The sequence below is a fragment of the Aquarana catesbeiana genome, linkage group LG08 (genome assembly GCF_042186555.1).
Source record: "Aquarana catesbeiana isolate 2022-GZ linkage group LG08, ASM4218655v1, whole genome shotgun sequence".
NCBI lineage: Eukaryota > Metazoa > Chordata > Amphibia > Anura > Ranidae > Aquarana > Aquarana catesbeiana.
The window spans coordinates 255,209,347-255,326,110 of record NC_133331.1 but is presented as its reverse complement, the minus strand read 5'-3'; the positions used below and the strand labels follow the sequence as shown (position 1 = coordinate 255,326,110).

Sequence of the window (116,764 nt, the reverse complement as noted above, 5' to 3'; positions counted from 1 at the left end):
CCATTTACAGAACTCTGTGAATGAATGATGTGGCTGGCCCTGCTTGCTGCCACTACAGGCAGCGGCTGCAGGAATGGGAACATGTTACATTATTGGTTCGACTAGATGGACATGTGTCTTTTTTCAACCAGACTAACTATAACTATGTTACACCCTAAACACTGGTGTAACATGTTCTCAAAAGGTGAATTTATCATTTAAGTACATCCTTTTTGAGGACTGAAGACCAGAGCTGGACAGTGTACTCAAGAAGTGCTGAACCAGAATTTTATATAGTAGTAGAATTATAGTTTTATCTCTTGAGTAAATATCTTTTAAAGGTTGGTTGACACTAGATGCAGTCCAGTGCATTTTTAATCTGCAACAAAAAAACGCATGCAAAGTGCATCAAAAATGCACCAGAATTCACCAAAAGGCATCAAAAAAGCTCTGGAACACACGTGCTGAATTTAGATGAAGAAGAAAAAAAAAATGGAAAAAAATGCACCGGAAAGCATCTTAAAAACCATGCATGCAGAAACACATCCGGAGCACAGAAATTGTGGTGTAAACTGGCCCTAATGGCCCTACTATTCTGCTAGCCTTGCTTGCTGCAGTTTTGCACTGCCTGGGTGTAATCCCTTACTTTCCCACATTTGCAAATGCTACTAAAATAGATCAGATTATAGCTCAATGCATCATGTTTTACACAATGGCAGTAATATGGCAGTAATAAACAGTTGTATAAATCCCAGGATCTAAAGACAACACAATTATCATAAACATTGCAGGAAGGAAACTATATGGCAAAAAATATAAGAGGTTGATACCAAGTGAAACTCAGCTAGTTGCATTTTAAAATAATTCATCATTGCCTTAGTTGGTATATTTTTGTACCTTCCTGTAGTTTGGCTTTAGTTAGACTGGCATTCATAGAGATGCAATGATTAACCATAAACCAGTAACAGAATGTGTATACTGTAAATATTATATAAAAATATAATGAAATAAATTTTGCAGCTACTGTGAGAAAACTCAATAGTAATATGTATAATTCTTCAACTAAAAAAAATAAAAATAGTAGAAAAAAAAAAATCTACCAAGCAGCGCAAAATAAATTGTGAATAGATAGCATATAGTTGTACACTTATGCCGCGTACACACGGGCAGACTCTTCGACCGGACTGGTCTGTCGGACTTTCGACGGACTTTTGAACGAACGGACTTGCCTACACACGATCACACCAAAGTACGACGGATTCGTAAGCGATGACGTACGACCGGACTAAAATAAGGAAGTTGATAGCCGGTAGCCAATAGCTGCCCTATCGTGGGTTTTCGTCCGTCGGACTAGCATACAGACGAGCGGATTTTTCGACCGGACTCGAGTCCGTCGGACAAATTAGAAACATATTTCAAATCTAAAGTCCGTCAGATTTTTGACCGAAAAAGTCCGCTGCAGGTCCGATGGAGCTCACACACGGTCGGATTGTCCTCTGGATTCGGTCTGTCGGACCAGTCCGGTCGAAAAGTCCACCCATGTGTACACGGCATAACAATTGATAAATTGCTTAACCAATATTATACATTTGCATAATTTTAATAAGGGTTAATCAATTTATCAATTGTTCATGAATAGAAAGCATGTTGTTGTACTCTATTTTTTTGGGCTGCCTGGTAAAATAGTTTTTTTGCTATTTTAAACATAAACTGAAGCAGCAGATTAGAAGACCATGGACAAAGAATATCCATTCTCCATCCTTCACTGTAACCATCTATGGGCAATCAGTTAGAGTCACCAAAAGACATATGTCTGGAAAAAGTATTCATACCCCTTGAAATTTTCCACATTTTATCAGGTTACAACCAAAAATGTATATGTATATTTTATTGGGATTTTATAAGATAGACCAACACAAAGTGGAACATGATTACAAAGTAGAAGAAAAATAATACATTTATTTTTTATTTCTTTTTTACAAATAATTGAAAAGTGTGGCATGCATTTGTATTTAGCCCCCCTGAGTTAATACTTTGTAGAACCACCTTTTGCTGCAATTACAGTTGCAAGTCGTTTTAGGTATGTCTCTACCAGCTTTGTGTTGGAAAGAACAACAGCATGGTTGCTAATAAACTGACAATACTGTATGCATTATACTTATCTATGCAGCAGGTGGTACTGTAGTATTATAGTGTTATAATGTGTAGTCTATGATATGATAGGATGTAATGTCTATCCAAGTTCAGTGTACTTGTTTGTGGTTAGTTCCTGTTTCATGTTTCTCATGATAAAGACATGCATGTCAATCCTCCATAAACGTAAAGCCGCTTGCTGTATCCAAAAAGCTTCCAGTGCATGATTTCAATACTCAAATAACAGGTTACAGACCCAGAGCAACCAGCTTCCCAGCAGGCACCCAGGCATCCAGGAACTGGAGAGGATATTGCAAGTCAGTGAGTACTGTATACAAACTAATGAAAGATGGTAAGTGGTTCTGATGTGAAGTTTGAAATTTCAAAGCTGAACAATGCCAATTACCAGCTGTGGAAGTTTAAACTAGAAATGCTTCTGAATAAGGATGACTTGTGGCAAGTGCTGATTACAGACAGAACCACAAACAGAGAGACAGAGGAATGGGACACTAATAAGCTTATAAAAGCGACTATAAGCTTATTAGTGGAAGATGACCAGCTTATCCACATAAGAACAGAGAAAAACAGCCAAAGGTATGTGGACTTTATTACAAAAACTGCATGAGCATTGAAGTCAAATGTGTGACCACGTGTAATCTATGCTAGAGATCATAGAGCAGCTATGCGCCATTGGAGAGGACATCAAACATAATCATATTGTTGCCCTGCTCCTCTGCAGCCTTCCAGAGACATATACTGCTCTTATTAAGGCTTTAGAAATCAGACCCGAGCAGGAGCTGACACTAGAATATGTCAAAGGCAAAATAATTGATAAATATGACAGAAGCAAAGAAAATAGACACCATGATGACAAAGTTCTTAAGATGTACAAAGGCACAAAGTACAACAAAGATAGCAGAGCCTGTTTTCACTGTAAAAGAACTGGTCACTTAAAAAAGCACTGTTCTATCTGGAAAGCCGAGCAGCGAAAGCTAGAGCTATTCACAAAAGAGTCAAAGCAATCACAAAAGGAGACTGAAGACACATCAGTCACCTAAACTAACACAGAGAAGAAAGCCACGCGGCTGGTGCATAGACTCAGGTGCAACAAGCCACATGACTAGTGATGAGACCTTCTTCACAAACATTAATTATAGTGCAAAAGACAAAGTTTTCCTAGCAAACGGGAAAAGCATCACTGCAGAAGGAAAAGGCCAGGGCTTCCTGAACTGGATTACACCACAAGGCGAGCAGAGTATCCTTGTAAAGAAAGTGCTGTATGTTCCAAAACTAAAAGACAGCCTTCTATCAGTTAAATGTCTTGCAAACAACAGTCTCACAGTTAAGTTCCAGGGTGATGAATGCACAATTTACAATAATAAGCAATGCCTTGCAAAAGGAAAACTGGATGATCACCTATACAGGCTCATCACCACAGACCAGCAAGCCAATATTGTTTTCTAATGACCTACACTGAAAACGTATTCACTTATGGCCTAGGTGGCTGGGGCACAGAAGTCCAGAAGCTATACAGGACATTGTAAAGAGAGGTATCAGAAGTTTTGACAATAATGCCTTGCAAAGTGCTCATGAAATGCAAATTCCGTATTGAAGCAAAAGCCACATATGCTCCCCTTCCACAGGCTTCTCTAAGAAAAACCACCCACCCCCTGCAGCTCATACACAGTGACCTATGCAGTCCAATGAAAACTCCCACATCAGGTGGGAACAGATATCTACTGACTTTCATTGATGATTATTCCAGGTACACCACTGATGAAACACAAGAATGAAACATCAGAAAATCTTCAAGAGCTTGCTGCCATGGCCAGTAACAAATTCCAACAGAAACCAGGAATAATACGCACCTACAATGGGGGAGAATACATAAGCAAATAAGTAGCCTCATACCTGAAGAGAAAAGGAATAGTACACCAGACAACCACACCATGCACTCCTGAACAAAATGGCGTAGCAGAAAGGAAAAAAAAATAATCACACTTTTATAGAAATGGCCAGGTGCATGTTGTCGGATGCCAACCTACCTCACAAGTACTGGGGAGAAGCAGTCATGACTGCAACCTACCTACAGAACAGACTACCCCCAAGAGCCATTAAAAGAACTCTATTCGAAACGTGGCATGGATCAAAGCCAGCATAGGGCACATCAGAGTGTTTGGATGTAAAGCATATGCCTATATTCCAAGTGAAAAGCGATCCAAGCTGGAGAACAGAGCCATAGAGGGCATTCAAGTAGGCTACAGTGAGCAAACTAAGGGTTACAGAATCCTACACCCAAAGACTGACAAAGTGACATTAAGCCGTAGCGTTTATTTTGCTGAGAGCCCATCATCAGAAACACTGATCCCTGAAAGCTGTGAAGTGAATACACCAAGCAAACCAGAAGAAAAGGTCGATCAAAGCGAACCTGTGCAGGAGTCAGAATAAGAGGTGGAACTCACAATGCCTATATCAAGTTCCCCACCAGATTCTGCTGAACTGCCTGAAGTCAGAAGATCCACTCGGACTACAAAGGGGATACCACCCCGCAAGCTGTCATACACTGTCAAAAACACACAGCATACTTGAACCAACATCCTGGGAAGACATAGAAAAAATGCCAAATCATGAAGCCAATAAATGGAGAAAGGCAGCAGAAGAAGAAATAAAGTCACTTCAAGAAAATAAAACCTGGACACTCACAGAGCTCCCTCCTAACCACAAAACTATAGGAAGTAAGTGAACTTTCAAAGTAAAGTCAGACGCAGAAGGGAATATCCACAAATACAAAGCCAGACTAGTTGCCAAGGGTTACTCCCAGAAGTTTGGTGAAGATTACGATGAAACATTCGCTCCTTTCGTAAAACAATCCACCATCAGAGCGCTACTTAGCTATGCAGCCGGGAAGAGCATGCAAGTGAAACACCTAGACGTTAAAACTGCTTTCCTATATGAAGACATTAAGGAAGACCTCTACATGGAGCAACCACCAGGGTTTGAGCAAGGAGACAACCTCGTGTGTAAACTTCAGAAGAGCATCTATGCTCTTAAGCAATCTGCAAGGATGTGGAATGAGAAAGTGAATGAAGTGCTTACCAGAGAGGGATTCTGAAGAAGTAAAGGAGATCCCTAAATTCGCCCCCACCAATCTCACAGCTAATCTACATACACATCCCATAATATCCAAGGCAGACAGACACAATAGAACATTGGAATACAGCCACATCCCAAACGACCCAGCAAGGAGTACAAAATGAGACAATATATAAATTATATATATATATATAAATATATATATATATATATATATATATATATATACATACACAGTGGGTACGGAAAGTATTCAGACCGCCTTAAATTTTTCACTCTTTGTTATATTGCAGCCATTTGCTAAAATCATTTTAGTTCATTTTTTTCCTCATTAATGTACACACAGCACCCCATATTGACAGAAAAACACAGAATTGTTGACATTTAGATGCAGATTTGTTAAAAAAGAAAAACTGAAATATCACATGGTCCTAAGTATTCAGACCCTTTGCTCTGTATTTAGTATCTAGTATTTAGAAGCACCCTTTTGATCTAATACAGCCATGAGTCTTTTTGGGAGAGATGCAACAAGTTTTTCACAACTGGATTTGGGGATCCTCTGCCATTCCTCCTTGCAGATCCTCTCCAGTTCTGTCAGGTTGGATGGTAAACGTTGGTGGACAGCCATTTTTAGGTCTCTCCAGAGATGCTCAATTGGGTTTAAGTCAGGGCTCTGGCTGGGCCATTCAAAAACAGTCATGGAGTTGTTGTGAATCCACTCCTTCTTTATTTTAGCTGTGTGCTTAGGGTCATTGTCTTGTTGGAAGGTAAACCTTCGGCCCAGTCTGAGGTCCTGAGCACTCTGGAGGTTTTCGTCCAGGATATCCCTGTACTTGGCCGCATTCATCTTTCCCTCAATTGCAACCAGTCGTCCTGTCCCTGCAGCTGAAAAACACCCCCACAGCATGATGCTGCCACCACCATGCTTCACTGTTGGAACTGTATTGGACAGGTGATGAGCAGTGCCTGGTTTTCTCCACACATACCGCTTAGAATTAAGGCCAAAAAGTTCTATCTTGGTCTCATCAGACCAGAGAATCTTATTTCTCACCATCTTGGAGTCCTTCAGGTGTTTTTTAGCAAACTCCATGCGGGCTTTCATGTGTCTTGCACTGAGGAGAGGCTTCCGTCGGGCCACTCTGCCATAAAGCCCCGACTGGTGGAGGGCTGCAGTGATTGTTGACTTTCTGCAACTTTCTCCCATCTCCCGACTACATCTCTGGATTTCAGCCACAGTGATCTTTGGGTTCTTCTTTACCTCTCTCACCAAGGCTCTTCTCCCCCGATAGCTCAGTTTGGCCAGACGGCCATCTCTAGGAAGGGTTCTAGTCATCCCAAACGTCTTCCATTTAAGGATTATGGAGGCCACTGTGCTCTTAAGAACTTTAAGTGCAGCAGAAATTTTTTTTGTAACCTTGGCCAGATCTGTGCCTTGCCACAATTCTGTCCTCATGATTCTCATTTGCTCTGACATGCACTGTGAGCTGTAAGGTCTTATATAGACAGGTGTGTGGCTTTCCTAATCAAGTCCAATCAGTATAATCAAACACAGCTGGACTCAAATGAAGGTGTAGAACCATCTCAAGGATGATCAGAAGAAATGGACAGCACCTGAGTTAAATATATGAGTGTCACAGCAAAGGGTCTGAATACTTAGGACCATGTGATATTTCAGGTTTTCCTTTTTTTATAAATCTGCAAAAATGTCAACAATTCTGTGTTTTTCTGTCAATATGGGGTGCTGTGTGTACATTGATGAGGAAAAAAAATGAACATAAATGATTTTAACAAATGGCTGCAATATAACAAAGAGTGAAAAATTTAAGGGGGTCTGAATACTTTCCATCCCCACTGTATATATATATATATATATATATATACACACACACACACACACACACATATACACACACACAACATTCCAGTGTGGCTGTACAGTCCAATTAGTACAGATCAGCCTGGATTTCTCGGTCACCCTGTGCCCCTATTAGAGACACAGGGACTTAAACATATAAGGTGCATGGGGAGCTGAAACGAGGTTTTCCCAACCACCCCAAGGGATTCTGGGTTCCACAGGCACCCCCCCCCCCCCACTCACAGTGATTCCGTCACAAACTTGTTTTGAACAAGAAGGGGATTACAATCAGTTAGTTCACAAGCTGAAAGAAAATGTTGAAATCAAAGAGCTAGGGAACATTAGCTACTATTTGGGAATCCAAATAGAGAGAGAAGAAGATGGAAGTTATCTTCTCAACCAACCTCAGAAAATATTGGAACAATTCCAAATGCAAGATGCAAAGGAAATGAAAACTCCTATAGAACTATGGAAAAGCAATAAAGCAGAAAACTTGCTACCCAACAATGACATGTATCACAAAGCAATCGGGTAAGCTGCTATATGTTGCCACTGAGACAAGACCAGACATAGCTGCAGCAGTTGGCATACTATGCAGGAGAGTCTCAGCTCCCTGTCAGCATGACTGGAACACAGTAAAAAGAGTGATGCAGTACCTCAAATGAACAATTCAGATGAAGTTATGGTTATTAGCATCATCAAATCCAAAACTGGTCAGATATGTGGATGCTGATTGGGCCGGGGACTGCACAGACCGCAAATCCACAAGTGGATTCATCTTGCAGTATGTGGATGGAACCATAAGTTGGTCTAGTCGAAAGCAAGCAACTGTCGCTCTATCTTCAACTGAAGCAGAGTAGCATTGCAGCAGCACACGCATGTCAAGAACCGATATGGATTTGTCAACTTTTTGTGGACATTGGGGTAGACATGTCAAAACCAATTCCCATCTTTGAAGACAACCAGGGATGTATAAAGCTTACGCAATCAGAAAGGGTCAATCCCAGGACCAAACACATAGATGTCAAGTATCACCTACTGAGGGACAATCAAGAGTAAGGTGTTATTGTCATTCAATACTGCCTGTCAGAAGAGATGACTGCCAATGCACTCACCAAGCCTTTGTTGAACATCATAGTTATATCCAGAAGAAGCTGAATATAATTTGACAAAGCACATGCTGTTGAGAAGGGGTGTTGGAAAGAACAGCATGGTTGCTACTAAACTGACAATACTGTATGCTTTATACTTATCTATGCAGCAGGTGGTGCTGTAGTATTAGTGTTATAATGTGTATTCTATGATATGACAGTATGTACCGTCTATCTAAGTTCAGTGCACTTTGTGGTTAGCTCCTGTTTCATGTTTCTCATGGTAAAGACATGCATTGCAATCCTCCATAAAAGTAAAGCTGTTTGCTGTATCCACAAAGCTTCCAGCGCATGATTTTAATACTCAGCTAACACTTAGCACAGCTAGAGAGTGAAATTTTTGCCCATTCTTCTTTGCAAAATAGCACAAGCTCTGTCAGATTGCATGGAGAGTGCCTGGGAACAGCAATTTTCAAGTCTTGTCACAGATTCTCAATTGGATTTAAGTCTGGACTTTGACTGGGCAATTCTAATGTCGCGTACACACGGTCGGACTTTTTGGCTACAAAAGTCCAACGGACGCCGACGGACCAAGTCCGGCGGACAATCCGATCGTGTGTGGGCTTCCCCGGACTTTCAGCTGACTTTTCCAGCCACAAATCTAATGGACTTTAGATTTGGAACATGCTTCAGATCTTTACGTCACAACTCCGCCGGAACCAGAAATCCGCTCGTCTGTATGCTAGTCCAACGGACAAAAACCGACGCTAGGGCAGCTATTGGCTACTGGCTATCAACTTCCTTATTTTAGTCCGGTGTGCGTTATCACGTACAAATCCGTCGGACTTTTGTGTGATCGTGTGTAGGCAAGTCCGGTCATTAGAAAGTCTGTTGAAAGTCCGCCAAAAGTCCGTCGAACGTCTGTCGAAAGTCTGTTGGACTTTTGTAGCTGAAAAGTCCGACCGTGTGTACGCGGCATAACACATGAATATGCTTTGATCTAAACCATTCCATTGTAGCTATGGCTGTATGTTTAGGGTCGTTGTCCTGCTGGAAGGTGAACCTTCGTCCCACTCCCAAGTCTTTTGCAAACAGGTTTTCTTCCAAAATTGCCCTGTATTTGGCTCCATCCATCTTTCCATCAACTCTGACCTGTCCCTGCTGAAGAAAAGCATTCCCACAACATGATGCTGCCACCACCATGTTTCCCGGTGGGGATGGTGTGTTCAGGGTGATGTGCAGTGTTACTTTTCTGCCACACATAGCGTTTTTCTTTTAGATCAAAAAGTTCAATTTTGGTCTTATCTGAGGAGAGCAACTTCTTCCATATGTTTGCTGTGTCCCCCACATGACTTCTTGCAAACTGCAAACGAGACTTCTTATGGCTTTCTTTCAACAATGGCTTTCTTCTTGCCAATCTTCCAAAAAGATCAGATTTGTGGAGTGCACGACTAATAGTTGTCCCATGGACAGATTTTCCCACCTGAGCTTTGGATCTCTGCAGCTCCTCCAGAGTTATCATGGGCCTCTTGGCTGCTTCTCTGATTAATGCTGTCCTTGCCCGGCCTGTCAGTGTAGGTGGACGGCCATGTCTTGGTAGGTTTGCAGTTGTGCCATACTCTTCATTTTAGGATGATGGATTGAACAGTGCTCCATGAGATGTTAATAGCTTGGGATATTTTTTATAAGACTTAATCCTTCTTTAAACTTCTCCACAACTTTATCCCTGACCTGTCTGGTGTATTCCTTGGCCTTTATGATGCTGTTTGTTCACTAAGGCTCTCTTCACAGAATGGCTGTATTTATACTGAGATTAAATTACACACAGGTGGACTCTATTTAATTTACTAATTAGGTGACTTCTGAAGGCAATTGGCAAGGGGGCTAAATACAAATGCACACCACACTTTTTGTAAAAAAAAAAATGTAAACCATTTATTATTTTCCTTCCACTTCACAATTATGTGCCACTTTGTGTTGGTCTATCACATAAAATCCCAATAAAAAACATTTACGTTTTTGGTTGTAACATGACAAAATGTGGAAAATTTAAACACACTGTATGAACACCTATATGTCACCCCATAACAGTTGAGCAGAAGGAAATAAACAACAAAAATATGACTTCATTGAATTTGATTCAGCAACTTTATTATCTATACACAAGCAATACAGAAACAAGGTTCAACAGATAATAATAAACAATAAAAACATGACAAGAAAAGCTTATGATAAAAGATAAATCAATGAAAGAGAAGATAAAGTGTATACAACAACCTTATTATTTATATAAATGCAATACAAAGGCAAGGTTTCCGATAAAATCAATGACGAATATGAGCTGGTCTGGTTATGTACTGTGCATATGATACTCCAACATTGAGGCCTCCATGCAATAATTCCTGACTTGTTCCTGTGACAAGACCAGACATAGCTGCAGCAGTTGGCATACTATGCAGGAAAGTCTCAGCTCCCTGTCAGCATGACTGGAACACGGTAAAAAGAGTGATGCAGTACCTCAAATGAACAATTCAGATGAAGTTATGGTTATTAGCAACATCAAATCCAAAACTGGTCAGATATGTGGATGCTGATTGGGCCGGAGACTGCACAGACCGCAAATCCACAAGTGGATTCATCTTGCAGTATGTGGATGGAACCATAAGTTGGTCTAGTCTAAAGCAAGCAACTGTCGCTCTATCTTCAACTGAAGCAGAGTAGCATTGCAGCAGCACACGCATGTCAAGAAGCGATATGGATTTGTCAACTTTTTGTGGACATTGGGGTAGACATGTCAAAACCAATTCCCATCTTTGAAGACAACCAGGGATGTATAAATAAAGCTTACGCAATCAGAAAGGGTCAATCCTAGGACCAAACACATAGATGTCAAGTATCACCTAGTGAGGGACAATCAAGAGTAAGGTGTTATTGTCATTCAATACTGCCTGCAGAAGAGATGACTGCCAATGCACTCACCAAGCCTTTGTTGAACATCATAGTTATATCCAGAAGAAGCTGAATATAATTTGACAAAGCACATGCTGTTGAGAAGGGGTGTTGGAAAGAACAGCATGGTTGCTACTAAACTGACAATACTGTATGCATTATACTTATCTATGCAGCAGGTGGTGCTGTAGTATTACAGTGTTATAATGTGTATTCTATGATATGACAGGATGTACCGTCTATCTAAGTTCAGTGCACTTTGTGGTTAGTTTCTGTTTCATGCTTCTCATGATAAAGACATGCATTGCAATCCTCCATAAAAGTAAAGCTGATTGCTGTATCCACAAAGCTTCCAGCGCATGATTTCAATACTCAGCTAACACTTAGCACAGCTAGAGAGTGAAATTTTTGCCCATTCTTCTTTGCAAAATAGCTCAAGCTCTGTCAGATTGCATGGAGAGCGCCTGTGAACAGAAATTTTCAAGTCTTGTCACAGATTCTCAATTGGATTTAAGTCTGGACTTTGACTGGGCAGTTCTAACACATGAATATGCTTTGATCTAAACCATTCCATTGTAGCTATGGCTGTATGTTTAGGGTCGTTGTCCTGCTGGAAGGTGAACCTTCGCCCCACTCCCAAGTCTTTTGCAAACAGGTTTTCTTCCAAAATTGCCCTGTATTTGGCTCCATCCATCTTTCCATCAACTCTGACCTGTCCCTGCTGAAAAAAAGCATTCCCACAACATGATGCTGCCACCACCATGTTTCCCGGTGGGGATGGTGTGTTCAGGGTGATGCGCAGTGTTACTTTTCTGCCACACATAGCGTTTTTCTTTTAGATCAAAAAGTTTAATTTTGGTCTTATCTGAGGAGAGCAACTTCTTCCATATGTTTGCTGTGTCCCCCACATGACTTCTTGCAAACTGCAAACGAGACTTCTTATGGCTTTCTTTCAACAATGGCTTTCTTCTTGCCAATCTTCCAAAAAGACCAGATTTGTGGAGTGCACGAATAATAGTTGTCCTGTGGACAGATTTTCCCACCTGAGCTTTGGATCTCTGCAGCTCCTCCAGAGTTATCATGGGCCTCTTGGCTGCTTCTCTGATGAATGCTCTCCTTGCCCGGCCTGTCAGTGTAGGTGGACGGCCATGTCTTGGTAGGTTTGCAGTTGTGCCATACTCTTCATTTTAGGATGATGGATTGAACAGTGCTCCGTGAGATGTTAATAACTTGGGATATTTTTTATAAAACTTAATCCTTCTTTAAACTTCTCCACAACTTTATCCCTGACCTGTCTGGTGTATTCCTTGGCCTTCATGATGCTGTTTGTTCACTAAGGCTCTCTTCACAGAATGGCTGTATTTATACTGAGATTAAATTACACACAGGTGGACTCTATTTACTAATTAGGTGACTTCTGAAGGCAATTGGCAAGGGGGCTAAATACAAATGCGCACCACACTTTTTGTAAAAAAAAATGTAAACCATTTATTATTTTCCTTCCACTTCACAATTATGTGCCACTTTGTGTTGGTCTATCACATAAAATCCGAATAAAAAACATTTACGTTTTTGGTTTTAACATGACAAAATGTGGAAAATTTAAACGCACTGTATGAACACCTATATGCCACCCCATAACAGTTGAGCAGAAGGAAATAAACAACAAAAATATGACTTCGTTGAATTTGATTCAGCAACTTTATTATCTATACAAAAGCAATACAGAAACAAGGTTCAACAGATAATAATAAACAATAAAAACATGACAAGAAAAGCTTATGATAAAAGATAAATCAATGAAAGAGAAGATAAAGTGTATACAACAACCTTAATATTTATATAAATGCAATGCAAAGGCAAGGTTTCCGATAGCAAAATCAATGACGAATATGAGCTGGTCTGGTTATGTACTGTGCATATGATACTCCAACATTGAGGCCTCCATGCAATAATTCCTGACTCTTGTTCCTGCACACCTGGACCTTTTGGGATTCTTCCCTCACATTTGTCTGCCTCAACTCCTATTATTACATTCTCCATAATATACAAATAAAAATCCAGTAGGGAGAAACTACCAGGTTGTTTAGCTCTCCAGCATCTACTAAACAATGAAATATCAATTTGGGATGGACCGACAAAATATCTTAGCTTACATCTCTCTATATCCTTCTCTGAAGTTTAAAAATGATACATTTTCTACTCTAGACGATTTTATTTGTTTTTTTTAATCTATAAGGAATAGAACCAGGGGTGTTTTATGAAATCATTTACCAGGGGTGTAACTAGGATCGTAAAAGACCTGGGGCACCTTTGGGCATCCCAAGGAAAGCAGTAACGTGGCATGTACAGTGCGGCCAAACTGTGTGAACAGTGGGAGGAGCTTAAAGGGGCATAGTTAAATAAAAGTAAAGCCTTCTTGTACCCATAAAATAGTGATTGCTTAGTTTGCAATATCACAAGAGTCTTACAGATATGTTCAAACCTCAGCACGATCATTTAAAAAAATTAAACTCTTCCATTACATACAATTTGTGTACACTAATGCCCCGTACACACGGTCGGATTTTCCGACGGAAAATGTGTGATAGGACCTTGTTGTCGGAAATTCCGACCGTGTGTAGGCTCCATCACACATTTTCCATCGGATTTTCCGACACACAAAGTTTGAGAGCAGGATATAAAATTTTCCGACAACAAAATCCGTTGTCGGAATTTCCGATCGTGTGTACACAAATCCGACGCACAAAGTGCCGAGCATGCTCAGAATAAATAAAGAGATGAAAGCTATTGGCTACTGCCCCGTTTATAGTCCCGACGTACGTGTTTTACGTCACCGCGTTCAGAATGATCGGATTTTCCGACAACTTTGTGTGACCGTGTGTATGCAAGACAAGTTTGAGCCAACATCCGTCGGAAAAAATCCTAGGATTTTGTTGTCGGAATGTCCGATCAATGTCCGACCGTGTGTACGGGGCATTAGAATAAAAGGAGAGCGAACATGTTGAACTTACCTAAAGAAGAACTTTATTACAATAGTTAGGAGTGGCTGAGCAACCAGCAACTGTTGAGACAATGAACACTTTGATTAGACGTACTGTATATAATGTGCAATATAGTGTATATATTGCGGGAGTATGTAATTTACAATATAGTGTATATATTTTATGTAGGTTCTTCAGGGAACAGCGCAATGTTTGGAGTGCACAAAGTACAATATACTATATATAGTGCAAGAAGCACTCCATTAAGCTGTCCATAAAAGATTTGTTTTTTCTTGTCCAGCCAGCGGGCTGAACGAAAAAACACAAATTAGGTGATTGAAGAAATCCCTGCTATGGAGACATTGGGGTTTATTTACTAAACTGGAGAGTTCAAAATCTGGTGCAGCTGTGCATGGTAGGCAATCAGTTTATAACTTCAGCTTGTTCAATTAAAGTTGTTATGAACCCGTACATATACCTGGTGAAATGACTGGCCTCAGGTGATACACCGAGATTAAATAAATCCTCCTACATTAGCTGTACCTGTTTATCTGAGGTCTTCTCTTCTCTACATCCATTCAAGGTCCAGAATTTATAAAGCTTGTCTGAGCTGTCAGAAAAAAAGGGGGCGGAGAGCTGAAGTTACACTCTGCAAAGTTCAGTGAGGAGAGCTCTGACAGCTGATTGGAGGGAAGGGACATACTCCTTCACACAGGTGCAGAGGTTAGGCTGCCAATCAGCTGGATCAGTCTTGAAAACTTGTCAGAAGTGATTCAAACTAATAGCAAAGGAATGGGGCAGGTGACAGAAATTACACTTAGTCCTCTTAATTGAGACAAGTACACACTATAGAAGGATATGCTTTGTTCATATTTTATGTCTGAGGTTTACAACCACTTTAAGGCTTTGAAACCTGCAAGATAATTGGTTTCTATGCGGAGCTGTACCAGATTTTGCACGCTCCAGTTTTAGTAAATCAACCCCATTGTCTGTTCCCCAGTACAATCCCCCTGGTCAGTCTTTCCCCAGTACAATTTCCCCCAGGTTAGACTTTCCCCAGTACAATCTCCACCATGTCAGTCTGTCCCCAGTACAATCCCTTTCAGGTCAGTCTCTCAGTCCCCTCCCAGTAAGTACAACCCTCTAGGTCAGTCTGTCCTGAGTACAATCCCACAAGGTCGGTCTGTCCCCAATACAATCAAGCCCCAGGTCAGTTTGTCTCCAGTACAACCCAACCCCCCTCAGATCAGTCTGTCCCCAGTACAGGTCAGGCTGTCCCCAATACAATCCTGGCTAGAACAGTCTATCCCCAGTACAATACCCCCCAGGTTAATCTCCCCCCCTACAATCCCCCCACATAAGATGTTAGGTCTCCATGATTGAAACAACTGAATTCAATGAAAGAAAGGGGCAGGCAAGGGACAGTCAGGCTAGGGAGGAATGGACTAGAATAATACTGGATTCTTCAGCCAGGAAATGTGTCAGGCTCCATCTGACTCGCTGCAGGCTCTAATGCAAACTCTGAGAGCCTTAGCCCCGGTTCACACAGGGGCGGCACGACTTGCAGGTCGCCTCAGCGAGGCGATCTGCAAACTACTTCCGAGGCGACTTGCAAAACGACTTCTGCATAGAAGTCTATGCAAGTCGCCCCCAAAGTAGTACAGGAACCTTTTTCTAAGTCGGAGCGACTTGCGTCGCTCCTATTAGAATGGTTCCGTAGCACAGAACGGGAGGCGACTTGTCAGGCGACTAGGTCGCCTGACAAGTCGCCCCTGTGTGAACCGGCACTTACAGTGTGCAGTGCAGAGTAAACAATTTCAGTACAAGAGAAAAGTCCATACAACTGTGCAATAATGAAGGTAAAGCTGAAGTTCATCTTTAAGAATTGGAGATGTTTTTGTAGAGCATAGCCAATAAAATGACAAAACTTGTATTGAGTTAATATGTGCACTTGGTTAAGTGCAATTAAAGTGGAGTTCCACCCAAAAATGGAACTTCCACTTTTTGGATTCCTCCCCCCCTCCGGTGTCACATTTGGCACCTTTCAGGGGGGAGGAGGGAGCAGATATCTATCTAATACAGGTATTTGCTCCCACTTCCTGGCATAGCTCATAGCGGCGCTTGCGGTGACCTATGCCACTTCCGGCGCCTACCCCGTCCTCCCCCGCTGTATTCTGTGAGACACAGAACACAGCAGGAACCTGAGAGGACGCGCAGCGCGACTCGTGCATGCGCAGTAGGGAACCAGGAAGTGAAGCCGCATGGCTTCACTTCCTTATTCCCTTACCGAAGATGGTGGCGGCAGCAGCCAAGAGCCGAAGGACGGATCAGCTTCGGCTGCCGACATTGCGGGCTCCCTGGACAGGTAAGTGTCCATATATTAAAAGTCAGCAGCTGCAGTATTTGTAGCTGCTGGCTTTTAATATTTTTTTTCAGCGGACCTCCACTTTAGGATGAACTTATATATATATTAACGGTTAACCGTTATTTTCACTGTTCTATAGTCTAGTTTTAAAAGACACTTGAAGGCTAAGGGACCAGCCACATTTCAATCCATGTAGGGGTTAGCTGGTTGTACACAAGATCATCTATCCTCTGTAAAACTAGCCAGCGTTTTTTTCTTGAACAATCAGTCCCGCCCGCTATAGCCGGCAACACAGATCATTGTATTCTGCTGGTGGGGAAGGTTTTTCCATTCAACCCACTACTCGCAAAAAAAGAAAAGAAAAAAAGAAGAATCATGTATGGTTGGTCTCCCTTGGTCTGCCTTACTTACTGCTCTGATGAGGAGCTGTCTTGGCTCAGTGCCTCTGATATTTGGGTCAGAAACTAGAGACTTGGGTATGTGTCTTCCATGTACACAGCGATTAAGGTCCCTCTCACACTGGCGGAGTCTGCCAGCAGATCTGCCACTCAGCAGGGGATCACTCCACTGATCCCCATTGAGCATGCGGATGACAGGTCCGTGTCCACTCTCATCCATTCCAATCTGCCGGAACGGATGAGGGATAGATCCCCATCCCTCTGTTTTTAGCAGACCGAATTGGTCTGTAGGCATACACCGCTCATTGGTCCGATCGGGTCCGCCTGAAAAACTGACAGGTGGACCTGATCAGTCCATCAGTGTGAAAGGGGCCTAACAAGCAGCACAGTGATTTTTTGTCTATGGGAGTGGGAAGCATGGCCACATTTTACCCATATCTATATGTCATCATGCCCACCTAACTCCCTGAAAATAAAATTTCCAGGACGGCATCTGGGAGCTTTCAAGTTCAGCAAACAACAATGCGCAATACAGATAAACCTGAATGTCATAAACACAAAGTCCATCAACAGTAAAGAGAAAAATGAAAATTGTACTTCCTTGTAGCGTGGACATTATAAATTACTTTATTATATGGTAGGAGATTGTCATTAAGGCTGGCTTCACACTGAGGCGGTTTTCAGGCATTTTAGCACTAGAAATAGCCTCTAAATAATGCCCATTCATTTCAGTGTGACTTTTCTGGACAATCTGAAAAGACCTGCAAGCAGCATCTTTGGGGCGGTTTGGGAACGTGCTCCCAAAACGTCCTGCCCATTGAAAAGCGCTTCAGAAGCGCCACAATCACAGGTGCTTTCAACCCCTTCTTCAGTAGATAGAGGGTTAAAAGCGCCCTGCTAGTGGCCGAAAAGCGTCACTAAAGCGCTTCTAAAATGAGCGGAGTTTTGGCGCTGACGTTCGGCGGCCCCAATGTGAAAGTAGCCTTCGAGTTCTTTCAAACATAACCTTTTTTGTTTGCAGCAGAAATCATCTCAGATTTCTATCTATTGATGACAAAGTGTGCTCCTTTCTGTTTCTGATCTTTGTGGCTTTTTTTCCTTATCCACCTCAATACTGGGCACTTTCAATTTTCAGCTTTCAGTGCTGTCACGCTTTGAATGATAATTACTAATTCATGCAACACGTGCCCATATTAAATTATCATTTTGTAAGACAAATAGAGCTTTTTATGGTATTTAATCACCACTGGGCTTTTATTTTCTTGCAATATAAATGAAAAAAGACCAAAACATTTTTTTTTAAAAAGTATGTTTTTCTTTGTTTGGCCCGCTAGCGGCCAAAAAAGGGTTAAAACGGCGCTTTGCGGGCGGGTTTGCAGTGCTGCCCCATTGTTTTCAGTGGAAAGGGGCGCTTTAGAAGCGGTAAATACACCGCTCCTACAGCGCTCCAAAGATGCGGCTTGCAGGACTTTTTAGACCGCCCTGCAAGTGCACCACTCCAGTGTGAAAGCAATGGGGCTTTCACATTGGAGTGCATTGAGCATCTCTTTTAGGGGCGCTTTGCAGGTGCTATTTTTAGCACTTTAGCGCCTGCAAAGCGCCTCAGTGTGAAAGGAGCCTTAATTAAAAATAAAAAAATCACATGTACATAAGTATTCACAGCCTTTGTCATGACCCTCAAAATTGAGCTCAGCTGCATCCCGTTTCCACTGATCATCCTTGAGATGTTTCTACAACTTGCTTGGAGTCCACCTGTGGTAAATTCAGTTGATTGGACATAATTTGGAAAGGCACACACCTGTCTATATAAGGTCCCACAGGTAACAGTGTATGTCAAAGCACAAACCAAGCCATGAAGTCCAAGGAATTCTCTGTAGACCTCTGGGACAGGATTGGATCAAGGCACAGATCTGGGGAAGGGTACAGAAAAATTTCTGCAGTGAGCTCAGTGGGCTCCATCATCCGTAAATGGAAGAAGTTTGGAACGGGCCGCTCAGCCAAACTGAGCGATTGGGGGAGAAGGGCCTTAGTCAGGGAGGTGACCAAGAACACGATGGTCACTCTGACAGAGCTCCAGCGTTTCTCTGTGGAGAGAGGAGAAACTTCCAGAACAACCATCTCTGCAGCACTCCACCAATCAGGCCTGTATGGTAGAGTCTCCAGGCGGACGCCACTCCTCAGTAAAAGGCACATGACATGTGGAGTCTGCCAAAAAGGTACCTAAAGGACTATCAGACCATGAGAAACAAAATTCTCTGGTCTGATTAACCACTTCAACCCCGGCCCATTTAGCTAGCAAAAGACCAGAGCACTTTTTGCGATTCGACACTGCGTCACTTTAACTGACAATTGCACGGTCGTGTGACGTGGCTCCCAAACAAAATTGATGTCCTTTTTTTCCTACAAATAGAGCTTTCTTTTGGTGGTATTTGATCACCTCTGCGGTTTATATTTTTTGCGCTGTAAACAAAAAAATAGAAACAATTTTGAAAAAAAAAAAAAACGCATTATTTTTTACTTTTTGCTATAATAAATATCCCCAAAAAAATCTAAAATTTTTTTTTACCTCAGTTTAGGCCGATACGTATTCTTCTACATATTTTTGATAAAAAAAATCACAATAAGCGTTTATTGATTGGTTTGTGCAAAAGTTATAGCGTCTACAAAATAGGGGAAAGTTTTATGGCATTTTTATTAATATTTTTTTTTTTTTACTAGTAATGGCGGCGATCGGCGATTTTTATTGTCACTGCGACATTATGGCAGACAGATCGGACACTTTTGGCGCTATTTTGGGACCATTCACATTTATACAGCGATCAGCGATAAAAATGCATTGATTACTGTGTAAATTGTAACTGTGTAAATGGCGCTATTTTGGGACCATTCACATTTTATACAGCGATCAGCGATAAAAATGCATTGATTACTGTGTAAATGTGACTGGCAGTGAAGGGCTTAACCACTAGGGGTGGCTGTATAGGTTAAGTGTGTCCTAGGGAGTGATTCTAACTGTGGGGGGGAGGCTCCAATTACAGGGAGCGGTGATCAGTGTTAGTGTCACTAGGCACAACGGGGAAATGCTTGTTTACATCAGCATTTCCCCGTTCTTCTTGTCCGCGAGACGATCACGGGTATCCCTGCGGACATAGAGTCCGCAGGATCAGCGATCGGACTCACGGAGCTCGCGGCGGCCTGTGCGTGCCGCAAGACTCTTCTTAAAGGGCAACGTACAGGTACGTTAATATGCCTTGCGCGCCCTTCTGCCGACGTATAACAGCGTGAGCCGGTCGGCAAGCGGTTAAACAAAGACTGAACTCTTTAGCCCGAATGGCAGGCATCATGCTTAAAAAGACTTACATAGTTACATAGTAGGTGGGGTTGAAAAAAGACACAAGTCCATCAAGTCCAACCTATGTGTGTGATTATATGTCAGTATTACCTTGTATATCCCTGTATGTTGTGGTCGTTCAGGTGCTTATCTAATAGTTTCTTGAAACTACCGATGCGCTGAGACCACCGCCTGTGGAAGGGAATTCCACATCCTTGCCGCTCTTACAGTAAAGAACTCTCTACGTAGTTTAAGGTTAAACCTCTTTTCTTCTAATTTTAAAGAGTGGCCATGAGTCTTGTTAAACTCCCTTCCGCAAAAAAGTTTTATCCCTATTGTGGGGTGACCAGTACGGTATTTGTAAATTGAAATCATATCCCCTCTCAAGCGTCTCTTCTCCAGAAAGAATAAGTTCAGTGCTCGCAACCTTTCCTCATAACTAATATCCTCCAGACCCTTTATTAGCTTTGTTGCCCTTCTTTGTACTCGCTCCATTTCCAGTACATCCTTCCTGAGGACTGGTACCCAGAACTGGATAGCATACTCTAGGTGCAGCCGGACCAGAGTCTTCTAGAGAGAGAGAATTATCATTTTATCTCTGAAATTAATCCCATTTTTAATGCATGCCAATATTCTGTTTGCTTTGTTAGCAGCAGCTTGGCATTGCATGCCCTTGCTGAGCCTATCATCTACTAGAACCCCCAGGTCCTTTTCCATCCTAGATTCCCCCAGAGGTTCTCCCCCCAGTGTAAAGATTGCATTCATATTTTTGCCACCCAAATGCATTATTTTACATTTTTCTACATTGAACCTCATTTGCCATGTAGTTGCCCACCCCATTAATTTGTTCAGATCTTTTTGCAAGGTTTCCACATCCTGCAGAGAAGTTATTGCCCTGCTTAGCTTAGTATCGGCTGCAAATACAGAGATTGAACCATTTACCCCATCCTCCAGGTCATTTATGAACAAATTAAACAGGATTGGTTCCAGCACAGAACCCTGGGGAACCCCACTACCCACCCCTGACCATTCCGAGTACTTCCCATTTATCACCACCCTTTGAAGTCGCCCTTGAAGCCAGTTTTCAATCCATGTACTTACCCTATGGTCCATGCCAACGGACCTTATTTTGTACAGTAAACATTTATGGGGGACTGTGTCAAATGCTTTTGCAAAATCCAGATACACCACGTCTACGGGACTTCCTTTATCTAGATGGCAACTCACCTGCTCATAGAAGGTTAATAGATTGGTTTGGCAAGAGCGATTCTTCATGAACCAATGCTGATTACGGCTAATGATACCGTTCTCATTAATAAAATCTTATATATATCTTGTATATAGTCCCTTATCATCCCCTCCAAGAGTTTACATACTATTGAAGGGGAGGCTAACTGGTCTGTAATTCCAAGGGTTGTATTTTGGGCCCTTTTTAAATTTTGGTGCTACATTGGCTTTTCTCCAATCAGCTGGTACTATTCCAGCCAGTAGACTGTCAGTAAAAATTAGGAACAATGGTCTGGCAATTACTGGACTGAGTTCCCTAAGTACCCTTGGGTGCAAGTAAGAAGTAAATGAAAATTTACTGTTGCCTTTAAGCAGCAAACACATACCGTTAAAATAAAAACACTTAATTTTAAGAGAGCAAATTTTCCAAGGATGAGGGCTGCTCTCCAGGAGTTAGACTGGGAGGGAATATTGGCATCAATGGACATAGAACAGAAATGGAAATTCTTCAAAGTGACTGTATGTAAACTCACTGTAAAGTATTTTTTAATGGGCAGTAAGTTTAAAATTCTAAAAATAAAACCTATGAGGCTCACAGCCAAATTTAAAATGGCTATAAATAATAAAAAAAGAGCTTTTAAAAAAATATAAAAATGAAGAAACACTAAAGAACACTATCATTGTTTAAATGTTACAAAGAATATAACAGAATATGAAAAAAGGAAATCAAGGACGCAAAAATTCTAAACGAATGACAGATTGTAAAAGATAGGACAAACCCCCAAAAATTCTTCAAATATATTAATAGTAAAAAGGTCAGGTCTGAGCATGTAGGCCCTTGGGTGACTGGGGACAAAGAGAAGGCAAATTTCTTAAATACTTTCTTCAGCTCTGTGTATGCAAAGGAGCATGGGGGTCCATAATGGGGGTGGTAATGACACAGCCCCAAATGATCGACAATGGCTCAAAAGTTATATGGTCCAGAAATATTTAGGCAAAATAAAGGTGGATAAAGCACCTGGACCAGATGACATCCACCCACGGTTCCTAAAAGAATTTAGCTCTGTCGTTTCAAAGCCATTGTTTCTAATATTTAGGGACTCGTTAATGACTGGAATGGTACCACTGGATTGGAGCAGGGCCAATGTGGTGCCCATATTTAAAAAGGGATCAAAGTCTTTACCAAGTAACTATAGACCTGTTAGTTTAACTTCTATATTAAGGAAGATACTGAAGAGTTTAACTGGTTCCCGCTCACGTACATTTACTGCTGCAAAATCCCATACAGGTACGGCTTTGCCCAGGAGAGCCGCCAGATGGCACCACAGGGGACCCGATGTGTGCACTTGAGCCAGCACGGTGATTTGTGTGTGTAAACAGGGGAGAGGAGACAGACCATGTGTTCCTACTAAGTGGGAACAATGATATGTCTCCTCCCCTAGTCAGTCCTATCCCCATACAGTTAGAACACGCTAAGGGAACACACATTTAACCCCTTGATCGCCCTCTAGTGTTAACCCCTTCCCTGCCAGTGACATTTACACAGTAATCGGTGCATATTTATAGCACTGATCGCTGTATAAAATGTCAATGGTCCCAAAAATGTGTCAAAAGTGTCTATCGCAATGTTCAATACCGCTAAAAATCTCAGATCACCGCCATTACTAGTAAAAAAAAAAATAATAAAAATGCCATAAATCTTTCCCATAGTTTGTAGATGCTATAACTTTTGAGCAAATCAATCAATATACGCTTATTGTGTTTTTTTTTTTTTTACCAAAAATATGTAGAAGAATACATATTGGCCTAAACTGATGAAGAAATTATTTTTTTAAAAACATTTCTGGGGATATTTATTATAGCAAAAAGTAAAATATATTGTTTTTTCAAAATTGACGCTCTTTTTTTTGTTTTTAGCGCAAACAATAAAAACCACCGAGGTGATCAAATATCACCAAAAAAAAGCTCTATTTGTGGGGAAAAAAAGCGATGCAGTGCCAAGTTGTAAAAAGTGCTCTGGTTAGGAAGGGGGTAAAATCTTCCGGGGCTGAAGCATTTAATGAAAGACCACATAGATGAGTTCTTGCTGGAAAAAATATTTTAAGCAACAGACACCATGGTTTCATCAAAGACAGAAGTTGTCAGACAAACCTGATTTCTTTTCATGAGGAGACAAACCTGATTTCTTTTTATGAGGAAGCAAGTAAAAACTTGGATAGAGGGGTGGCTGTGGACGTGATATACCTGGATTTTGCAAAAGTGTTTGACACAGTTCCCCACACACGGCTCATTTGTAAGGTAAAGTCTACAGGCTTGGAAATATCAATTTGTAAATGGTTAGAAAACTGGCTAAAAGACCGAATTCAGAGAGTAGTGGTTAATGATTCTTACTCTGAATGGTCTAAAGTTATCAGTGGTGTACCCCAAGGTTCAGTGCTGGGACCCTTTATAAATTATATATGGTCTGGGATTAAAAGTAACATTTCTGTCTTTGCAAATGACACTAAGCTATGCAGTGGAAAAACGCCCTTACAGGATGTCTCCAATTTACAAGCCAACCTCAATGCACTGTCTAAGTGTCAAATTTGGTTTTTTCTTGTTAAAAAAAAAAAAAAAGTGGCAAATGAAGTTTAATGTTGATAACTGCAAAGTTATGCACTTGGGGGCCAAGGATATGCATGCATCATACATACTAGGGGGAGTACAACTGGGGGAATCAATGGTGGAGAAGGATCTAGGGGTTTTGGTAGATCAGAAGCTTAATAATAGCATGCAATTCCAAGCTGCATTTTCCAAAGCGAGCAAAGTCCTTTCTTGTATTAAGAGAGGTATGGACGAATATGCAGTTCAGTTTTGGGCACCAGTTCTCAAGAAGAATATCGGGGAACTGGAGCAAGTGCAGAGAAGAGCAACCAAGCTGATGAGGCATGGAGGAGCTCAGCTATGAGGAAAGATCAGAGGAACTGAATCTATTCCCTCTTGAGAAGAGGAGATTAAGCGGAGATATGATCAACATGTAAAAATACATAAGTGGTCCATATAGTGAACTTGGTGTTGAGTTATTCACTTTAAGGTCATCACAGAGGACAAGGGGGCACTCTTTACGTCTAGAGGAAAAAAGATTTCATCTCCAAATACGGAAAGGTTTCTTCACAGTAAGATCTGTGAAAATGTGGAATAGGCTCCCTCCAGAGGTGGTTCTGGCAAGCTCAGTAGATTGCTTTAAAAAAGGCTTAGATTCTTTCCTAAATGTACATAATATAAGTAGGTACTAACATTTTTGCTGTAGCAAATTGGAGCATGATTTGCTGGAGTTTTTCGCCTTCCTCTGGATCAACTGTGGGTGAAGGATTGTGTATGTGGGATTGTATATATATAGATATATAGATATATATCTATATATATATAGATATATATCTATATGTTTTTTTTTTTTGGTTGAACTGGATGAACTTGTGTCTTTTTTCAACCTGGCTAACTATGTAACTATTGAGAAAAAGGCTGTGAATACTTATGCACATGTGATTTTTTTCATTTTTTATTTTTTATAAATTTGCAAAGATTTCAAACAAACTTCTTTCATGTTGTCATTATAGGGTATTGTTTGTAGAGTTTTGGGGAAAATAATCAATTTGATAAATTTTGGAGAAAGGCTGTAACATAACAAAATGTGGAAAAAGTGAAGCACTTTGAATACTGATGCACTGTAGTCTGTGTGAAAGTTTTATGCCCCGTACACACGGTCGGACATTGATCGGACATTCCGACAACAAAATCCTAGGATTTTTTTCGACGAATGTTGGTTAAAACTTGTCTTGCATACACACGGTCACACAAAGTTGTCGGAAAATCCGATCGTTCTCAACGCGGTGACGTAAAACAGGTATGTTGGGACTATAAACGGGGCAGTAGCCAATATCTTTCATCTCTTTATTTATTCTGAGCATGCGTGGCACTTTGTGCGTCGGATTTGTGTACACACGATCGGAAATTCCGACAACGGATTTTGTTGTCGGAAAATTTTATAGCCTGCTCTCAAACTTTGTGTGTCGGAAAATCCGATGGAAAATGTGTGATGGAGCCTACACACGGTCGGAATTTCCGACAACAAGGTCCTATCACACATTTTCCATCGGAAAATCCGACCGTGTGTACAGGGCAATAGAGTCTACAAACAAGGTGCCAATCACTGAAAATTCATTGTGACGGAACCGTCCCACACTCCGCTTGAGTGCTTCCGTCAGTATACCGCTTCCTCCAGTCTGAGCATAGATGTCAGATATAGCATCCAAGAACATATGTCAGATACAATTGCATCCAAGAACTAGGCAGGACTAGTTTAGCTGCAAAACTGGAACTCTTTATTAAACAAGAATACAGGTTTTTATACACTACACACTCAGGTGAGGCTAATCACATTATCATATGCAAACGCAACTGTATACAGAAATATAATTAACACTATAAACCTTGAGTTAAACAATTAGCCATCTGGGACACTCAGAGGTCTCATTCCATGTCAGACTTGCCAGCATCGAGCTCACAAATTACAATACACATTATTACAAGTATAAACACATCCCCATAGGAGTTTGCTAGCAGACAATAGGTGTGTTAATTATCACAATTAACAATACAAACAGTGATCCCCCCCTCAGACTAGTAGACAACCCAGGGCTTTCCAGATCTCATTAACCAGTATCTTTTCACATATATCTGTCCACTGAGTCCCAAGCTGGCATAGACCATCATGGCCTCCTTAATAATGTCCTTTTGCGTTACAATCCAAGACATCTTCCGAAATGCGTGTAGCTCCCTCAAATGCCAGGGCCCATAGTCCATAGGCAAAAGGCTAGCATTCAGTCTCATCCAAAAGCCTCTGTCCTTAGTGAGTCTGTCACAATTTTCCCCTTTCAGCAGGACACTAACACAGAAGGAGACCCTCGACGAGTGGACTTCGACTCTGTAGTTCCAGTCCCCCAATGCCCGTACCCACACGGTACCCCAAACAAATTGTCTCGAACAGAGCATTACTTACCCAGCCAACCTCTGCCTCTTTCATAGAACATACTCGCCGCTGGGGAGAAGTGCAGACTGGCCCTTCTCCCTGGAGTCCTTTCAGCTGCTGAAGAGAAGATAGGGTGGCTGGGCTCATTCTGTCATGCTGTTGGGGATCTGGGCTAACTGCCCAGCATCCCTGGGGTATACAGGTGGAGACCGTAGTCCCATCCACTACCACAGGAAATCCATATTTTTTTAGTTGAGGGCAGAGTGAACTCACATCGTCGGTCAACCTGATTTCTATTCTTGGCCGCAGGAAATGGTTGTCATCAGTAGGTGTGGGGCAGAGGCCGTTGACTCTCTGTCCAGCTGCCAGCACTTCAGCTGAATGGTCTTTACCATTCCATGGCTCGGTCCATTGCTGGGCAGAGGGGCCAACTGCCCCAGTTCCCTGAAGCCATGGAGACACTGTAAGTGCTAGGCAGAGGCCAGCGGCGCTCTGTCCTGTTGCCAGCGATTCAGTAGAAGCTTCACTACATCAGCTTGTTGCTGGGGAGGGGGGCGACTGCCCCAGCTCCCTGGAACTCTGCAGTTGTTGCTGGGCAGAGGTTGTTCACACTCTGCCCTCTTGCCAACCCTTCTGCTGGAGACCCCACATAATCCGCTCTGGCTAACTGTTGGGGAGGGAAGACAGTTTCCTCCACTTTGGCTGACTGTTGGGGACAGAGAACAACAACCTCCTCTCCCTTCTCCCCCATTATCCTGATCTTCTGCTGGGGAGTGACTGCCACCTCCTCACCCTGGGCCTCCAGAACTGCTACGGGTGTGGGGCAGAGGTCTTGGACCCTCTGTCTAATTGTCAGCGTTTCATCTGGAGGAGAAGTTTCTTGTAGCTCCACAGATGCTGCTGCCAGGAAATCCCATATCCCTGTCAGTGTTGTGGGAGAAAGGCCGGCTGCTTCTTCTCTCATGACGGCTGAAGCTGCTGTTGGTGCTGGGCAGTGCTCATTGATGTTCTGCCCTGATGCCAGCTGTTCCGCTGAGAAGTAAACTGAAAAGTCAGTGGCCTTGCACAAATCCTCCAGGGTCACCGATTGTTGCAGGCAGGGGTCAGCAGTGCTATGCCTGGATGCACGCTCTTCTGCTGTAGGCTCACTGGGTTGTTCCTCCTCAGCAGGAAAGTCTATTAAATCCCCTGTCTCTGGAACTGGTGTCCGGAGATAGAGGTTCACAACCTCCTGTCTCTGAAACCCAGAAGATGTTACCGGTGCTGGGCAGAGGCTAGCAGAGCTCTGCCCTGTTGTCAGCACTTTAGTTGAAAATTCAGTAAATGTTACATCCTCCGATTAAAAATCAATTAACTGCATGCTTTCTCTGATTTGTGGCTGGAGCAGACTGCTCCATCTCCCGTACCCTCATCCAGCTGCTGGACAGATGCATTCCTCCATCCAAGATCGTCCCGTGCAGAAACAGGATCGTCAAGGTGAATCAGCACTTGCTGCATCTGCTATAAGATCTCCGCTTACATAGCTGCCGGTGCAGGTGAGCAAAGCACACTGCCACATTGCTGACTCTTCAGCCAGGATTTCAGAGCTGTCAGCTGGTATTTCCTGATAGTCCCAGGCAAAAGGAGCCCAGACCTTCCCTTAACTGAAATAAGAGACCCAGAGGGCCGTTACTTGCTTCTTGTTGGTTTGTTACAGGATGTTACAACGACTTTTGTTTCCTATTATGCCCCTAATTCAAACCCAAACCCCTTTTTTTCACATTTATTACAGGTTGTGAAAACCCACTGTAAGGGAACTTTGTTTCTGTGTGGCGATTCCAACTCTGTACTACAACCACACACGGATAAATCTCCCTATGCCCCCGAACATCACACCCCCTCTATTCAATTCCGTAAACAAATACTTAAGGCCTCTCTCTTAGACACCTGGAGAGAATCCAACCCCACTAAGAGAAATTTTACATTTTATTCACACCCCCATAAATCTTTCTCTAGAATCAACCACATTTTTATTTCTATAGCATCCGCCCCACTCCTCCTCCATTCACATATTCACCCAATCACATGGACAGACCATTGTGCTGTTATCACCACAGTATCTTCCTTAATACCACAGGCTACTCACAGGTCGTGGTCCATGAATGATTCTCTCCTAACCAACCAATCACATTGTCTAGATATCCAGATAGCCTTTAAAGATTACCTAACACATAATTCCACTCCCGATATATCCCCTATACTGCTCTGGGAAGCTCATAAGCCCGTTATATGAGGCACATGCATTTCAGTTGCGTCACATCTCAATAGAGACAAAATTCTCCGATTACACCAACTTGAATCAGAATATCACAATCACTTCCTACAATTCCAAACTAGCCCAACTGAAGCTCATAAAATAACGCTAGAAAAGACTAAACTTGAACTAGACCTACTCCTGCCTGAAGCGGCTGTTAAGACTACCCGCAGATCTAATCATACGATTTATACTAAAGCAAACAAACCAGACACATTCCTAGCCTTACGCCTTCGTAGACCAGACCGTGTCCGTGTGCCTATCAGACTCAGACTGACTAAAGATAACGTAACTAGTAATCCGGTTAAAATTCTCTCCGAATTTCGTAAACAATTAGCAAATTTGTACGAGCCCAAATCAGCATTTTCGCTGAATCAGGCGGAAAAACTCTTCTGTAATCTTCCGATTCCTACGTTATCCAATGCTAGTCGTGAACTAATGGAGAGCACGATCACTACGGAGGAAGTCTTGTCAGCCATCAAGTCGCTCAAACCTCATAAACGCCCAGGACCGGACGGCCTCCCGAGCCTTTATTATAAAAAATGTGCAACTGAATTAGCCCCCCTTCTTACCAACTCCTTTAACGCTATACTTAAACAGCACTCCTTCGGCAGAGACACATTGACAGCACTTATATCGATGATCCCGAAACCAAACACGGACGCCACCTTATGGTCCAACTATATGCCAATTTCACTTTTAAATGTGGACATCAAGATCCTAGCCAAAATTTTAGCCCTACGCCTTAATCCCATTATAGGGGGACTGATCCATAAAGACCAAGTAGGTTTCATACCTAAACGGCAAGCTAGTGATAACATTCGCCGAGTAATCCTCCTACAACACTTAGCCCGCTCCCGCAAAATCCCGATGCACCTCCTTTCCCTAGATATTCGGAAAGCTTTTGACACAGTCTCTTGGCCCTACTTATTTTATATTCTTCAACGTTGGGGCTTCGGCCCACACTTTCTGGGGTGGATCAACGCACTATACAATCAACCACAGGCGTACGTACATTATTCAGAATTCCGTTCAGATCCCTTTCCAATTCTGCGAGGAACCAGGCAGGGCTGTCATTTATCCCCCATATTGTTTGCGCTCGCAATCGAACCCTTAGCTGCCCTGATAAGGAATAACTCTGATATCCGAGGCTTGGAGATTGCTTCAACCTCGCACAAACTGTGTCTCTTTGCTGACGATGCTCTCATGTTCATCACATCTCCCCATACTACCCTTCCAATTCTACTGCACACCCTGGATAGGTTTGCTCGGGTCTCGGGACTAGAAATCAACCAAACCAAATCGAGGGCTCTCAATGTGTCTTTGCCGCAAGCTGATTTAGACATGCTACACCAACATTTTCCTTTTCACTGGTCCACCACATCTATTCCCTATTTAGGGATTAAACTGACGAGCGATCCATCCCACTTGTTCCAAAACAATTATCTCCCAATGCTAACCCAATTAACTTCACTTCTTAATCTTTGGGTACCCCTATATGTCTCCTGGCTCGGACGCATTGCAGCTGTTAAAATGTCTTTACTACCGAAACTTTTATATTTATATAGAGTACTCCCAGTCACGGTCCCTCCTTATTATCATAGGATCATACAAAATAAAGTCTTTAAATACATCTGGGGCCCCACAAGACCCAGAGTGGCTAGATCCGTTCTTCTCCGCAACAAGCTCAATGGAGGCCTTGGTATTCCAAATTTTTTACATTATTATCATGCTGCAAGGCTGGCTCAGACTACTCTCATCACTCGAAACACGAAATACCACTCTGGGTCAGCCTTGAAGCTATTGACTCATTTCCGATTACTATAACAAATTTGCTATGGCTTTCCCCAGCATCACGAGGCCCCATAACCAACCCACTCACACAACACACACTCAAACTCTGGGAAAAATTGAAGATACCCTTTAAACTGATCTCCCAGCACCCCCCCCTCTTGTCTTTCCTAGGTCACCCTCAATTCTATCCAGCCTACACTGAACCAACATCATTTCAGTCCTGGGTGCAGGCAGGCCTGACTCGCATATGTGATCTAGTTAACAGTGATACCATTAAATCATTTGCCAGTATCCAAGCACAAACGCAGCTCCCCAGTAGAGAATGTTTCCGTTATCTCCAAATTGCTCACTTTGCCCAAACAACAACAAAATCTCTCTCTGGGCTGGATACTTTGACAGAGTATGAAGCCATGTGCGACTCGGACCCGCATGCCCCAGGAATTATCTCCCGACTCTACGCCCATCTCACTACACCACCCTCGAGCCCCCCCACTTACGCGCAACGATGGTTAAAAGACTTAGACATTAATATTGATGCGGAGGACTGGGTGACTATCTGGACCAACACAAAAAACTCATCCCAAAACGTTATTGCCTCAGAGGCAAACTACAAAGTGTCGATGCGGTGGTATCTAGTCCCGGCCAGAATTGCTAAATTCTTACCTGAATCTTCCCCAAACTGTTTTAGGGGATGCGGTGACAGAGGTACACACTTGCACATCTGGTGGACATGCCCACTGGTGCAGCGCTTTTGGGAAACTATATTCCAAATGGCATCTACCCTCCACCAAGTCACCCTAAAACCCAACCCAGCGATAGCTCTGCTCAATCTCATTCCACAAGATTACACAAGAGCACAGCTTCGCCTCCTTCTTCAGCTTTTCACTGCAGCTAAGCAAATGATTGCTAAGGCATGGAAAACACCCACGCTCAGTATAGCTGAAATGAAAAATAGGATCACCCAAGCAATGGTGCATAGCAAGATTGAAGCGAAAATTCTAGATAAAGTCCCTCAGCACGCCAAAATCTGGCAACCATGGATTGAGCACTTCCTGCCAGCTGGTGTTGACGAACACCTATTGGGATTCTGAATCTGTTCCTACTTAAATCTAGGACCTCAACACCACACCTCTGCCCATGCGGCTTGGCCGACCCACGTCCCCTCTTGCTCCTCTTCTTCCAATCTGGTCTTACCCCCCCTCCCCCTCTTTCTTCTTTCTCTCTCCTTTCTTCTTTTATTAATACCTATTGGTAGTGTACTCTGTCTTATATAATGGTCCTGGCGGCTCTCATGTTTGTCTTCTGGGGAGATGGCCGGTACCTTCGCATGCTTATTTAAGGGATCCTGCTCCCTCTTGCTTTTTGCAATCTTACCTAAATCGTTCCCACCTGTTATCTGACTGAGTATTCATTTGTTTGTATAAGTCCCTATTATACATTATGTTAATGATATATTGTATGATTGTGTTAAGCACTGTCTTATGCTAACTTGCTACCTTCACTGTAATGTATGGAACAGTTGCTTGTTAATTACCAATAAAATATTTGAAAAGAAAGGAGCCCAGTCCTGCTGCTGAGCAGAATCTAGCAGCCATCTGCAGGCGATCTCCAGCTCCCATTCCTAATTGGCTAGAACCTCAAAATCTTCCAGTGCCCAGAGAACTTCCGTCAGGAAAGGAATATTCGCGCAGCAGGAATTGCACAACATAGACGCATGCTTGCCCGCTCGTGCGCACATGTCATTAACGCTGGCGCCAAAGGGGCTATTTAAACTGAGTGCACCAAGGGCTCTTGCCGTTTGGTCTGCAGCTTCTGTGTGTTCTGACCTGTTACCTGTGCTAACCTCTGATCTTGATCCGGCTTGTTCCCACTAATGCTGTTTGCTTGATACCCTGAACCCAGCTTGTTTTGGACTTCTCTTCTACCTGCTGCTCTGCTTATCTGCTCGAACATTACTGACCCGGCTTGCCTGACCCTGCACCTGCTCATCCAGCCTGCCACAGCTCTGCAAATTGCATCCTGTTTCTGCTTCAGCTGCGATCCTAGCCTGCCACGGCTCTGGTTTGCCTAACCAGGACCAGCCTGCCTGCTGCACATGCATCCACGGACAACCAGCCACTCCTACAACACCATGCTTCTGTGGCTCCTTTCTCACCTTCAGTGACCCACAAGCCGGTGTGGTATGATACACTCTTCTCTACACGTCAGGCTCACGAACCAGGTACGTGACAACTTCCGAGATGTTCTGCATCTGTTCTCTGTATTCCAAGATTTCCTCCAAACTCTACTCCAAACCGCTCCCAAAGTCAGGGTCCTCGGACAGCCTCTCCAACAACAGCCCCAGGCCACCTTAGCCAAAGCCTTCTGTTGGGCTGTCGTCCGCTGTCCATGGGCACACTTGGGCTACATACCAGCGGAGGGCTCTGTAGCTCTCAGTCAACTTCATCTTTGCCATGACCAGCCTTCTTAACTCAGCTTTCCATTCCTTTTGTGGTTGTTTCCCCAAAAACAGCATTCTCACTTTGTACTGAAACCAGTACCTTTCCTGGATGGAAGGGAGAATATTTCCCTAGAGTTGCTGCTCATGGGCTATCGCTTTCTTCCAGAGTTCCTAGTGGATTACACCATCCCAGCGGGAGCTGCTCTGGCACTGGTTCCCTGTGCTGTATCCGCATCTCTAGCAACCTCTTTCCGAATTCTTCTTCCATGGCGGCTGGTATCTGTAGCTCTCCTGCTACCTGGACATTGGATCCCGGTGGAGGTTTGGATGTCCCAGACTGCAGGAAGCATCCCATCACTGCCACCAATGTGATGGTCTCCGGAAACCCTGACTGGGTATCTCCACCAAGAAGCTGCTTCCCAAGCTCTGGAACACGAGACCAGTGAATCTGACTATAGTTACCCCAAGAACTAGGCAATACCAGTTTTGGAGCAAACCAGAATAAGAACTGTTTTTTGAACTAAAAGGCTTTTTATACACAGTACCAGGGATGTGCAATTAGTGGGCCTCCAGCTGTTGCAGAACTACAGGTCCCATGAGGTATAGCAAGACTCTGACAGCCACAAGCATGACACCCAGAGGCAGAGGCACGATGGGACTTGTAGTTTTGCAACAGCTGGAGGTCTGTTAATTGCATATCCCTGCACTACACACTCAGATGAGGCTGATCACATTATCATATACAAACGCAACTGTATGCAGAAATATAATTAGCACTATAAACCTTAAGTTAATTAAACCATTAGCCACCTGGACACTCAGAGGTCTCGTTCAAGGTCAGACTTGCTGGCATCGAGCTCACAAAGTACAATACACATTATTATAAGTATAAACACATCCCCACAGTAGTTTGCTAGTAGACAATAGGTGTGTTAATAAACAAAATTAACAATGTCATTTTTTTACATTACATAACAGGAAATCTTCCTAAATGCTTGTAGCTCCCTCAAATGCCAGGGCCCATAGTCGGTAGGCAAAAGGCTAGCATTCAGTCCCCTCCAAAAGCCTCTGTCCCAGGTGAGTCTGTCACATTCATCACACCTTGGGTACTGACGGCCTATCTCATTTCTTGAGACCTTAACATGCCAAGACAGTACAAATATCCCCTGAATGACTCCTTTTTGGAAAGTAGACTGTCCAAGGTATTTAGTAAGAGGCATAGTGAGTTATTTGAAGTTGTAATTTTTTTCCCCACAATTCTTTGGAAAATGAAGAAATTACATATTTTTTTTTCACAAAAATTTAATATCAAGTTATTTCTCACACACGACATAGGCATACTTGCAACTACACCCCAAAACACATTTTGCTCCTGAGTATGGCGATATCACATCCGTGAGACTTTTTCACAGCCCAGTCACATAGAGAGGCACAACATCCAAGGAGTACCTTCAGCCATTATCTATTTTAAATAGGGCTGTTACTGATTAAAATTTTCGTGTTCCATTAATTGATTTTTTTTTTTATCGATTAATCAAATAATTTTGATTAATTATAACGCACATACAGATCCAACTACTTTTAGCTTATCTCCTTGCATTGCATTAGTCAGTGGTAAATGTGTTATACACTATATACAATCACCCGACACTAGTTAGTTTCCACAATCCATGACTTAACTTCACAGATCACACAAATATGTTTTAAATTCAAACAGTAGCACTGACGTAAGTCATTTTTTTTTCCACAGTAGCGTGACAATCCCTCCACCTCCAGTCTAACTAATCACTCTCACCTTAAGGCATGGACCCCTGTGCAAACAGGGGTCATGCAAGCGAGTATCAAAAGGGTTAACACGGACCATAAATTTCTCTCACGTCTCCTTAGATCTCAGCAAGGACGCCAAGTCATGGGTAGAAAGAAAAGATCTAAGTGCTCACCGCTTAAGTATAAGATTTAATTTTTGTGTTCAAACACAAACTACTCACATAAAGATGATAAAAACACAGCACAACATGTAAAGCCGACAATTGTGTTAGTTCGGTAGGGCAGCAGCGGGTGACGTCATGTGTAGCTCCTCCCCATACGCGTTACGTTCAATCAGAATTTCAATGTCACCGGACTCCTCCCCCCTTCCCTTCATTAGCACTTGGGGAAGGGGGGAAGAGTCCGGTGACATTGATGTCCGTGACATCACCGGATCTCCGCCAGAACTCCCTGAAGACCCGGAAGCCGGTGGAGAGGTACCGATCAAATGAATTTTGATCAATCAAAAAATTAATCAATTAATCAAGGAATTAATCTTTAATTTCCTTAGCCCTAATTTTAAAGTGATATTAAAGTCTTGTTTTTTTTCATAAAAAAAATAACAAACATGTTATACTTACCTGCTCTGTGCAGTGGTTTTGCACAGAGCAGCCCTAATCCTCCTCTTCTCTGGTCCCTCCCATCTACTAAGTTCCCCCAGAGCAAACAGCTTGCTCTGGGGACACCCTAGCAGGCATGCTCCCAAGCCGCAGGTTTGTGTGTCCATTCACATAGAGTTACGCTTGGCCCTACCTCTTCCCTCTCCTGATTGGCCCACTGGCTGTAACTGACAGCAGCGGGAGCCAATGAGCCAAAAGACAATCAGGAGTGGGAGGCCCCTAAGATCCAAGGCTCTTGTGGAAATCGCTGGATCGAGAGGGGGCCCAGGTAAATATTGGGGGGCTAGGGAGGATGCTGCACACAGGTGGTTTTTTACTGTCATGCACAGAATGCATTAAGCATTAAAAGTAAAAATCTGTTTTTGCTAGAAAATGAGTTAGAACCACAAACATTATATATTTTTGTAGTAGAGGCCCTAGAGAATAAAATGGTGGTTTTTGCAAATTTTGATGTCACACAGCATTTGTGCAGTGGTTTTTCAAATGCAATTTTACACACTAACACATAAATATACATTAATGAATTTAAATGTACAAAAAGACAATATAATACCCAATTTTTTTGTTAAAATTTAAATTATGGTGTTGTGCCGAGTAAATAGATACCAAACATGTCATGCTTTAAAATTGTGCATGCTAGTGAAATTGAACCAAACTTCGGTATTTAAAAATCTCCATAGCTGATGCTTGATAAGCCTTTATTGGCTACCAGTTTAGAGTTACAGAGCAGGTCTCATGCTAGAATTATTGCTCTTACTCTGACGTTTGCGGCGATACCTCACAAGTGTGATGCGATCGCCGTTTACGCATGTGTATGGGACCATTTGCACGTGAGCATGGGGGGAGGAGGTCTCTTTAAATGTTTTAATTTATTGGTGGGACACTGGTACACTGACAGATGTTTTTGTGCACTTGTACACTGACCGATGCTGATCGTCCACCGGCGGACACTGACAGATGTTGATGTTGCAATGGAACGCTATTGCAGATGTTTGTGTGTACTGGTACAGATGTTGATTGGACACTGGTACAGATGTTGATGGGACACTTGGAGATGAACAGTGGTGCTTGGTGTACTGTGTGGGGATGGCTGCAGTCTGTGTGATTTCTGTGCAACTTCTGTGCAGCATCCCCACCCCTTCACTGAGCTCTCACTGAGCTCAGCAGGGAGAGCCGACACAGAGACACATGTCTTTGTTTACACTGTTTGATCACTGCGATTGGGCACAGCCATCAAATGATCTGGAGGGCTAATCACAGCACCCATGTCCTGATCTGTGTCTGAAGGAAACACAGACATCACAGGAGCACGCCGCTGTGCTGCCCATGTTCTAACAGGACGTACAGGTACGTCCAGTCAGATTGAGGAAGCTCCCATCCGACTGTTTATGTGCAGTGGCCAGGTGGGAAGCGGTTAATTTGCTTTACTCCATAACTAAAAATTGGTGTACTTAGTATAGTTGACACCAAAAGTTGCTTGAACATGGAGGAGGAGGATGGAGGGAGGAAGGAGGGCGTGTTATTTACCACTGTGTATAGTCTATAGTCATGTGAGCTGCACAAATAGAAAAAAGGGAGGAAATGAAAAACTTAGAGGGGAACTGAAACTGGAGCATGCCCAGCAGATAACAGCTGGCTCTACACAATCTCAGGTTGCAGTGGGGATAGCAGAAGATGGGCAGGACAGTTGCAAGCAGGATCAAGCAGGTATATTTCACTCCACACAAAACAAATGCTTTTGTGGCTTTGGGAGTATGCACACTTTGTATAACATGTAATGAGAGTTTATAGTCTGGGCTTAATGACACTATAATGCTGAGAATACATTTTTGGTGGAAAAAGAATTGATTACTATTCCCATAACTTATTTTACTATCAAATTCCCCTTTGTAAGGGCCCTTTGAAACAAGCTTTCTAATTAGGTCTGCCTGTCAGTTTTTTTTGGTGGACCTGATTTATGGGTAGGCAGATGTAAACAGATGGGTGTCTTACCTCTAATTCCATCCAGGTTCTGGAAAAATGAAAAATGACTAATGCCGCGTACACACGAGCGGACTATTCGACCGGACTGGTCCGACGGACCGAGTCCGGCCGACAATTCGACCATGTGTGGGCTTCATCGGACCTGCAGCGGACTTTTTCGGTCAAAAATCTGACGGACTTTAGATTTGGAACATGTTTCAAATCTTTACGTCGGAACTCCGCCGGACCCAGTTCCTATCGAAAAGTCCACTCGTCTGTATGCTAGTCCGATGGACAAAAAAACGACGCTAGGGCAGCTATTGGCTACTGGCTATCAACTTCCTTATTTCAGTCTGGACGAACGTCATCACGTACGAATCCGTCGGACTTTGGTGTGATTGTGTGTAGGCAAGTCCGTTCATTCGGAAAGTCACTCACCTGTCACACGGTCCAGCGATGCGGGCATATGAAGCCCCGCTCCTCTCCCCCTCCCCTCCATGGAATTGGCATTCTAATTGTGGGCGCCCAGCTGTGCGTTCACAGGCAGGCATGTACTGCGCATGCGCGAGCCGCGCTGTGAATGGCCCGGCAATCTTTTGGGACCTGTGACGTGTCCCAGAAGATTGCAGGGAGGAATGGAGGGGGGGGGAGGTGAACTTCCTTCTGGCGCCGCAGAGCCAGAGGAGGAAGTGGGAGCTGGGTGCTCGTAAAAACTGGGTACCCGCTCCTCCACCAAAAAAATGACATGCCAAATGTGGCATGTCATTGGGTCACCATTACTTAAGGCAGAAGTTACATTTTTGGGTGGAACTCCGCTTTAAGATAAAAAAAAAATTTTAATAGCAGCTCCCCCCAGCCCCCCTTAAAACGTGCCTGAGCCTGATCTCGATCCAGTGCTGTGCCCATCAGCAGCACCTCTTCTCCTCTCTCATCTCATAGAAGACTCGGTGGCAGCAGGAGCCATTGCCTCACGCTGCTGTCAATCAGGAGGATTGGGAGGGAGCAGAGGGTCAAGCCATTCTCTGTATCTATGGATGCACACAGCCCAGCTCAAGATCAAGCCTGCATGAGTGCCTCCATAGGAAGTGGCTGGAGGAGCTAGGATCGACTCCTGAAAAGGAGGTTCATTGTTGCTCTGTGCAAAACCACTGCACAGAGAAGGTAGGTATGACATGTTTTTCTTTAAATGTAAGCTTTACAATATCTTTAACCACCACCAGCCCAAGGACGTCATTGACTTTGAGTGGGGAAATCTGAATGATGCCTGATATCATCTAAAAGATATCATCTTTTACAGCTGGCGATTCTGTGCACCGTAAAAACAATTATAGCAACAATGTAGCCACTTGATTGTTCTTACAGGTGGCGGGAGGGGACACCCCCCCTCCCGCCGCCCTCCGGTGCTTCTCTGGGCGAACAGGAGAAAGAACCTGCCGCTGCCACATGTTGAACATAGAGATTTCCAGGGACCAGATGGTCCCCAGTCATCTCTATGACCTTCGGAGGCCCAGGCACGACGTTATGACGTCATGTTCGGCTGGAGGAAGTAAACAAAGCCGAGATCTCGGCTGGAAATAAAGAGATTGTTCTTTTTTTTATCTCAACCTTTCCAGCCTGGAGGAAATGTGGGGTCTCTCCATAAAGAGGACCTGTCATGTACCATTCCTATTACAAGTAATTTACATTCCTTGTAATAGGAATAAAAGCGATCAAAAATTAATGTAAAGAGAAAGTGTAAAAAAAAAAAAAAAAAGGAATGTAAAATGAGCAATAAAAAAAAGTAACCCACATGTATGTCGCGCTCGCATATGTAAATGACGTTCAAATCACACATGTGAGGTATAACCGCATGCATTGGAGCGAGAGCAACAATTTTAGCCCAAGACCTCCTCTGTAACTCCAAACTGGTAACCTGTAAGAAAAAAATTAAAGCGTCGCCTTTGGAGATTTTTAAGTACCAAAGTTTGGGGCCATTCCACAAGTGTGCGCAATTTTAAAGTTAATATTATAGAAAAAAATTTGGCTAATTTTACTGTTTTGCTAATTCATGAAATGGTTTTTGTTCCCAAAAAACATGTTTGAAAAATTGTTGCACAAATACTGTGTGACATAAAAAGTTGCAACGAAGGCCATTTTATTCCCTAGGGTCTCTGCTAAAAAAATATAATGTTTGGGGGTTCTGGGTAATTTTCTAGCAAAAAAATTATGCTTTTTACATGTAGGAGAGGAGTGCCAGAATGGGCCCGGTATGGAAGTGGTTAAGGGAAAATAGATTTTTAACATCTAAATTACCATCTAAACCAAAGTTTATCTATAAAAAGTGGAAAATGTAGGGTTTGATATTGCCCCTACTGTGAAGAACAGAATGGTTTTTAACCACTTTAAGTCTGGACACTTTCACCCCCTTCCTGCCCAGGCCATTTGGTGGTCACACTTTAAATGACAATTAGTCATGCAACATTGTTTCCAACTTTTTACATTTTCATAATTTTTGCAGACAGATTTGGTGGTATTTAATCACCACTGGGTTTTTTGTTTTTAAGGACTGAACATTTTGAAAAAAAAATTTAAAAAATAAATAAAATAAATAAAACTTAGAAAATGTTTTAGTTTCCAATATAAATCTTTGAAAAAATAAATAAGTGTATAATAATTTAGTCTGTGCAAAAGTTTGAAAATTGATCAATCCTGATGTACTGACTGCATCTCTCATTTCTTGAGGCCCTAAAATGCCAGGACACTACAAATACACTCCAAATTACCCCTTTTTTGGAAAGTAGATAGTTCAAGGTATTTAGCAAGAGTCAGAATGATTTTTTTTTTTTTGAAAATGTAATTTTCATTTTTTTCTTCAAGTTTTTGGAAAATGTGGAAAGAAAATGAAAATGTATTTTTTTTTTCAATTAGAGTTGTCAGTTAAAACACATTTCTAATACACAGCATAGGAATACTTAGAATTACTACTCTACCCAAGTATGGCGATACTGCATGTGTGAGACTTTATCACAGTATAGCCACATGGAGAGGTCCAAAACCCAAGGAGCACTTTCAGGTATTGCATAGTTATTCAGGTTAAAGAAAGACACTAGTTCAACCAAAAAAAAAAACACACACACACACACACAATCCTATACCCACAGTGGATCCAGAGGAAGGCAAAAAAAGAAGCATGATCCAATTTGTTCCAGTGGGGGGGGGGGGGGGGGGGGGCACAAATTCTTCCTGATCCCCCAAGAGGCAACCAACTACAGTTGCAATAAAAAGTATGTGAACCCTTTCTTTTGGAATGATATGGATTTCTGCACAAATTAGTCATAAAATGTGATCTGATCTTCATCTAAGTCACAACAATAGACAATCACAGTCTGCTTAAACTAATAACACACAAAGAATTAAATGTTACCATGTTTTTATTGAACACACCATGTAAATGTAGGGCACTACCCCTGTAGGAGCTGCTGGGTAGTTCATTCCTTTTCGCTAGTGTGGTTTCGTTACCCCCTTCCCTCCACAAATTGACACAGCATACAGTCCAAAATGATTAAACATTGAACTTTGTTCTTCTCTGGCACTTATTGCAGTTCTGAAATACAGAGTCACTCTGAATAACTCTTACAGATTCAACATTAAGTGAAGTGTGTCCTGAGAATACATAGTCCAGATCATATAGAGCCACTCTGAATAACTCTTAACCTGCACTTGCTTCCAGTTACACTTCGCAGCTTTCCTTCTTCCTGTTTGTTACTACTTCCCGACCGTACAGCACTTCCAAGTATACCCAAAGAACGATACTCTGAATAAAGTTCTCTGGGCCGACTGATTAGATTCCTTCAGGGTATTAAGGTCGGTCCAACTCCCTTCTGTATTGACACATGCTCTTTGCGAGGTATTGATTCTTTAAGGCCGAAGATCTGTACTTTCTCCTCCAAGACCCACACTTTAACCCCTTTAAGTCTCTTGAAAGCACTGTTTCCACTCACTTGTACTCCTGATCAATCGTCCATGCTTGCCATAGAGGATCGATCACCCAGTCTTTCTCCTGTTGGTAATACCAACTTCCTCCTGATGTCTCCTCCATCTCTCCTCCTCGCATGGCACTTTCCCCTCCCCAGAGGGGAGAGCGCTTGAGCTCCTTGAGCCTCTACATGCTGTCTTCTTCTCTTACAATTCCCATCCTCCCCTGAGCATGTGACCCACAGTTTATATAGGACTGAAAGCCCCTGCCCATTCAAATTAATGATTGGTTCAGGGTGACCTACACAAACTAGCTGCAACCTGTGTGCAAACACCTTCCCTCCAGCACCTCTCACTGGAAGAACAGGACATCAATCAGATAGAATACAGGTGGTCACACCCTCCTGCTATTCTGTAATTTCTCCCAACCAATTTAACCCAACCAGGCTTAAACCAACATGGTAAAACACTGGCAACTTTGCCTAACACTAATCCTATCTGCCTATTCTAGCACACACCTAAGTAGGTGGGTGCTACATAAACATTCACAGTGCAGTTGGAAAAAGTATGTGAACCCACTAATGAGATCTCCGAGAGCTAATTGGAGTGAGGTGTCAGCCAACTGGAGTCCAATCAATGAGATGAGATTGGAGGTGTTGGTTACAGCTGCCCTGCCCTATAAAAAACACACACCAGTTCTGGGTTTGCTTTTCACAAGAAGCATTGCCTGATGTGAATGATGCCTCGCACAAAAGAGCTCTCAGAAGACCTAAGGTTAAGCTTAAGAATTGTTGACTTGCATAAAGCTGGAAAGGGTTATAAAAGTATCTCCAAAAGCCTTGCTGTTCATCAGTCCACGGTAAGACAAATTGTCTATAAATGGAGAAAGTTCAGCACTGCTGCTACTCTCCCTAGGAGTGGGCGTCCTGTAAAGATGACTGCAAGAGCACAGTGCAGACTGCTCAGTGAGGCGAAGAAGAATCCTAGAGTGTCAGCTAAAGACTTACAAAAGTCTCTGGCATATGCTAACATCCCTGTTAGGAAATCTACGATACGTAAAACACTAAATAAGAAAGAATTTCATGGGAGGATACCACAGAGGAAGCCACTGCTGTCCAAAAAAAAATTGCTGCACATTTACAGTTTGCACAAGAGCACCTGGATGTTCCACAGCAGTACTGGCAAAATATTCCATGAAGAGATGAAACCAAAGTTGAGTTGTTTGGAAGAAACACACAACACTATGTGTGGAGAAAAAGAGGCACAGCACACCAACATCAAAACCTCATCCCAACTGTGAAGTATGGTGGTGGGGGCATCTTGGTTTGGGGCTGCTTTGCTACGTCAGAGCCTGGACGGATTGCTACCATCAAAAGAATAATGAATTCCCAAGTTTATCAAGACATTTTGCAGCAGAACTTAAGGCCATTTGTCCACCAGCTGAAGCTCAACAGAAGATGGGTGTTGCAACAGGACAACGAAACAAAGCATAGAAGTAAATCAACAACAGAATGGCTTAAACAGAAGAAAATACGCCTTCTGGAGTGGCCCAGTCAAAGTCCTGTCCTCAACCCGATTGAGATGCTGTGGCATGACCTCAAGAAATCGATTCACACCAGACATCCCAAGAATATTGCTGAACTGAAACAGTTCTGTAAAGAGGAATGGTCAAGAATTACTCCTGACCGTTGTGCATGTCTGATCTGTAACTACAGGAAACGTTTGGTTGAAGTTATTGCTGCCAAAGGAGGTTCAACCAGTTATTAAATCTAATGCCGCGTACACACGGTCGGACTTTCTGGCATACTTGGTCCGGCACACTTTCTGACGGACTTTGTCCGCCAGGTGCGCCGGACTTTCTAACGGACGGACTTGCCCACACACGACCGGACTTTCCGGCGGGCTAAGTCCGCCCGTCTTTCCGACGGACTTTCGCCAGAGTTACGGCGGACTTTCAGAATGAACGGACTTACCCACACACGGACAAGTCCGTTCATTTTGAACGTGACTCAGGTGCGACGGGACTAGAAAAGGAAGTCAATCTTGCCGCTTTTATCGGCGAGATTGACACCTTGCGAGCCCCGTCGCGGGGCATACCAGGCCCTTAGGTCTGGTATGGCGTCCGGTTGGTTCTTCTCCGCTCTCTCCGGTTCCTCTTCTCCCGGTGTTCCAGTTCTTCGGCCGGCCCCTCCGCTGTCTTCAGGTAGCTCTCTTGCCAGCAGAGGTCCGGACTTCTGGGCTTCTTGTCTTCTCTTCTCTTCTCCAGATGTTGACATGACGCTCTCTCTGGCTGGACTGCTCCCTGCGGGCTCCGTTGTGACTTATATAGGCGGAGACCCCACCCCCATATGATGTCACAGTCCCTGGGCATGCTGGGACTGTGACGTTTTAGGGGGCGTGGTCACTGGGTGATGTTGACCACACCCCCTAAAACGTAGAGAGAACCGGAGAGACCGGAGAAGAACCAACTGGACGCCGGGAGAAGAGGAACCGGAGGGACCCCCAAAGTTGGAAGAAGACCCCCGAAGTCGGAGGAAGATCCCCCGAGCTGTTTAATAAATTATTTTAAAAACCTGTGTAGTGTGTTTTATTATTGACACTTTTTCCCTAGGTGAATGGGTAGGGGTACCATGTACCCCATACTCATTCACATAGGGTGGGGGGGCCGGGATCTGGGGGCCCCCTTATTAAAGGGGGCTCCCGGATTCCGATAAGCCCCCCACCTGCAGACCCCGACAACCAACGGCCAGGGTTGTCGGGAAGAGGCCCTTGTCCTCATCAACATGGGGACAAGGTGCTTTGGGGTGGGGGGGGCGCAGGGCGCCCCCCTCCCCCAAAGCACCGACACCCCATGTTGAGGGCATGCGGCCTGGTACGGTTCAGGAGGGGGGGGCGCTCACTCGTCCCCACCCCCTTTCCTGACCGGCCAGGCTGCGTGCTCGGATCGGAGTCTGGTATGGATTTTAGGGGGGACCCCACGCCGGTTTTTCGGCGTAGGGGCTTCCCTTTATAATCCATACCAGACCTAAGGGCCTGGTATGCCCCGCGCTCTCCGTGATAGGAACATTTTTTTTTCCTATTGCAGCGAGCGCGAGATGCAATACCCTGCCCTCGCGTCGTATCTTGTCCGTTGGACCAGCATACACACGAGCAAGCTTTCCGTCGGACCAGCACACAGACGAGCGGACTTTCCGCCCGAAACTGAGTCCGACGGAAAGATTTAAAACATGTTTCAAATCTAGGTCCAGCGGGCTTTTGGGAAAAAGTCCGCCGGAAAAGTCCGCCGGAGCCTACACACGGGCGGATTGTCCGGCACACTCTGGTCCGCCGGACCAAGTATGCCAGAAAGTCCGACCGTGTGTACGCGGCATAAGGATTCACATACTTTTTCCACCTACACTGTGAATGTTTACACAGCGTGTTCAATAAAAACATAGTAACATTTAATTCTTTGTGTGTTATTAGTTTAAGCAGACTGTGATTGTCTATTGTTGTGACTTAGATGAAGATCAGATCACATTTTACGACCAATTTATGCAGAAATCCATTTCATTCCAAAAGGGTTCACATACTTTTTATTGCAACTGTATCCCTGATGTTATGACCTCTAAATATTAATATCCATTTATATTTTGTGCATGAACTGGCTAGAACCAGCTCTTGAAGGAGTCTTTCACATTTTCACAGCTATTACTGTGAAGAAGCCTCTTTTTCTCCTGACGTAAAGAGTGCCCCCTTGTCCTCTGTAATGTCTGCAAAGTGAATACCTCAACCCCAAGTTCACTATATGGGCCACTTATCTATTTATACATGTTGATCATATCCCACCTTAATCTCTTCTTCTCAAGAGAGAATAAATTAATTTCTTCTAATCATTCCCCATAGCTGAGCTCCTCCAGGCCTCTTATCAGTTTGGTTGCCCTTCTCTGCACTGTATCCAGTTCTCTGATATCTTTTTTGTGAACTGGTGCCCAAAACTGAACTGCATATACCAGATGAGGTCTTACTAATGATTTGTACAGGGGCAAAATGATGTCGCTCTCTCTTTTGGAGTCTATACCTCTTAATGTAAGAAAGGAGTTTGCTAGCTTTAGAAATTGCAGCTTGGCATTGCAGCTATTATTAAAGTATAACTAAAGGCAAAACTGTTTTTTTTTTTTTTTTTTTTTGGAGTGGAGAGGGATTAGAACCCGTCAGTTTTTATTCCTGTCCTGTCTGTGCCCCCATTGAGGAGATTCACACTCTCTATTTGTCCTGTTTACCTGTATCACTGAAAGTGAAATTTAACAAAATCCCAATTATTTTGGGGACACTAGTTCTGGTGCCCTGGGCATCCCCAAGAAATTCCCCTAATTTGCAGGGATTTCCTCTCACTTCTTGTTTGGCTATGGCACAGGAAGTGAAGGGAAATGTCAGCAACGGGACACAGATGGTGAAAAAAAAAATCTGACAGCCCTCCCTTGATCAATGCAAAATGAAAAAAAAAAAGTTTTGCCCATAGTTCTACTTAAAGTCTATTATCTACCAGAATACCTATCATTGTTATTTAAAATATGTAATGAGACCTATTTGGTATTAAAAACAGGAAGACATAACAGTAATCTGTCCAGTACATAATATAACAATGATTTTTGCTTCTGACAGGAACAGTCAAGGATGAATCGATGGGGCAACGAAGGCCGAGGAGGGGGTTCCTCACAGCAACCATGGAATCCTTACCCTGCAGGTGACTTATTTGATATCACATGAAGCCTCACTGTCAAAGAAACATCTGTGTTACCCATAGCAACTAGCTAGATTCTTTCAATCAAATTCCATCTGTCAGAAGAATTTGTCACTATGGGCAAGGCAGAGATGGGTTCCCTTTTAAAGCTTGATTGATGCAAATGATAACTACGCAAATGTGTTTTATTTAATGTACTGTCTTGTTCCATATTGATCAGGCCCTCCTGCAAACAACCTATATAATTCACAACAAAATGCCCCACCATCAACCCAGCCAGCCGAAGAAGTAGACATGTCCGAGTTCCGCAAAGTGCTGCTTAAAGGAGAACCAAAAGTTTTAGGAGTAAGTATATGAACACATTAGAAATATTTAAATGGTTAGTCCACCAAAACTGATATTTCTGTTTCAGACATGGGCATGCTGATTTACGTACCAGCTCTCTAAATCCTCCCTTGGGTTTCTAGGTCCATCAATCTACAACCATTAAAAATGGGTACCAAATGAACCTTAACATTCTCCATAAGTTTGACTTTTGGACCATTCTGTGCTTTCAAAACAACTTCACTTCAGTGTGTCATAGATTCCTCAAGATGCTGACATATTACAAATGTAAGAGATAGCGATGAGCGGTATTATATAAAGGAAGGAGGGAAGGAGAGAGGCTTTGCTTTGATGGTGTATCCAAAACAAAACAGTGTTTTGGATGGACCTGCTGTACAGAGACAAAACGTTTGTCATTGAACATTAAAGTATAACTAAAGACAAAACTTTTCTTTTTAGTTTTGGATGGAGTAGAGAGAGATTAGAACCCCTGTCAGTGTTTATTTCTGCCTGTGCCCCCATTAAAGAGATTCACGCTCTCTATTTCTCCCATTTACCACTATCATTGAAAGTGAAAGTAAAAAAACGCAAATTATGGGTTGTGCCTGTGACGAGAGTCACTTTGGGCGGGGGGCTTGTGGAACCCAGCGTACCTTGGAGAGCGCTGGAAGCTCCTTGTCCAGCTTCCCCGACCCCTTCTATGTGTAAGTCACCCTGTGTCTATTAGGGGCACAGGGTGACCGAGAACTCCAGTTGGGTCTGCTTAATCCACCTCACCATACAACTACACCAGACTCAGCATTTCCTTTTGACACGGCTGTCCTGGATTCTGTGTGTGGTTTGTGCTAAAGAAGTGAAGGGGCTCTTTTTACTTGGGACATTAATATTTGTGAGCAATATCCTTCACCTTTAAGACTGCTAGCACTTGTAAGAGTATTTTACAGACCATTGCTAGATAGTTTGAGGTGGGGGTTGGTATGTGTTTATTAACCACTTCAGCCCCGGAAGAATTTACCCCCTTCCTTACCAGTGCGTTTTTTGCGATTCGGCACTGCGTCGCTTTAACTGACAATTGCACGGTCGTGCGATGTAGCTCCTAAACAAAATTGATGTCTTTTTTTCCCACAAATAGAGCTTTCTTTTGGTGGTATTTGATCACCTCTGCGGTTTTTATTTTTTGCGCTATAAAAAAATAGCGACAATTTTGAAAAAAATGCATTTTTTACTTTTTGCTAAAATAAGTATCCCCCAAAAAAATTTTAAAAAAACGTTTTTTTCCCTCAGTTTAGGCTGATACGTATTCTTCTACATATTTTTGGTAAAAAAAAAAAAATCGCAATAAACGTTTATTGATTGGTTTGCGCAAAAGTTATAGTGTTTACACAATAGGGGATAGTTTTATGGCATTTTTATTATTTTTTTTTTACTAGTAATGGCTGTGATCAGCAATTTTTATTGTGACTGCGACATTATGGCGGACACATCGGACATTTTTGACACATTTTTGGGACCATTGTCATTTATACAGCAATCAGTGCTATAAAAATGCACTGATTCCTGTGTAAATGACACTGGCAATGAAGGGGTTAACCACTAGGGGGCAGGGAGGAGTTAAGTCAGTACTAGGGAGTGATTCTAACTGTAGGGGGGGTGGGCTAGCTGTGACACATCACTGATCTCTGCTCCCGATGACAGGGAGCAGAGATCAGTGACACTGTCACTAGGCAGAATGGGGAGATGCTGTTTACATCAGCATCTCCCCGTTCGTCCTCTCCGTGAGGCGATCGCGGGTATCCCCGCAGCGATGGAGTCCACGGGACCCGCGACCCGACTCACGGAGCTCCCGGCTGGTGCGCGCCGCCGCCGGCGCGCACGCAATGGCACGGCGGCAAATACAAAGGGACGTACGGGTACGCCCATTTGCCCAGCCGTGCCATTCTGCCGACGTACATCGGCGTGCGCCGGTCGGGAACCGGTTAAGTGCCTGTATCCCATTGATCTATTGTTTGTGTCTGCCTTAGGAGCAACCTATTATGGGATGTATGTCTATGTGGATTAGCTATGGGGGGGAGGATTTCTCCAGCAGCCCCTCCCAAAGACAGTCTACTGATGAGAAGTTTAAATCCACCTGTGTCATGCTACTGGTGGAGAGGGAAGGGGGGAAATCCTCCAACAGCCTTCCTGCTGTTGTCACCAATTGTGATGGATCTCCGTACTCAAGATGAGTTTGTCCGCCATAAATGCTTCCTTCGTCCGGTACCAGCACGATCCAAGATTCCCCAGAGCACCCAGTCATTAGCCGTAACTCAATGTAGGGTGAAAACAAACAGACTGTTTATTCAAACACATGTAACAACAGAAAAACGTAAAATGATACTGCGCTACGGAATCCACAAACAAAAAGATTGGCAGATGAATGCCCTGGTGTTCAAAAGAGAAATTTGCTGCCTCTACAAATTACTACCACCTGGGTAGAGTACAAAATGGATTAAGGGGGTGTAGACGTGGCGCTATTTCCCTTTAAATGTGTATAAAAATAAAAATGTTAGGGATAGTTGGCTGGGTCCTAATGTAGAGACCCTCCCATAAATGGTATAGTCAAAAGCAGAAAAGGGTGGGTGTACTACACCCTCTGTCTCTATCAATCTATAGAGACATAGAGACGGAGGGGAATATATAAAACTGCGAAGTGGAAGGTGGTGTGAAATGGGAGGGTCTCTCCATTAGGACCCTACAGGGCGCGCGTGTAGCACGCTGTGATCACCGAGTCGCTGAGACTCGGGTGATCACCGATCTGAGTAATGGGCCGGTCCCGACCCCTTACCATGTGATCAGCTGTCAGCCAATGACATGATCAAAACAAAAACTCTGTGATCGTTTTTTTTTTTTTCTCCTCGCGCGAGGAGACAGCGCGAGGAGAAAAAAAAGCCGATCACCGGCTCATCAGCAAGGGACATCGGTCCCGAGGAGGAAGAGGCAATAATGCCTCATATGTGCCACCAGTACCCTCTGCCAGTGCCACCTGAGAGTGCCCACAGTGCCCACCAGTGCCACCTATCAATGCCCATGAGTGCCACCTATCAATGCCTACAAGTGCCACCTATCAATGCCCACAAGTGCCACCTATCAATGCCCACCAGTGGTGCCAATCAGTGTAACAGATCAGTGCCCAATATTGACACCCATCAGTGCCCAATATTGCCACCCATCAGTGCCCATCACTGCCACCCATCAGTGCCCATCACTGCCACCTATCGGTGCCCATTAGTGCCGCCTCATCAGCGTACATCAATGAAGGAGAAAAATTACCTTTTTTATGTAGCAATAACTCACGGTGGAGCTGCTGGTTTATTATCGGGCCTGTCCTCTATTCTCTTCACCCCTCTTAAGTTGTTCAATCCCCTTGACACAGCTGTAGTGCAGTGTTGTAATGATATTAGTACCAACTTTAACCCACAATATACACTTATATTTATATTTACCTCTACCTGGGTGCTTGTAGCTCCACCTGCAGGAGAAATAACAACACTGCACACAAACTTCTGTAATAACCAAAATAACTTCTTTCTTTGGGTAAATGATATATTTATATAAAGAGTTATTACAGTGACTACACTATCACACCAACGTAGTGCAACAGTATAGTAAACAATTATGACAGTCTTGGTAACATACACAAATATACCTAAATATATATTTATACCAGGGAGCTCCCCCTGCTCTAAACCCGTAAAGTCACTACCCTTTGTAACTAGATGCAGGGCCCTGCAATAAAAGAGATAGTCTTGACTTCAATCTTCGCTAGCTATGAAATGGTAATTGTAATCCACAGAGAGTTCCTCTGAGGTGTTGCGCAGTGTAAGGTAATACACAAAGGCAATTATAATCCAGCAAACTGATTAAGTGTTCTTATACGAAGAAGACAGTCATCTAGTGTCAGCTCTTGAATACTGTAGTCTATGCAAATGTAATATTCTCCAACTCAACTTGTTCCGTGGGACTATCTGTCCCAGCAACAATCTGTAAAGGTTCTAAGTGTGTGTAGTATTAAACAAATGGTGTTAACCCTCTCACCACACGGGATCCGGGCAGATGGATGTCTCCGTTTCAGCAGTTCTCAGTCCGTACTTCACAAGGTAGGCCGCAACCCTGTGGGACACACACACCCACAGAGTTCTGCTGGCAGGCCACGCGTCCCAGGAACAAGAGACTTAAGATGGTCGCTCCCAAACCTTTTATATCCTCCCACAATGCAGTTCAGTTTTTCTCTTGCCCAGGAGCATTGTGGGTAGGTCATAGCTAATGTTCAGAAGTAAACAATCAATCACTTCCATGTCACTTTTCTTAATCATGAAACATAAAAGTGTTGTACCTTTTCAATTGTCCACTAGATGGCACTAGATCAACTTATACCTTTATAACACACATATAACTAAAAACAAAAGTTGTCAGCGCTACATTTAAAATTTTATAACAAAATATAAAAAAAAAAAATGTTTTTTTTTTTTTTTTTAAATTCGGTCTTTTTAAATTTTTTTTAACAAAAGATAAAAACCGCAAAGGTGATCAAATACCACCAAAAGAAAGCTCTATTTGTGGGAAAAAAATAATAAAAATTTAATTTGGGTACAGTGTTGTATGATCGCACAATTGTCATTCAAAGTGCGTCAGCGCTGAAAGCTGCAAATTGGATCTGGATAGGAGGGGGGTTTAAATGCCCAGTAAGCAAGTGGTTAATAAACACAAACCAACCCCCACCCCACCTCAAACTATCTAAAAATGGTCTGTGAAATACTCTTACAAGAGTCTAGCAGTCTTAAAGTTGAAGGATATTGCTCACAATTTCACAAACATTAATGTCCCAAGTGAAAAGGGCCTTTCACTTCTTCAGCACAAACCACACACACAGAATCCAGGATAACAGTGCCAAAAGGAAATGCTGAGTCCGGTGTGATTGTACAGTGAGTTGGGTTAGGCAGACCCAACTGGAGTTCTCGGTCCCTAATAGACACAGGGTAATTTACACATAGGAGGGGCCAGGGAAGCTGGACAAGGAGCTTTCAGTGCACTCCAAGGTACGCTGGGTTCCACAAGCCCCCCTGCCCAAAGTGACTCCCGTCACAGTCCCAAAAAAAGTAATAGAGGGGAAATCTTCCAATGGGAATACTAGTTCTGCCGACCTTGGGGTACCCAAGGAATTTCCTTATTTTGCAGGGTTTTACTCTCTCACTTCCTGTTTGGCTATGAGACAGGAAGTGCAGGGAAATCTCTGCAGTGGGACACAGATGGCAACAAAAAAAAAATTGACAGAAGTTATAACCCTCCCTGGTTCTAAAATGAAAAACAAAAAAAAGTTTTGGCTGTAGTTCTACTTTAACCACTTCAATACAAGGCACTTTTACCCCCTTTCTGCCCAGACCAATTTTCAGCTTTCAGTGCTCTCACATTTTGAATGACAATTACCCAGTCATGCAACGCTGTACTCAAACAACATTTTTATTATTTTTTCACACAAATAGAGCTTTCTTTTGGTGGTATTTAATCACCACTGGGTTTTTTATTTTTTGCGATATAAGTGAAAAAAGAGCAACATTTTTTTAAAAAAAGGGTTTTTTGTTTTTATTATAAAATTTTGCAAATAAATAATTTTTCTTCATAAATGTGGGCCAAAATTTATACTGCTACATATCTTTAGTAAAAATAACCCAAATTAGTGTATATTATGAAATGTCAGGACAGTACAAATACTCCCCAAAAGACCACTTTTTGGAAAGTAGACAATCCAAGAAATTTAGTAAGAAGCATGGTGAGTTTTTTAAAGTTGTAATTTTTCCCACAAAGTCTTGCTGGTAAGTTAATTGGCTTCTGTCCAAAATTGGCCCTAGTATATGAATGTGAGTTGGGGACCTTGGATTGTGGGCTCCATGAGGGTATGAACCAATGTGAGTGTGCGATGTATGTGTGGAGAGTTGCGTAAATTGACGGCACTATATGAAATAATAAAGTAATATTTTAAAAATAATATATAATAGAGGAGCATCTTAATGAGACACAATGTACAGGGATAGGGACAATTGTAGACAGGCACCCACACTCACTCAGGTTGAACTGGATGGTCTGATGTCTTTACTCGACCTTACTAACTTTGTAAGAAATATATATTTTTTTTATATGTTATTTCTCACACACAGCATGGGCATACTTGCAATTACACCCCAAAACACATTTTGCTACCCGTCCTGAGTATGCCTCACAGACTGGCCATGTACATACATAAGTTTTTGGAAAATGTGGAAAGAAAATGAAAACGCATTTTTTTTTACACAAATTTGTAAATTTATATCATATTTCTAATACATAGCATGTACATAGCAAAAATTACACCCCAAAATACATTCTTCTACTCGTCCTAAGTATGGAAATACCACATGTGTGGGACTTTTACACAGCCTGTCCACATACAGAGGCCCAACATCCTAGTAGCACCTTCAGGCGTTTTAGGAGCATAAATTTCACATATAATTTCCTGACTACCTATCGCTTTTAAAGGCTCTGGAGCATCAGGACAATGGAAACGCCCATAAAATTACCCCATTTTGGAAAGCAAACACCCCAACGTATATACTATGAGGCATGAGTCTTTTGAACATGTTGTTTTATTCCACAAGTTTTTGAAAAATGTAGAAGGAAAATTTAAATATGAGACTTTTACACAGCCTGGCCACATACAGGGGCCCAACATCCAAGGAGCATCATCAGGTGTTCTAGGGACATAAATTACACATCTAATTTCCTGACAACCTATCAAATTTGTGAAGGCCCTTCATATTTTTAACACACAGCAAGTACATACCAATTACACCCCAAAATACATTCTGCTGAGCAAAGGGTAAAAAAAAGTACCTGTGGTTTTAGTAGTGCAGTGGTCCACAGAGAAGAGCATCAGTCCAGGCAGCAGGCAGGGAGGTGGTCAGGAATCAACCAGGTAGGAACACTGTCCATAGTCAATACAGGCAGCAGGCAGAGATACTATCAGCACAGCCAAACCATTGGTCCAAGTAGCAGGTAGGGACGTGGTCAGCAGCAGCAAAAGGAATCATCCAGGCAGTAGGTAGGAGTACTGTCCATAGCCAGTGCAGCAGGCAGAGATATGCAGGGCTGGCCCAAGACATTGTGCTGCCTGGGATAAAATGAAGCACCCTCCCCCCAATAAATTTTTTAAAAAATCACGCCGATCCAGCAAAGAGACAATTCCATAAAGCAAAAACACATTTTCATAAAGCAAAGAGACATCCCCAAATAGTAAAGAGACAGCTCAATCCAGCAGACACATCCCCATATATATTCAGCAAGAGACATCCCCTTAAGGCCCGTACACACAATACAAAAATCGGAAGTAAAAATTCTTCCACCAAATGATCTGCCATGTTTTGGATCGTTAGTATGGTGCTTTCGACAGCCGATTCCAGTTTTTCGTACAACAAAAGCTGGATGTGCAGACTATTATATTTTTGGCGTACGTGAACTCAATGTCCGATTTTCGTTTAAGACTACGCATGCTCAGAAACAAAAGAATACATACAAAACTATTCAACACATCACTTCTGAAGTTGTATTCTGTCATACAAAAATTTTCTTATGGCGAGTAACCTTTTCACTTTCAACATGAGACTTTTCACTTTCAACATTGTGACATGCCCACTTGGTGGGCATGTCACAAATCAGATGGTTAACGGGCAGGTTGAGTTCCAACTGAATTTCAGCGAACCGAATACTGGCTGTGTATGACCGCCTGAAATGGCTACAGACTCTTTTAGCCTGCTTTGGAAGATCTTGCAACCCTGGGTACCTGTTTAAGAAATGCTGCACCACCAAATTGAGGACATCTGCCAGGCATGGCACATGTGTCAACTTGCCCTGTCGAAGGAGGTTTGTGCCATTATCGCACAACACAATTCCTGGTTCAAGCTGGAGTGGCGTGAACCACCTGCAGAGCTGAAAGAATCTCTTCTGTGTGCGGCTCCTGTCCTCTAGACCAGCTGAAGCACTGCATGGCATCTTTTAGCCTGACTCATTGAATAGCCCCTTAAATGCTTAGGGGATACTGATGGTTTATAGGACAATTCAGCAGAGGAGGACATGGAAGAGGAGAAGGAGGAGGGGGTAGAGCTGACAAATCTTGCATAATCACCACCAGCTGTATGGAGACATGGCGTCAAAACAAGCTCCAGCACTGAGACCTGACCTACAACCTTCCTAGTTGCAGGAAGAGTTACCCAGTGTGCTGTGAATGAAATATAGCGTTCCTGACCATGCTTGCTGGACCATGTGTCAGCAGTAATGTGGACCTTGCTACTGACTGCCTTGCCCAACGATGCCACAACATTGCCTTCCACATGATGGTACAAAGCTGGAATGGCCTTACACGCAAAGAAATAGTGACTGTGAATCTGCCATTGTGGTACAGCACATTCTGCAAAATCACGGAAGGGGGCAGAATCCCCCAGATAGAAAGATAGGAGTAGGGATGGGTGAATGGTTCAGCCCAAGCATGATTTCAGGCCAAACATTTGCCTGTTTGACCATTCGCCGAACTCCCGAATTTGCAGGGTGTTCGCCCAGACGAACACCCTGCAATGCACTGAGCTTTGCACAACCGAGCGTCGCTCTCCCCCCCATTTCCTGACCTGTCAGGCTGCATGCCCGGAAAAGGGTTTGGTATGGATCTTGGGGGGGACCCCACGCCGTTTTCTTCTTTATTTTTTCAATAGCCGGGTGCCAGTAATTGTAACAGCGGGCCATTTTAAATGGGATTTGACTTTTTTTTTTCTTTAGAAATTTCATTTTTATTGTAGCATGTTTTATGCATGCTACAGATGCGCCACTTTACAGGCACATTAAGGGGACCCCCAGGCACTATGTTTAAAGGAATTTCTCATTGTTTTCATTTTTATTGTTGCACTTTAATAATAATTATTAATGTCACTGCTCCTGAAAAAAAAATTATCATAATTTTTTTTTAATTGACACATATCCCCCAGGGCAGTACCCAGACCCCCATACCCCTTTTATGGCCAATTACTAGCATATAAGCCATCAAAATGGGCACTTTTGATTTTTCCTGTTCAGTTCCCATAGACAGCAATGGGGTTTGCTGTTGAGGTTAGAACATTTCCTGTTTGGGATTTCTGCTGTGAAACGAACAGGGGGGTGTTTGGCCCATCCCTAGACAGGAGTTGTAAAGCCAGCAATTTGGATAAGCTGGAATTTAGATGCTTGGCATGTGGGTGGCAGGGACTGTATTTTATTTTTTTTTTTCGCTGCAGCAGCTGGGGCAGAGGAATTTGCCTGCTATACTCTACAGCTGGTGGTGTGCTGCTGACAGACATGCTGCAAAGACCTGTGACACCCTTCGCTTTACCATTATCCCTGTCAGTGGAGGCTGCTGAGAGGTCATGAGATATACTGGAGGTAGACCTGAAACGTCACTAAAGAGAGAAGATGGTGCCCTGCCTGTGGGTTGACATGTCCACCTTTGCCTGTGGACACATACTGCTGGCCCCCTCACAGTGGCATAGGAACGTCTGCCTCTCCTTTTTGGCCTCCCAGACATGATTGGGGGGGGGGGGCTTATTACTGAAATGTAATAGAGATGGGGAAATGTGTAATTGGATGCACTTTAATCAATGGAAAGTGGTGTTTGGTGCACTTTAACTTGAGGAATGCCGGTATCAATTGCACTTGGGGGCCAAGAATATGCATGCATCATAAATACTAGGAGAACAGCTGGGGGAATACATAGTGGAGAACAATCTGTTTTTTTTTTTATAGATCAGAAGCTTAATAATAGCATGCAATGCCAAGCTGCGGTTTCCAAAGGGAGCAAAGTCATTTCTTGTAATAAGAGAGGTATGGACTATGGACTCCAGAGAGAAAGATATCATTTTGCCCCTGTACAAATCATTAGTAAGACCTCATCTGGAATATGCAGTTCAGTTTTGGGCAGTGCAGAGAAGGGTAACCAAACTGATAAGAGGCATGGAATAGATTCCCTCCAGAGGGAGTTCTCGCCAGCTCAGTAGATTGCTTTAAAAAATACCTGGATTCTTTCCTTCCTGTACATAATATAACTGGGTACTAACATTTAAGCTAAAGTTGATCCAGGGAATATCAGATTGCCTCTCGGGGCAAATTGGATCATGCTTTGCTTTTGCCTTCCTCTGGATCAACTGTGGGTATAGGATTGTGTATATGGGATTGTATGATTTTTTTTGTTGGTTGAACTAGATGGACTTTTTTCAACCTGACTATGCAACTATGACAGAAATGTCAAAAGTTTGAAAAAAATTAAAAAGGGGAGACAACTGCGCCTCAGTCAGAAAAAGTGCGGCTCGCAATTAAAACTGCGCTGACGCACTACAATATACTGAAGTAAAACTGCGCTGACACTCTTCAATATACTGCAGTAAAAGTCCACTGACGCACTTCAATATACTACTGTAAAACTGCGCTGACGCACTACAATATAATGCAGTAAAACTGCACTGACACACTACAATATACTGAAGTAAATATGCACTGATGCACTTTATTATACTGCAGTAAAACTGCCCTGACAAACTACAGTGACACACTTCAATATACTGCAGTAAAACTGCACTGATGCTCTTCAATATACTGCAGTAAAATTGCACTGACACACTACACTGACACTACAGTAAAACTGCACGGAAGCACTACACTGACGTTGCACTATCACTATATTCACACTGCACTCTCTAGTAGCAATGAACAGAGCCCTGTTCTATCTCCAATCCAACATCACACTGCAAATGGCTCCACTGGGAAGGAACCTTTTATAGTGTGGGGTGGGTCTATGGGCAATGAGCCATGATTGGGCATCATCATTACTTTTTCCAATCATGGCTCTGACAGTGCTCTGTGCCCCAATTGGGCAAAGCCTTCATTGCCTCAGCCAATCAGGGCATAGATTGCCCTGTGCAGCGCGCAATGCATTGTGGGGCATTCGGCGGGCCAAACAAACAGTTGAACGCCCTGCCAATTTGGGTGTTCGCTGAAGAGGTGAACAGTCAATGTATGGGCCGAACTTTTGCTCGGCTCTAACTGTTCGCCCAACACTACTAATGGGCTCTATCACAGATCCACAAATGTGTCTGTCCCCCCCCCCCTCCCCCCAACAAAAAAAAAAATAATGTGCCAAAAATGTTGGGCAGGGAGGAGGACATAAGACAAAGTTCCACTTTAATGAGTAATTCCCACTGACAATTGAAAGCAATCAGTGAGCTATTTAGACCATCGAGAAGACAATGCAGCCTTACCAAATCAGAAATCTCTCTAAGGCTGGGTTCACATTATCTTCACATTCGTCTCACAGCAGGGGTCCAGTGCACCCTCGTTCCCTGTTTCAGGCCCGATTTCAGCCCAAATTTTTGGCTGAATTCGGACCTGACGATACCAATTAAATAAAAATATTAATAATTATAAAGATAAAAATTCCATTTAATTATAAATATTAAGGAAAATTAAAGTAAAAAAAAATCTTAAAATAGACAAAGATACACTAATAATTCATCATAAGGGATATCTCTAAAAATATGATAAAGGTCATAAGACAATATAAATATTCATCTATCACTTATAAGGCAGTTGAGATCGAATTCAATGTTGAGGCCTCGGGAGTGGAGGACCTTGGCCTAAAAAATCCAACTTGATTCCCTTCTACTCAACTGTCTTATAAAATTGCCCCCCCCCCCCCCCCCTCCAATGCCTTAAATCCCTTTCCGAGTAAGGATTTTTATCATGTACTAGTTTAAAATGCTTGGACACATTATGGGTGACCACTCCCTTTAATGTTCCTGACATGTTCTTCTACCCGAACATGCAGGGCCCTGCAGGTGCGTCCTATATTTTGTAACCCTCATCCACATTCAAGCATGTATATGACACCAGTATTGGAACAAGTAATTAAATAACTTCCTCCAGTGCTGGTGGTAATAAATTATTTTTTCTTAGTATTAGTCCTAGCAATACAACAAGCTTGACATCTCCCACATGCATGAAACTCTGTTAAAAAAACAAACAAGGTACTCTTCCTATGTAAGGTGAGGTCTATCACCCCTGGGGCGACCTTGTGTTTCAACTCGGGTGCTTTCTTATATATAAACCCAGGATTTTAAGGCAAGACGGGGCCAAATACTTTATGCAGATACCCTCACATGGGAATAGACCCTCGAGAGACAATCCCCCAACATCACCTGCCCCCACTCCCCAGCCTAATAGAGGAGGACCCAATCAGAAAGGTGGGTCAATTGAGCCACCATCTAATTCGGGTTACTCCCACTCAGGACCACCACCCTTTAGGGGTAGAGGAAGGGGGAGGAGACCCTATGAAGGGGGTCCCTATAGAGGGAAGGAGAGGGACAACTGGGGATACCAACAGGACCTGCACTTCCAAAGCCACTCTCCTTGGGAATTTAGAGGACCTGGACAGAGAGGTTGGGGTCAGAGGGGGGAACAGTACCCTCGTCATGATTTTGGTGATTTCCAGAACCCGAGGAATGCTTCTCTGATGGTAATTGGTTCTCTTCTCTTTATAATCTGCCAAAAAACTGTCCCCCTAGTGTTTTTTTTTAGGGAAACCACAGATCCCACAGAACACTCAGGGGCCAACTGGAAACACATCTGGGGGCAAAAGAAGAGAAAGAGAGGGAGGAGAGCAAGAAGAAGGGAGCAAAAAAAAAGAAAGCACCAATAGTTAGAGGGATTTTTAATATAGATTAACTTAAACTATTAGATAAGGGTTTAAAATTTGCCCCAGTTAAAAAATTGAATACATTTTCTACTTATGTACACAAACAGAAATTTGTACGTACCTTGAATCAGAAAAAATATTTTCTATCTTAACCAGACTCCAGACCCCCTCAGAGAGAGATAAGTTGTCATTCATACTTAAAAAATAAATCGGCTTTTAACCCTCTGAATGCGGATAATACATTTATCGATGTATTTAAGAATTTGGTAGTAGAAGACTTGGAACATTTAAATATTAAAACTATTAAACCCCCTCAGTGTTTGAGACAGGGGATAAATAGTATTGAACAAAAGAAAGTTGTGGTGATTCTCCCTGCGGACAGGAGGGGGGGTGGTAGCAATTATGAGTAAGCAGTATTACCAAGAGGAGATGGAGAGACAGTTGGAATCATACTCTCTGCTTAATAAGAACCCCATGTTTGAGTTCAAAAAGAAATTGGAAGTATTGGTGGAGAAAAGGGAAAGGAAAGGTATACTTATCAAGAGATAGAGGTGCATTATATGTTAACCCATTGGCCTGTAGAACGCCTATTATCTATTTTCTTCCTAAGATACATAAACCCCCAGGCAGACCAATTATCAATGGTATTGAGTCGATCTCCTAGAGGTTGGATCAGTATATAGATTATTTTTTGCAGCCTTTAGTGGCAAAGATGGAAGCTTATACAAGGGAAACTAAATATGTTATTCAATTTTTGAAATCTTTAGGAGATATAGGACCCTGCATCCTTGCCAAGGCCAGTGTAGGTTCGCTATGCACTATCATTGGTCATAATGAAATGAGTCAGCCATCAAAAGTTTATCCTCAAATGTCTTAAGTTTTGTTTGAAACATAATTATTTTTGGTATAGGGATAATTACTATTTATAGACTAAGAGGGTAGCTATTGGGGTTAGGTTTGCCCCTAGTGTGGCAAACCTTTTTATGGCGTGTTGGGAAGCGGGTGATGTACTATGAGAGCGGCCTGGTGCGTTGGTAGTTTACAAGAGTTACATTGACGACCTTTTGATTGTATGGAAAGGGGAAAGGGGACAGAGAATCCTTTGATGGGTTCATGTGTAATATGAACAATAATTCCAAAGATATTGTATTATCCTGGACTGTAAGTGAAGATAAAGTAACATTCCTGGATTTGGAAATGTTTAAGGATAAAGGTTTCATATGGACTATGAATTACTGCAAGCCTACAGACATAAATTCATATCTCCCAATAGACAGTTGTCACCTTAATATTTGGCTGAATAATATCCCCAATGGCAAGTTCATCAGAGTAAGAAGTAACTGCTCTGATGAATTGGACGATCTTCACCAATCAGAGGTTCTGGCTAATCGGTTCATTGAAAAGGGTTATGAACACTCTTCTATTCAGAATGACCATTTTACTAGTAATGGTGGCGATCCGTGATTTTTATCGGGACTGTGACATTGCGGCAGACAGATCGGACACTTGACACATTTTTGGGACCATTGACATTTATACAGTGATCAGTGATATAAAAATACACTGATTACTGTATAAATGTCACTGGCACAGAAGGAGTTAACACTAGGGGGCGATCAAGGGGTTAAATGTGTTCCCTCAGTGTGTTTTAACTGTGGGGGGATGGGACTGACTGGGGGGGAGACCGATCGTTGTTCCTATATACTAGGAACAACAGATCAGTCTCCTCACCCCTGACAGAATGTGGATTTTTTGAATTTTTTTTTTTTTACATAGTTACATAGTAGGTGAGGTTCAAAAAAGACACAAGCCCATCAAGTCCAACCTATGTGTGTGATTATATGTCAGTATTACATTGTATATCCCTGTATGTTGTGGTCATTCAGGTGCTTATCTAATAGTTTTTGAAACTATAGATGCTCGTGGCCACGTGTCTTGTTAAACTCCCTTCCACGAAAACGTTTTACCCCTATTGTTCCAGGCAGTGTGAGACCAGGGGACGTCAAAGAAAACAGGCCCAAATTTTTGCCAGAGCATTAAAATAATGCGCTGGAAGCTTCTTTTATACAGCAAATGGCTTTACTTATGGAGGAATATCAGAACATGTTTTACAGCAAGTCTTTATCATGGAACAGGAACAAGAAGCATACAAGTACATATAACACAATAAGGACGGTACTTCCTCTGATTACCTTACCATAGAGATACACACTACAGTGCCACCTGCTGAATAGATAGGTATAATGCATACATTATTGTTCACATTATAAAGCAACTTTACATTACTTGCTGTTCTTTCAACACCTCTTCTCAACAGCATGTGCTTTGTCAAATTAAATTTAGCTTTTTCTGTATATAACTATGACGTTCCTTGAACAAAGGCTTGGCGAGTGCATCAGCAGTCATCTCCTCTAACAGGCAGTATTGAATGTCAATAACTCCTTGCTCTTGATTGTCCCTCAGTAGGTGATACTGTGTGTTTGGTCCTAGAATTGACCCTTTCTGATTGTGTAAGCTTTATACAGTATCTCACAAAAGTGAGTACACCCCTCACATTTTTTCTAAATATTTTATTATATATTTTCATGTGACAACACTGAAGAAATGACATTTTGCTACAATGTAAAGTAGTGAGTGTACAGCTTGTATAACAGTGTAAATTTGCTGTCCCCTCAAAATAACTCAACAGACAGCCATTAATGTCTAAACTGCTGGCAACAAAAGTGAGTACAGCCCTAAGTGAAAATGTCCAAATTGGGCCCAATTAGTCATTTTCCCTTCCCAGTGTCACGTGACCCATTAGTGTTACAAGGTCTCAGGTGTGAATGGGGAGCAGGTGTGTTAAATTTGGGGTTATTGCTCTCACTCTCTCATACTGATCACTGAAAGTTCAACATGGCACCTCATGGCAAAGAACTCTGAGGATCCGAAAAAAAAATGTTGCTCTACATAATGATGGCCTAAGCTATAAGAAGATTGCCAAGACCCTGAAACTGAGCTGCAGCATGGTGGCCAAGATCATACAGCGGTTTAACAGGACAGGTTCCACTCAGAACAGACCTCACCATGGTTGATCAAAGAAGTTGAGTGCATGTGCTCAGCATCATATCCAGAGGTTGTCTTTAGGAAATAGACATATGAGTGCTGCCACCATTGCTGCAGAGGTTGAAGGGGTGGGGGGTCAGCCTGTCAGTGCTCAGACCATACGCCGCACACTGCATTAAATTGGTCTGCATGGCTGTCGTCCCAAAAGATTGCCTCTTCTAAAGATGATGCACAAGAAAGCCCCGAAACAGTTTGTTGAAGGCAAGCAGACTAAGGACATGGATTACTGGTCTCATGAGACCAAGATAAACTTATTTGGTTCAGATGGTGTCAAGCGTGTGTGGTGGCAACCAGGTGAGGAGTACAAAGACAAGTGTGTCTTGCCTACAGTCAAGCATGGTGGTGGGAGTGTCATGGTCTGGGGCTGCATGAATGCTGCCAGCACTGGGGAGCTACAGTTCATTGAGTGAACCATGAATGCCAAAATATACTGTGCCATGCTGAAGCAGAGCATGATCCCCTCCCTTCGGAGACTGGGCCACAGGGCAGTATTCCAACATGATAATGACCTCAAACACACCTCCAAGATGACCAAGAGGGTTAAGGTGGTGCTGGAAAATAATGGTGGCCACACAAAATATTGACACTTTGGGCCCAATTTGGACATTTTCACTTAGGGGTGTACTCACTTTTATTGCCAGCGGTTTAGACATTAATGGCTGTGTGTTGAGTTATTTTGAGGGGACAGCAAATTTACACTGTTATACAAGCTGTACACTCACTACTTTACATTGTAGCAAAATGTCATTTCTTCAGTGTTGTCACATGAAAATATATAATAAAATATTTACAAAAATGTGTACTCCTTTTTGTGAGATAGTGTACATCCCTGGTTATCTTCAAAAATGGGAATTGGGTTTTGACATGTCTATCCCAATGTCCACAAAAAGTTGACAAATCCATATCGCTTCTTGACATGTGTGTGCTGCTGCAATGTACTCTGCTTCAGTTGAAGATAGAGCGACAGTTACTTGCTTTCGACTAGACCAACTTATGGTTCCTTCCCCATACTGGAAGATATATCCACTTGTGGATTTGCGGTCTGTGCAGTCCCTGGCCCAATCAGCATCCACTTATCCGACCAGTTTTGGATTTGAGGTTGCTGATAACCGTAACTTCATCTGAATTGTTCCTTTAAGGTACTGTATCACTCTCTTTATTGAGTTCCAGTCATGCTGACAGGGAGCTGAGACTTTCCTGCATAGTATGCCCACTGCTGCGGCTATGTCTGGTCTTGTCACAGTGGCAACATAGCAGCTTACCGATTGCTCTGCGATATGTTGGGTAGCAAGTTTTCTGCTTCATTGCTCTTTTGACAGCCTAGTTCCATAAGAGTTTTCATTTCCTTTGCATCTTGCATATGAAATTGTTCCAAGATTTCAGAGATTTTCTGAGGTTGGTTAACCACTTCAGCCCCGGAAGATTTTACCCCCTTCCTGACCAGTGCACTTTTTGCGATTTGGCACTGCGTCGCTTTAAATGACAATTGCGTGGTCGTGCGACGTTGTACCCAAACAAAAATTGAGGTTCTTTTTTTCCCATAAATTGAGCTTTCTTTTGGTGGTATTTGATCATCTCTGCAATTTTTATTTTTTGCGCTATAAACAAAAAAAAGAGCGACAATTTAAAAAAAAAAAAAAAAAAAACACAATTTTTTTTTGCTATAATAAATATCCCCATTTAAAAAAAAAAAAAAAAAAAAAAACAATTTTTTTCTCAGTTTAGGCCGATATGTATTCTTTTACATATTTTTGGTAAAAAAAAAAAAATCACAATTAGCGTATTGATTGGTTTGCGCAAAAGTTATAGCGTCTACAAAATAGGGGATAGATTTATGGCATTTTTATTATTATTATTTTTTTTACTAGTAATAGCGATGATCTGCGATTTTTATCGTGACTGCGACATTATGGCGGACACATTTGACACATTTTTCGGACCATTGGCATTAATACAGCGATTAGTGCAATAAAAATGCATTGATTACTGTAAAAATGTCACTGGCAGTAAATGGGTTAACACTAGGGGGTGATCAAGGGTTAACTGTGTTCCCTAATGTGTGTTCTAACTGAAGGGGGGGAAGGGACTGACTAGGGGAAATGACAGATCGCTGTTCATATTTTGTATGAACAGACGATGTGTCACTTCTCCCCTCAGAGAACCGGGAGCTCCATGTTTACACATAAAGCTCCCGGTTCTCACCATGTTACGAGCGATCGCGGGAGCCTGGCGGTCATCGAGACCGCTGGGCACTCACATCGGCTCCGGGGGCGAGCAGCGGGCGCCTTTGGAGCCGATGTAACATGACAACGATTCGCCTGCCCGTACCATTCTGCCGCAGTATAACTGTGGCGGCTGGTCGGCAAGCAGTTAAGAAGATAACTTCCATCTTCTTCTCTCTATTTGGATTCCCAGATAGTAGCTAATGTCCCCTACCTCTTTCATTTCAATTTTTTCTTTAGCTTGTGAACTATCTGATTGTAATCCCCTTCTTGTTCAAAACAAGTTATAATGTCATCAACATAGATGAGGATGTATATTCATCTGTCTTCTTGATTCCTGGAGTAGAGACAGGGGTCTGCTTTACTTCTTGAGAATCCCTCTCTGGTAAGTACTTTGTTCACTTTCTCATTCCACATCCTTGCAGATTGCTTAAGGGAGTAGATGCTTTCTGAAGTTTACACACAAGGTTGTCCCCTTGCTTAAATCCTAGTGGTTGCTCCATGTAGAGATCTTCCTTAATGTCTCCATATAGAAAAGCAGTTTAAACTTCTAGGTGTTTCACTTGCTTGCTCTTCCTGGCTGCAATGCTAAGAAGCGCTCTGATGGTGGAGTGTTTTACGACAGGAGCAAATGTTTCATCGTAATCATCACCGAATTTCTGGGAGTAACCCTTGGCAACTAGTCTGGCTTTGTATTTGTGGATATTCCCTTCTGCGTCTGACTTTACTTTGAAAGTCCACTTACTTCCTATAGTTTTGCAATTAGGAGGGAGCTCTGTGAGTGTCCAGGTTTTATTTTCTTGAAGGGATTTTAATTCTTCTTCTGCTGCCTTCTCTCTCGGCTTCACATTTTGGCAGTTTTTCTATGTCTTCCCAGGATGTTGGTTTAAGTATGCTGTGTGTTTTGACAGTGTATGTCCGCTTACGGGGTGGTATCCCCTTTGTAGTCCGAGTGGATCTTCTGATTTCAGGGAGGTCAGCAGGATCTGGTGGGGAACTTGATTTAGGCATTGTGAGTTCCACCTCTTGTTCTGACTCCTGCACAGGTTCGCTTTGGTCGACCTTTTCTTCTGGTTTGCTTGGCATATTCACTTCATAGCTTTCAGGGATCTGTGTTTCTGGTGATGGGCTTTCATCAAAATAAACACTATGGCTTATTGTCACTTTGTCAGTCTTTGGGATTCTGTAACCCTTAGTTTTCTTGCTGTAGCCTACTAGAATGCCCTCTATGGCTCTGTTCTCCAGCTTGGATCGCTTTTCACTTGGAATATAGGCATATGCTTTACATCCAAACACTCTGATGTGCCCTATGCTAGGCTTTGATTCATGCCACATTTTGAATGGAGTACTTTTAATAGCTTTTGAGGGTAGTCTGTTCTGTAGGTAGGTTGCATGACTACTTCTCCCCAGTACTTGTGAGGTAGGTTGGCATCTCACAACATGCATCTGGCCATTTCTATAAGAGTGCGATTTTTCCTTTCTGCTACACCGTTTTGTTCAGAAGTATATTTTGTGGTTGTCTGGTGTACTATTCCTTGTCTCTTCAGGTATGAGGCCACTTCTTTGCATATGTATTCTCCCCCATTGTTGGTGTGTATTATTCCTGATTTGAGTTGGATTTTCTTGCTAGAAATGGCAACAAACTCTTGAAGTTTCTCTAATGTTTCATTTTTGTGTTTCATCAGATAAGTAGTATACTTGGAATAATCATCAATGAAAGTCAGTAGATAACTGTTCCCGCCTGACGTGGGAATTTTCATTGGACCGCACTGTGTATGAGCTGCAGGGGGTGGGTAGGTGTGGCTTTTGCTTCAATACAGCATTTGCATTTCATGAGCACTTTGCAGGGCGCTATTATTAAATCTTCTGATAGGTCTCTCTTTATAATGTCCTGTATAGATTCTGGACTTCTGTGCCCCAGATGCCTGTGCCATAAGTGAATACATTTGCTGTGTATGTCATTAGAGACTATATTGGCTTGTTGGTCTATGGTAATGAGCCTGTATAGGTGATCATCTAGTTCTCTTTTTGCGAGGAATCGCTTATTATTGTGAGTTGTGCCCTCATCACCCTGGAACTTAACTGTGTGACCGATGTTTGCAAGACTTTTCACTGATAGAAGGCTGCCTTCTAGTTCTGGAACATACAGTATTTTCTTTACAAGGATACTGTGCTCACCTTGTGGTGTAATGCAGTTCAGTGAGCCCTGGCCTTTGCTTTCGGCAGTGATGCTTCTCCAGTTTGCTAGGAAAACGTTGTCTTTTGCACTGTAATCATTGCTTGTGAAGAAGGTCTCATCGCTATTCATGTGGCTTGTCGCACCTGAGTCTATGCACCAGCCGCGTGGCTTGCCACTCTGTGTTACTTTAAAGGTGCCACTCCACGATGTGTCTTCAGTTTCCTTTGTGATTGCTTTGACTCTTTTTTGAAAAGCTCTAGCTTTCGCTGCTCGGCTTTCCAGATAGAACAGTCCTTTTTTAAGTGGTCCTTTTACAGCAAAAACAGGCTCTGCTTTCTTTTGTTGTGCTTTGTGTACATTTTAAGAGCTTTATCATCATGGTGCGTATTTTCTTTCCTTCTGTCATATTCATCAACTAATTTCCCTTTGACATAATCTAGCGTCAGTTCCTGCTCAAGACTGGTTTCTAAAGCATTCATAAGAGCAGTATATGTCTCTGGAAGGCTGCAGAGGAGCAGGGCAACAGTATGGTTATCTTTGATGTCCTTTCCGATGGCACGCAGCTGCACTATGATCTTAAGGATAGCTTTCACGCGGCCACACATATGCTGGCCTTCTTCTAGTCGCATTTTAAACAGCTTTCTTAGTAGAAAGGGCTTACTGTTTAAACTTGAACACTCATGCAGTTTTTGTAGTGAAGTCCACATACCTTTGGCCGTTTTCTCTGTTCTTATGTGGATAAGCTGGTCATCTTTCACTAGTAAGCTTAAAGATGCTTTTGCCTGCCTATCCTTCCTGTCCCATTCCTCTATCTCTCCATTTGTTGGTCTGTCTGTATTTAGCACTTGCCACTAGGGATGAGCCAAACACCCCCTGGTTTGGTTCGCAGCAGAACATGTGAACAGGCAAACAATTTGTGCGAACACGCGAACACCGTTAAAGTCTATGGGACACAAATGTGAAAAATCTAATTTTAAAGGCTTATATGCAAGTTATTGTCATAAAAGGTGTATGGAGACCTGGGTCCTGCCCCAGGAGACATGTATCAATGCAAAAAAAGCTTTAAAAATGTCTGTTTTTTTAGGAGCAGTGATTTTAATAATGCTTGTGATTGAACATGGATTTACATCACGGGACACTTTATTTATTTTTTAATAAAGAAATTGTCCAAAACTGTCTCCTGTCATTTTTACTTTTTTGACATTTTTTGGGGTGAATGAGTAGGGGTACAATGTACCTGATACCCATTCACATGGGGGGGCGGGATCTGGGGCCCCCCTCATTAAAAGGGGCTTCCAGATTCCGATAACCCCTCCCGCCCGCAGACCCCCACAACCACCAGGCAAGGGTTGTGGGGAAGAGGCCCTTGTCCTTGGACCCCAAAGCACCCTCCCCATATTGAGGGCATGTGGCCTGGTACGGTTCAGAAGGAGGACGGGGTGCTCTCTCGTGCCCCCCTTTCCTGCGGCTTACCAGGATGTGTGTTCGGATAAGGGTCTGTATGAATTTTTGACTCGAACATCTGGCTCATCCCTACTTGCCACAAGTCATCCTTGCTAAGAAGCATTTGTAGTTTAAACTTCCACAGCTGGTAATTGGCATTGTTCAGCTTGCAATTGCAAACTTCACATCTGAACCGCTTGCCATCTTTAAGCAGCTTGTATACAGTACTCACTGATTCACTGTAGAATGCTTTTCTGTGCCTGGGCTTGTGGTATCCTCCCCAATGCCTTCGGGTGCCTGGGTGCCCTGGGACCCATAACCTGTTGTCAGAGTATTGAAATTATGTGCTGGAAGCTTCTTGGATACAGCAAACGGCTTTACTTTTATGGAGGAATATCAGAACATATCTTACAGCATGTCTTTATCATGGAACAGGAACAAGGAGCATAAAAGTACATACAGTATCTCACAAAAGTGAGTACACCCCTCACATTTTTGTAAATATGTTATTATATCTTTTAATGTGACAACACTGAAGAAATTACACTTTGCTACAATGTAAAGTAGTGAGGGTACAGCTTGTATAACAGTGTAAATTTCCTGTCCCCTCAAAATAACTCAACACACAGCCATTAAAGTGGTTGTAAACCCATTACAACCACTTTAACCTACAGGTAAGCCTAGATTAAGGCTTACCTGTAGGTGCAAGAAATATCTCCCAAACCTAAAAGGTTTAGGAGATATTTGCAGGAATAGGGGCACCGATGTCTACGGCGCATGCACGTAGACATTGGGCGCAGGCGCACTGAGCGTGCCGTTTCTAACGGCTAGCATGCCGTTAGTGGCGGCACCAGCACGCATGCGCGGGAGTGACGTCATTGCGGCTCAAGCCAGTCACAGCGCTGGAGCCGCGATACCCAGAAGTCACTCCGGGATAGATGGCGGCGTCGGAGGTGGCGAACAAGGGTAAATGCCGGGACTTCGATCTCAGGTAAGTAATTCATAATGAGCTAGTATGCATAGCATACTAGCTCATTATGCCTTTGCCTTGCAGGGTGTATTTTTTTTTTAAGAGGCTTTACTTAATCTTTATTGTCTAAACCGTTGGCAACAAAAGTAAGTCCACCCCTAAGTGAATATGTCCAAATTGGGCCCAAAGTGTCAATATTTTGTGTGGCCACCATTATTTTCCTGCACTGCCTTAACCCTCTTGGGTATGGAGTTCACCAGAGTTTCATAGGTTGCCACTGGAGTCCTCTTCCACTCCTCCATGATGACATCACGGAGCTGGTGGATGTTAGAGACCTTGCGCTCCTCCACCTTCCGTTTGAGGATGCCTCACAGATGCTTAATATTGTTTAGGTCTGGAGACATGCTTGAGCAGTCCATCACCTTTACCCTCAGCTTGTTTAGCAAGGCAGTGGTCGTCTTGGAGGAGTGTTTGGGGTCGTTATCATGTTGGAATATTGCCCTGAGGCCCAGTCTCCAAAGGGAGGGGATTATGCTCTGCTTCAGTATGTCACAGTATATGTTGACATTCATGGTTCCCTCAATGAACTGTAGCTCCCCAGTGTCGGCAGCACTCATGCAGCCCCAGACCATGACATTCCCACCACCATGCTTGACTGTAGGCAAGACACACTTGTCTTTGTACTCTTCACCTGGTTGCCGCCACACACGCTTGACACCATCCGAACCAAATAAGTTTATCTTGATCTCATCAGACCACAAGGCATGTTTTCAGTAATCCATGTTCTTAGTTTGCTTTTGTTCAGCTGACTGTTTGTGGGCTATCTTGTGCATCATCTTTATTAGAAGAGGCTTTCTTCTGGGATGACAGCCATGCAGACCAATTTGATGCAGTGTGTGGCATATGGTCTGAGCACTGACATGCTGACCCCCCACCCTTCAAACTCTGCAGCAATGCTGGCAGCAGTCATACATCTATTTCCCAAAGAGAACCTCTGGATATGATGCTAAGCCCATGCACTCAACTTCTTTGATCGACCATGGCGAGGCCTGTTCTAACTGGAACCTGTCCTTTTAAACCACTGTATGGTCTTGGCCATAGTGCTGCAGCTCAGTTTCATCTATATGTAGATCAACAATTTTTTTTTTCAGATCCTCAGAGTTCTTTGCCATGAGGTGCCATGTTGAACTTCCAGTGACTAGTAGGAGAGAGTCAGAGCGATAACACCAAATTTAACACACCTGATCCCCATTCACAACCAAGACCTTGTAACAGTAACACGTCACCTGACACCGGGGAGGGAAAATGGCTAATTGGGCCCAATTTGGACATTGTCACTAAGGGGTGTACTCACTTTTGTTGCCAGTGGTTTAGACATTAATGGCTGTGTGTTGAGTTATTTTAAGGGGACAGCAAATTTACACTGCTATGCAAGCTGTACACTCACTACTTTACATTGTAGCAAAGTGCAAGTTCTTCAGTGTTGACACATGAAAAGATATAATAAATATTTATAAAAACGTGAGGGGTGTACTCACTTTTGTGAGATACTGTACCCTACCATAGATACACACTACAGTGCCACCTGTTGAATAGATAGGTATAATGGATACAGTATTGTTCACAGTATAAAGCAACTTTTACTTGCTGTTGTTCTTTCAACATTTGTAAGTGTATAATTTTTACAACCCATCCACCCCATGTGAATTAATACTACAGGTTTATAATTTGTCAAATTTCATTTTATAGATGCCCTGTCCATAGAATCCACTGTCAATGAAGTGAATTAAGAGTCACGAAACGCGTTGGGATTTGTGATGTTTTTCATTCATCCATTTATTTTATTATTGAATTTTTGAGAATGTATAACAATATATAAAATTTCAATATTTAACTGGCTTTGTCAAACAGACCAACAATAGCAAACTAGTCTTCTTCATAATTTTAACATTACATGTAAGTTTGTGCATAAAAGTACTAGTTTTTATACAGTGTGGATATTTAAAATAAAACATTTTTATACAGTTTATTGTGTTCAGAAGAGCCTCAATAAAGTCCCATGGGCATTTAACTTGCTTTCCCTGTAATATAAGGGATAGAGGCACACATGTATCAGACCAAAATCAAGATGGTGTTCCCAGTACTACATGTACTACAGTACATGTACACTACTACACTCAGTGTAGACAGGGCTGCTGTTAATAATCATGGGGCCAAGTACAGCCTACCTGACAGGGCACCCTCCCAGAGAATATAAAAATTATATTTTTGGTAAAAATTAACTAAGATCATTAACAACAAGCACAAACACCACATAACTTACAAAATTCCAATTGAATCTAAAATATAAAAATGTATGAAGTTAGTAAATGTGTGTGAAGGAAGTATTGGGGTTCATTCATATGAGCACTGTGGCCTTTACAGTGTAAATCAGCAGTTTATTTATATAGTTCCAGCAGTCTGGAGCTGTGTGCAGGCATCCTATGGGGACCCAGCAGCAGTACAAACACAGCCGCAAGTCCTAATTTGACAGGTGACTGGGTGCAGGAGTATGGCCCTGAACACAAACAGTGTGCATTTGGAGCCACTCACCCACACCTGTCAAATTAGGACCTGAGTTCATACCAGGCGGCTCCAGCCGCAGAAACAAGCCACTCATTCACTAGGGATGGGTGAACGGTTCGGCCCGAGCATAAGTTGGGGTTGAACTTTTGTTGTTCGGATGTTTGGCGAACAGCCGAACAAACGGGTCGCTCGACCGTTGGTTCGCCCCCCCGAACCAACCACAATGCATTGCGGCGCTGAACAGTGCATTGCAAGCCCTGATTGACTGAAGCAGTGAAAGCTTCAGCCTATCAGGGCACAGAGAACTGTCAAAGTCATGATTGGACACTGTAATCATGACTTTATCCAATCATGGCTCATTCCCACCCCACAGTATAAAAGTATTCTTTCAATGCCAGGCATTTTTAGTGTGATTTCAGTGTGGAGAGAGATGGAACAGGGCTCTTTTCAGTGCTATTAGTGAGTTAGTGTGCTATACTGTGCTATTTTGCTTCAATTGTCAGTGTCAAATATTACTTTAATGTCAGTCTAGGGATAGAGTGTGAGTGTAGTGAGGAGGACTATCATTCAGCTTTACATAGTGTGCAGATAGAGTAGGGACAGCTCAGATAGTTTCACTGTAGTGTAATGAGACCGTGTCATTCATACATTAGTGTAGCGTAGGGACAGCTCAAATAGTTTCAGTTTAGTGTAGTGAGACCGTGTCAGTAATCTTGACATTAGTGTATAGCTAGAGTAGGGACAGTTCAGATACCGTCAGTGTAGTGACGGTTGAACACCATCTATTTGATTGCGTTACTGCCAGTTTAATGCCATATAGTTCTGTGTGCGTTACTGCCAGTTTAACGACATATAGTTCTGTGTGCATTACTGTCAGTTTAACGCCATGTAGTTTTGTGCGTTACTGCAAGTTTAACGCCATTTACTTCTGTGTGCGTTACTGCAAGTTTAACGCCATTTACTTCTGTGTGCGTTACTGCAAGTTTAACGCCATTTACTTCTGTGTGCACTACTGCAAGTTTAACGCTATTTACTTTTGTGTGCGTTACTGCAAGTTTAATGCCATATAGTTCTGTGCGTCACTGAACGTTTGGCGCATTATATTGCAGTACATTATACTGTATCCGTTGAGTGTGTCTGTGTAGTGTGAGTACTCAAATTAAAGTGCACCAAACACCACTTTACATTGATTAACGTGCATCTACGCACAGATTTCCACTTCTTCTTTACATTTTCTTATAAGCACCGCCCCCTCCCAATAATGTCTGGTAGACTTGTGCACAAAGGGAAATTTAGTTTAGTTTCAGTTGGTTGTCATTCATAAAATACATAATTTAATTCTGTTATAACTGTTATGTTACGTTAATTAATTTTCGGATAATTCGTTATTATTCGTAGAGTGTCGATATTCGTTATACTGAATCTCGAATCATGTCGAATTCATTCGTTATACCTGCAATAGTTTCTTTGGTATTAGTTAAAATTTATGTATGTATATACAGTATATTCGTGATAATGATTCGTAGTTTGGAAAGTCGTTTGTTTATTGAATGTATTAATACTTTGCCAGTAATCCAACCTCCAGCACAAAATTAATCAGCTGATTGGACTGTAAGATTTACTTTGAGTTGACCTTTTGTTTCATTAGATCTTTAACGAATTACCGAATCATGTCAAATTCATTCATTATAGTCTCTATAATTTCTTTCGTATTAGTTGAAATTCGTTATTTTTTTATTCGGACATTCAGATGCATCCGAATGCCCGAAAGATGCAAAATTTGGCCGAATTTCGATTCGTTACGAAACTGATTGCACATGTCTAATGTCTGGGAGGACAACAAGGAGAGGCAGACGTTCCCTTGGCACTGTAAGGGGGCCAGCAACAAATGTGTCCACAGGCAAAGGTGGATGTGGTGGTCAGTCCTCAGGCAGGGCATCATTTCCTCTGTTTAGTGAGTTTGCCCGTGCTATCCAGCCACAGCATGCAGAGAAGGTGGTGGACTGGCTTACTAAACCTTCCCCATCCTCCTCATCCTCTGTTACGCAAGCAGAGACAAGTGTGCAGTCCCCTGCAGTTGCCAGAGTGGATAAACCTGCCTCCTTGTCCATATCTATTCCTGCCATAGCCCTAACATCAGCCATGGAGGAGTCAGGCGAGTTATTTGACCATAGCGTCAGCCACTTGCTCCTTGATGATGCCCAGCCATTACTAGATTCAGATGTTGGTTCTGAGGTTGAGGATGACAGGACAAATTGGCATTCATGTTCCCCCAGCCAAGTTGTCTCCAGTGGTAATGATGATGATGGAGGAGATGAAGATGATGATGATGATGATGTCACTGATGCAACTTGGGTGCCAGATAGAGCAGAGGAGGAAACTGAAGGTGAGGGGTCACAGGAGGCCGACATCAAGAAAGAGAAGAGAGCAGCCACCCTATTCCATCACATTCTGCAGCTGTTATCCCCCGGCCCACTCCCCAAAGCTCAGCTGTCTGGGCCTTTCAGCACATCTGCAGCAGATCGCACTGTTGCTATCTGTAAACTGTGTCTCAGGCACATCAAACATGGCAAAAACACCAGCCACTTGAGTACCACATGCTTAACAAGGCATTTAACGTCCACTCAGCCCGTTGGCAAGAACAACTAAAAGCCACACAAAAGGGGTACAAATCTGTCCCTTCTCCTCCTCCTCCTTACCCACTTCAGTCTGCCCCTGCTATACCAAATCATTACCTCTCAGAAGCCTCCACTGACAGGGATGATTGTATAGCACAGGGTGTCCCAGGTCCTAGCAGCACATCTGCCAGCAGCACACCACCAGCTGTAGACTGTAACCGGCAAATTTCTCTGCCCCATCTGCCCCACGGAAAAAAAATACAGTCCCTGCCACCCACATGCCCAGCATCTAAATGCAAGCTTGTCAAAGCTGTTGGCTCTCCAACTTCTGCCTTTCAGCCTGGTGGATTATACCACCTTCTGTGCCATTCTGTACCACAATGGCAGGTTCCCAGTCGCTACTACTTTTCACATAAGGCCGTTACATCTCTCTACCATCACATGGAAGGGAATGTTCTGACATCGTTGGGGAAGGCAGTCAGCCGTAAAATCCACCTTACTGCTAACACATGGTCCAGCAAGCAGGGATGATATATTTCGTTCACAGCACACTGGGTAACGCTGCTTGCAACTCGAAAGGATGCAGGACAGGGCTCGGTGCTGCAGCTTGTTGTGCCTCCATGTCTCCATACAGCTGGTGGTGATAATGCCAGACCTGTGAGCTCTACCCCCTCCTCCTCCTCTGCCACCTCCATGCCCTCCTCTGCAGAATTGCCCTATGAACATCAGGTACCCCCTAAGCGTTTAAAGGGCTATTCCCAGAGTCAGGCTAAAAGGTACCATGCAGTGCTTCAGCTGGTGTGTTTAGTTGACAGGAACCACACCAGGGCAGAGATATTCTTGCAGCTCTGCAGGGACAGGCCCAGAGGTGGTTCACACCAAGCCAGCTGGAGCAAGGAGTGGTGTGTGATAATGACTCAAACCTCCTGTCCGCCCTTAGACAGGGAAAGTTGACACATTTGCCATGCCTGGCACATGTCCCCAATTTGGTAGTGCAGCGTTTCCTAAATATGTACCCAGGGTTATACGATGTGCTAAAGCTGGCCAGAAGAGTCTGTAGCCATTTCTGGCGGTCATACACAGCCAGTGCTCGGTTGGCTGAAATTCAGCGGGAAATCCACCTGCCCGTAAACTGTCTGATTTGTGACATGCTCACCATGTGGAACTCGACTTTGTCAATGTTGCAGCGGCTATACATGCAGCAGAGGGCCGTCAACGAGTACCTGTGCGAATACGGCACAACGACAGGCTCAGGCCGCCTCTGTTTTTTTTCCCCACGCCGATGGTGTGACTTTTATAAAAATTAATCAGTCCTGGATTATCAGCTATGAGGCCCCTGATGCCGATGTCACTGATTAAGTATTTTTTGAGATGTGGAATCTCTGCAGGACTTCGAGGCTGCCTAGCTTTGAGGGTGTTCAATCATTTCATCTGGAAGAATGTTTTTGGTATAGGTTTCATGAGCACAATTAACACCCAAAGATCAATTTTTCAGCACCTGTTTGACAGGTGCATATCATTGCAATTTTTTTTGCCTTCATCAAGAGCAAATCTAAAGGGTTACGATGGGAAGGCGCCACTGACACCCAAAGACCAATTTTTCTGCACTTGTTTGACAGGTGCACATCATTGAAAGTTGTTACAGCAAGGCCAATTCTTGCTTTCATCAAGATTATCTCTATAGGGTTACGGTGGGAAGGCGCCACCGACACCCAAAGACCAATTTTTACACCCCTGTTACTTCTATCCAAAGTCAAAGTGACACCAGAAGGTATCCAAAAAATCTCTAATCTTGTTCCCAGTGCACTACATTGTGGCCTCATCATACACACTGGCTCCCCAGCTGTTGCTGAGCAAAATAAAGGCAGCTTGCTGGGAAAATGTCATTTTTTGTCTTTATAAATGCAATTGTTGCTGCAGCAGATTCTAGACATGGTACAGATCTGCCACTTTACAGGTAGACTAAGGGGACCCCCCAGGCACTATATTGGAAGGATTTTTTCATTTTTATGCTTTCACTTTAAAAATCAAAAAATGACTGCTCATTTAAAAATGACATTTTTCACAAACTTTTTTTATATTGATACCTGTCCCCCAGGGCAGGACCCGGACCCCTATAACCATTGTATGCCCAGTTACTTGCATATAAGCCTTCAAAATGGGCACTTTTGATTTTTGACGTTCGGGTCTCATTGACTTTAATGGGGTTCGTTATTCAGGTCCGAACTTTCGCGGTGTTCGAAAGTTCTGGTGCGAACCTAACAGGGGTCTGTTCGGCTCATCCCTATCATTCACATGGTTGACAATAATGGGCTGCCCTAAATGGGGCACACTACATTCCACCTGGAAGGTGTGAACGGAGCCCAATTGCTCAGTGTTTTCTACTCTAACACATTGAGCACATTAAAGTAAAAATTCCCTAGTAAACTATTTGTTAAAATTCTTATCCTAGCATTTGCAGTTTACAGCTTTCAATGCTGCTAGCTCCTGTTCTTTCAGTGCTGGTACCCTGCGCTTCCAGTTAAAGCTGAGTTCCACCCATTTAAAAGTCAGCAGCTACAAAAAGTGTAGCTGCTGACTTTTAATAAACAGACATTCATGTGTCCCACAGTCCAGCAATGCGGGCGCCCGAAGCCTCGCTCCTCTCCATCTCCCATCCACAGTGCCGGCATTGTAACTGTGGGCGCAAGCCACGCTGCGTGTTGTGAATGGCCGGGCAATCTTCTGATACCTGTGACTTCCGCACGGCTCCAAGGAAGGAAGTGGGAGCTGGGTACCTGTCAAAACTCCCCCACAAAAAAAATGACATGCCAGATGTGGCAATGTCAGGGGGTCACCAGTACTTAAAGCGGAAGTTCCATTTTTGGGTGGAACTCCGCTTTAACAGTGGACAATGCAGTCTTCAGCCAGTCTGTTGGTTTAAAAAAGGGAGACGAAGGAGCAGGAGAGTCCCTTTCCAACCTAGGCTACAGGGCTGTGTGTCTCTATTGATTCACCCAGTGTAGGGAGACACAACTCTGGCCATTGCATGGGAGGGGGGCTCCATAAGACCATGCAGGAGAAAGAAGCCACCCTGAGGCAGAAAACCTAGGTCGGTGATCATGGCACCAGCCTAAACTGCAACATAGGCAAGGATTAAACAATAAAGAAGCTGCATATTCAGTAAGTGATTAAATCAACCTCTGAAAGGGATTTAAAAACTGAGGATTTAATATTATTTTAAGTAAACTTTGGACATAAATAAATCCCAGCCCTAATTGAAGGTCCCACCCTCCAAAAATGAACCTGTCTCAGATGTTTTATAATGCCAGATTACATGTGCTCCTTTAAGTTTTTTTCTCTTGTCAAGCTCTAGAGCTGCCTACATGCAATTTTACAGCAGTTTCAACCATCTTTAAATCTCAACACAAAACGGATCAAGGTTACTTACCACCAACAGTTTACATATTAAAACTTGTATATTTATATGGTGGGTACAGGGGCAGGATGCCTACGATAGACCATCTTTGAGAATAAAAAGTGATTGAAAAAAATTGAAAAGTTGTTGGAAAATTCACCGCATGTATACCCTCAATAAAATACTGGAAAGTGACTTAGTTTATCTTTTTTCTACAGGCTGTGCAGCTCCTCATTGCTTTCATAAGTATTATGCTGGGATCAATCATGCTTCGACTGGACAATTACAGTGAACGCTACACATACACATCAGCCTATGGATTCAATTTTTGGAGCGTACCATTTGTAAGTACACACTGATGGTGATATTTCTAACTATGATCTCTCTGTACTATTCATGACACAAAAAATATATACTGACCTGATACATACTTCAACCCAGCTGTAGGTGCTTTTGAATACCCTAGTTTTCAGGCTTGGGGCCCCTGTGAGCCAAAGAGGTGAAGGCTCAAATTAAAAAGAGTGGAATAGGAGAGAGGAAAATGATATAAAGCTGATGTTTGGGTTTGGAGATTTTTACATAGCTTAATTGGTCCAGTTTGGAGCAATGAAATTATGTAATTGCCATACCTGTGCGATCCCTGTAGAAGCTAGAATTCACTGTAGTGCGCACCACTAGCTTCCGGGTCTCATACCAAGCAGCTGCGTCGTGAACACTGGAGCTCATTCGCTCATTACAGGCACTATTTAGGGAACGCTTTGCAGTTTCTCAATGTAAGGAAAGCATTCTCTGATTGGATGAAGTGGAGAGGCGGGTCAGTGATGTCACAATATCCACGTTGTCCATTCAGAGAACACTTTACATTCATTTAGAATTATAAAGTGTTCTCTGAATGGTGCTGAGGGGGTTCCTGTGTTCACTAAGCAGGGCAGCTGCTTAGTGCAGGACCTGGAAGCTAGGAGCAATCCCTAGTTACATAGTTGGTGAGGTTGAAAAAAAAGACACCAGTCCATCCAGTTCAACCTATGATATGTGTGTATGTGTTTATGTCAATAGTACATCGTATCCTGTATGTTGTGGTTGTTAAGGTGCCCATCTAATAGTTTTTTAAAATTCCACATCCTTACCGCTCTAACAGTAAAGAACGCTCTATGCAGTTTAACTACTAAGGACCAGAAGGTTTTACCCCCTTAACGACCAGGCAATTTTTGTGAGGTCGTGCAACGCTGTACCCAAATAAAATGTATGTGTTTTTATCCCCACAAATAGAGCTTTCTTTTTTAGTGGTATTTGATCACCTCAAACAAAAAAAGACCTACAATTTGAAAAAAAAAACCTATATTTTTTACTTTCTGCTATAAAAAATATTCATTAAAAAAATTTAAAAAAGCAAATTTCTTCATCAGTTTAGGCCAATATCTATTCTGCTTCATATTTTTGGTAAAACAATCCAAATAAACATATACTGATTAGTTTGCGCAAAAGTTATCGTGTCTACAAAATAGGAGATAGATTTATGGCATTTTTATTATTTTTTTTTACTAGTAATGGCGGCGATCAGCAATTTTTAGCGGGACTGCGACATTGCGGCGGACAGATCGGATACCTAACTGACACTTTTGACACTTTTTTGGGAACCAGTGACATTATTACAGTGATCAGTGCTAAAAATATGCACTGACACTGTATAAATGACACTGGCTTAGAAGGGGTTAACATCAGGGGCGATCAAAGGGTTAAGTGTGTTCCCTGTTTGTACTTTCTTACTGTGGGGGGATGGGCTCACTGTATGGACACAGTGATTCGTGTTCCAGATTAGCAGGAACACAAGCTCACAGTGTCCATGCCTGACAGAACGGCGGTCTGCCTTGTTTACATTGGCATACCGCCGTTCTACCTCTCTGGGGAATGATCGGCGTGTTACGGCAGACATCGCGTCCGCCAGTACCTCTGATTGGCTCCCCCTGTCGCCAAAGGGCGCCATCCAGTGGCTATTGCGCGTGACGACATAAAGGTATGTAGTTTTGTTGCAGCCATGCCACCTTGCCGCAGTACAACTGCAGCGGGTGGTCGGCAGGTGGTTAAGGCTAAACCACTTCTCTATTAGTTTTTGAATGGCTGCTCGTCTTTTTAAATTCCCTTTCACTGAATAGTTTTTTCCCTATGTTAGGGTCACCAGTACGGTATTTGTACATTGATATCATATCCCCTCTCAAGCATCTCTTCTCCAGAGAGAATAAGTTCAATGCTTGTAGTCTTTCCCCATAGCGGAGGTACTCCAGTCCCTTAATTAGCTGTGTTACTCTTCTCTGGACTCTCTCCAGGTCCAGCACATCGTTCCTGAGAACTAGGGATGAGCGCAATGTTTGGGTGCCTTTGGCCAATCATGGCTCAGGGGGACTAATTCCACGCCCCCCACGATATAAGGCTGCTTACATAGCGGCCGCCTGTAGTGTTGTTGGCATGGACAGAGAAATAGCTTGAGTTAGATTAAGCAGGCACTGTTATTCAGTTAGTGGCAGTGTATTTGATATATACAGTATATACAGTCAGTCTAATATATATATATATATATATATATATACACACTCTGCATTTAGCATAGACTATACATTCAGTGTTTACTCTATATTCAATCAGTGCAGGCAGTTTATTAATATATATATACTCTGCATGCAGTGTAGCCTATATATACAGCGTATTCGGTGGTGTACTGTTTCTAATACACTTTAGGCGATGTAATAATAATATATATATATATATATATATATACATATATATATATATATATATATACATATATATATATATATATATATATATATATATATATATATATATATATTTTTTTTTTTTTTTTTTTTAATTTATATATATATATATCCTGCATTCAGTGTAGTGTATATATACAGTGCATTTGGTGGTGTACAGTATATAATACACTTCAGGCGGTGTACATAGTATCTAATGCAGTGTGTTCAGTTTCTAATACACTTCTGGTGGTGTAAACAGTATACAATATAGTGCAGCCGTTGTACAGTTTCTAATACAGTGCAGGCGGTGTACATAGTATCTAATACAGTGTGTACAGTTTTGAATACACTTAGGGGAACAATGTACCCGATACTCATTCACATATGGGGGCGGGATCTGCAGACCTCCACAACCCCCCCCCATGTTGAGGGCATGTGGCCTGGTACGGTTCAGGAAGGGGGGGGGGCTCTATCGTTCCCCCTGCCAGGTTGCATGCTTGGATAAGGGTCTGGTATGGGTTTTGGGGGGGACATGTTTTTCTTTTAAATGTTGGCATGGGGGTTCCCCTTAAAATTAATACCAGACCTGAAGGGCCTGGTATGGATTTTGGGGGGGACCCGCACGCCATTTTTTTTTAAAATTTTGGCGAGGGGTTCCCCTTAACCACTTCAATGCACTGTGTTATATAAACTACACTGCCTGCACTGACTGAATATAGAGTCTACACTGAATAGCTAGTCTACACTAAATGCAGAGTATATATATATATATATATATATATATATATATATATATATATAGCGGCCGTGTATAGTGTGTGGACAGAGATAGATTGAGCTAGATTAGGCAGGCAGGTAAGTTAGTGGCCTGCAGGCAGTGTATTTAAAATATATATATTTAAAATATATATATTTTAAATACACTGCCTGCAGGCCACTAACTTACCTGCCTGCCTAATGTAGCTCAATCTATCTCTGTCCACACACTATACACGACCGCTATGTAAGCAGCCTTATATAGTGTGGGCGTGGACTTAGTCCCCCTGAGCCATGATTGGCCAAAGGCACCCTGGGGCGTTCCGCAGCACTCAAATTTCCCACGATTGCGCAATAATATTTGCTGTTTGGCGAATGGGCGAACACCCAATGTTCGAGTCGAACGAACATCGAGCTCATCCCTATTCCCTAATCTCTCTTTGTCTCTCTGGTGTGACTCGAGGTACCGGTAGTATTTCTGAGAATACTACCCTAAAAATCGTTTTTCAGGACACTCCATCTTCCTCTGACTTTGTCATTGGTGCAACGTGTACCATGACAGCCGGGTCGTCCCCAGCCCCACCCAATAATCTGTCCACCAGATCCGTGATGTGCCAAACTCGAGCGCCCGGTGAACAACAGTGTGGCACTTCAGGTCTTTTTGACAGATAGCCCTCTCTGTCCTTCTAATAACTGAGTCAACTACCACAAGAATCTGTCTTTCCTTACCCTTGGCTTTACCCCCTCACTGGAGTTTTTCCCCTGGCAGCTAGGGGTGTCACTCTGCTCCAGCAATGCTGGTCCCTGACTGGTTTCTCCAACATCACGCAACAGGGTGTATTTATTGGGGTGTTCCAGCCCAGGACCAGCTTCCCTGACACTTTCCCCTCTACCCTTCCTGACTCACCCATCTACTCTGCTTGGGTGCCTGTACCTCTTGGTCTCCACCTGCCTCTGTGCTGGCCCCTGCCGGGTACGTTCCCAACTCTCCTTTAGTATGGAGATTCTTTTCAGTGTTGCGAGTTGCTTCCCTAGATTCAGGACCTGGGCTTCCAGGGAAGCAACGTGCTTACATTTTGCACAGCAGTATTTGCCCTCGATCAGATGATCGAGGAACGCATACATGCCACAAGATGTACACCGAGTCGCATCTCCCCACCCGTTGGCCATTATACCCACTAATTTATTGGGGATTGGGAATTATACTCTGTCCGATTAACTGATATCTGGCTTCCTGACTCTAATTTTCTCAGCACACAGTTACTCCCCAATACTCAGTCACACACAGTTACTCTGCAGTACTCAACAATGCTCAGCTATACTCAGTTACCCCACAATACTCAGTTAAACAACAATACTCAGTAGTACTACACTACATCCTCCTCAGTCAGCGTCACCACTACATACAGTGAGTCAGTCTTTTCTATTGGCTGTGTCGCTCTGTGTCCACTCCGCTCCTGCTCAGCCGCCCCTGTATACTGACACTTGTAGGGCTAGTCAGCAGCTAGTTTCCCCCTGTCAGCCTGCCTCTTACTGTTCCCGCCGCTTCCCTGGTCTACCTGTCACACTCCCCCTCCGGTCTGTGGTTACACTTACCCGCCGTCTCTCCCGGTCAATCTGTCACCTCTCGGTCTGGCCGGTTATACGCCCGCCCCCTCTGTCAGAGTCTATGGGGTGGCACTGTCCTCGGTCACTCCCGCTCCTCCTTCCCTACTGCCATTCTCAGTCCCTGGGTCACCCGCCGCCGCCTCTCTCGGTCTCAGTGGGAGGGGGGGTTCGGTTCACAGCTCTTACACACACAGCTCCCACACACCACCATGCTCAGCATCTGCCTGCCGTGGTTTCCCGCCAATCAGTGCAACAGCACCACCTGCTGTCTCCAATGAAAAACAAGGGAACTGGATCGAATGCCTTTGCAAAATACAGATACACCACAGGTAGTTGTGCTTACTACAGTGATTTTCAGTTTCCACGGAAATCCCACAGGTATGGCACATGCATGCATACATACATCGGTTCCCCAAATTCCCTCCAGCACATATCTACCCCCCAAATTTCCCCTCCTCAAACAAATCCTCTCCTCCCTTCCCCCACCCCAAATTCCACCTCCCCAGCACAAATCCTTACCCTTAAGCACAGATACTTCCCGCCCCCAAATCCCCCCAAGCACTAATTCTCTCTGCCAGAAATCCTCCATTCTAGCACAAATCATCTTCCCCTAAATCCCCCCTCTTAGCACAAATCTTCCCCAGCTCATTACCCCCACTACAAATCCTCTTCTCCTCCTAATTCCACCTCCCCAGCACAAATCTTCTCCTTCCTATATCCCCCTTAGCCCAAATCCTCCCCACCCTCGAATCCCCCTTCCAGCACGAATCCTCACCCCCTGCGACAATCTTGGTTATCCCTCTCCTCCCGTAGTATAATTCCCCTTCCTCCCTGACCTTACAGACCTCAATCACGCAGTTAGGAATTTAGATTTCTGTACGAATTCTGTTTTGTTTCAGAGCTTCAATACAAGGATTTTTTAACTGGCGTTACAAAATCAGAGTTGACTGCAAACTAGAAATTAAATTTTTACTAAAATAAAGTGGGGAAAATTCACTAAAACTAGAGCAGAAGCAAGCTAAATCTAGAGGCTGATTGGTTATGAAGCACAGCTGCTCCAGATCCTGTCTGTCAGTTTTAGTAATTTCCCCCAGTGACTGATTGTTCAGTGATTATACACAGTATATCATGAAGAATTTGAAAATGCATTACATTGTGGAATACATTAAAGTAGAACTAAAGGCAAAGCTTCTGCCCCTAAGTGCATAACTTTACGTTTATCGACGTTAAACCTCATTTGTCAAATAGTTGCCCAATTAAACAGTGCACTGAGTTTGGCTTGTAAGTTGGAGACATCTTGCAAGGACGTTATTCCACTGCATAGCTTGGTGTCATCTGCAGAGACTGAAATGGTACTTACATTGTAAGAATCATTAATCATTACTCTCCGAATTTGGTCTTTCAGACAGTTTTCTATCCATTTACAAACTGATCTTTCCAAGCCTGTAAAATTTACCTTACACATGAGCCGTGTGTGGGGAACTGTGTCAAATGTTATTGCAAAATCCAAGTATGCCACATCCACAGTCAGTTATTTGTCTAAACTTCTGGTTATTTCCTCATGAAAAGAAATCACATTTGTTTGACAACTTCAGTTTTTCGTGAATCCATGCTGTCTATTGCTTAATATGTTTTCTAGCAAACTCTTCTAATCCCGCTCCAATTTATCCAAAGCCAAAAAATAAAGTTTTGCCTTTAGTAATACTGTAAATGATGCTATTTTGTAATATATCGATGCAATATGCATATAAGTTACATGTAACTATTACTTTATGCTTCTACAGTTCATCATCTCAGGAAGTCTATCAGTCTCGGTGGAAGTCAAACAGAATCCAAGTCGAATGTTTGTAAGTCCATCATATGGGAAAGAAAGCGCTGAATTTAAGAGCTGATCTTAAAAGAAATAGCTAAATATATACCTGAAATGCATTTATGAAAAATATCTCACCCACTATTGGATTTGATTTTCTGTTTAGCCAGTCTTGTGACTCCAACATTAAAAACAAAAGTTTCAGGCGCACAGACCAGAGGCCAAGTGAAAAGTCAAAAAGAAAAATTAAATGTAGTTGTGGCCTTTGCTGTCCAAAACTCATAGACAAATGAGGACAGAAGATATAATCAAAGGGGTGAACAGCGCTGATCAGCAGACATAAATAGGACCCTCAGAGGCAAAGTAAAAACGTTTTGTTATTGTTAAAAAATAATAAAATGTTCACCAAGGCATACAGCAGTCAATTGATGGTCATGCAGAGACTTGGATTAAAAAACCGAGAGTACCTGGAGGCTGGAGCCGCATGGATGACACAGGGGCTTAGGGAAACCCAGCACAAAGCCGTTGGACAAAGAACACAGGAGCACCGCTGAAGGGGGGCCTGTCTAGGACTGTAAGGCCAGGGGTCCGATGAAGGGGGAACCAAACTGCAGGCACAGGAACTGTTGGGGCCAGTATACAGTGACCACTCGTACTGTGTATGAAGCCCGGAAGTGATGTCACAGCCTGGAGGAAGTCAGCCAAAGGAATCTGAAGATTATGGGCAAACCCTGCTGCTGGAACCAATTAGGAACTGTCGATGCCAAGGGAGCAAAGAGAGTCAGACATCGCCGACTGGAGACACTACATGTTTCGGGGACACGCACCTTATTCAGGTTATCTGAGTAGTCTGCTGAGTGTGAAGATTAAATAGGGAAAATGACCCGGAAGTATAAGTGTGGGAGGGGGAGGAGCTAGCAGCCCCTGTCATCCATACGGCCCCACCCACCGAGTGGATAGTAAGAATATCCAGTGCACAATACTTTATCAACAGTTGCATATCTTAAAAATGTACTGTTAAAAAGTAATAATATTGATTAAAAAAAAACACAATAATAATAATCCTAAAAATACATATGCATAAAAAATCTTTCAAATATATATGTGTATTTTGTATAACATACACGCGCAATCCCAGGCAGCACAGTGGTGTAGTGGTTAGCACTCTCACCCAGCAGCAAACAAGGGCTGCCAGTTCGAACCCCAACCACGACACCACCTGCCTGGAGCCTGCACGCTCTCCCTGTACATGGGTTATTATTACTAATAATAGAACATTTTAAATACACACATAATGTCTATATCTCAGAGAATGCAAAAAACGGATAAAAACAGCTAAGGTATATTATATAACTGTACGAACTTCAAGTTCCTCGTTCAACCCATTGGGAGAAAGAGTATTGAGATTATATTTTATAATATTTATTATAATTATTTATTTATTATTTTATTATATTTTATTTTTTAACAATAATAAAAAGTTTTTACTTTGCCTCTGAGGGTCCTATTTATGTCTGCTGATCAGCGCTGTTCACACCTTTGATTATATCTTGTGACCCCAACACAAATACCAGATAGCAGAGCCAAACTGAATAGCTCTGACTTATCTTTATTGCAGTTAGGTAACATGGCTTGATCACTTACCTGCCAACCTGAGGGGGCTGGCAGCTAAATGGCAGATGAGGTTCAATATTTAGAAATGTAAAATTCTGTACTTGGGTGTCAAAAAAACACATGCAAATTACACATTGGGAGGGGCTCCCCTGGGAGAATTAATGATGGAAAGGGATCAGGGGGTCCTTGTATATCATAGACTAGCAATAGCATGTGTAACGCTGGTAGATTTCCAATCTACCGCTGATAGGTAAATTTTGTGGGTTGCTTGTTAGGTGAAGTTAGATTTGCCTCTGTTCCAGCTTGGCTGAGTTGCGTGTAGTTCCACACTGTGCCGGTGGGTGTCGTTGTCACCATGGGCTGGTGTTGGAAAGGCAACGTGTTGAAGCGTATGAGTGCTCCTCTGTCCAGGAGACAACTCGGTGGAGGTGGTCCTCTGAGTTGCATTCTGGGAGAGGGTATTTATGGGACAGACGCCATGTTTAGGGGTTCATTTCCAGCCACCTGCTGGCCCTCCTGGCCGACAGGTATGCGTTAGGAGGACCACTTCGTGGTCCTCCATTCGGGAGGCCCACGTGGCTGCAGCGTGTGGGTGGGCCCAGAAGCCTGTCTGGGACCTACCACAGCAGCAGAGGAATGGTCCTGAGCTGTCTATCCAGAGTGAAAAAGCTAGACAACCGAGGAGATCCCAGGGGAGGACCCGTCATGGAAGGATCATGCAGAGTGCTGGTCTGGAGAGGGGCCTGGTGACTCGGTTGGAGGACGTATCCTGAAGTAGTCTTACTGCATAGTACTGCCGGGTTGGCTTAAAGGTTCAAGTACTGTGTCTGACATTCATCGCAAACCAATACATCCTGTGGCAGAGGATCGTACGGGTTTTATTCCAAACAAGTCTGTGGCAGAGACTTTTGTTCGTGCTACGTACTGGCTGCTAGGCAAGTGAGAGAGGCCTATCCAGGCGGGCAAAGATTGAATTCCACAAGGGGAGTGCATTCAACCATTCAACCACAAGTGTTCAATTCCAAAGAATGTTCCAAAGAAGACTAAGGAAAGGTATTTGAGCTTCCCTGCAACTTTCCTTCTGCCTCTTTCCTGCTACTTCCTTTGTTATTTGTTCATTAAAGCATTGGAAAATATACTCAAGTGTTGGTGTCTACATCATCCAGAGGTAAACTCTACGGGACCCTAGACCCGGTGCCGGTATCGAGAGTGAAGGTAACAGCCCGCTTGAAACCAGCAGCTCCACCAAGAGTTAGTGCTACACATGCAACACCAAGCCACAGCGAACAAAGCTTGCAAAAGACGGTCCTTCTAAAGGGCATACATTACAAGAGAGAGCTCAACCAATAGATACAAAAAAATAAAATAAACAAATAGAAAACTTCCATATACACAATTCTATACCCATAGTTGGTTCAGAGGAAGGCAACCCCCCCCCCCCCCCATCTAGATTGAGGGGCTAAAACCAATAAATGTGATCTCCTTGAAGTTGTCAAATCCCCTACTTTGAAAAAGTGATCTATTTTTCTCTGTTGTTACTGGTTTCTTATTTCTCTGCTGACCATATCAACAATTTTCCTTACAGGTGAAATCATTTATGTCCATGAACACTGTCAGTGCAATCGAAGCTCTTGGAAGCATCATCATATATTGTTATGATATTCATCGGTCTGAGTATTTTGGTGCCACTGTAAGTGCAGCAAGAATCTTAAAGACGTACTTATCTATCAAAGACTGTGTTAACTTTTTTTTTTTATTATAACTTAAAGTATTCAATATATCTTGGCAACTTTGCTAGAAAAAAGTTTTCAAATGTCTCAAAGTGGATTTCCTTGTTTGGATTCCTCATATACAGTTGTGCTCATAAGTTTACATACCCTTGCAAAATTTATGATTTCTTGGCTATTTTTCAGAGAAAATGAATGATAACACAAAAACTTTTCTTTCACTCATGGTTAGTGTTTGGTTAGTGTTTAGTGTTATGCCGCGTACACACGGTCGGATTTTCCGATGGAAAATGTGTGATAGGACCTTGTTGTCGGAAATTCCGACCGTGTGTAGGCTCCATCACACATTTTCCATCGGATTTTCCGACACGCAAAGTTTGAGAGCAGGATATAAAATTTTCCGACAACAAAATCCGTTGTCGGAAATTACGATCGTGTGTACACAAATCCGACGGACAAAGTGCCACGCATGCTCAGAATAAATAAAGAGATGAAAGCTATTGGCCACTGCCCCGTTTATAGTCCCGACGTACGTGTTTTACGTCACTGCGTTTAGAACGATCGGATTTTCCGACAACTTTGTGTGACCGTGTGTATGCAAGACAAGTTTGAGCCAACATCCGTCGGAAAAAATCCTAGGATTTTGTTGTCGGAATGTCCGAACAAAGTCCGACCGTGTGTACGGGGCATATGTGTTTGGCTGAAGCCATTTATTATCAATCAACTGTTTTGCTCTTTTTTAAATCATAATGAAAACAGAAAATACCCAAATTACCCGGATCCAAGGTTTACATACCCTGGTGATTTTGGCCTAACATGCACACAAGTTTTTTTTTTAATCAAAACTTGTTTATTGATAAATTGCTCATATGATACATAAAATCGTTGCAGTATAAAGACAAAGAAAAACAATACTTACAGTATATATCTCTGATAGTGTCTGAGCAATAACAGAAGATGGTGCAGATGATAAATTTCTTTTAACCTTTCCATCCTCAAAGAAGAAAAATTTAAAAGGGGTTTAACCAGCACTTTCGACCTATTATGATAAAACAGTTTTATACTTTTCTTCAGTTCACGGATAAAGCAAAGTCTAGTGCATAACCTTTAAACCTAACCAAACTTGTGTTTCCTGTCTCTCTCTTGCCCCCTCCCCCATCTGCTGATGGCTTTTTATTGAAGGAGTCTATCCATTACCAATTGTGGTGGAGCTAGGCTAGGGTCGTCCAGCCATGGTTGCCAATAAGATTACATTTTCCCACAGCGGCTGTAGGCCAACCGCTCTCTGAGAAGTAAAGAATTAACATATACAATCCAATGCTTTCCTGTGCCATCCAATACCATGCTATAAGTTTCCTGGCCAGGTACATCAGTCTAGTGATCATATGATACATGCCCCTTGGGTACATTTCCTCATCTATTGCCCCAAGCAAGTACACTAGGGGGTTCAGGGGAACAGGAACCTGAGCTAGTCTGGATATGAATTGAGACACCTCCGCCCAATACCGGCGGAGTTTTGGGCACCTCCAGAGCAAATGTATGAAGTCCCCCTGATGTACTTTACATTTTGGGCACAGGGGGGAGTCTCTACTTTACCAACTATGGAGTTGTATTGGCGTTCTATAGGCTCTATGTAGGATAAATAATTGTGACAGTTTATGAGATGCTGAAACAGATACCGCAGGTATTGACTCCAGGGCCATGTCCCACTGATCACCATCTATGTCTCCGATATCCTCTACCCACTTACTCCTACACTTGAGAGAGGGATGAGAGAGGCATGATCCTGGAAGAAGGACACCAGCTCCGCGTATATCCTAGATATAAGTCCCTTCCAGGGCCCTGGCCTGGAGGACCTCCATCAACAGAGGGGACAATGACACTGTTAAGGATTGGATCTGTTGCTGCGCCCACAGGGCATGTCTAAGTTGGAGGTATTTGTACAAACCCCTTGGGGTCAAGTGAAACTCCCCGCATATCTGTTCATAGATTTTCAGTACTGTCCCTTCGTATAGCTGTGGGAAGAACCAGATCCCATTTTCTCTCCATGGGGAGAATCCCTGTAGTTCCCGAAGTTCTGGGTATCTAAGGTTGTTCCACAATGGAGTGAAAGACTTTGGACCCCCAATCCCCATCGCCTTCTGAAATCCCTTCCATGCTTTTTTAAGGAGGTCACTGATGGGGGCTGAGGATACTTGGTGGATCCATTTCCATATGGGAGGCTGCCTTCAGCGAGGGGTTAGTCATGGTTACCAGGTTAATTATGGGGTCGCCACCTGCTTCCCCACCCCGCTAGTTGTTGAATTTGTGAGGCTAGGAAATAAATTTTAGGGTGCAATACAGCTAGTCCCCCCTTATCCTTTCCATATTGTAGGGGGTGGTCAGGCTGATCCTTGCTTTTTTCTTTTTCCATATCAGATCTCTCATTAGGGAGTCTATGCGTTTGAACCACTTGTTCGGGATCCACACAGGTGAATTGTGGAACACGTACAGGAGTTGCGGGGCCCATACCATTTTAAATAAATTTACTTGTGCTACCACTGACAAGGGTAGCTTACACCAACTGTTACATTTAGCCTTCTGCCTGTCTAGCAACGAACCCAAGTTCAGTCTAAGATAATCTGTAGGATCCGGGGACACCACCACCCCCAAATACTTAAAGCTGTGCGCAATGTCAATCTGACTTGCTCCTGTCGGCAAAGATGCCGCCAGGGGGTCAATAGGCATTAAGATTGACTTAGACCAATTTATGGTAAAGCCAGAGAATCCGCCAAAATCAGTTATAATACCCATCACTGTTCGCAGAGAAGCAGCGGTGTCACCCAGATAGATGAGTGCGTCATCCGCATACAGGGATATTTTGTCTTCCAGTAGGCCTCTATGAAATCCTACAACTTCTGGCTCGTTCCGGATCAGGATGGCTAGAGGCTCTACCGCTAAAGCGAACAGCAATGGGGATAGTGGCCATCCTTGACGGGTGCCCCTGTGTAGATTAAAGGAGGGGGATAAATTGTTATTGACACGGATCCTAGCCCTGGGCCCCGAGTATAACACCTTCACCCAAGCAATAAATTGGCTTCCCAGACCAAACCTTGCCAGGATTTCCAAGAGGTAGGGCCATTCCACGCTGTCAAAAGCCTTTGCAGCATCCAATGACAAAATGGCCCTACCTCCCCTTTGGATTATCCACCGGCACCTGCAGGTTCATAAACAGAGGCCGGATATTATGAGCCGTGGATCGGGAAGGAATAAACACAGACTGATCACGGTGGACCAATCCTCTTATCACTTGAGAGAGCCTGGTGGCCAAAACCCGTGCCAGCAACTTAACGTCTGTATTCAATAAAGAAATCGGACAGTATGAATCCGGCAGAAGCTTATCTTTGCCTGGCTTGTGAAGTACCACAATAATGGCCTCTTGCATACTATCAGGGAGGCTGCCTGTTTCTAAGGCCTCCGTGAGGGCCTGCAATAGAGGTGGGAGAAGAACCTCACCATATTTGGAGTATACCTCGGCCGGCAGCCCGTCTGCGCCCGGTGATTTGTGATGAGGTGCATCTGCTAGAGCATCTGCCAACTCTGTCAGAGTGATTGGGGCATTCAACAATTCCCTGTCAGCATCTGAGATCTGGGGAAAAGGGCAGTTCTGTAAGAATGTGGTTAATTCTATGGAAGTATAGTTAGTTTTAGAGGCATGTAATCCATTATAGAATTGGTGAAATTCTTTTAGTATGTCAGAGTTACAGGTATGTACTTCCCCGGTAGCTGTCTTAATGGCTGTAATAATAGTAGAATCCCTTTGCTCTCTAGCCACTAGGGCCAGGAGATGGCCTGTATTTTCCCCCTCCTCAAAAGGGGTTCACTCTTCACAATGGACGGCCAGAAGAAACAATGGCATCCAACCGCACCCAAAATGGGGAGTGATCAGCTAGGAGGCATGGTTCATATGCTGAGTCCCTCACCCGCTGCAATAATGCACTATTATCTAACCCCATGTCAATGCAGGAGAGTCCATCATGTGTGGCCTGAGTGGCAGGAATAACATTTATCATCGGGATGTCTTTCTCGCCACACATCATGAAGCCCCAGTTCAATAAGCAGGGAGGCAAAGGCCGTCTTTTATGTATTAGGTCTCGCTGCCCTGAGTGTTAAGGGCATCCTATCCAGGCGTGAGTCCAGGGTGTTGTTAAAATCCCCCAGGGCCGTTACTGGTACATCTGGGAATAACGCCATAAACTGAGCTAGGCTCCGAAGGGGGATCACTGAGAATGGCGGAGGGATATATATTGCTGCAATAATGCACATAAACTCGTTTAATTTGCACAATAAGAAAACAAATTTACCCTCTCTGTCAACCTGCTGTTGAATGCATTCAAATGTGACAGTGGCAGAAATCAGTACACTAACCCCCCTGGAGTAGGAGGAGTGTGTAGAATGAAACTTTATTGCATATATTCACAGGAGCGCAGCAGGTGGACAGAGTCAGATTGCAAATGTGTCTCTTGGAGACAGACTAGATGTGGTTGCATCCTACCAAAGAATTTAAAAATTGCAAAATTTCTCTTAACCTTGTCACCCATGCCTCTTACATTTCATGATAGGAGTAGCAGGCCCTTGTTAGCTATATCAGCTATGAGAAATAATGCGTGAGGTGCACAGTCCTCCTCCCCTCCCACAGCCCAATCAGTACAGTGTTTAGGGCAAACCTGAGATTTAGAGTCATATAGAACGTGCTTGAACACAACTTTACCCAACCATTAGAGTAAGTGTTCTTGCACCACCTAGTGGAAGTTTGGAGCATGGTCATCAAAGTCAGAGTCTTCAGGTGTTTCTTCTGTTGAAAGATAAATGTCAAGGAGAGGGAGAGAGAGAGCAACTTTTTGGAGAAACAAAAATCAATACCGTCTTCGGCCAACTGGGCCCAAAAGAAGGCAGAGTAACAACCCCAAACACTTAGAGGGATAAGTCCTTGCAGGACCATCTTATGGAGGCTCAATAGCAGCTGTGCGGCTGATTGCCAATAAGTGCCATAAACAACAGTGCACATATGAATCAAACTGAGCAAACTTTGTCTGATGTAGGGATGTCAGACTGCATGAGCTATTCCCGCTGGTCTGCTAGGAATCTGTAAAAGCACATTTGAAGTGCGTTAAATTGAGATTGTCCCAATGTTGCTAGGGTGGCTTCTGCGCCAAAAGCCCTTCCTCCCTGTCCCTGGCGACCCAATGCATTGCAGTCGTGGGGTTGTCAAAGAAGTGTGTGTTGCCGTTGGTGATAACTTTCAGCTTTGCAGGATAGAGCATAAAGTATTGGACATTGAGAATGCGCAGCCTCTTTTTAATATCCATGAACTTGGATCTTTGCCTCTGAACTTCTGCAGAGAAATCCAGAAATAGGGAAATCTTAGCATTGTCCACTTTTAGTATACCAGCAGCCCAGGCCTTACTCAAGATGGTGTTTAATCTTTATAGTTCAGCAAGCAGAACAAAAAGGGTCTTGGCAGGGCACCCTGCGGTGGGTGCCTTGCAGGGACTCTGTGCGCCCTCTCCACTGCAAACATGGGGGACAGAGCATCGCGGCTAAAGGTGTCCGTGAGCCATGCTTCAATGAAGGCCACTGGGTTTTTACCCTCTGCTCTTTCAGGGACTCCGAATGTGTGTATATTGTTTCTGCCTAAACGATTCTCCATGTCCCCTAAACGGGCTGCGTTGGCCGAGGACACAGATTGTATGTGTCTAACATCTCTTTGCAGGGGCTGCCATTCATCCTCTAATGTGCTGAGGCGACCCTCTAAGGCAGACGTGCGCTCCCGCAGCTTCTGCATATCTTGCCTGACCAGGGATATCTCAACTTTCATGCCCTTCACCTCCCCTGTCAAGTCTGCAATGGAGGAGATACATGTTGTCACCGCTGTCAGTATGTCCCTTAATGTGGGCTCAGGGTCAGCCCCGTCTTGCAGGGAAGCCGCCGCCATTTTGGAGGTCTGAGGCCTAGTACTCACAGTTGATGAGGCCTGGGTATCTTCCAGGGGGTGTCCGGTAATAGTTTAGGCCCCGCTCCTCTCCTGGATATGTCTGCACAGTAATACACCCAGTGGGGTGTAGCGGATTAGCCGCGGTAACAAACGCTGGTGTTCCCCAGTCTGTGCTGCAGAGGATGGCGGTGCTTTAAGCATGATTAGGCGGGATCTTCAGCGGAGCTAGCTCAGACACATCCTATCGCATGCCTTGCGTAGCCACGCCCCCCAACATGCACACAAGTTGACACAAGTTGACACAAGGATTAAAGCTAACCATCATCATCTGTGATCTCTTTGCTTGTAATTAGTGTGGTTGCATAAAAGGTCAGTGAGTCTCTGGACTCCTGACAGACCCTTGCATCTTCCATCCAGTGCTGCACTAACGTTTCTGGATTCTGACTCATGGGGAAGGCAAAAGAATCGTCAAAGGATCTGCGGGAAAAGTTAGTTGAACTGTATAAAACAGGAAAGGGATATAAAAGGATATCCAAGGAATTGAGAATGCTAATGAGCAGTGTTCAAACTCTAATCAAGAAGTGGAAAATGAGGAGTCAGGTAGACTGTCAGGTAGACAGGTGGTCAGGTAGTCAGGTAGAAAATTTCAGCCACAACTGCCAGGAAAATAGTTTGGGATGTAAAGAAAAACCCGCAAATAACTTCAGGTGAAATACAGTACTCTCTGAAAATATGTGGTGTGGCTGTTTCAAGATGCACAATAAGGAGGCACTTGAAGAAAGATGGGCTGCATGGTCGAGCAGGCCCGGATTTACTCCCTTTGCCGCCCCAAGGCCGGGTCCTTCAATGCCGCCCCCCCCACATACACACACAAACACATACACACACACACCACCATTCTCGTCCTTTATCGATGACTGCTACAATAAATCAATTAAAAACATATCTCCACACACGAGAACACTGAAAATAACTGGCTTTAATTGTACAGACTGAAAATACTTCAGGGTAAGCGCGCGAGGGGTAAGGATTTTTCGTGGGCAATGGCTGGTGATAGTGCTTCAATCATCCCCGGAACCATGGTTGTTATGGTGTCAGGATGATTGAAACGCATTATTTCTATCATTACATTGTAATATAAAATGAAATAGTTCAACTCACCATAATGCAGAATCATTGGAAGCCCTGAGCGTGTCACCTGCCACCGTCGCTTGTCACTTGCCATTATGCCTGCCACCAGATGGGGATGTCACTTGCCTCTATGCCTGCCACCAGATGAGGATGTCACTTGCCTCTATGCCTGCCACCAGATGAGGATGTCACTTGCCATGCTGCCTGCCACCAGTTGGGGATGTCAGTTGCCACGCTGCCTGCCACCAGATGGGGATGTCACTTGCCACCATGCCTGCCACCAGATGGGGATGTCACTTGCCACTATGCCTGCCACCAAATGGGGATGTCACTTGCCACCATACCTGCCACCAGATGGAGATGTCACTTGACACGCTGCCTGCCACCAGATGGGGATGTCACTTGCCACTATGCCTGCCACCAAATGGGGATGTCACTTGCCTCTATGCCTGCCACCAGATGGGAATGTCACTTGCCACGATGCCACCAGATGGGGATGTCACTTGCCACGCTGCCTGCCACCAGATGGGAATGTCACTTGCCACGCTGCCTGCCACCAGATGGGAATGTCACTTGCCACGCTGCCTGCCACCAGATGGGAATGTCACTTGCCACCATGCCTGCCACCAGATGGGGATGTCACTTGCCACCATGCCTGCCACCAGATGGGAATGTCACTTGCCACCATGCCTGCCACCAGATGGGAATGTCACTTGCCACGCTGCCTGCCACCAGATGGGAATGTCACATGCCACGCTGCCTGCCACCAGATGGGAATGTCACTTGCCACGCTGCCTACCACCAGATGTGGATGTCACTTGCCACCATGCCTGCCTCCAGATGGGAATGTCACTTGCCACCATGCCTGCCACCAGATGGGGATGTCACTTGCCACCATGCCTGCCACCAGATGGGGATGTCACTTGCCACCATGCCTGCCACCAGATGGGGATGTCACTTGCCACCATGCCTGCCACCAGACGGGGATGTCACTTGCCATGCTCCCTGCCACCAGATGGGGATGTCACTTGCCATGCTGCCTTCTATCAGATGGAGGAGGGCGGAACAGCGGTGCGGGCAATGAGAGATGTCATCTCTCTCCCCCGCTGCCGCACCGCTGACATTACATTGATTTTTTCAAAAATGGCGCTGGGCTGCGCAATCACGCTACTGCGCATGCGCCGCCCGGCCGAGCGCATACGAGCTTTCCCAAGCCCGGCCGGCTTCGGAACGGCGCATGCGCAGTTGCGTGGTTGGCTCGCGGCCATCTTTTCTACGGGCACCGGTGCCCCTAATAGAGTTTAATGGGCAGCCCGAATAGGGGGGCGGCCGCGAAGTCGCCGCAGGAGCGGCGCCGCCCCTGCACCACTGCCGCCCCAAGGCCTGGTCTCGGTGGCCTTGTGGCAAATCTGGCCCTGTGGTCGAGTTGCCAGAAGAAAGCCATTACTACGCAAATGCCACAAAGTATCCCGCTTACAATACGCCAAACAGCACCGAGACAAGCCTTAAACCTTCTGGCACAAAGACATTTGAAGTGATAAGACCAAAATTGAGCTTTTTGGCCACAACCATAAACGCTACATTTGGAGAGGCCTATGATGAAAGGTACACCATTCCTACTGTGAAACACGGAGGTGGATGGCTGATGTTTTGGGGATGTGTGAGGTACAAAGGCACAGGAAATTTGGTCAGACAAGATGAATGCAGTATGTTATCAAAAAATACTGGAGGAACATTTGCATTCATCAGCCAGGAAGCTGCGCATGGGACGTACTTGGACATTCCAACATGACAATGATCCAAAACACAAGGCCAAGTCGACCTGTCATTGGCTACAGCAGAATAAAGTGAAGGTTCTGGAGTGGTCATCTCAGTCTCCTGACCTCAATATCATTGAGCCACTCTGGGGAGATCTCAAAAGTACAGTTCATGCAAGGCAGCCCAAGAATTTACAGGAACTGGAGGCTTTTTTGCCAAGAGGAATGGGCAGCTTTACCATCTGAGAAGATAAAGAGCCTCATCCACAAATACCACAAAGAATTCAAGCTGTCATTGATGTTAAAGGGGGCAATACACGGTATTAAGAACTGAGGTATGTAAACTTTTGATCAGGGTTATTTGGGTAGTTTCTGTTGTCATTATGATTTAAAAAGAGTAAACACAGTTGATCGATAATAAATAGCTTCAGCCAAACACTAACCACGAGTGAAAGAAAAATTTGTGTTGTCATTCATAGTCTCTGAAAAATGGCCAATAAACCATAAATTTTGCCAGGGTATGTAAACTTATGAGCACAACTGTAAAACATCACATGATAGAACTCTTTTTTTATTTAAAAAAATCCATATAAAAGAAGATTAATGTACCTGGCATTTAAAAACACTTAAAGTCTACTCTGCAGTGCATGTAACTATAGCTCTCATCTGATTTTAATTAGTTGGTTCTATAAACTTCAGCGCAATTATGTACTATCTTGTAACTGAAATGCATTTAGACTACAGCTAGCACTACATGCGTTTCCACATAAGTATCAGAATATACCGTTATCTCAGTGCAGCGCTGTGTTATGATATATGATCAAATGTGCCTAAAACATAACATGCATGACAAACCAACATATAAACAACAAATTCCATCAATAAAATATTCACTTAAATAACATGCATAATAACCTTCTTTATAAATTAATGTCATTAACCACTTGCTTACAGTGCACTTATACACCCTTCCTGCCCAGGCCAATTTTCAGCTTTCAGCGCTTTCACACTTTGAATTAAACTGCACAGTCATGCAACACTGTACCCATATGAAATTTTTATCATTTTTTCACACAAATATAGCTTTCTTTTGGTGATATTAAATCACCACTGTGTTTTTTTGGGTTTTTTTTTGCTGAATAAAGAAAAAAAGAACAAAAATTTGAAAAAAAAAAAAAAAAAAACGTTTTTCATATTTTGTTATAAAATTTTGCAAACAGGTAATTTTTCATCTTCACTGATGTGCGCTGATGAAAAACCCCTATTAGGCTGCAATGATGGGCACTGATGAGGCTGCACTGGTGGGCATTGATCAGGATGCATTAATGAGGATGCACTGATGGGCACTGGTAGGCGGCACTGATAGGCAGCATTGATAAGTGACACTGATGATGAGGCACCGATGGGCACTGATTGGCAGCACTGATGGGCACTAATAAGTGGCACTAATTAGCAGTATTGATGGGCACTGACAGATGGCACTGGTGGTCACTGATTAGCAGCACTGCAGGTCACTGATTAGCGGCATTGCAGGACACTAAGGAGACCAATGTCCATCTAACAGAAGCCGGATAATGGCTTTCTTCTTTTCTTCACGCTGACAGTGTGAGGGGGAAAAAAAGGGCAATAACTGGCTTCTGTTTACTTCCGTGATCAGCTGTCATTGGCTGATACTTGTGGTAAAGTGCCCGCTATGATCAGCGAGGAAGAGACTCAGAGATCATAGAGCACGCGCACCCCAGTGCAAGAATGGGAGGATGTCCTTGTACACCCTCCCATTATTTTAAGCCCGCGCTGTTGCCGTCTGTCACATACCAGGTGTGAGGCGGAGATGTTGAGAGGGCTCCCCTTGTGGCTAAGTGCAGTGCTCCCCTGGAAGTGGTACAGGGAGAGCAGTGCCCAGAGAAGCACGGTTTGCCAGTTACTGAGGTTTGAAGAGCTGGTCATTGGAAGGTAGCTGAAACAAGCAGGGTGGACTGTAGAGCAGATGTGCTTGAGAGGTATCAGGTGAATTTGGCAGAGGAGCAAACCAGGAACAGAACCAGGAGCCAGGCCACTGGTCATACACTGAAAAATTATGTTCAGGTAGCAAGACTGGAACAAGCCGGGGTCATACACGGTAAGACAGATTTGCAGCATAGTCGGTGAGCCAAGCCAAGATCAAACACAGTGGAGCACAGGTCAGAGCAAGCCAGGTCGGTAACGGGAAATCAAGAATCAGGATACACAGAAGCACAGGGGAGCTGACGATAATCCAGCAATGCACAGATGTCAGCAGCAGGTTTATATAGGCCAGGAGATAAAAACAGAATCTGTTGCGCTTAATAAAACATATAGTAGAAGCTGCTGACACAAAAATTGCTGGATACAATTGAAGAGATATCAATAGGAATGGTGCAGCGCTAAAAAATATTAATGTAAAAATGTCCCAATAAGAACCAAAATAAATGTGGTCAAACAAAAGTCCTCTCCATCAGGAAGAAATAATAATCTAATCAGCGAGATCCATATTGAAAGAAGACACAGAAGAGAGATGAAAACACCGTCACCAACACCCAAACAAACTGACCCTTACCATCAGTGTATGGGTTATACACGTGTGTAGAAAAAAGGCAGTCTTCATAGAATAAACCAACGATCTTCTAATGGAGTAGCACCAACATATTCCCCTCTGAACTAAATGGAAGGCTTTAGATCTCCTTTTGGTAGCTGGATATTAAACCAAGTATATTCCAGTATGCATATGCACCTCAAGATCGTGGTACGTAGGGAATAAAAAGAAAACGCTCATTGCGCAATCTCCATAAACAAGGATAATTTATTGTAAAGATAAAAACCACTCACATTTAGTAAGAAGGTATACAGCAGTGTGAAGCGTCCGGCGCTTCTAACCACAAAGATGGCCACCGTGTCACCGTCCCACCGTGTCCTGCGTCGCCAGTCTCTATCATCGCCCAACGTTTCGTCATCAACATGCGTCTTCAGGGGCCCCTTATTTTGACATTTTTAAATTAATATTTTTTTAGCGCTGCACCATTCCTATTGATGGGCCAGGAGATGCCAGCATGTCATGTTGTGCCTGCGTGCTTCCGTTCGCACCATCACACTTCTGCGTGCGCCCGTTCACACCAATGCACATGGGAGTGCGCCTGATGTACCCATAATGGCCATTGGCAGGATTGCCAGTTCTTTGACCATTCCCCTGACAGTGCCCCCCTCCCCCCCAAGGGGTAGCCTCTGGAGTTCTCTTCTGCTGAACACCCCTTCCATTTGATAAGAAAAAAAAGGTAAGTTTTTGCTTACCTCTCTTCTGACAGTCCAGGATGGCTTCCACCTTGATTTCTGGTTCATCACCCACAGAGACTGGAGGAGGTACCACTTCTTCTCTCTCAGGGAAAGGGCTTGGTATGGCTGGCTTAAGCAGAGAGACATGAAACACCGGATGAATCTTATAAGACCTTGGCATGGCAAGTTCAAATGCCCCAGGATTAACTTCTCTCTCGACTTCGAATGAAACGACAAACTTTGGCCCCAAATTCCTGGAAGGACAACACAACTTAAGGTTCATTGAAGACCGCCATACCTTGTCTCCAACCTTGAAGCTAGTACTGCTTCTTCTTTTCCTGTCATATTGTCTCTTGAAGTCCTCTTGGGCCTTCTGCATGGTTTCTCGGAGGGTCTGAAAATTCGTCTGGATGAAGGTTATCCGATCTTGAACTGCTGGTACTAAGGCTTCGGGGATGGTGTTGGGTAAAAATGAGGGGTGAAATCCATAATTTGCACAAGAGGGTGACTGATTGGTTGCTGCATGCACAGAGTTTTTGTACGCAAATTCAGCACAAGGAAGTAGAGAGAGCCAGTCATCTTGGGAGAAAGAACAGAAGCATCTTAGATACTGTTCCAAAGTTTGGTTGGTTCTTTCGGTTTGCCCATTGCTCTGAAGACGATAGGCAGAGGACAAGTATATGTCAATTGCCAGGCTTCTGCAAAGACTTCTCCAAAATCTAGAAACAATCCGAACTATCCGAAGCAATGTTGTCAGAAAGGCTGTGTAGTCTGAATATCTCTTTAATGAAGATATTTACTGTATTCACAGTGGAAGGGGTGCATATCAAAGGTAGGAAATGTGCCATCTTGGACAGGCGGTCCACTACCACAAAAATAATTGTGTACCCTTCTGACGGGGGCAAGTCCACTATGCAGTCCACTGAAATTTTCTTCTATGGTTGCTCCAGGACCGGTAATGGCTTTACCAGACCCAAGCCTTGGCGTTGGACCCCTTGTTGCGCTGACAGTTGGCACAGGAATTCACATACCTCTTACAATCCAGTTTCAAGGGGGACCACCAAAAGAATCGTTGAATGAGTTCTGTTGTTTTCTGAACCCGAAATGCCCAGCAAGTTGGTGGTCATGAAAGGTCTTCAAGACCTGCAGTCTGGCTTGTTGTGGGACAAAGATCTTATCCTAATGCCACAGGAAACCCTCCTGATTTCTTAGGGAAGATGCCTCTAGTGCTGTGCATTGGACGGAGGCTTTTTCAACTGATGCCCTTAGATCATTTTGGAGTAGCAAGAAGTTCTGGTTTGACAGGATTGTGTCAGGTGCTGTTTCTTCTGGGGTGTCAGGAAACATTCATTACATAGGTAATGTGGAAGTTAAATTTGGAAAAAAACAACGCCCATCGAGCCTGTCAGGGTTTCAAGCGTTTGGCTGTCCGAAGGTATTCCAGATTTTTGTGGTCAGTGAAAATCATAATGGGGTGTGTGGCTCCCTTCAGGAGGTACCTCCACTCTTCCAGGGCCGTCTTTATGGCCAAGAGTTCCCAGTTCCCCACATCATAGTTCCTTTCTGGCTGACTCATTGTGTGTGAAAAGGCTACGGGATGGAGTAAGGCCTTGGATCCCTGTTGCTGTGACAGAATTGCCCCTGTGGCTACTTCTGAGGTGTCAACCTCCAAAATGTAAGGTAAAGCGGGATCAGGGTGCTGAAGAACTGGAGCGGAAGTGAACAAGGATTTCAGTTTGTCAAAGGCTGCCTGGGCCTAAGACCATTGAAATTGGGTATGCTGGCAGGTACTTGAGTGATGGGTAAGATGATGGCAGAAAAGTTCTTTATGAATCTTCTGTAAAAGTTTGAGAAACCTACAAGCCTTTGTACATCTTTTTTATGTACAGGAGCTGGCCATTCCAAGATAGCTGTTACTTTCTGTGGATCTATGGCGATTCCCTAGAAATGATAAGCCCCAGGAACTGGATTGACATTCTTTCAAAGTCACACTTTTCAGCTTTTACATATAGTCCATGTTTCCTCAATGTAGACAACACTTTTTTCACATGCGATCTGTGGAGCTCCAGGGTAGCTGAAAAAATAAAAATGTCATCCAGGTAGAAAACTCCCGAAAGATGTTGTTCACCAGATGCTGGAATGTGGCGTGCATTACAGAGTCCAAAAAGCATTACTAACTATTCAAAGTGCCTGAACCGTGTTCTGAATGCCATCTTCCATTTGTCACCTTCATGAATGCGAATCAGGTCATAGGCACCTTGCAGATCTAAATTAGTGAAAACTCGGGCATTGCGGAACCTTTGAAAGAGTTCTGGAATAAGAGGGAGCGGGTAGCGGTTCTTAAAGCGGACCTTCAGTAATTTTTTCATCTTTCCATCTATTAAATCTTCTGCCCTTGTTGTTTTAAGTTTGGATAGTAAAACATTTTTTTCTGCCAGTAAATACCTTATGCAGCCCACTTCCTCTTTGTTATCTGGTCTTGATGAGTCATAAGAGTCATGATAAGAGCTGCAGGGCTGCAGAGCTGCAATGAGAGCTGCAGGACTGCAGAGGTGGAGGTGTGCCTCTGTGTAAATTGAGGAACTGAACAGGCAGCAGCTTCAGCTGCCCACAGTTAAAATGGATGCAGCCAGACTTAGTGGAGGGAGATTTCTGCAGCATATTTGGCAAGTGCAGAATCACAGTATATATAAAATAATATGCAAAGTGGTTGGAGGAAAGCTTCAGAATGACAAAGATGTTTTTATTACAAATTATGTGAGCAGACTGCAGTTCCTCTTTAATAGTGATTTTGTTAAGCTCCCTGTAGTCCACACATCTTGGGGTCTTATCTTTTTTCTCCACAAAGAATATACCGGCACCAGCAAGAGAGGAAGATGGACGAATGAACCCCTTTTCCAAGTTCTCATTAAGGTATAACCGTGGTGTCTCAAGCTCCTTTTCAGATCGAGGGAATATGCGACCATAGTGTATCTCGGAACCTGGAAGGAGCTCAATTGGACTCTCTTCAGTAGTCAAAGCAGAATCAACTAGACCAATCTGCATGGGTTCAACTTCTTATGTAGATGCAATTGGGGGCACAGCTACTGGAGAAGAGGAGACCTTGGGTAACATCCAAGTGGGTCTGAAGGCTTGGGCTCTTTCGGACTGCTGCTCCCGCAGGTGTCTGTCGAGTTGAATGGTGAGCTGAATGAGGCCTTCTAGAGTGGCGGGAGACTCTACTCTGGCCAACTCATCCTTGAGAGATTCCGACAGACCTTGAGAATATTGATCTTTTTTATTGAACTTTTAAGGCTGCTTCGTTCCATCCCGTGTCAGCGGACCATTTGCGAAAGTCTACTGTGTAGTCCTCTACAGGACGTCATCCTTGTTGCAGAGTATGCAGGGCGGCTTCAGTGTGGCCACCCACTGCGGGTCATCGTATGATTGTGCCATGGCTTCAAAGAAAAAGTCCACACAATTGACGATTGGACTCTTTTGCTCCAATAAGCTTTGGGCCCAAGCCTTTAACAGTCTCAATGGAAAAAAGTCTGTGGTTGTAGGGCCAGGTACAGCAGGAAGGCGTTTTTAAATGATTTGAACTTTTTCTGGTCCCCGGAGAATTGTTCGGGAGTTGGTACCCGTGGCTTAGGTGGAGGGACCACCATTGTAGTGGTTTTTGGGCAGGTGCAGCAGATCAGAGCTGGCGGAAGATGGACCTTGATTCATATGGGCAGGTGTCACTGTCAGATGTTGCAGACATCCTTTCAGCTGGAAGTAGCCCTCCTGTAGTCTTTGTACTGCTTGAGTGAGAGCAGTGACCTGTTGGCACAGGCAGACAGCACTCAGGCTTTCACACTGGAGTGAGAGGAGAGGCACTTTACAGGCGCTATTTTTAGCGCTATAGCGCCTGTAAAGCGCCTCAATGTGAAAGTAGCCTTATGGTGTGGCATTCTGTACTGCTGGTACAATTAATTGCTTCGGTGGAGACAAGCCAAGCACCCGATGTAATTGTGAATCTGGAGCCTTATCTCACAAGAGTTCATCACGCAGTTGTTTACCGCTTCATATCCACGCTATTGCCAAATGACGGCAACAGCGCGGATCTACATTGCCGGGACGACGTCTATTGACGTCGTCCCGTGCACGAGCGGCCTGCGCGCCCCCTGCAGGGCGCGCACGGCGCGCTCGGTGAACAGCGAGTCTATGAGACTCGCCTGATCACAGATCAGAGTAAGGGGTCGGTCCCAACCCCTTACCACATGATCAGCTGTCAGCCAATGACAGCTGATCATGTGATGTAAACAGAGCCGGTAATCGGCTATTTTTTTCTCCTCGCGCTGAGAGCGTGAGGAGGAAAAAAAAAGCCGATCACCGGCGGCCGTGATCGGGACATCAGTCCCGATCACAGCGATCATCTGCCCCCTGCCAGTGACACCTAAGAAAAGGGAGCAGTGCCGCCTACCAGTGCCCACCAGCATCACCCATCAGTGCCCACAATGCCATCCATCAATGCCCACAGTGCCATCCATCAGTGCCCACAGTGCCACCCATCAGTGCCCCCAGTGCCACCCATCAGTGCCACCCATCAGCGCCCACAGTGCCACCCATCAGCGCCCACATCAGTGCCACAACAGTGCTGCACATCAGTGCCACCTATCAGTGCCCATCAGTGTCACCTACCAGTGCCCATAAGTGCCCATCAGTGCCGCCCATCACTGCCACCCTTCAGTGCCCTCCATCAGTGCCGCCCATCAGTGCCCCCCATCAGTGGTACCTATCAGTGCCCATCAGTGCCACCTATCCGTGCCACCCATCCGTGCCACCCATCAGTGGCCATCAGTGGCCATCAGTGCCGCCTTATCTGTGCCCATCAGTACCGCCTTATCTGTCCCCATCAGTGCCGCCTTAACTGTGCCTATCATTGCCGCCTTAACTGTGCCTATCAGTGCCCATCTGTGCAGCATATCAGTACCCACCGGTGCCGCCTCATCAGCGCATATCAATGAAGGAGAAAAATTACCTGTTTGCAAAATTTTATAACAAACTATGAAACATGATTTTTTTTTTTTTCAAAATTTTCCATCTTTTTTTGTTTGTTTAGCAAAAAATAAAAATCCCAGCTGTGATCAAATACCACCAAAAGAAGGCTCTATTTGTGGGAAAAAAATGATAAAATTTCATTTGGGTACAGTGTTGTATGACCGCGCAATTGTCATTCAAAGTGCGACAGCGCTGAAAGCTGAAAATTGGTCTGGGCAGGAGGGGGGTTTAAGTGCCCAGTAAGCAAGTGGTTAAAGCTACACTGTGTTTTATAAGAGTGGCACAATATCTGAATTTACCAGTAGATAACGGTGCAGATTAATTCTTTAATTGTAGGAGATGGTATCAATACACAAGTGTTTTGGACAAAAGGGTAATTTCAACATATTTCATGCTTCTCCCCAACCCATTAGAAAATACCAATTAAAGTGTTTTTCCTATTATATAGATGAGTTCTGTTTTTTTTATGATGCTTTTGATATAAATGTGGTCCACACAGTTAAGATTTGATTACCTTCTGCTGCTGCTGTTTTCACAGTTCTTAACAGTGGTCCTTGTTTTTGCGGTGATTGCAAACCTGTTGGAGTTCTGTATTGCGGTGTCGCTCTCCCACTTTGGAAGGCTTGCCAAGGATGCGATGACAGTAAGGCAGGTGAGTGAAGTGTTGCTTTACAACAGCATAGAAGCAAAGGTTGTTGAGGTCTCTGGTGCATGCACAGTGGTGATTTATTGGAGTGGACTTCATTTTATCTCTGTTGGATGGATTTTCAGCTCCTTTGGTGGAATCTATAAACTGGCAATAAGTGGTTCAGACAACCTGTTACTTGTTTTTTTTTATGTCCATCAGCAGAGTGGCAGTGTGTCAGTGGGTAGGTCAGAGGTGCTAGATCCCTAAATGGGTTGAATATTAGAGTGGAGACTGTAAAAAAATAAATGGTGAAACCAATGACTTAGGGGTCTATTTATCATTCATATCCAAGAGTCAAAAAACTTTCCCCCAGGAATCACGCATTTTTCCAATTGATTCTAGAAAAATGTATGATTCATGGGTGAAAGTGTGTTAATCTTGTGTAAGAACATTAGTAAATAGGTCCCTTAGAGACAAGGTATGCAAATTTTATCATACAAATCTATAGAAATACACCAAAGCATTTCAGGGTTTCAGAGGGACTATATTTTCTCAGTGGTCTAAAGTGCTGTCTGGACAGGAGATAGATGAATTAAATGACTAAAATTACTTTATTGTGGGCCAAAAAAAATCTAGTTTTTGCCATCAGCTGCTGAAGCATGAAAGTATAACTAAAGGCAAAACTTTTCTTTTAGTTTTGGACAGAGTGGAGAGGCTATAGAACATCTATCTGCTTTTTATTGAGCCCTCCATAGGGAGATTTATCCTATTTGTCCATTTTACTGTTATCATCAAAAGTGAAGGAAATACTTCAATTTGGGTTTTTTCCTAGAACAGTAATAGAGAGAGAGAGTATTCCAATCGGGACACTAGTTGTCATGGTCACAGACCAGGCACTGAGACCAGTAGCTATAGCAGTAGAGAGGTATACACCCACTAGCAGGATACCGGTACACAACCAGGTCGCCTTGGCGGATGACGCTCTCTCATCTGGGAAGCAAGATCTAACACTAACAAGTCTCCTGATGGTGGAAATGGGTTTCGCTGCATGCTAATTCCAGGTCGCGATCAAAAGGATTACCACACCAGGATGTGAGCAAGACGGGTTCTGGTACCAGATGTAGCAGGTAGGAATGAAGCAGAAGCATAGTCACTAAACATGTCCACGGTTGTTAACAAATGGTAGGAAAAATAAGGACAGCTGCTGGTACACAAGGAGTATGATATCAGCTGGAGTGAGCATAATAATTTGGCGAGCAAAAAGTGCAGAGGCATGGCTTAAATCAGGAAGTTCATAGGAGCAGCAAAGAGTGCACCAGAAACAAGATACAAGGCACCCTCAGGTGGCACAGGGAGATGAGCTACAGCTAGACACCACAGAGGTCACAGGTTCAGATCTGGACCCTGACACTAGTTCTAGTGACAACAAAGGTTTTCCCGTTTTGGCTATGGGACAGGAAATTAAGGGAAATCTCCCCAGTGGGATACAGGTGGCCCCCCAAAAAACTTGATGGGTTATAACCCTACCTTACTCTATCCAACTGAAAGGTTTTGCCTGTAGCTCTACTTTAAATGGCACACAAGAAAATAAATTCAATTTTAGGTTCTAACTTATGCTTTATCATCCAGCATGTCAGAACTTTGATAAAGAGGTTCCCTCAGAACCCCTGAAATGTGTTGGCTGTATAGGGTAGGGATAATCCTTTAGACCACTTCACCAGTTCACTGAATGAACTGTCATCTTCAGTGAATCTCAGTGAGGACCGATCAAGTTGGATTTGCCGCAGGGTCTGACTCATACAAACTGATTCACTTTGTTTAATAAAAACATGATGCCATTGTTGCACATATGCAATGACATCATGTCTGTGCCAATGTAATTGCCAATATGCAGCTGAGGTCAGTGGTGTGGTGAGAGGAAGGGTGTATAACGTTCAAGGTCTAAAAAGGCCTTTATTTCTGATAAGTATGAGCCCTCAAGGTCTGTCTGTGTTTTTACTGGCAATATTTTTCCCTATCTTGGTAATGCGGGTCAGAAAGACATTAATGCCATTTGTTTCCAATGAGGAGAAAGATGGTGAAAAAAACATTATTAGTAGGGTGGGGAAAGGTTAAAACCAGCTTTTCCACCTGATTCCCAAAATATCTTGTCTTGGTGTCACAGGGATAAAAAGTAAAGAAGAGTGTCCCCAGTGGGCAACAATAGAAGGAAAATGGGAATCTAACTCATCCCTTCTATATACAAAATGTAAAGCCAAACTCCAGCCAATGCTTATTTTCCTTTGGACAGAGTGGGGAAAGAATGGACCTATCAATTTACTCTCCTTTGAAAAGAGGCATTTGTTACATAGTTACATAATAGGTGAGGTTGAAAAAAGACACAAGTCCAACAAGTCCAACTTATGTGTGTGATTATATGTCAGTATTACATTGTATATCCCTGTATGTTGTGGTCGTTCAGGTGCATATCTAATAGTCTTTTGAAACTATCAATGCTCCCCGCAGAGACCACCGCCTGTGAAAGGGAATTCCACATCCATGCCGCTCTTACAGTAAAGAACCCTCTACGTCAGCGGTTCTCAACCTGGGGGTCGCGACCCCCTGGGGGGGGTCGATTGCCGATTCGCCAGGGGGTCGCGAATGGTGGCCGAGACAGACCCGAAGTTACTGCCGGAGTCTGTCCGTCTCGGCCAGCGAGATGTCACTTCCTGGAGAGGAGAGACTGCACGGAAGTGACGTTCCGTCGCCGCCATCTTGGTACTCTCGTCCGCAGTAAGGCTACACTTAGAAGTTGGCAAGCGGACATCTTTTTCACCAGGGCAATCAAGACATAGATTTTTTAAAAGTAAATGCTGACATGACAAAAATGTTTTTCATTATGGAACAATACATATCATTACTATATAAAGGTCCCAGTTGGTTCCTCAAAAGTGGTTATTCCCTGCCAGTGCTAGATACATGTTTGGGTGCTATACACTTTGTATCTAGCACTGGCACGGAATAACCACTTTTGAGGAACCAACCGGGACGTTTATATATATAAATCAGTGGTGGGGGCGCAAACAAACTGAAAAAAATCTGAAGAAAAAATTAAAACGCCACCACTGTGCCATCAAACGCAGCCACTGTGCCCATCAATTGTCGCCACTCTGCCAGCAACGCCGCCACTGTGCCATCAAATGCAGCCACTGCGCCCATCAATTGTCGCCACTGTGCCAGCAAATGCCGCCACTGTGCCATCAAATGCAGCCACTGTGCCCATCAATTGTCGCCACTGTGCAAGCAAACGCCACCACTGTGCCATCAAACGCAGCCACTGTGCCCTTTATTTGTAGCCACTGTGCCAAACGCAGCCACTGTGCCCATCAATTGTCGCCACTGTGCCAGCAAACGTCGCCAATGTGCAGCCACTCTGCCCATCAATTGTCACCACGGTGCACATCAATTGTCGCCACTGTGCCATCAAACGCAGCCACTGTGCCCTTTAATTGTTGCCACTGTGCCAAACGCAGCCACTGTGCCCATCAATTGTCGCCACTGTGCCAACAAACGTCGCCACTGTGCAGTCACTGTGCCCATCAATTGTCGCCACTGTGCCATCAAACGCAACCAACGAAAATAATTTTACTGTTAGGGGTCCCCACAACTTGAGAAATTTTATCAAGGGGTCACGGCACTAGAAAGGTTGAGAACCACTGCTCTACGTAGTTTAAGGTTAAGTCTCTTTTCTTCTAATTTTAATGAGTGGCCACGTGTCTTGTTAAACTCCTTCCACAAAAAAGTTTTATCCCTATTGTGGGGTTACCAGTGCGGTATTTATAAATTGAAATCATATCCCCTCTCAAGCTTCTCTTCTCCAGAGAGAATAAGTTCAGTGCTTGCAACCTTTCCTCATAACTAATATCCTCCAGACCCTTTATTAGCTTTGTTGCCCTTCTTTGTACTCGCTCCATTTTCAGTACATCCTTCCCGAGGACTAGTGCCCAGAACTAGACAGCATGAGGCCGGACCAGAGTCTTGTAGAGCAGGAGAATTATCGTTTTATCTCTGGAGTTGATCCCCTTTTTAATGCATGCCAATATTCTGTTTGCTTTGTTAGCAGCAGCTTGGCATTGCATGCCATTGCTGAGCCTATCATCTACTAGAAACCCCAGGTCCTTTTCCATCCTAGATTCCCCCAGAGGTTCTACCCCCAGTGTATAGATTACATTCATATTTTTGCCACCCAAATGCATTATTTTAAATTTTTGTACATTGAACCTCATTTGCCATGTAGTTGCCCACCCCATTAATTTGTTCAGATCTTTTTACAAGGTTTCCACATATCCACAGATTGAACTGTTTACCCCATCCTCAAGTTCGTTTATGAACAAAATAAATAGGATTGGTCCCAGCACAGAATCCTGGGTTACCCCACTACCCACCCCTGACCATTCCGAGTACTCCCCATTTATCACCACTCTTGTAGCCAGTTTTCAATCGATGTACTCACACTATGACCCATGCCAACAGACCTTATTTTGTACAGTAAACATTTATGGGGAACAGTGTCAAATGCTTTTGCAAAATCCAGATACACCACATCTACGGGCCTTCCTTTATCTAGATGGCAACTCACCTCCTCATAGAAGGTTAATAAAGTGGTTTGGCAAGAATGATTCTTCATGAATCCATGCTGATTACTGCTAATGATACCGTTCTCATTACTAAAATCTTGTATATGGTCCCTTATCGTCCCCTCCAAGAGCTTGCATACTATTGATGTTAGGCTAACTGGTCTGTAATTCCCAAGGGTGTATTTTGGGCCCTTTTTAATATTGGTGCTACATTGGCTTTTCTCCAATCAGCTGGTACCATTCCAGTCAGTAGACTGTCAGTAAAAATTAGGAGTAATGGTCACTTTGTGATCACAGTATAAATATATAAATGGTCATAGCAAACCCGGTGAAACATTTTTCACTTTAAGTTCTTTGCAAATACAAAGGGAACATTTTCTGTGCCCTGGAAGAAAAGATGTTTAACCTTCACATATGAAAAAAGTTTCTTTACAGTAAGAGCTGAGAAAATATGGAATAGACATCCACAGGATGTACAAATGTAATTTGTTGAGTATCCCATTACCTCTGGGTAATGGGAGTCATTTTTTTTCCCTATTGGAGCGTATTGGACAATGCTTTTTTAAAAAAAAGGTTTTTTTTTTACTTATCTGTTTTTGTCTATTGCTTGATAGATATGTGTCTTTTTTCAAGTAAAACAAAAATAGAAACCACTTTATTCAATTTATAACAAGCTTTTCAAGGTGAGGTGCACATGTCATTTCACAGAACAAACAAACTGAACTCTTACCAGCTAGCCAGCAAAAAATATATTTTCCACCGTTCTAACAATTTGCATTAAAAACAGAGGTTTTTGTTGGATACATTTGCAAATATCTGTTGAAGCTGCAGTGTTTCATCAGGATTTATGAAGTGTAGTCTCTAACTGTACTCTAATGCCCTGTACACACGATCGCACATTCCGACAGCAAAATCCATGTTTTTTTTTTTACGGATGTTGGCTCAAACTTGTCTTGCATACACACGGTCACACAAATCTTGTTGGAAATTCCGAACATCAAGAACGCGGTGACGTACAACATCTACGACGAGCCGAGAAAAATTAAGTTCAATAGCCAGTGTGGCTCTTCTGCTTGATTCCGAGCATGCGTGGAACTTTGTGGGTCGGACTCCTGTATACACGATCAGAATTTACGAGAACAGATTTTGTTGTCTGAAAATTTGAGATCCAGATCTCAAATTTTGTGTGAAGGAAATTCCGATGGAAAATGTCCGATGGAACCTATACACGGTCAGAATTTTCGACAACGAGCTGCCATCGAACATTTTCTGTCGGAAAATCCAACCGTGTGTACGAGGCATAACAGAGCTCCCATCTTGGGACATACACTGATCAGTGATAAAATTATGACCACTGACAGATACAGTGAATAACATTGATTATCTTGTTACAATTGCATCTGAAAATGGGTGTGATATGTTAGGCAGCAAGTGAACACATTGTTCCTTATGTTGATGTGTTCACAGTAGCAAAAATGGGCAAGTGAAAGGATCTGAAAGGACAAATGCCAAATTGTAATCAATAGATGACTGAGTCAGAACATTCCCAAAACTGCAGCTCTTGTGGATTGTTTACTGTGTGCAGTGGTCAGGATCTGCCAAAAGTAGTCCAAGGAAGGAAAACCAGAGAACCGGCGATGGGGTCGTGGGTGGCCAAGGCTCATTGATGTAGATGGGGAGCGAAGGTAGGTCTGTATAGTCCTATCCTATAGAAGAGCTAATGTAGCTCAAATAGGCTAAATGTTGCTCAATGTAGCTGAACAAGTTAATGCTGGTTCTGATAGAAAGGTTTCAGAACACACAGTGCATCATAGTTGGTTGTGTATGGGGCTATGTAGCCGCATACCAGTCAGGGTTCACATGCTGACCAATGTCCACAGCCAAAAGTGCCTACAATGGGCACGAGCATCAAAACTGGACCACAAGAGCAATGTAAGAAGGTGGCCTGGTAGGTTGAATTCAAGAATGGTTTAAGGAACACAACAAGAAGTTTGAGGTGTTGACTTGGCCTCTGAATTCTCCAGATCTTAATCCAAATGAGCATCTCTGGGATGTGCTGGAAAAACAAGTCCCCACCTAGAGACTTACATGAATTAAAGAATCTGCTACTGACAGTTTGGTGCCAGAAACGACAGCATACCTTCAGAGGTGGGAATGCGTGCTTTGACAAGTAATGTAGAGCGGTCCTAATGTTATGGCAGATCGTGTAAATAGCAATGATTAAATCGAGAACAGATCTACCTGGAAGCAGCCCATTCCTACTTAACATGCCAGTAACTAAACACATCTCAATGACAACCCAAGACCAGCAGTGTGTTCTTGAACCTAATCTAATCAGGCAAATCAAAAAAGGCAACAGCTGCAATCATTTTATTATAAGTAACTGTTACTAGCTTTTTTCAAATAATTGCTGGAACAGTGTAAATTGTTGGTGTTTTTTCGTTCCTGGATAAATGGTAAAAATAATGTATTTTATTGTTTCTTTTTATGTGCACTTTACTTTAGCTAATTATAATTTTTTTAGAATAGTTGCAATTGTTTTTGGCATATATAGTGAATGTATTTACTGTCGGTGCCTTCCTGTCCTGGTGAACATTTATGGGCCCATTGTCACAAAGACAGGAATTGATATAAAATCTTCCTGATGGGGACACAGACCACAATTAAAACTTGACAAAAATTCCTCCAAAGTTTATCTAAAATAACAAAATGAAAGGCCTATATTACCATAAGGGTTTTAATAGGTACACGTTCCATCATCCCAGGATATCATGATCAAGGAAAGAAAGAGGGTAGAGCGGTAGCTGCAGTTGCTGCTACTGTCAGCTAGCGTCTCAACCCCCAACAGGAGGAAAAGAGGGGACTATTGCGGTACTCAGTGTCGGTATACAATAATGGGTATGGGACAGAAAGAAATATAAAATATTTTTATAAAAGTTCACTTTTAATAGAAAAAATGTTCATAAAATTGCAATACCGCATACAATTGCGATTATAAACAACAACACTACATATAACCATAAAAAAGGAGATACCACATAGTCTGAGCCAGTGGATTCCGCACAGTTTTAGATGGCAAATATGTGTAAAACTTTATTTCTCGACCGGTTTCGCGGTTAGCACCGCTTCTTCAGGAGAACCATATCTACAATATGACATAAAGTAGTTTTAACAAATACAAGCATATATATATGTGCATATAGGATTATTGCAGCAAGATTATTGACAAAATATCAGAACACTCCATACAAAAAAATAAATAAGAATAAGGACAAGCTCACCCATTCAGGAGATTTTTGTGGGCATGCAGGACCCCATATAAATCCCCCCGCGGTGGACACAGGGGATGACAGACAGCCTCTGATGAATAAATATTTGATTAATTGATTATAAATATCACCATACTGTGATATCAGAGGGAGGTGTGCCAATGCCATGCAATTGAAATAACCCAAGGTAATGGTGTAGGGAGGAAAATTATGTGGAAATCCCTGGGGGAGTGAAGGGGCAAAGAAACAGGAAGGAGGGGAATGGGGGGGTTGGGAAGGGGGGCCAAAATAAAAGGAGATGTGGAAATAAAAGGGACAGGAGGGGGGGGGAGAAGAAAGGAAAGGAGGGGGGGAGAAGGGGGGGAAGGAGCATATGAAGAAGGTGAAGGGACAGAAAGTGGGGAACAGAAAGAGAGGGAAGGGCAGGGGGAGAAAGGAGGGGCACAGGGGGGAAGGGGAAGGTAGAAGGGAAACCAGGGAAGGATTGGGAAAAGTGGGGAGGGAAGCCGAAGGAGGGGGAACAGCCTGTTGGGGAAAAAGGGGGAAGGGAAGGAGGGAAAATGGGGAAGGAAGGAGGGAGGGGGGGAAATGGAACGGGGAGGGGGAAGGGAAGGAAGAAGGAGAGGGCGAGAGAGGGGGGGTAAAGGGAAAAAAAGGGGGGGACCAGAGAAATGGGAAGAGGGGCAAGGCAGGGAGAGGAGAGGGGATGACGGGAGAGGAACAGAAGGGAGGGGGGGGGAAGGGGGAAGGGGGGGAAGAGGGGGAAAAAAGGAGGGGGGGAAAGAGGGGGGAAAAAAGGGGGGCTGTAGGGAGAGAGAAGGAGGAGACCCAATAAATCACCATCCATGCAGATACTAAGGTGGTCCATGGTCTTGCGACAGTACAGGGTCCCCGGTATCACCCTCATCGAACAGGAGCATGAGGTCACAGAGCGCCCTAAACTCCTCCATAGAGAAGCCTTTGGTCCGCTCCGCGAGCTCACGCTCCAAGCCGAGATTAACGCGATCCTTATCGTAGATATATCTGAAAGTTAAGTTGCGTGCAAACAAGTACAAGTCCTTAATTGTCTCAGCAACCTTAAGCGCATCAAGAGGGCAAAAACCAAGTCCTAATTGCAATAACGAGATTTCCTCGTTATTGAATGTATATGGGGTGAGGTTTATGACATTGAGGTTGGTGTGGCGTGAGGGGGAGGGTTCTGTTGGGGTAGTGAGGGTTTCAAGACGTAAGCATCTAGATTGCTCTGTTGCTTCTTCAGATCTAAAAAAATAGCATCTTCATTAATTTTAGTATATTTATTTGTCATTAAAGCTGAGTTTAAAATTTTAGGAATCGTGCCATGTAATGTAGAGTGACCAACTGCCCCTTCTAGGGGGGCGTTGGTATCATGTGAGGTTTGTGTTGGGGGTGCACGTGTAGATCTAGGGCCTTTCGGGCCTTTCTTATCTTTTTTGGAGTTCGTTGGTGGAGTGTTACCTCCAAAACGAAGTCTCTTACGTGAAGAGTTAAGTGCAGATGAAGCATTCGGTTGAACAGTGCTTAAGGAAGATATGGTAGAGAGAGAAGAATCCGATTCGATGTCCGTAGTGAAATTTCTGTTATTATTGGTCCGAGGAGGGCCTCGTCTACCCTGGCTCCTACCGGGCCAACGGTAGGCCAGGCCCTCAGCGAAGGCTGATTTGTCTTTCCCAAATTTGATTTGTTTCTTAACAATAATGTCCTTATTCATACTTTCCAAGCGTTCTCTGAGCTCTTTCCACTTATTTTTAAAAGTCGTATTGTCCGTCAAATGAGAGTACTCTGTATTGAGTCGCTCAATGTCGCTATCAAGGAGGGTCATATCGTGAGCATACTGAGTAATAAGAAGTCCTATTAATTCAAGGCTATTCTTCATCAGTATGTCTTCCCATGCTTTCTTAAAGTCAACTAAAGGATCTTTTAAAGTGGGAAATATCTGGCCCCTTAAACCAAGGGGGCAGATTTTCTCACTGACATATAGTTTGAAGTATTCAATATGCCAATGTAAGTGTGACTTACTTTTAAGAAGTTTCGACATTCGGGCAAAGAACGTTTGGATATCATCTTCAGTTTTGTGTTCATTCAAGCATGCAGTTTTAAGGTTGGACATAAAACCCATCCAATCCGTGCCTAAAACGTCCATGTTGTGACTAACTGCGACAGACAACCCTTAAATTATGTTGTGGTGACAGGGGGTATGAAAATTACAAACAGGTAAACACAATAAAGAAAAATCATATAAAGGCTCTAAAGACAAAAACGTATTGATAGATGTTGCTGTCCAACTAAGGATACACAAAGAAGATGGGTGTATTATCCACCTGATGAATGATGAATAAATATGTGTATATATCTAAAATAAAAAAAAATTTTTACCTGTTCATCAGGGTTTCCATAACTGACATTTTTCTTTTTTTGTTAAGTCTTCTGCACAGGTGTATTCAATACCAACTCAGTATAGCAATCCAATGGCAAGCGCACCTGACCCCACACAGAGGTTCGGAGGCCCAAGCCCACAGTTCCAGCCCCAAAACTATAACCAGCCTAGAGAAGCTGACGGCCCAAGCCCACAGTTCCAGCCCCCAAACTATAACCAGCCTAGAGAAGCTGACTACAGGTTCCCAACTGCTCAGTCTGGACTCCAAAGAACCCCAACTTTCTCTCAACAGAACTACCAAGGTGCTAACGACAATAGAATGCTCAATAGATACAATATGTACAACTAACTGCACATAGCATGATCACAGGAAGACATTTTGAAACTACTTTACAATAAAAACAAAAAGTTGGATAATGATATCTGTATGCTAATGTTGGTATAGACTTCTGACATGCTTTATTTTTTCACAAGATAAATGTATATTTCCAACTGTTTTGTTCAATAAACATACTAGAATCGCATTACTTATTTTGCAAGTATGAATAAAGTTTATGATTTATGGACTTTGGGGATGACCTGAATACCTGGGTTACAGGTGAATTCAACAAACTTTGCTGAAGTTTATTGAAGTTAATCAAAGCCAACCAGTTAAAAACCACTGATGCCCAGTTTCCAGGCAAGGGATTTTCAAACAAATGACATAAGGGCACTGTAACATGTACCAAAATGAAAAATAATTTTAACCACTTGCCTACTGGGCCAATTCTGACACTTCTTCACATACATATAAGAATATACTTTTTTTTGCTAGAAAAT

General features: G+C 43.4%; 1 protein-coding gene across 1 annotated transcript; it reads left to right on the top strand.

The window, feature by feature from the left end:
- Positions 1-45,932: 45,932 nt before the first annotated feature.
- Positions 45,933-116,448, top strand: LOC141105350 (membrane-spanning 4-domains subfamily A member 15-like). Its single transcript, XM_073595214.1, has 7 exons — positions 45,933-46,008; positions 46,226-46,350; positions 77,819-77,944; positions 84,502-84,564; positions 87,727-87,831; positions 105,576-105,689; positions 115,992-116,448. Exons 1-7 carry the CDS (start codon positions 45,939-45,941, stop codon positions 116,292-116,294), a joined length of 906 nt encoding a protein of 301 aa, XP_073451315.1. The 5' UTR covers positions 45,933-45,938; the 3' UTR covers positions 116,295-116,448.
- Positions 116,449-116,764: the final 316 nt, after the last annotated feature.

Coding starts and splice junctions, on each gene's coding strand:
- LOC141105350 (XM_073595214.1), top strand. CDS start 45,939: ATGAATCGATGGGGCAACGAAGGCCGAGGAGGGGGTTCCTCACAGCAA. Junction 46,009..46,225: donor ATGGAATCCTTACCCTGCAG/GTGACTTATTTG, acceptor CATATTGATCAG/GCCCTCCTGCAAACAACCTA. Junction 46,351..77,818: donor GAGAACCAAAAGTTTTAGGA/GTAAGTATATGA, acceptor TTTTTTCTACAG/GCTGTGCAGCTCCTCATTGC.